Genomic DNA, 144,179 nt, shown 5'->3' on the forward strand with positions numbered 1-144,179 from the left:
GGACTTTCCCGGGCCGTCCCAGCGCTTCTTTGTGACGCGTGGGGGGCGACGTCCCACTATGCCAGGAACTTGCACATTGCTTGCTTCCGCTCCGCCTCGTCGTGGTTCTTGATGGTGGGGATGCTCTTCTAGGTACTCTACCTAAAGGCCCTTGCTCTATAAGACCCAAAAAGGATGGAGGGCATAGACCTTCTTGTAGAAGACTTGCCGAGACTTAGATATGTCTAGGAGCATACATCCTTATAGCATGCGAATGACAATGTGCGAAATGAATTTCCCGAGTCTTTTCAAATTTTCCGTATCGATTTCAAAACCGAACTTTTGAACAACTTACTTTCAAAATAGCATGGTTTTAAAAACGCGGAATGCTGCCCAAGTAGGACTAGATTTTTCGGCCCAAAATAAGCTTTTATAGCCGGCATGCTGCCCATTTCAAATCTCATTTTCAAATCAATTATCCGTTTTTTCAAATTCAATCCAAAATGTTTCTCGAACCTTAACCAAGCATGAAATGCGTCGTGTCGTGTCCGGGTCCTGGCCGTGTTTGGCTAGGCGTGTTTCGTTCTAAGTATCTAGAACACGACCCTGTTGGGTCACCCAAGCTCACCTCTTGGGCTTCGAGTCATGTGGGTCAACCAATTGGTCTAGGATAGTCCACAGAAACGTCCAAGCTAGGCCATTTAGGGCATTTCACTTAAACCTATGGGCTATGTTAGTCCAATCACGGGTTTAGTCACACCGAGTCCAATTTAGAATCGAGCTATGACAGCTTGAGTCATGTCGTTTTGTCGAGTCTAAAATGAATCGAGGTCTAAATTCAACCGTGAGTCGAACCCTTTGGTTAGTCAGTCTTAAGCCGAGTCTTTGCTTGAGTCAAGTTGGTGTCGTGTCCTTAAGTGTGCAGGGGCTCTTACTTTTAAATATTGACTCGGTTCGGGGTTTTCTTGTAGAAAGGCCGCCAAAAACCCGACGTCAAGCAATGGAAGATGCTGTTAACAAACTCACTGAGGCCGTGAACCTCATGATGACCAGAATGGATGCAATCGAATCTAAGCTGGGTGAAGATTCCGCTTCATCTACCCCACCTCGATCGATCCGGAGAAACGGTTCAAATTCATTGAAGACCGTCTGAAGCTCTCCCTGGGGAAGAACATCCACTACGAAAATGCTAGGGCCTATGCCCCGATTCAGATAAGTTGCCCACAAACATGGTACTCACTTTGATATCCCAAAGTTTAAGGGCACAGAAGATCCGATCCACCATGTTAAGGCCTATAAGGGGTACTTAGCACTAAAGGGAGTACCTGCTGACATGCTCTCTGAAATTTTCGCCCAATCTCTGGGATGAACACCGAAGGCGTGGTTCTATAATCTGGACCTTAAGAACTTCCCTACCTTCGAAGATATCACGGTGGAGTTTTGTAAGCACTATGCTGACAATGTCGAGATTCAGACCAATATAAGAACGCTAGAGGTTATGACGCAGAAACAAAAGGAAGGCTTTCTTGAATTCCTTGCAAGATGGCGTATTTGAAAGCGTGAAGTTAGCCAAGAAGCTTGTGAAGTTGAAATGGTAGATAAGTTCGTAAAGAATCTACGACCTATTTACCGCAATGCTCTGAAATACCAGAATTTTGGCTCTTTCAAAGAATTGATAAGAATCGGGATAAAGGTAGAAGATGATGTCATAAGGGCAGAGGCTGAAAAGCCGAAAGGGTACCAAGGGGCCTCATCGTTTAAGGCCAAGGCCCCAGCAACGACCCATATTGATGAAGCCATCAATCTCTTAGAAGGGCAATCGAAGAAGCTGCAGCGCCAAGCTCTGGGGATATTCACCGATATCGGATGCACTTATACATACGCTCTCCAAAGGCTCATAGCCCAAGGAAAGCTGAAGCCTATTGGTCCAACTCCGGACCCTCCCGCTGAACAACAAGGCAAATGGTACAAACCAAATGCCTATTGTGCCTTTCATCAAGGGAAAGGCCATGATACTGAGAGATGTTATAGACTGAAGCACGAAATTCAAGACATGATTGAGAACGGAACGCTCCCAATCCCAGCCATAAAACCCAATAACATCACCAATCCATTTGGCAATCACGCCAACTTTGTTTCTGTCGAAGACAGTGTCGATTATTCCCATCTTATCCATAAAATATTTGTGGATTGCTCTAATTTTTTACGAAGCCCGAAGAATGAAATTCAAGTCGGAAGTCTTGCTCTAGAATGTACTCCTCTTGTTAACGAAGTTAATAAAAGACAATTCGGTTCACCAACCTTCATCACTGGCGTAGATCCTCAGAGGACTACCTCGGGATGGAGGCAGACCATCAAAGGGATCATGGACCAGAGCCGAGCATCTAAGTTGACAGCTGAACAAGGGAAAGCTCATGACCAGATTTGAAATTATGAGTCGGGATCTGTTTTCTTATCTTAGTCGAGTCGAGTCTAGGACTTTCTTTTCCTGAAGTTGAGTCGTTTGTTCCGCGATGACCTAGGGTGTGTCCTAGGAATCGTTCCTTCGAGTCTGTTAAGCATTTGTCATTCCAATAAAAGTCGCAGTTTTGTTTCCAAATATGTCTTGTTTCCAATCCGCAATCATTCCAAAACATGATAAAATGCACAACACACTCAAAGGCATCCCTGGGTAGAAATATGTCCCGTTTCAAAACGTAAGGTACAATAGGATTCCGTGTTTGATTCCTTTACCTATTCCATATCTGGCGGTAGAAAACCTCCATCAAAACCAGTCTTATAACAAGCTTTTAGATGATTCTTTGACAAACCCGGACTAGCTCCTTGTTCCCTCTATCGATGACGGAAGGCAAGCCTTTTTCCCATACAATCATCCCCTCTCAAAGAGAGAAGAAACCAAGCCGTTCTAACAAGGAATTGTTAGTTCTGACCCGAGTTAGTTGGCGAAGTCATGTTTTCAAGGTGTATCCATTTGTGACTAGGAGAATGAGTAGAAGACTTTTTTTTCAAAAAGAATGAAAAAATGAGAAAAAGAGAAAAATTGGAAAAATGAAAAAAATGAAAAAATGAAAAAAGAAAAGTGATGAAAGAAAAAGGAAAAAAGAAAAAAAGATGTTGAAGTCATTGCAGAACGCTTTTGGTTGAATGTCGAAGTTACGGAAGCCAGAAGTCAAGTCAAGTACCCATAGTTGAAGTTCAATGGGCGAAGCCCAAAAGCTAAAGTAGTAACCTCTTTACCCTCTAAGTCCTTCCTGAGACAGTTACAAAGGAATAGTTAGGGATTCTGAGAATCAGTCAGCTTGTGTTAGTACACCCAGCCTTTAGGGTCCAGACATGGAAATTTGAACCCACATCATTTTTCAACCCATTTGCACTCGTGGTTCATCAAACCCGAGACACCCATTCCAACCACATCAGCAGCCATAACCCATTGGCCTTAGCACCAGGAAATGATCCTTCAGAATGACGGTCCACTATTCAAGCCTTTTGTTGCCAAGCTTCACATCCCGAAGAACCAAAACTTTTGTACCAACCCTAGACACGAGATTTAACGGTACTTTACAGGCTAGAATGAGATATGACATGATATCTTTGGTGAAACCTTTGAGTGTGTACACACAATCAAAATGCCATGTTTATGCACCATGATCGAACTACGTCGGATTTGATTTCGCTCCACGCGAATACGTAGGCAGTCCTTCAGAATAAGGGATTCAATCCACTCATCAACCAAGTTGTCATCTTGTCGGTTTCTTACGGGTCTTAACCAAGTCCAAATGAAGCCACCTTTGTTTGAGTAGGTCTTAGCACTCGATGTAGGCTAGGATGAGGATATAGGTTCGGATGAATAGTATCGAGTCTTAGAATGAGCTTTATCTAATGCTTTAGGCAAAGATGCTGAGTCACATAGATGTGGGTTTGTGTTGGGAACAGAAAATATGAAAAACCCACTGAAAAAAAGAAGGCGTGGAAGAAAAAATAGTAAAAGCCCGCTGAAAAGAAAGAAGGCGGTGGCAAGAAATGATGAAACTCGCTGAAAATAAAGGAGGCGAGGAGAAGAGTGACAGAATGTTCCCAACAAAAGTCATGTGTGATGTCTAAGTGTTCTCATAAAATCGGTCTGTGTTTAGTGTCTGGGCGAAGCCAACGTTGTTGCTCTGTGAGTTTAATCCTCCTTGTCAATGCCAAGTAATCTTGATTTCCATGTGCCCTCGGGAGCACGCCCATGCCATACGAAATCTTTGTCTCAAGTCCGATGGCCTTGTGATTCCCATTTGCCGTTTTTTTGGCGCCAGAATGGCCAATTTACATTTCTACCCCCAACAAGTCAATAATCGAATTAAAACTCGTGCACACTTACGGTTTTATTTTCCTTTTTTGTTTTACGGTAGCGGGCTACGCCCACGTTTGTTTACGGGTCATACGGAGTGTCTGAGTCGTATTTCCTGCTCACCCGTCAAGGTTCGATTTCAAAATGCCAAAGATTTCAGAATTCCGAAATTTCAAAAACTTTTTGCGACTTATGGGATAGATGATCCAAGTAGTGGTACATTTCAAGTCAAGGTTCAAATCTCAAAGTTCAAAATCAAATTTTGGGTCGACGACCCAACATCCAAGTGATTCATTTCAAATTCAAAATTTGGGTCGATAGCCCAATTATTCAAAATTTTCAACATGTTCAAATTTCGGGTCGATGACCCAGTCTTTCAAACTCAAATTTCGGGTCGATGACCCAACATTCCAAGTGATGTCAAATTCAAAATTCGGGTCGATGACCCAATTATTCAAAATTTTCAAATTCAATTTTCGAGTCGATGACCCAATCTTTCAAATGATCTAATTTTAGGATCGATGATCCAAATGTGCTTATGTGATGATTATTGCTAGTACGTTTTTGTGTTTCAAATGTAGCAAGATATGCTTCAACTGGGGGCTCTAAAGTCTTCGACTTTAGAGCCATTGCAAACTGGGGGCTCTGTGAAGCCGTTGGCTTCAGAGACCATTATCAAGATGTAAAGGATGACATCCACCAATAATTCAATTCAATACAAGAGTATAAAATGGAAGAATTCTGTAGCTGAAAGCAAATGATGAAAGCGGCGGTAACCTCCTCGGAAAGTCCCGTCCCATTTAGACACCTACCAGCAGATGATAAACTTTGGGCAAGTGTCAACAGATGAATTTCGGACAAGTGCCAGCAGATGATAAATTTTGGGCAAATGTCAGCAGATGATGAATTTTGGACAAACGCCAGCAGATGATAAACTTTGGGCAAGTGTCAGCAGCTGCCGAACTACGACGCGGGTTTGATTCCGTCAGAAACGGATACGTAGACGCCCGAGGATAAGGCTCAACCCACCATATATGCAATTTATGGGTCGATGACCAACGATGATAATTCGACGCAACAGAAGCAAGAGTTAATCCCCGACGAGGTTTCAGGTATGATCTCTTCTTATGGCTGGCGAGCTTATATACGCATGTCTAATGGACTATAAACGACCCGCGGAATCCTCAGGTCGAAAGGGAACTGGGGTATACTTTGACTTTCGCCTTGTCCAAGCCTCAGTCAAAGTGGGGGCTCTTTAGATACCCGTATCCGTCGATATTGGAATTTATAGAGAACCCGACAAACACCCGATGATGATAGGACACATGTATTCTTTAGTTGTCATTGTCATTATTTGGGCTCGTTTTACGATGTAGAATGAGCGTTGTCGACGAAGTATTTTATTAATTTAAATGATATTTAAATTAAATGTTTTTTTTAAAAAAAGTGAATTCATTTTATTGTTTTAATTTGAATTTATTTTCTTAAATTTATTTTATTGAAAATAAAATATATTTTTGATTTGAAAAATCATTCATTTTAATGTGTTATTTGATTTGAAAAATCGAATTTGAAAGTTGAAAACTCGTTTTAATCACACGTTTTGGAGCTCGATTATAGCTCGGTTTTTGAGCCCGTTTTCTTTACGAGTTGGCACGAATCTCGAGTACACTAACCAACCTAGGCTTCTACCCATCCAACCCCAGTTCGAACCCTCATACCTACGTCCCAAATCACGACCAAAACAGCCCATACAAACACCCCAACCCGCGTTAGCTCTTCCCCTCCTTCAACCCGTTTTGTGTGCTTCAAAGCTTGACCCAAACCCGCCACAACCAACCCAATTCTTGCTCCTCATTACCCACAACAACCCATCACTAAACCCACCACGATACCCATCCAATTCCCGTCCCAAATACTCCATAAACAGCCCGCAAATAACACAAGCAGCCCCCCCTGTTTTGCGTGCTCAAACCCGAGTCCAAAACCCGCTCCAAATACCACTTAAACCCGTGCCCATTAACCCTAAATCATACTCTAGTATCGTACCCATATTACCTTAGCTTAACCACCAAGCAAAAACCCCATACAAACCCTATAAACCCCACGAAATAGCTGATGGACAGCAGCTATGCAAACCGAGCCCGACTGCTTGTTGCTCTCTTAAACCCTATTCTAACTCCCTATAAATACCTCCCCTCTGCCATACTTTCATTCCTGGAAGTTCTCCATACATACTACCATGACTCACAAGCATTAAACTCCAGAAATAAACCCTAATTGCCTCTCAAAACCCTCGACAAAACCGAGACATCCAAACTGAAACAGTTTGTGTCTCTCTCGAAATACAATTCGTTTCCCCTTCAAATCTCCATTAAAATTCGAGTTTCTTATTCCTAATTAACCACATAACATCCATCTACATCTTAGACAAAGATTCACGAGCCAAATTGACCTTGAGAGTACACGAATCCCCTCGAAAAACAGAGTGTCATACACTCTGTTTTCGCGGCTTTTCCTGTCTGTCTAGTTCTGTTTGTGCTCGTTTTTCGTGCCCAATAGTTCAGAACGATCAGGGTTTGTTTTAAGATCTTTATTCTACTCTATTTCTAGTTTTCAAAACATCTTTTAAATCTAATTTTCACCATGAAACGAGTGAGAAATTGCAGTTTGAAAGTTGCTGTCCAGATTTACAAAAAACGTGTTGTTTGCTTTGTTCCTTCGTCGACGACGGCCTCTCGAGATAAAATCTACGATCGATTACGACCCAAGACGGTGTCAACGATACATGTAGGTTGAGGGTGCATCAAATCCTCCTCTTCTCCCTTTTATTTCGTTCTTTTTATGTTTGTTTTTTATTGTTTCGTTTTACATTGTTTATCGTTTTGTTTATCGTTTGATATCGTTAACTATGAAACTAGTTTAGTCCGAGTATGAGTTAAAGTACCACCATGAACACCCGCGTTGACTTGAGATGGGAAATAAATTCGCCACATCGGTCGGTCGTATCCCCCGTCTCATTTACATATCCTCGTGTTCAAGGTAGGGCATTAATAAAACGAATTCTAACTCCGTTCCTCGCTTTTGACCCCTCGTTTGTTTCGTTCAATTCGACCTACCCTAGGACCCTTCGCATGTTAGTTCAACCTCTTATTGTTAACATATGACTCATTTAGACGACATTAAATCGATTTAATAACCTAATTAGACATGTTAGGGTGCTTCGACGCAAGCATTAAAATCGGTCAACAATTCTCTAATCTAATTGAATGCATCTCTCTTTTCACATGATTTCTCGCTAGTATAAGAGTGCGTGATTAGCACCTTCTTATTAACACTCGACGAGTTAATTTAATTAGCGAACTTGACCTAATTCGACCCTTTAGGCCGTGTAGAGCACTCGGTTTTAGGCGAAGCTTTCTGACCTCTTTTATCATCGTTCTCTATTGTACATCCCGTATCGCTTTGCAAATCTATCTAACCTAATGAATCTAACCTAAGGATTAGGGTAGACTAGGATATGTAGGTCGTGTTTGGCCGTATTTTTGTAGTCCTTTTCTCGTTCTCTTTTATCTTTATCTCGTTATTTCGTATCTTGTAATTATTTTTGTTTATCGAGTCGTGTTTTGTAATTTGTTTGTAATTAATTTTCCGTTATCGAGTTAAATGATTTCTAAAAAACCTTAGTCTCGTTTGGTTAGATGGTTGTGCTCCAATTCATGTAAGAGCATAGTAAATCGCATGTTGTTTAAAGCGACATGGCCCGATTTATGCTAATGCATGCTTTGGTGTGTGGCCCTATGTCTAATTCGATAAGATTAACCGAAAGCACACATTATGAGGAGTGACCTAAGGCCGTGAGTCATGTAAGCCTTGGGCCACCCCCCCTTGTGCACGTTTTCCTAGGCCGAATTGGCCGTGTAGTGTGTCGTGTATGGTTTTGTGTATAGCGTTGTATTTTAGATCGAGTTGTATCTTTAATTTCTTGTTGTGTCGGCATGAAATGCCTGGGTTGTAATAGGATAGATCCCAACGGCTCCCCCATTCCCCTTAAGCCTTGTTTGTTTCGTTTTATGTGTTGTTAGATCAATCAACCCACATGCTAAATTACAACTTTGACAAAGTTAGTTTAGTTTCATCTAAAACGACATAGAAATTGTTGTCACATGTTAGGGTTTTAAAATGATGTTTGCATATCATATATCGCAGTAGCTACGATCTTGTTTGAAATCCGATACTTGACTTAGTAGAGGCCGTTATCGACGGGTGGGGTTAGGTGTCCTTATGGGCTTCCTAACACGTACCCTCACCCCTTACTCAAGATCTATGGTTTGTGGATCCGTCTAAATATCATTGGATTACGAGAGTCATTCAAATCAAGTGATATAGGGTACAAGTCTTTATCTTTAATCACTCGTAGTCGATTGGCTTTATGCTTTTCGATGAAAGGTGTAAAGTTGACTTGAACGGTTCCAAGTTCCCAAAAAAACTTGGTGGCGACTCTAATTTGTCTTAATTCGATTCGAAAGAACCTCAAGTCAATTATGCCTAGTGTGGATCCCGCGGACGCAGTTCCCGAGGGCGTTGTCCACATGTGGGGTAGTGTGATTAAAATAAGTATAAAACTTGGGAAATTCCCACTTGTACCCCTCTGGTATGAGCTAATCCCACTTGTACCTCTACTTTTCAGAAACGCACACTTGTACCCTCCAACTTCCTAGTTATTCTCACATATACCCCTTAAGTATAGTAAATGATGAATATTGAGGATGAAGTGTGGTAAAAGGGTAAAACATGAACGTTGAAGATGAAGTGGAGGCATATAAAAATGAATTTGGAGGGGAAAACGATGTTTGTTGGGGAGAAAACAAATATTTCAATTAAAGTATCATATTGTTTACATAGCCCTTAACATCGTACGTAAGGGTACTTAACACTTCTTCCTCGCTTCATAATGACCAGCGAGAATTCACTTAACGTCTTAGTTGTCGGTGCTTAGTATTATGATGTTGGAGTGTTGACTTTCCTTAAAAGTAAGGGTACAAGTGAGACTAGTCTATACTTGAGGGGTATAAGTGAGAATAACTAGTAAATTGAAGGGTATAAATGGGCTTTCATGAAAAGTAGGGGTACAACTCGGATTAGCCTATAGCAGAGGGGTACAAGTGGGAATTTCCCATAAAACTTTATTAAATAAGGAAATAGGGAAGGTATTGTGAATAGATGAAAAAGGAAAGAGGGAAGGTTTTGTAGAATAGGAAGGAGTACTATTAGATTCGCATTTTTTTTTTTGTTCTTAACAAAATGACTTTACCATTATGATCTCTTATAGAATATCCTAAGACAGCTTTTCCCATCTATTTTTGATCCATCAAAATTTAGCTTTAAAAACTCATTCTAAGGTTTTTCCCACCATATATCTTCCTTACTAGTGGTATTTTTACCTGACTCGTCTTTCTTAGGATTGTTGAAATCTTTATGCATAGACTCATTCAAGATCTTAATATTATTACCGCATAAAAGATTAAGTTTGCTGATATTAAAATGAACATTATTAAAGATAATGTCATTTCTATAAAACCATGCATTCCACCAAATAAAAATGATTTTAATAAATTCAATTTTTGGAATTAAGTCTTTGAGATAATTGAGTTTCATTAGAAAACTTTGACTTGAAATATTATCATAAATTGCTAAAAAATTGTTAAAGTTAATAATGTTCATATCTTTGAAAACTAAACCAATCAAGGGACATTCGAAAAAGATATGATCCCTGTTTTCAACAGGATGGTTGCACAAAACACAATGAGGTGGGACATTAATATGACTTTTAAGTAGCCTATCTTTTCGTAGGGAGGCCGCCAACACAAGTTTTCCAAAGAAAAAATTTAAACTTTGGAGATATATTCAATTTCCAAATCCGGTAAAATTCACATTTTTTAAGACTTTGGTCGAACAAACCTTGTGCTAACCATGTTGCTGTTTTGGTGGAGAAATTTCCATCCACAGACAACTCCCAAATGAGAGTATCTGTAATATCATCATGCAGTAGTGGAATATTAGTTATCTGATTAACAATATCGTTATCTACTAAGTCGGCTAACTTGTAACATCCCATTTGTCTATTAGGGGTTATGAAATCTTTAACCAAAAGATTAAGGTCACGAGTACTATCAACATCAATATTGTTGGTAAGAGGATAAGAAAATACCCAGTTATCAGACCAAAATTTAATTTTGCTACCACTACCTACCTGTCTTCTCAACCCTTTTCTAAACGGAGTCCGAAGACTCATAAGTTTATGCCATTGCCAATAAGAGACAGAATTAGGCTTATGATCAACAAGTGAACAATTTCTCAAGTATTTTTTAGTTATCACTTTCACCCATATACTTTCTTTATCCATAAGGATTTTCCACAAAAGTTTCATTTGAAGAGTTTTATTAGCCACTTCAAAAGATTTAGGGACTCTGTGGTTGGGGATATTCAAGAAAGGGTAAGGGAATCAAAGTTAGTGATGTCCTTTGTTGATGTTTGTTTGACACAAACAAAGAGAATGGAATCCCATTCCTTACCCTCAACCTCCTCTAATTCCTTACTCCTTACCCCCCAAGGGAATGGATTCCCTTTCCCCTCCAACTCACTTACCTATCCACCACATTGTCACTCACCACCTCTTAACTGAAAACACCACAATAGCCTCCCTGTTGTTGGACCCCACTTCCTCGCCGTCGCTGTCACCTCCTCTAACACCCACCACCACCAGGCCACCACGATGGCAACCTTGCCGTCTGCACCTCTTAACACCCACCACCACTAAACCCACCATGACACCATCAACACTTGGCACCATATACTAGTGACTGCCTCAAACGATGCCAAAATTATCACCACCACCTGGCTTCATCTTCTCCGCCCCATCATCGTCGTCCTCGTGCCATCGTCGGCGTTGCCCTCCACTACTGTTATAACCATCACCACTATCGCGTCGCACCCCCTTTACTCACCTAGTAAGACGACCCCTTCGAGGGTGGGTGGTGATTTATGTGGTATGATACGTGGGTGGATTGAGTTTGGTGAGGATGTCGGTGGTTGGTGGTCGATCTGGCATAGAGGTGGTTGTCAATGCCGGCGCAAAATGAGGTTGTCGGCGACAGAGTAAAGGTGGTCGCCAGCAAGAGTTGTAGAGGGGTTAGTTTTTTCAGGTTTGATGGTCGTGGGTTTTGGTGTTTAAAATCACTGATACGAGTATTTTTTATATTTATTTTATGGATCTTAATTCTTAAACCAAACAACTACAATTATCAAAGGGTATCCCACTCCTTTCCCTTTGTAACCCTTTCCTGATTCGATTCCCTTTCCCTTTCCCGAACCAAACGCCCCCTTAATTCCTAGTCCGCTAAACAACTTTGGTAAACAAACTTTATGCCAACTAATCAAATTAGGAGAACGGTGGGAAAGATTCTTATTCCACAAAAAGTCTCTATTAATTTTATCTAATTTATTATGGATCCATGAAGGAAGAAGGAAGTGTTGTATTTGAAAAGTTCCCTTCACGGCTAAATTACCATTGACAAGAACCAATCTACCTGCTTGCGATAATAAATTCGCTTTCCATTTCGATATTTGAGTGCAAGAAGATTGAATAATACTATCGAACGTATTTTTAGTTACTCTGCAATCAATTATAGGGCATCCTAAATACTTGTCCAAATGAGCTTCCTAGTTCATACGAAAAATTCCTCTAAAGGATTCCCGACAATAACGATCAATATTTCTAGTGCATTGAAAAGTCGATTTGTCAAAATTAACAAATTGTCCCGATATTGTGCAAAATTTATCTAAAATAGACTTAATGGTTCTACAACGCGGGATAGATGCTTTAGCAAAAATGATAGTGTCATCCGCAAAGGTAAGAAATGAAATTTTCTCCACCCGCGGTCCAATTATAATACCAATATCAATAGAACTAAGATCACTGCTTTTTTGTAGGGATCTTGCCAAAATGGGTCTGCATGTCGAATACCTCGAGTGAGTGTAAAAAGGTCTCCCGGTGTTCCGTTTACTAACCTCGAGAAAGATGTTGAACTATGTATTGATTAAATGTTATTCTATACTGAATTATAACTTCATGTATGTAGAATGTGTAAGTTTTATAGTCTAAAATTAACATGTTCTAGTCTCATAATGAACATGTATCAACTGAATGCGGAAGCGATAAAAGAGATCGATTACTTACCTCCAGCCATTGCTTGAAATTATTAATCCGTCTTAGTGAATAACCCAATTTCTTATGCCCCAAATCTGACTTGGCTTCCAATCCCTCAACTTCACAATTTAGATGGTGTATTTCTTAATGAGGTAGGCTTGGTGAACCTTAATCAGAATAAATATGTTCCCCCCTTATATAGACTCTTGCTATCAAAGAGTCAACTGAACAGTTTCCTAAATTGTGAGTGGTAACTTATGGGAGATAATAGTGGAAACAGAGTCCTAGGTAAATTCCACCATACAATGGAGCAACTTAATTTCCATAAAATAACTTAATTAAATATTAATATAATACTTATTTGATTTATGGAAATATCTTACATTCTCCCACTTGGTCCATTTAACAAGAGACACAACATATGGATCATGGCGACGAATTCTCTTAGAGCAAGAATTAATCTTCCATGTATCACAATATATCAAGTCACTCACACCACACACATTTAACTTAATGAGTAAACCCCACGTTTACTCGAGGTTCAAACAAAATGATATTTCTCAACATTACTTTATAAAAATGCGCATATAAATTCAAAAGAGAAAATATCCAACTTAATAAAAGTTTCTTACAAAAACTTAATGAATGTACTACATAATGGAACCAAGTCCCATTCTCACTACATGATCCTTGAAAGTCTTAATTGGCATGCCTTTAGTCAAGGGATTTGCAATCATCAAATCCGTGCTAATGTGTTCAATGATCACTTACTTTCTTTTCCTGAACACGCTCCTTTATGGCTAGATACTTTATGTCAATGTGTTTACTTCGACTTCCACTTTTATTATTCTTAGCCATAAACACAGCAGCTGAATTATCATAATACATTCTCAGTGGCCTACAAATAGAGTCAATAACTCTAAGCCCAGATGTGAAACTTTTCAACCAAACACCATGTGAGGTAGCCTCAAAACAAGATACGAACTCAGCCTCCATAGTAGAAGTAGCCGTCAAGGTGATACCGTCGTAGAGTACCAAAGATAAATTTATAATCCAAACTACTACTATAGCTAGTGGCAGTAGGGTCGAACTACAGAGAGGCGATGCAATCAATAGTTGTCTAATTTTAGTCTAAAGTAACAGTTGTGAGGGGGGGTTTGATTTGAATAAATCTATGACTGGAGGCAATAATAAAAACTGAACTAAAACAAATAAATGAGCAATAGATGAAAATAGATGAAAAAAAATATGAAAAGGGATGCTAAGATGGTCGGTTCACTGCAGTTTTGACGGCGGCAACTCTAAGCAAACTGTTTTAGGCATGTTAGACGGGAAAATAAAAAGTCCTCTCGGTCCAATTTAACAGGTAGCAACCTTTCGGCCTAAGCTACGGGTCCCTAAGTCTCAGTAATACTAACTTTCGCTCTTGATTAATGATACTTAAAGCCTAAATTAACTTATCTCTCGATCTCATTAATTTAGTCGTCTTAATTAGGTAGTCTATTTCCCTTCCCATCTTTCGATCTGTCGGGTCGGTCAATTCCCAGGCATTCAACTAGTCGCGTGCACTCGATTCGCCAAATATAGCAATTAAATTAAATAAGACGTAGCTAGTCTAACACGCGGTGGTCGATCGACCATGTAGGTCGGTCGATCGACCATGTAGGTCGGTCGATCGACCAGAGCTCGATAACAGGTCGCCTAAGTCGAAACCATCTAACCTACAGATCCCCTACATCTTAGCACGAAGGATTTAGCTACTCATGATGGTGATAATAACAACAATAAAATTAACAAATAAAGCAATCGAATTCATAATTAAATTAACTAAATAAATAACTAACATGAAACGATAATTTGGCTTTGGGAAATCTACACTAGCAATTCTAAACTATGAACGAATTAAAGCAACGAAACTGAACAAAAGAACAGAAGAATACCGTAAGAAGAATTGAAGAGGAAAGACCAAAACCAAATGCGGAAAGTAAACTTTATTTGACGAAAATTATTCTAAACTAATGGAATAAACAAAATTCAACCTTTTTCTGATGAACCCTAATTAATTCGATGATTCTAGTAGCAGGAAGGAGTTTTTTTATATAGAAGTATCACGTAACTTTTATTCCTAAAACCTAATTACAATGGGCTTTCTAATTCTCGTCTTTTCTTTTCACGGCAAAAACACGGTGTGGTCGATCGACCACAAGGACCAGTCGATCAACCAAACCTCAGTAAACAGTAGCTTCTGATCTTATTTAGGAATCGCGCCCTGGTCGATCGACCATGTGGGTCAGTCGATCGACTGCATTAGCTGGTACTTTGCTCCAAAAGCCTCGTAAAGTTGTCTTTCAGGCCTCGATACGCGCACCAAGTTTGCTTCCCGAGTCTTTACTCCATGTCAAATGCAATGTTAGGTATTCGGGGATGGATTCGGCTCGATTTCCGCTGGATTCTTCACATTTCTGCAATATTACACAAAAACACGAAAGTAGACGGAAATAGGGAAAATAGTAACATAAACTACATAATTGAGCTCTGAAATGTGTGTAAAATAGGGTGTAAAACATCATATTTAGGACACGCATCACAAGATTTGCTTCACACTCCTCCATGACACAGCTCTATCAGCTAGCATAAACACATATCCTAATGTGGATTTAAGTGAATCTATGCAACCAGCGTAGTCGGAGTCTACTTCAAGATTCTCAGTCCGTCTAAACATAAGCATGTAATCCTTAGTACCTTGAAGGTATCTCAACACTTTCTTTGTAGCCTTCCAGTGATCAAGTCCTGGGTTACTCTGATATCTTCCTAAAACTCCAACCGCATATGCAATGTCAGTTCTAGTACAGACCTGAGCATACATAATGCTACCAACAGCTGAAGCATATGGAATATTCTTCATTTGTTCTTTTTCAATGTCATTCCTAGGACACTGGTCCAAGCAGAACCGGTCACCTTTCACAATTGGTACTACACTTGGTGAACAATCTTTCATCCTGAATCTTTCAAGTACTTTATTGATATAGGCCTCTTGAGACAACCCCAAAATGCCTCGAGATCTATCTCTATGGATCTTAATGCCAATGACATAAGATGTCTCACCCATATCCTTCATATCAAAATTACTTGAAAGCAATTGTTTCACCTCATGTAGCAACCCTTTATCATTGGTTGCTAGCAAAATATCATCCACATACAACACTAGAAAACAAACTTTACTCCCACTGACCTTAAGATATATACATTGATCTGTTATATTTTCTTCGAAACCAAATGAAGAAATAACTTCATGGAATTTCTTATACCATTGGCGGGAAGCTTGTTTTAAACCGTATATGGACTTATTTAGCTTACAAACCAAATGCTCACCATCTTTAGAGAAAAATCCTCCAGGTTGTTTCATATAAACCTCTTCCTCTAAATCACCATTGAGAAATGCTGTTTTCACATCCATCTGATGTAACTCGTAATCAAAATGAGCTACTAATGCCATGACAATTCGAAAAGAATCTTTCTTTGATACAGGAGAAAAAAGTCTCTGTGTAGTCAATTCCTTCCCTTTGAGTGAATCTTTTAGCAACGAGTCTTGCCTTATGTCTCTCGATGTTTCCAAGTGAATCTCTTTTAGTCTTATAGACCCACTTGCACCCAATAGGCTTTACACCATCAGGCAATATAACGAGATCCCAAACTCCATTAGATACCATAGAATTCATCTCATGTTTCATAGCATTCATCCATAAGTTAGAATCTGTAGAACTTTCGGCTTGTGAAAACGACATAGGATCATTATCAGCTCCAACATTATAATCCAATTCTTATAGATATACTTCATAATCATCAGGAATAGCCGATCTCCTTTCACGAATAGATCTTCTTAATGGAACTTGTTCATCCTCATGGTGAACCTCTTCCTCATTATGATCTACCATATTTTCATCGACATTTTGTGGAATTTCTATCACTGGTTGTGTAACACTCGATTGAACTTGAGGAGTGTGAATGACAACCAATCTGTCACTTGAATCAAAGGGTGGCCAGGACAATGTCCTGAATTAGGTCACTCCCACTGATCAAGTCATTCTCAAGAAATTTAGCATTTCGTGATTCCACAATCCTTGTACTATGAGATGGACAATAAAACCTATAACTCTTAGACTTTCCGGCATATCCAATGAAATACCCACTAATAGTCCTTGGATCAAGTTTCTTTTCTTGTGGATTATACACTCTCACTTCTGACGGGCATCCCCAAATGCGTATATGTCTCAAACTCGGTTTCCATCCCTTAAATAATTCAAAAGGTGTCTTAGACACAGCCTTGGAAGGAACCCGATTTAATATATACGATGCCGTCTTAAGAGCATCAACCCATAAAAATAAAGGAAGTTTAACATTACTTCTCATACAACGCACCATCTCAATTAATGTCCTATTTCTTCTTTCTGCTACACCATTCTGATCTGGAGAACCAGGCATAGTGTATTGGGCAACAATCCCATGCTCTTGAAGAAATTTAGCAAATGGACCAGGTGCTTGTCCATTCTCAGTGTATCTACCATAATATTCACCACCTCTATCAGATCTCACAATCTTAATGCGCTTACCGCATAGGTTCTCTACTTCAGCCTTAAACAATTTAAAGGCATCAAAAGCTTCATCCTTAGAACGAAGTAAGTAAAGATACATATAACGTGAGTAATCATCAATAAAGGTGATAAAATATTTTGGATCATTTTCATGTCCGGACAACAAATATCCGTATGTATGATTTCTAATAGGCTAGAACTCCTCTTTGCACCTTTCTTAGACATGTTAGTTTGCTTACCCTTAATGCAACTAACACAAGTATCAAAATCAGTAAAGTCTAAAGTATCAAGTACTCCATCCTTTACTAATCTTTTTACCCTCTCAATGGAGATATGTCCCAATCTCCGGTGCCACAAAATAGAGGAATTCTCTTTCATAATACAACGTTTTAAACCAGCATTGACATGCATAGAATTATGAGTAATATTATTTTGCAGTTCAAGACGATATAAATTATCAGACAAAATACGATAACCAATAATTTCAGAATTTATGAGAATACTGAATCCATAGTCTGAAAAATTAAAGGTAAAACCCAAAGGTACAAGTCTTGATACTGAAATCAAATTTCTAGAGAAATTCAGAACATAAAATGTCTTTTCCAAATGTAAAATAAAACCACTACTTAATATTAAACTGCATGTCCCAATGGCCTCCACATGTGAACTAATCTGGTTTCCTGAATAGATTGAAAGTTCACTGGCCACTGGTTTCCTTAGGTTTGTCATACCCTGCAAGGTATTCGAAACATGAATTGTAGTTCCAGAATCAATCCACCATGTATTATGATTAACATTAACCATATTAGATTCATAACAAACAAACGCATGAAAATTATCTTCTTCTTTAGCCAAGCCTTAAACTTAATGCAGTCTATCTTCATGTGTCCCTTCTTTTTACAGAAGAAACCCGTAGACTCCTTCTTAATGGCTGGCTCAGCTGAAATCTTTCCCTTTCCCTTATCTTTAGTGTGACCCTTTTGCCGCTTTGAAGAAGAAGCAACAGTAAGGTTCACCTTTTCACCTTCCTCCATTAACAGTCTGCCCTCCTCTTGAACACACATGGCCATAAGTTCATTAATTGACCATTTATCCTTATGTGTGTTGTAAGAGATCTTAAAAAGGAGCATATTTTAGAGGAAGAGTGCATAAAATGAAGTGCACAAGGAAAGTGTCAGACATGGTAACTTCCAAAGTCTTAAGTTGGGCTTCAATATCCCTCATGCGCATGATATAATCACGCACACCTTTAGTCTCGGTGAGCCTCAAAGATGAAAACTGCATTATTAAGGTACTAGCAAGAGCTTTATCAGAAGTTGCAAACTGCTCATCGATGGCCTTAATTAGATCTTTAACTTTAGTATGCTGATCGACAGAACCACGAATACTAGCACACATTCTGGTCTTTATGAACATAATAGAGAGACGATTAGATTTCTCCCACTTTTCATAAAGATCAGTTGTTTCTTTAGTTACTTTAGGTGGTTCGTCTTTCCGAATAGCATAATCAATATCTAACCATCCCAACTGCAGTAGCATTCTCTCTTTCCAGACCTTATAATTATCACCATTCAATTCAGGAATGTCAAATTTAACATCAATAGAACTCCCAGGTAAAATTGCTACAAATATAATAAATAACATGCTTATTACAAAAAATAGAGACTTTAAAATTTATCATGTTTTACCAATGTAAATCATGCTCAAATATGAAATCTAGTGACATAAAACTTGCCTGTGGGCTAAAGTTCTACTCAATTAGATACATAAAAAATTTAACTTTATGACAATACTATCAAACCATATGCATCTCTTAACTCCTGTGGGTAGATTAAGAAACAAGATTCAATATATCATCCTAATTAGTCATACAAATACATATAATAAGATTACTGTGAGTAAGTCTCATTATATTACATACGACTAATCACAAATAACGTCTAGTTTCCACATGTGATCCCTAAATAAAATTTCGATTAATTAGAGATGCTGTGGCTAAACTCTAACTATCAAAATTTTGAACCACTCGACATTAAAATACTTTAATTTATATACCAAACCCTATGTATATAAGAAAAAATTACATGACCAAAAAGATTTCATCGGTCTCCCTCCATATGAACACGCATAGAAAGTAAATAAGTAATTGCGGTAAAAACTTAAATACATTCAGCATGTGTACAATAATTTATTCACAAGACCAATGCATACACAATGAAACTAGGAATGAGATACCCGCAAAAGCCTGCAAAACTTATATGCAAGATACTCTACCCATAAATCGAGATTTGCTGCTCATATTAATAAAACCAACAGTGCAAGATTTATAAGGGGCACATGATTGTCATCAGCAAACTCAAAGCAACTCCTTGATAAGAAAGGTGGAATTAGTGACGCAATAAAAATGACTGAGAGACAATCAATTAATTATACAATATATGATGGTGGACGTGCTAGCAATAAGACGCCCAAAATAAAAACCAAATTGTATATCCAAATAAAGCCGCAGTAATACAAATTTCCCAATTATAAGGCAGAATTATATCTAACCTATTGAATACAAAATATTCAACAAGACGGTGAAATTTTTAATTAAGCAAGGCAGAGACGATTACTCGCTCTGATACCAACTGTAAGTGTTATAGTCTAAAATTAACATGTTCTAGTCTCATAATGAACATGTATCAACTGAATGCGGAAGCGATAAAAGAGATCGATTACTTACCTCCAGCCATTGCTTGAAATTATTAATCTGTCTTAGTGAATAACCCAATTTCTTATGCCCTAAATCTGACTTGGCTTCCAATCCCTCAGCCTCACAATTTAGATGGTGTATTTTTTAATGAGGTAGGCTTGGTGAACCTCAATCAGAATAAATATGTTCCCCTTATATAGACTCTTGCCATCAAAGAGTCAACTGAACAGTTTCCTAAATTGTGAGTGGTAACTTATGGGAGATAATAGTGGAAACAGAGTCCTAGGTAAATTCCACCATACAATGGACCAACTTAATTTCCATAAAATAACTTAATTAAATATTAATATAATACTTATTTGATTTATGGAAATATCTTACTGTACAATAATTATAAGAGTAAATTATCAATTACACTCACGCTTAATCCACTTTTTTACCCTTACTCCCACGTCAATTTTTTTTTTTTAAATTTACACTCAAATTATTTGTTCAGATTATATTTTGTACCCAATACCATTTTCAGGCCATATTTCCGTCAAAATTCAAAATTTTTGACGATCCAATTTAATTTTTCCCATTTTCACCATTAAAAAGTTTATCACGTTAAAATAGAGCCGCTTGATAGTCCCTAAACATGTTTCATGTTTTGAGTACTAGACAAACATCATGTATAAATTGCCCTTAAAAGATCCAGGTTTCAAAAAGAGATTAAATTCAGGATTGTGTCACAATCTTCAGATTCGAATATATCTGATTCAAAATTAGTTTTGAGTTTAAAGTATGCAAACGACATTGGTTGAATTGATAAACAAGTTTTGATTGTTCATTGTTGCTGTAGCAAATACATATTAGCGTGTTTTGGAGTTGCCCAAAGACAAACTTCACATCAACTTCTCGGCAGTTGGGGTTTTGGTCTAGGCCCTATTCTTTCGGCTCAAAGGAGCTGAATTGAACTTAATGAAGCCGAGCTGAAGTGCGATAGAATTATGAACAGTTGAATATTATTGAATTGCATAATAATACATGAAGGATGAGTACAATATATATAGTAGAGATAAGCTAGGATTACAAGGATTGCTACGGAAGACATGCCTAATTACAAACAGATACGGAACGATGTATTCCTAAATTATAAATATATACGGAGCTAAATTATAGAAACGAATAACTGAGAAGATATTTCCAACTGAGAAGATATTTCTTTTACAAAGTGAACTTAATTGAATGGAACTGAGCTAAATTAAATAGAGCTTAGGTAAGAGTTAATTTGAGAAGAGATGGGTTGAATTAAAATAAAAAAAAACTCAACTGAACTAAATAGGGCTGAGCAAAAATGAAACGAGTTAAAATTAAGCCAGAAAGAACATGGCCTAATTACACCAACGATCCTGGTATTATAGCATGCGTTTCTCAATTCGGGTTTTAAATTTAAAAGGCATTTTCCTTATGTTAAATGGCGATTCAGCGATTCTAAGACGAAGTTGCAATTCACATCAGCAAACCTTACACAAATCACTTTAAGGAAAATCAAATAGTGGAAAATGAGAAAGAAGAATAAAGGAGAGAATGAATGAGGAGAAAGAACCTATATGCTTAATAAAAGACGAAGTAAAGGCAAAATCGTCAAAAAGTTTAACTTTTGACGGAAATATGGCCTGAAAATGGTATTGGGTGCAAAATATAACCTGACCAAATAATTTGGGTGTAAATTTTAAAAAAAAAAATTGTCGTGGGAATAGTTGTAAAAAAGTGGATTAAGCGTATATGTGTAATTGATAAGTTACTCTAATAATAATGTACGACCGTCTCATGGGGTGAGACCGGGTTACACTATAATTTATGGTATAATGTAAGCTGTACTGTAAAACTAGTTTTAAACCCGTGCAAAAAATGCACGGGTCGTATAACAATTGTTATTATTAAATACATGCGCATAAAAATGAGCGTGATCAAATGTGCAATGTCGTGACAATATAAATAGTTCACTATTGAAAATTCGACGTACATATAATTTCAGTTACTATTTACTAATCACTATCATACGAAGCAAATAATGCTACAAATGTATAAATAATTTAAAACTTTATTAAATACTCGGAAATTTCATTGTAAACTACGATGATTGTCATACTCGATGTACGCTTATTATTGTCGCAAATCAATATCTTCAGGCCTTGTTTGTTTGTAACCCTGGAGATAGGCACATAAAAGTATCCATGAGACCATGACTGAAGACCGGTTTTGGAATATAAATGCTCACTTTAGATAAGAACTGCCATGACTTTTGCTTATTGTCATCGCAAAACAAATAACGATGGGGATTGCCTTCTATTGAAGTGGACTTAAAATTCACTGGAATATGAAGGATAAGTGTAATGCGGACAATATGCAGTCTATCACCGTCATGGCTCCAGTAAAAACTATACACCTAACTACGCGAGTCCCTAAATCTATCACTTTTAATATAAAATTAAATGCATTTAATACGGGTTATATGTACGAAAGATAAGTACCGAGTAAGTTGATAAAATAAATTTGAAATTTGGTAAACGCTGAAGCGTGTATAGTTAAAGTTTAACCTAACCCAACTTGTCATTTTGAAGGTCACGTCCGACAAATCTTGACTTAGGACCCAATTAGGCCGAAATAATACGTTAATTTAGGTTGAAATACCACCGATTCCCTGGATCAAAGACAAATGTATCTTAAATGTGAATGTAAAACATATCAGTCACTAATATAATTTTTAAAAAGCTAATATTTATATATATATATATATATATATATATATATATATATATATATATATATATATATATATATATATATATATATAAAATTTTGAAACCCATAGGGGTAAGAATATCATTAAGCCAACACGAACAAACGTTCAACTACCTCGGGTGGTAGTGTATCCGTCCAGACCATCCTATCAACACCTATTAATAAAACATGTGCTAATTCATAGGCTATCCCATTATTACTCCTACTAGTAAAAGACCAAACAACCGAATTAAACGAATTACAAAGATGTAAAATATCATCGAGAACAAGAGAGAACATGCTTCGCCGCGTCTTTCTTCGCTTCAGCGCTTCGATAACTTGAGAGCAATCACTTTCCACCATGACCCTACTATGCCCCGCCTTTACCGCTTCTTCAAGACCATCCAGAACCGCAAAAACTTCCGCCACGTGAGGATCCCACCCTTCCTTCCGTCTATGCGCTAGTCCCCATAACACCTTACTCGTACTGTCCCGACAAACCACACCCACTCCAACACCCACCCCGTCCTTCACACCGGCATCCACATTAATTTTAACCCTTCCCAACTTCAGAGCTTGCCATCCCACCATCCCTTCATTCTGACCAGCCTGCACCCCTACTTCGCCACACCTCACCCGGCTCATCCTCTCCCCTTCCACCTCCTCCATCACCCTCCAAACACGGCTCAAAATGTCGCTCACCTATGCCCTTCCCCCTTCGAACACCACCCGGTTCTGTGCTTCCCAGAGTGCCCAGCAACCCACCATCATCAACCCATACTCCCTCTTATCCATGTCCCGCCAACACCCTTCCACCCACTCCCGAATCCCCATGAGGTCAGCCGCATCCTCCTTCACCAAATTCAACCCCTCCCACACCCCCGTAGCAACCCAACAATCGCGAAACAAATGGACACTAGACTCAACTTGACTCTGACACAAAGGACATAAAACATCTATATGACCGACTCGATGAGATAATTTTACCTTTGTCGCAAGCGCATTATTGCACATTTGCCAGAAGAACAATTTAATCCGAGGCCATACTTGAACTTGCCATAGATTGTTCCATATCCACTTACTGCGTTACCAAGTAGACGGTTCCGAAACTGAGAAGTCCCCCCTGCAAGAAGCTTATATGCTGATTTAACCGTATAATCCCCATCTCTTTCCAAGCTCCAAAACCACGAATCCTCCCTCCGCTCTCGAGTCAACTGGATATTACGCACTCGTTCTTGTTCGAAAGGCAACAAAACTGACGCAAGCTTTTGCTCGTCCCAACCGGTACCATCGCTAGACATCAACTCTGCCACCTTCGTCGTATCCCCACCTCCCATGCACGGCGACACCACTCTACCCGTTTGAGTGCCTAGAATCCAAGCATCCCGCCATATATATGTCCCCATACCATCTCCAATGCGACGCCTTAAACCCATCTCAACCACCTCCCTTGCTCCAAATATACCCCTCTATGTGTAGCTCGGGTTATGACCCTATTCCGCTCCAAGAAACGAGTTAGCACTATAATACTTCCCCCGCATGAGCTGCGCCCAAAGGCAATCTGGCGATGTAAGAAGCCGCCAAACTTGCCTGACAAGAAGGGCCTGATTTGAGAGAGTAAAATCGCGGAAGCCCAACCCACCCATACATTTCGGCCAACACATCCTTTTCCAAGACACCCATGAGATTTTCCTACTCCTACTCTCATGTCCCCACCAAAACCTAGACACCATTTTCCTTAACTCATCGCAAAAGTTAGCCGAAAGTTTAAACACACTCATCACATAAGTAGGAAGTGAATTGGCAACCGCCTTTATGAGAATCTCCCTACCCGCCCTAGACAAAATTTTTCCGCGCCATCCTTGCAATCTTTTATGGAGTTTGTTTCAAACAATATCAGTCAAAGGTTTCTTCGACCGCCCCACGACCGTGGGCAGCCCTAAATATCGCTCCCGCTCACTCACAACCACCACCCATAATCTCGCTGCAATCGACCTCCTACATTCCTCCGACACCCCACGGCTAAACGACACCATAGTTTTCTCCAAATTCACCAATTGTCCCGAGGTGACTTCGTATCGACGGAGGATATTATTCACCATATCAGCCTCCACCTCGTTAACTCTCAAGAAGAAGATGCTATCATCCGCAAATAACAAGTGAGAAATCATTGGCGCGAGCATAGCAATTCGAAGCCCATGGAGCGAATTATTCACGATGGTTCTCCGCATCAAATTTGACAACACCTCAGCACAAAGAATAAATAAGTATGGAGATAAAGGGTCACCTTGTCGAAGTCCACGCGCTGGCCAGAAAACTTCCTTCACATTACCATTAATGAGAACCGCAGAGGAAACTGTTGATACACATATCATCACCCGACTCACCCATCTATCATCAAAGCCCATGGCTCGGAAACATTAATTAATATGGATGTCCATTGGGCTTCTATCCAGTATAGTCCATATATTTGTAACTACACTACTACAAATCCAGGCAACTACAACGCCCCTTTAACAACGATTATTCACGAAAATCACAATAGACGTTGTAGAATGTATAGCGCGAATTTTACTAAAATCAATTACAACGGGTATGGTTATAAAAACCGTTGTTATTAGCTTTAACAACGGGTCACACATGCACAACCGTTGTTAATAATTTGGCGCAAAATTGGCGCAAAGTTAGTGAAAAGTAATCACAACGGTTATTTTTGAAACCCGTTGTTAAAACTTATTTAACAACGGGTCTTTTTTACAACCGTTGTTAAAACATATTTCACAACGGTTGTTGTTTAATAACCGTTGTCAATACCTTCCATACTATAAACCACACAAATAGAAGTCTGCTGCAGCCACAAAACACAACCCTTAATACACAAACACAAACACAGCAGCAAACAAACAAACACAAACACATACACACTCTCTTTCTCTCTTTCTCTATTTCTCTCTTTCTCATCGTCGCTTTATCTTCTCGCCGTCACTGTGATTTCATCGTCTATTACGTTCGGTATTTATCAGGTAAATCTCGCCGTCACGTCTTCGTTAGTTTCATCGTCATTATTTTCTTTTTCTATTTATTTCTTTTGCATGTATGTGTTTTTATCGACCATTATGTTATTTGTTTAAGTATTGTTCGCATAATTAGTTACTAAAACAATGAAGAAGCAAGATGAAGAAGTAAGATAAACATAATTAATATATATATATATATATATATATATATATATATATATATATATATATATATATATTTATAAATACATAAATTAAAAAAAAAAAAAAATTACATATGTAAAAATGCAATTCTTATATTTTCATGGAGGATCTTATTGTGCTCTATCGTATCCGTCCTCTCCTCCTTGGCTATTTGGAGGTTCCGTTCAGCAGTTGCTATATCGTCATATAGCCGCAATCTTCGCCGCTCCGTCAAGCCATTTTCTTTGGCGTGCTTGATGCGGATCGAGCTTCCGCAAGGTAGCTCTGAAACTTTCCTCAATATGGAGGAACCGGCGGATGAAGTTGTTGTTGTTCTCGATCATGGTAAGAGTCTTTAGGATGAAATCATTCATTTTGTTAGAGTTTTTTGAGTTTGATTTGAAAGATTAAGTAGAGTTTGTTTTAACAGTTAGAGTTTGGAGATGAATATATGAGATAATGGAAATGTTAGTTGAGATATGCAATGTATTTATACTAAGCAATGTGTGGGTTGAGTTAATTGCTTTTTAATTAATATATATGTTAGGAAGTTGTGCCATAATAATCATCATATCTCTCAATAATGCTGCTTCAAATCCTATTACTAACCCTTCTCATTCCATATTATCCGTTCATATGTACAGTGATGTCAGTAATAATGCATGCATCGGAATTCTAACAGGCCGTAATTATGCATGCATCTAGTAATATTTAATTTAATTTTTTTTTTATTTTTTAAGAACAAACAACAACGGTTATTGAGAAACAACCCGTTGTCTTTAGTTATAACAACGGTTTTGTATATTACAACCCGTTGTTATAACTTTCCCCCCAAAATTGAGTCACACTTTCCACAACGGGGTTTTATACATAAAACCGTTGTTAATAGTTTTTGACAACGGTTTCGTTAAGTAAACCAACCGTTGTTAAAACCTTCTACAACGGACGCTTTAACAACGTCCGCTTTTTTATATAACAACGGTTTTTAACCGTTGTTATAGCCTGTATCTGTAGTTTTGCTAGGTTGTAATTCACCCTCCTATATATACTCCTATATGAGGGGGTGTTTGGTTCACCCAATATAGGTATGAGGTATGGGTTTGGAATGAATCAAACCCATACCATGTGTTTGGTTGACAAAATTCGAGGTTTGATACCCATACCTCAAACCTATGAGGTATGGGTTTCTCATACCCAGGGAGGGGGGTGGGTATGAGATTGATACCCATGGTATCAAATTACAAATATTAAAAAGTGATAAAAACAATTGTAAAAAAATCATTTTATATATTTATTTGATTAAATTTTCTCTACATGATTTAATAGTATAAAAATTATTATTAAAAATATTGTATTTTGAAGAGTTTTTAGCTTTGATTAGTTTCTAACCCCATACCCCCAAAATTGAACCAAACACAAGGTATGAGGTATCAAGTTCCAACCCGATACCACCCAGGTATGATTCCCGATTCCAAACCCCTACCCACGCGTGAACCAAACACCCCCTGAGATGAATAATATCCAGCTCTCTTCCCTCTCTCAATCTATTTGCTTGTTTTCTCTATATCATTTTTCTCTGATTCTTATTTTATAACACGTTATAAGCACGACTCTATAAAATTGGGCTAAGTTACCATACTCTCGTTGTTTTGTTTAACTTTCATTCTCCATTATATATTCCATAATTGATCGTTGTCTAATTTGTTTTTGATAAATCTATCATGCTGTTGTCTAATATTTTGAGAAATCAATCATGCTTTTAATTGTTTGTCAGTTTGTGCATTCCATCTCCCATGATACAATTAGTCAACCCACTTTTATTGTTGTTCATCTTAGATGGTACTGTAGAAATTTTCATTAAAGAGACTTATAATTTCAAGATCCGCCCATTTATCGTTTCACTACTCCTTGATCTTGATTTGGTGTAATTGAGATATGGTTCTATGCAAAGAAGGCCTTATCTTATATAGAGAAGATAAAAGGATGCATTGTTGTTTCTCGCACGGATCTAGAGTTGAACTCTAAGGTAACGTTTTCGTTTTCGCTATGTTGAGTCCTTGACCTGATTATTATTATTATTATTATTATTTTTAATTAACTGAAAAGGTTATTTATGCCTTTTAGTGTTCAGTTGTTTACTGTTGCACGTATAATGTGAGACGGCCTTATATCTATTTAATTGAGACGATCTCATATTTATTTGACACGGGATGGTCGTCATCATAATTTAAGACGATCATTTATCGATTTACTATGGGAACGATCTCATATCTATTTAATTGAGACAGTCTCCAATCGATCTATACAAGATAGTCTCTAATTATTTAATTCGATATGATCTCATATCCATTTAATTGAGACGGTCTCATATCTATTTAATGTGAGATGACCTCATATCTATTGAATTCGAGATGATCTTATATCTATTTAACGTGAGACGATCTCTTTTCTATTTCATGCGAGATAATATCATGTCATTATAATTTTAGACGATCTCATATCTATTTTATTGAGAAGAGTTCCTATATAACTAATTTTAGACAATCTCACATCTATTTAACATGAGATACGATCGTCATTTTTAAGACGATCTTCTGTCAATATAATATGAGACATTCTCCTATGATTTTAATGGAGAACAGTTCCTTATCATTCTAATCCATTTCCTATAATTTTAATGTGGGACGACCTCGTATCAATTAGTTGTGAGACGGTCTCTTATCACTTTAATGTTAGCTTGTCTTCAATATTTGAATGAGAGACTAGTTTATTATTATGTAATCTTATCTATACTTAATATGAGCTAGTCTTCAATATTAATATTTGAATGGGAGACTAGTTTATTTATGGAGTAATATTACCCATATTATTTATTTTCATTATCACAATGAAAAGTCAAATTCTCCACAGACTTAAATTATTCGTCATTCGGAGTAATTTTTAACACAATTAAGACGACATACTAATCGTTACTCAAAATGAATAACTTCGTTGTCATATTTCCCAAAGGGATTGTTTTGGTAAATTTCTACCAATTTAGGTTAAAGTGGTCTTAGCGTCTAATCAATATTACGATTGGTTGATGATTGTATTTTGTATGTATGTTTGAATTGTATGTAAACGTAAATAAAGGACACATGCAATTTTGGTTACGCAGAAAACCCGATATGGGAAACAACCGTTGGGGGAGACGGAATCCCACCAATATTTGTACTATAATTCGGTTGAGAATACAATGTGGACGATATTGCTATATTGTGGAAGCTAGGGTTCTTCTGTGTATTTTTGGATGATCTCTAGGTCTTGCATTTATGCCCCTTATATAGTGATGCTCTTCCTTCTAGGGTTCTTTGCTTCTTCGTCAAGTATTCCTAATTTGGCACAAGATTGGACTCACTAGTAGAAAAAACACCTATTGCGTCAGTCGATTTACGCCGGTTCTACAAAAACTGACGCAAAAAGTACTTAGTTTTGGCGGGAATCCATTTTTGCCCTATAGTCAAGCTTTTTGCGTCAGTTCTTGAAAAAAACTGACGTATATAATGCATCGGTTCTCAGCAAAACCGATGTATTTGATCAAAGACATCAGTTATATTAATAAACTGACTTATTTGATATTAAGTTTTTGCATCAGTTTTACGTGAAACCGATGCAAATAAAAACCATTGCCATATAGTATTAAGTAAACACCAGTTCCTTTCCCATTCATTACTTCGAAAAAAGAATTAACACTCCTTGTCCCTTTCCTCCCTTCCTTCATTCAATCGCCACCACACCACCGCCGACCTACCGCCGACCCACTGACGCCTCGCCCCCGACCTACCGTCGACCCACTGCCGCCGTCTTACTCTTATACTCATCTAATTCCTAATTTGATATTGGTGTGATTTTTACTTAATTTTTTTGTTAGAAGTTCTTTTATTAGGTTTTATTATTGTTGTTTACATACAATTTTGTGTAGTAATTGATTTGTTAGTATTAATTGAATGTAAATCTAAAATTGTTTTAGGGTTAGGGTTAGGTGAAATTGGGGGTTTTCTATTTTGATTAGTTGGTTTTGGTGGGTTAATTTCTGCTATATTGAAAGAGGAGTTTTTCGTTTGGGCATGAATGATGACACTGTTTTTGTGGTTTCAGATTTTATTCATTGCATCATTATGTTGTCTATGAACTGCAATATTCGAGAACGCTCACATAGCAGGTATGAACTCTTGCTTCTCCAATCACAATTCCCTCGCGTCCAAAGCCCTAATTATATCCCTGTTGGTTTAATTTGCTCTTTTTTTCACCGTTATTTTACTTTGATTATTACTTTCTTAATTTTTTTAGTTATTACTTTCTTAGTTATGGAATATGCAAGGAGCTGAAGACGATTGATTATGGATATGTCCCTACTGATTTGATTTGTTTCTGAGGTATGTTCATGATGTGACCAATATTTGAGCATATTTAGTCCCCGAATTAGTCTCGTTCCTATGCTTTTTAGTGCATAATTGGGTCATTTACTATCTTTAGTCCTTTGTTTTGCATATTCTTTGAGGTTTTATTTCCTTGGTAGGAGAGGAGTGCAAACCTTGCATTTTCATGGCAAAATGAAGCTAAATTGATCGAATCTAATGACCAAGCATCAAAGTGAAGACAAGACTAGAAGGCCTATGTAAATAATGTAGTAGATGGGCAATGATGAAGAAGATCCTTGCATCTCCGACAAGATCCTTGAGGATTGTTGGAAGAAGAAAAGAAGAAAAGAAGAAGAAAGCTTGCTGGACTAGAATCCGCCCGTCGCAGCCTCGGGACGCTCGTCCAACACCTCCACAATCCGAGCGTCCCACCACCAATCCGCTCGTCCTGCACCACCACAATCCACTCGTTTTGACCCCTTGGCCGCTCGGATTGTCATCCAGTACATCACGTCTTCTCCTTGTTCCACTCGGGATGCGCATATTTCTGAAAGACTAGCAAAAAGGAGACTCGCATCTTTCTTCGAGAGGAGCATTTCCTCAACTTTTCTTAAGGGTCTTAATCGTCATTTAAGCCCTTAGTAACCCTAATTTATGTACCTAATCCCCACTATAAATACCCCATTGTACTAATTAGATGACATCAATCCTTATTATTATTTAGGTTCATCTTAATCTCTCTTTAATCTTGTAATCAACTTTTAATTAACCATTAATACAAATATCATTTCCTTAATTTCTCTATTGTTCATCATTTATTTTGGGTAATTGAAGATTATTTGGGGTTTATTTGGAGGATTGACAACCTTCCAATCATTCATCAAGTACTTCTATTATTCTTTGCTTATTATTTTGGAATCATCATTAGGTATAATTCTCTTAATCCCTTTTTAATTATTGTTAATCATCTTCATTTATTCATCATGTTTTGCTTTGTTAATATGATTGACAACCTTGTTAGCATGTTAAACTTGATAATGAGTGAGTAGTTTCCTTAACTAGGGTTAATAGGGAATTAGGGGAAACCAACATGGGGATTGATTCATGCTTAATCTAATATGTTTTCATAATTAATTTGCTTGCTAGTTGTGATTTCAACTTATGCACATGTTATGTTTGATGAAATGCGAGCCAATGAATCCTTGTATTTTTTACCCATCACTTATCTTTTCAAGGAGACTTATAAGACATAAACCAACTCGAGTCTCATTAGACCATGCATATAGTTGGATAGGGAGGATTAAGTCAACTTGTAGGTGTTGTACAATCTAATTGATTCAGCTCCGGGACCCAAACCTTCCTAGGGATTGTAAGATATACACTAACTCGATCACATCACAACAATAATTGCTTGCATCTAGTTGAAAACATGTTTGTATGATCAAATCCCATGAATCCCCTATGAACCCATGACACCCTAGTGCTTTTAATCAATTGTTTACATCTCATTTTAATCATGTTGCTTGTTTGCTTACATTGTTATTTAGTTTAGTGATCTTCTTATCTCAACCCAAATTGTGACACCCTTAGACACCACTACTTGCAATCGAAAATCCTACATCAATACCCGTCCCTTGGGATCCGACCTTTACTTACCTCTTTACTAATAGTAGAGTAGTTTGTGAAGATATAAATATTGTTTTGGTCTAGGTGCTCCTAACGACAAGTAACCGAAAAACATAGTCCGACCAAAAATGGCGCCGTTGTCGGGGACGGTGTTAACTTGATTTGATTTTCTTTGATTGTTATTATTTGTGTTTTTCTTTACCTTGAGGAAGTAAAACTCCTCAAGGTTTGTTCTAATTATTTTCAAGTTGTTCGATATTTTGCAAGATGAATATTATAGATTGTTTCGTTGAGGACCACTTGAGTATACCTTTCTTCAAGGACCCCATGCAAGCATTGGAAGCCTTAGAAGCAAGTGAGGCCAAAAATATGCATTGAGAATTGGAGGTAGATCTTCTTGAGGCCGCTCTAGACAACAAAGAACTTACTCATGAACAATCCGAATTAGTACATAACATCCTTTAGCAAGCAATCGAAGATGACATCATATAAACCGAAAAGCAAGAAGAATTTGTCATGGAATTCGAGTATGATGATATTAGTGAGCTTGAAGAACAAGTTTAATATGCCATGTGAATGGAGTGCCTAATGGAAATGGAGCAAGTTCTTAATGAACCTTCAATGGAGGAAGGTGAGTTACAAGCTCCAACTCTAAAACCCCTTCCCCCAAATTTGAAATATGCTTCTGTTGATGAATATAAGACCAAACCCGTAATTGTTAATGACAAACTCGATGAAAACGAATTGGGAAAATTGCTTGATGTGTTGAAACAACATGAAAAGGCTATACGTTATAGTCTAGATGACCTTAAGGGGATAAGTCCTAATTTTTGCATGCATAGAATTCATCTAGAGGAAGACCATAGACCTACCATCCAATCTCAAAGAAGATTAAACCCACACATGCAAGAAGTTGTTAAAGGAGAGGTTATGAAATTACTTGATGCGGGAATCATATATCCCATATCGAACTCTTTGTGGGTTAGCCCCGTTCAAGTGGTACCTAAGAAAGGAGGTACCACGGTGGTGACAAACGATAAGAATGAGCTAATACCCACAAGGAAGATCACCGGTTGGTGTATGTGTATTGACTATCGAAAATGAATTCCGCAACAAGAAAGGATCATTTCCCCTACCATTCATTGACCAAATGCTTGAGAGGTTAGCCTCTAACAAGTTCTTTTGCTACCTTGACGGATATTCGGGATTCTTTCAAATCCCCATACACCCGGATGACCAACACAAGACCGCCTTCACGTGCCCTTATGGTACTTTTGCATATAGGAGAATGCCTTTTGGCTTATGTAATGCCCCCGCTACTTTCCAAAGATGCATGATGAGGTCTTCTCCGACTACTTAGAGACCATAATGGAAGTTTTTATGGATGATTTTAGCGTTTATGGAAAAGACTTTGACTCATGCTTACATAACCTTTCTCTTGTATTGCAAAAATGTGAAGATGTTAGTCTCGTTTTGAATTGGGAAAAGTGTCACTTTATGGTCAATGAAGGAATTGTTTTGGGTCATTTAATCTCGGAAAAGGGCATCGAGGTCGATAAAGCTAAGGTTGAGGTGATAGAGAAACTCCCACCTCCCGTGAATGTTAGAGGGGTGAGAAGTTTTCTCGGTCACGCGGGTTTCTATCGCCGTTTTATAAAAGACTTCTCAAAAATCGCGAAACCCCTCACTCAACTCTTACTTAAAGATGCCCAATTCCATTTCACTAACGAGTGTGTTGAAGCCTTTAATAGAATTAAGGAAGCACTAATCTCGGCACCAATCATTCAACCACCAAATTGGGAACTACCGTTCGAGATTATGTGTGATGATAGTAACTACGCCGTTGGAGCGGTTCTTGGCCAATGGGTAGGAAGGGCTTTACATGCTATCTACTATATAAGCAAGACTCTTGATTCTTCCGAAGTGAAATATGATACCACCGAGAAAGAGCTCCTTGCCATTATCTATGCTTTAGACAAATTCCGTTCCTATTTACTTGGATCCAAGGTGATTGTTTTTTCGGATCACCGTGCTCTCTGACATCTCTTGATAAAGAAAGAGGCAAAACCAAGGTTGTTAAGATGGATTTTGCTTCTTCAAGAATTCGACTTGGAAATAAGAGATAAGAAAGGGGCCGAGAATGTAGTGGCGGATCACTTGTCAAGAATCCGATTTCATGATGAAGAAGGAGAAACACCGATTAATGACTCTTTCCCCGATGATATCTTAATGGCCATTCAAACACAACTTGAGAGGCATATTACTCCATGGTTTGCCGATTATGCCAACTATATTGTTGGAAGAGTACTCCCTCCAAACTTAAACTACAACCAAAGGAAGAGGTTTTTGTTCGAAGTAAAGAGGTACTTTTGGGATGACCCAAATCTTTACAAGGAATGTAGTGATGGACTCTACCGAAGATGCATCCCTCAATTGGAAATCCAAGGAATTTTGGAAGGGTGTCACTCATCCCCTTATGGTGGACACCATGGAGCAAGAAGAACCATTGCGAAAATTCTTCAATCGGGCTTCTTTTGGCCTACGATGTTCCAAGATGCTAGGGAGTTCATCCTTCAGTGTGATGCATGTCAAAGAACGGGGAATATCTCTCGGAGGAATTAAATGCCACAAAGGGGCATACTAGAGGTGGAGATCTTCGACGTTTGGGGGATCGACTACCAAGGGCCGTTTGTGACATCCAAAGGGAACAAATACATCCTTGTGGCCATAGACTACGTCTCAAAATGGGTGGAGGCAATTGCCACCCCAACCGATGATGCGGAAACGGTCACTAAACTCTTCAAGAAAATAATCTTCCCAAGATTCGGAGTCCCTAAAGCAATCATAAGTGATGGAGGAACGCATTTTCATGAAAAGAAGCTCACATCCCTTTTGACCAAATATAGTGTTCAACATAGAACCGGCTTGGGATACCATCCTCAAACAAGCGGTCAAGTTGAAGTTTCAAATAGAGAGATGAAGAAAATTCTTGAGAAAGTTGTCAATAAGACTCGTAAGGATTGGAGCATGAAGCTTGACGACGCTCTTTGGGCTTATAGGACGGCCTATAAGACTCCCATAGGAGCCTCCCCTTACAAACTTGTTTATGGGAAGGCATGCCACCTACCAATTGAGTTAGAATACAAAGCTTTTTGGGCAATCAAAGCTCTCAACCTTGATCTCAAACTAAGTGGTCAAAAGAGGATGATGCAAATTCAAGAGTTGGAAGAATTCCGACTACAATCTTATGAGAATGCCAAGATTTACAAAGAGTGGACAAAGTTACTTCATGACAAGAGAATCAAGCAAAAACCCTTGCACAAAGGAGACAAAGTCCTTCTATTCAACTCCCGATACCGACTCTTTCCCGGGAAGTTGAACTCTAGATGGATGGTTCCTTATGTGATCACCGAGGTAGGAAAGTATGGAGACTTTGAGATCAAGTCAGAAGATGGAAGCAAATTCAAGGTCAATGGTCAAAGATTGAAGCCATATTATGAAGGAGCATTCATTGGAGAGGTCGAGGTCAACTACCTCGGGTCTCCTCCCCTTTGAAAAGATCATCAAAAGGAGAGTCTGGTGGAGTCCTCTCCAAACCACCACTTGTAAATATACTAACCCTTTTAACTTGTATCTTTAACTTTATTGCATTTTTATCATAAACATGATTCTCGCCATGAGAGTAAGTGAGGGAGGGTCACTAATCATTTTGATGAATGAAGGAATTAGAAATAAAGTGTGGGGAAACGTTTCTACCGGAGTAGAGGAAAAACAAGACTAATCCGAGCGTCCCGTGAAGAATCCGCTTGTCCAGGAAAGCAACCCGAGCGTCCCACTAGAAATCCGCTCGTCCTAAGAGAGCTGACAAGCAGCTGTTTTGTTCTGACCCGAGATCCGAGCGTCCTCAGTAACAATCCGCTCGTCTGAGTCTGAACGGTCGTCTCTTCAAAAATCCGCTCGTCCAGATAGCATCTTTTTCTGGCATTCTTCCCTAGAAGAGAATACGAGCGTCCTCTTTAGAATCCGCTCGGCCACCTAGAGCAAGACGCTCATCCCAACTAGAATACGCTCGTCCTGGCTACTTCAGAATCTGGGATATTTTCTGAATGACAATACGAGCGTCCCGCATAGACTCCGCTCGTCCTCGTGGTCTGAAATCCGAGCGTCCCGATGGCAAATCCGCTCGTCTCCCTGCGTCTTTTTCCAGATTTTCGCCAATTAAAATATTCTCCACCACACAATTTGTGCCACCTCATCCTTCCTTCCACTTATAATATAAAACCCCCCTCTCTTATGACTACAAATCATATCCCAAGCACTCATTCACCCAGCAATAACAAAACCCCCCAAATTCTAGGGTTTCAAAAAGCTTCAAAAGCAAGATCTAATTTACAAAAAGCATCCCCCTATTTCAACAAGTTAAAATTCCAAGTCTACATCCAAGAATGGGACTAAAAGGATCATTATTTAGGGAAAGACGAAGACCAAGAGAAAGAGGAAGCTCATCCACTTCTCACATCAACACTTTGAGAAGAGAGCATGAGGAGATAGTTGACCTCACCAAGCTTGACGATTTTTCCAACATTGAATTTGTCAACGATGTTCAAAGGCTTGTCTTCCACCGATTACTTGATGTTTCGCCTACCCGAACAACAAGACCAAAGAAGTATAGTGTAGCACCATTGTGGAGAGCCATGACCGGTCGAGACTTTTTATATATCAAGGAATGCTTAGCCTTTCACATCCAAAACCCCATCCTAAGGCTCACTTACCGATTTTTATCCTGAACTATTCTTGCTCGCCGAGATCCGGCAATAGTGAACGAGCTAGATCTCGTTTTCATGGAGTCATATCTTGAGATCCAAGGGAAAAGTGGATATCATTTAAATGCACCGCTTGTTCTCCTAGAGAAATGGGCAAAATTTCGAAACGGGGATGATGATGGTATGAAGCATATTGTCAATGGAGGACTCATCACAAGACTTGCAAAGCACTTCAATCCCAAGTTTAATGAAAACAATGAGTATACTCCACTTCCGGGAAATACGAGAATCAATGAGGAGCTAATTCTTATACAACATCATTGGATAAACCATGAGGGTTATGAGAAGAAGATCAAATGGATCACCAAGGGGAGAAACCCCATTTACTTACCAATGAATGATTTGCCAAGAATTTCACCAAGAAGAGGCCCTCTTTCTCCAATTCCATCTTATCTTGTCCCCACAAACCCAAATCAAGCCAATCAAGCACCACCTCCAACACAACAACAACACGAGCAACCACAAAATGAAAATGAGAAGATTGTGATACCACCCTACCCCTTCCAATACCAACCCTATAACCACCTAAATCCCTTCATCCTTCCTAGAGATGATTTCGTGATGGGGATCCTTCAAGATTTGTACCTCCGCCAATTCGAGGCAAATGTGGATAACTACTATGCATTATATCAACAATTTCACCGCTTAGCTCTACAAGGGATTATTAGTGAAGAGGGAATGCTTCCCTCTTGGACTCAAATGAATATTCTCTTCCCAAACTCGGCAAAGGCTAATGAAGGAGCAAATGGTCAAGAGGGTGAAGGGAGTGACAAGTCATATGGCGGATATACGGTGGAGCTTGATAGTGAGGGTGATGAATTCATGGATTTTAATGGAAGCGATGCATCAAAAGGAGCTTGAGATAACGACTTGGAGGGGGATGATGGCGATCTTTAAAGAACATCTCATGACTAGATGGAGCGGGCAAGAGCCACCCATCAAGGCTCAAGTGAAGTTTCTTTTACCCCTTCTTTAAATCTTCATGAAAAGAATTTCGTGTTTTGATAACTTGTTGTACAATATTTGTTTCACATTTTGTGGAGTCCTAGCAACATTAGAGGACTAACACCTTGACTTCATTAAGGTGTTCACTTTTATTGTTCCCATTTTCAAAATCCAAAATGACAAATTTTTAAAGTTACATGCATAGCATCCTTATGCATGAACTCTCCCAATTTTTGACATTAGAAATAGTGTCTATTTTAGTTTGGGGAAGTTTATGCATATGCATTGGGAGCTAATCTAAATTATGCTCTCCACCATAATAAAAACTCATGCATCATATAGTATAGTATAGAATGCATTCATTTGTTATATATATCATATAGAATTGCATTTAGTTAGAGCATGCATTCATTCATATCATTGCATTTATTCAAAAATTCAAAAATATGTATTTCCTTTTTCATTCCTACTCCTATATGTACATTGAGGACAATGTCCAAAATAAAGCGGGGGATGGGAATTTATATTCCAAAAATGCATAAAAATTGAAAATTTCAAAAAATACAAAAATATGTCTTTTTATTTCATAAAATCAAAAACCATAAAAATTTGAAAAATCAAAAAACCCAAAAACAAGTTCATTTCCTTTGTAGTGTAGTCTTGTATATATTGTGTTTGTTCATCCTTTTTCACATTGATTGACTACGCCACATCCGAGACATGAGGATATTGAAGACCGCATGGTATGATCTTTCCAATCTCCTTTCTCCTCTTTATGTTAATGACTATGTGGCTCTATTTTGATTGATGTGACATAAACAATGTGAATTTAGGATTGCATTTAGATTATTTGGCACACTAGTTGGTAGAAGCATATACATTAGGTTGTATAAATGTTAGTTGCATCATAGCATATAGTTGCATGTTAGAAAAATTTTGTGAAACCGTCTATTTGGGAAGCTTGACAAGTGTATATAAGGCCCTTGTAGATACTTTTTCTTCTTAAGACTTTGCTTGTTAGAATACTTGTAAAACACCCTAGGATGTGTCATGCTAGTATCCTTTGACCCATAGATTAAGGCCTAGTCAAGAGTACCTTGTGGTGTGATAACTCCTTGACTACCATTTATTCCAAGATGACCCTTGAAACCATGCAACCATCATCCATGTTCTACCACATTTTGTCATCAAAGGGAATGGGCACAAAAATTTGTTCAAATTTGAGTTCAAGAAATGAAATGAAAAGTCAAAAAGTTTGCAATTGCATCAAAAGAAAAGAGGAGCAAAAATGGTCTCCTAATGCTTCAAATATAAGCACCCTCCCTACAAATGGGGTGACTTTGAAAATGTTCAAAAGAAAATGCAAAGAAAAGTTGAAAGTTGTCAAGTGTTGAAATTGCCAAACATCAAAAGAAATGGCAAAAAGAAAGTATTCTCAAATGTTATATGCCACAAGAAATTGGGGGGAAAAACAACAACAAAAGCAAACTCCCATATGAAACTCATATTCTATTGATCCCTTTTCCATCGTATCCATTTTTGTGCATGGTAGAGAGGGGACGACCCTTCTTCTTGTCTAGGCAAGAAGGGGAATTCCGCGATCCTCCAGTGTTTCTAACACCATAGGGAGTCTATTCTTGACAAAAGCATTTAACGATTGAGGACAAAGGTACCCTAGCTTGACACAACTTGGAGGTGATTTATTGGAATCCTTCTAGGCTTAGTAGTTTGAAGAAACCATATCTATGAAGGAGTGTGTACCCTTGAATTGCTTCCCCTTTAGATAATTTCCGCCACTTAGATGAGGAAAGTGGCTATTCTTTTGTAGATGCATCCATTACCTTGTTTTATGTGCTTTAATGCTTGGATGTATCGCCATTTTGGTAAGCCCCACCTTGCCTTGCAAGAAGGCATCCTACCTCATGGTTGTCTTGTTGTGAGTTGAAGGGACGGAGTGAGATCCGCTAATTGTCTCATATCGGCTATATTAGTAGGTTAGTTTAAATAAGGGTCATAGTTTTGTCACCTCTTTACTCGGGACGAGCAAAGGTTCGGTTTGGGGATATTTGATGTGACCAATATTTGAGCATATTTAGTCCCCGAATTAGCCTCGTTCCTATGCTTTTTAGTGCATAATTGGGTCATTTACTATCTTTAGTCCTTTGTTTTGCATATTCTTTGAGGTTTTATTTCCTTGGTAGGAGAGAAGTGCAAACCTTGCATTTTCATGGCAAAATGAAGCTAAATTGATCGAATCTAATGACCAAGCATCAAAGTGAAGACAAGACTAGAAGGCCTATGTAAATAATGTAGTACATGGGCAATGATGAAGAAGATCCTTGCATCTCCGCAGGGCCGTCCCTGACATTTCGGGGGCCCCGTGCGAAATTAAAAAAAGTAGGCCCTTAATATATAAATTAATAATTTGTAATAAATAATAAATCAAATTTAATAGAAAAAGAAAAAAAAAAGTTAACAAACCACAACACGTAAATCGGTGCATAAGATAAATAAAATTTTCGCTTCAATAATATCAAGTAATTTTCATTGGCATGTTGGTTAACTGTAAACACTTCGTTAAAGGTGGCGCTGGTTCGATCTTCATTAACAACAAGTTCATTTAATTTTTAAAAAAATCAAGGTGAAAATGACTCTATACAGAGTCGAACAAGGGATGAGCAGTGAGCAAAGATGCGTTTCTACCACTGAAACACTAACGGAATAATGATATAATAGTGCGATAGTAAATATATATCTTAAAAATACAAAGTAACTGGGTCTCATATTGGGCCCTTTAAAATGGGGGCCCTGTGCGGTTGCACGGGTTGAACACCCCTTGGGCCGGCCCTGCATCTCCGACAAGATCCTTGAGGATTGTTGGAAGAAGAAAATAAGAAAAGAGGAAGAAAGCTTGCTGGACTAGAATCCGCCCGTCGCAGCCTCGGGACGCTCGTCCAACACCTCCACAATCCGAGCCTCCCACCACCAATCCGCTCGTCCTGCACCACCACAATCCGCTCGTCCCGACCCCTTGGCCGCTCAGATTGTCATCCAGTACAGCACGTCTTCTCCTTGTTCCACTCGGGATGCGCATATTTCTGAAAGACTAGAAAAAAGGAGACTCGCATCTTTCTTCGAGAGGAGCATTTCCTCAACTTTTCTTAAGGGTCTTAATCGTCATTTAAGCCCTTAGTAACCTAATTTATGTACCTTATCCCCACTATAAATACCCCATTGTACTAATTAGATGGCATCAATCCTTATTATTATTTAGGTTCATCTTAATCTCTCTTTAATCTTGTATCAACTTTTAATTAACCATTAATACAAATATCATTTCCTTAATTTCTCTATTGTTCATCATTTATTTTGGGTAATTGAAGATTATTTGGGGTTTATTTGGAGGATTGACAACCTTCAAATCATTCATCAAGTACTTCTATTATTCTTTGCTTATTATTTTGGAATCATCATTAGGTATAATTCTCTTATTCCTTTTTAATTATTGTTAATCATCTTCATTTATTCATCATGTTTTGCTTTGTTAATATGATTGACAACCTTGTTAGCATGTTAAACTTGATAATGAGTGAGTAGTTTCCTTCACTAGGGTTAATGGGGAATTAGGGGAAACCAATATGGGGATTGATTCATGCTTAATCTAATATGCTTTCATAATTAATTTGCTTGCTTGTTGTGATTTCAACTTATGCACATGTTATGTTTGATGAAATGCGAGCCTATGAATCCTTACATTTTTTACCCATCACTTATCTTTTCAAGGAGACTTGTAAGACATAAACCAACTCGAGTCTCATTAGACCATGCATATGTTGGAGTAAGTGTCCCCGACAATAATGCGATCACAATTGTCGATCATGATGATCACATGTTTAAATCTCATATTAAGAATACATGAGGGAAAGTAATACTTCTTAGTCAACTGGTCCACACATATTGGTAATGATTGGCTGACTAAACTTTGACATTACTGTCGTGCGACGGTGGTGACCAGTTGATCCCCTAAGGTTATACCTATAGGTTAATGCTCTTAATTGATTATTTAATTAATTGTATGCTGATACGGGTTAATTAAATTCCTTAAAATTGATGAGTGATTTTGTGAGTAAAATTACGTGTCTTATTGTAATTTGATTAAATAAGATTCGGTCTAAGTAATTGAATTGTTTTATTACTTAGATTAATTTATTGTTTATGAAACAATTAAAAATAGAATGAATAATTTATCTTAAATACAAGTTGTTGTAGTTTATAATTATATGACCTATTTTGGTACAAGTAATTATGAATTACTAATTATTTTTGTATGTGACATATTTAATTATATGATTTTTAATATGTTAAAAATACATTATAATGTAACATGTCAAGTAACATGTCACATATATCACAATTGACAAATGACAAAAATAAAATGGACCTCCATTTTATGGGTAGAACCCGGTTTTACTGGAGGGAGTATTAGGGTTGTGTTTTTAGATTTTAAACAATTAGAAACACAATGATAACCTACCTATATGTAGCCATGCAAACCTACTCTTCTTGGGAAGAAAGTTGACTTCATGCATTGGCTCCCCACTCCCCTCCTACCCGGTTTCCCAAAGAGAAAATAAAGGGTGTTTTCTCTTATATTATCATTCTATAAGATTGAAAATATACATGTTGTATTTTTCTAGTGTTGCATAAAAAATTACTCTACACTTTGAGAAAGAATAAGAGAGCAAAATCTCACAAAATACCTCCTCTTGACCGAAATTTTCAAGAGCAAAATGCAAATTATTTTGTGTCTATTTTAGGGTAGTTTTTATTAATACTAGTCTCATATTAATTTAAACTATTAAGGGTATTATCTTGGTACAATCCTTGGGGAGAGATTCTATACTTGAATCTTGTTCATCCATAAGGAAAGCTCAAGAACTAAGTAAGTTAGGTGACCTTACTAGTGCCCAAATATCCGAAATATCACATGTAAGGAACCGATTTTCTCCTTACTCTTGTATTTGTTTTGCATGCATAAGATCTTGAATTAATTTTATGACTAAATTAATTATTCACATATTCAATATATAAACGAATGAGATTAATGAATCCCAACAAGTGGTATTAGAGCATTATGGTTGTTGCATGCAAAATCGGGTTTGTTTTTCCGAGTTAATTAGTTAACATATAAAACTTGTTATTTAGGATTTATGAAGATAAATCAGGAAATAATTTTGCATGTTAAAAGTTTCTGGTCCTAAATGGATTTTAGGTCATATGGGACGATTTATGGATTTTATTGTTCATTTTATATATTATTGGCATTAAAATGTGATTTTTATGAGGAAATTGTCATTTTTGGACGAAAAATAGCTAAACTTCGAATTTTTCAGTGATTTTTGGATATGTTTTCACATATATTATCTACTCGTGGCATGTTAAATCTCGTGAATAACTAAGTTATTTTGCATGAAATATGGATTTTATAAGCTTAAATCAAATTTAAAGGGTTTATTAGGTTAATATGAGTTATATTTCAAATCTAGTATTGAAAATTTAATATATTATCACATGCATTTTTACTCAATGTGTGTAAAAATATTAGGCGGATTGAACTCCTTTTGCATGATTTATGAATTTTTGAGTAAAAATTCAATAAATAGTGACTTAATTTAGTGTATAATGCTAAAACATATTTCATGACTAAAGAAAAACTTTATATGTTGCATTTTATCCCACATTTCAGATCTAAATGTGAAAATTTGATTAAAGTTAATTTGCTCATATTTTAATGGTCATAATTGATGAAACCGATAAACCGCAACGATGTTCTTCTCGAAAATTTTTCGAACTTTTTCACCTAAGTTTTGAACATTATGAGTGTCATGGTATTTTTCCAGAATGTTAATGAGTTTGAATTTCAAATTTTGAAATTATTTGGAATTTTTATAATTTAATTTGGAGTTTATAGTATAATATTGTAATTTTTGGTTCATAATGAACAATATTAAGATATCAAGTTGAGTTATTGTCAAAATATTAGTGAAGACTAAGTTTGAGTCCTAAGATGGTTAGGGTAATTAACTTGAACATAAATATGAATTTATGAGACATTTTGTGATTTTAACAAGTTTATTATCACGCAAATCCATAAAAACCGATAAAATATACGATATTGGCTCTTAAAAGGCGATTTAGCATAAAATTGAGCATGTTCATACATATTATAATGCTGCATTTTATTTATGATTGTCATATTTTATTTTTATATAATTTTTGAATTATGTAATTTTACTTAGTATGGCCTTAGTTTTTAATTGGTATTACCCGAAATGCATGGGAATATCGATTCGGTTGTAATTATTGTGATCTCGTATCACCGTTTTGTAATTTAATAGATTTAAATTTTAATTACAAATGTATAATAGGAAATTATGTAATTTTTATTTATTACTTTGTAATTTCCCGGAGTTTCCATGAAGACGGTGTTACCTCGAGATGCGTGCCAAGACGGAAGTTCAAGGGACCAATGGAGTTGGTTTCCGAATTTGTAATAGTTTATTAGATTTACTATTTTAGGAAGGCCATACTAGGAGTTTATATTTATGCTTTGCATTTTATTTATATGTTTGCATGCATCGCTAAATCGCCATAACTAAACATGCATTTTATTTAATCGACTCATCGACCGTATCAATTATAGTTATCGTAGTTCACCGCTTTAGTTCACTTAAAACGTGATAGATAATAAATTTACATGACCTCTCGCTAAATTAATAATTGAGATATAGCCTTACCAAATAGTAGAACCCATGAAGTACCAATTTCATAAGGGAGTTGAGCCGGCTTTACCGTAATACAAACCTTGTTACGTTGGCAAAGTGGGGTAGTAAAATGTTATTACATCGAAATTTGGATTGAGCTCAACGGAAGTATTCGTGACCGTAGTCGCATGTGTTCCGGGCTATAGATAATAATTAGAGTAATTTTATCGACCGAGAGTTCTAAAAGTAGAATCGATTAAAGAGTTAATCCACCGAGTTATATTGATAAGGGATGAATCGGCTACCCCGTGCCCAAGTTAATATGAATTTGGATCTCGGGATCATTTATCTTAGTTGGGTAGAGGTCACTAGATAAATGCTATAAAACTTGTTTAAATAATTTACAAGTATTATTATTATAACGATAAATGTTTTGTTTTCATTATTCCGTTAATCATATTGTTCTATTTCTTTACCTCAAATTATATACGATATCATTTCGATTTTAGTTCAAATCTCCATTAAAACATCGTAACGAAAGACAAAATTTGAATTTTCTTCTAAAAACCTCGTATTATCCATTGAAAGGATCTCTTGTGAAGAGTATAGATAAAATTTATTCGTGATCAAAAGGGTTTTTGATTCTTGACTAACATATCTACTTACAATGAATTGTTTCTCATGTGCTTAATTGAGTTAAGTACTTTGAAGCGTTAAATCATTTTGGTAACTAGATTTGTTAGAAATCATAATTGACCAAAATACCGCAACCACTTCAATGAAAGTTTTAAGACTAAACGAACGAATGAAGAGTAGTCTTCATGAAATTCAATTTTGCTTCTCTAAGCAAAGACTCATTGAAATGAGTGGGAGCATTCTCTTAACAGTTAAGAAAAGGACGAGGTTCCAAGAAGTAAAATTAAGTTATTGAGAATAACGATACTAAACCTATCAATCCCGACCGATAAAGTTTCCATTTTGGAACTATTGGACACTAGAAAGGAAACTACCCCAAATTATTGAAAGAATAAGCAAATTAGTTGTGGGACATCTAATGAGACTTTCTGTGACACCCCGCGATAAAGCGGAAAATATAACTTATAAATTCAAGCGGAAAATAGGGAATTTTTGAAACTTTTAAAATTTAAAGCGCGGTTTTATTAAAATACCAAACACAAACAAAGAATGCGGAAATAAAGTTTAAATTATACAAACGTGATAGTCAAGGTGAGGGAAAAGATATCCCTCGAATGACAATACAATAAAAAGCAAGTCTAAACAATCCTAATAAACCGACTAAAAGGCCAAGTGCTCGCTAGCTCACACATGTCTTCCCCCAGGAATGCACCAACTAATACCTGTCATTCATGTAAACATGAACGCCACAATCAGTGGGGAGTAACTCAAGGTTCTCTCAGCCACAAAATGTCAAAACGAACATAACAAGGAACTAAAACAGGTAAGTCATATAAGACACATACAAAAGATAAGAATATCAAATTTATATGTAAACATGGCAAATAATTGAGATGGAACAAGATAGGCCAACATTAGCATAATAAAGATTCAACTGTTCACGGCAGACCATTAAATAATATGAAAGACAAGAATACGGTCATTTATGCAAAAGTACGCATTTCAAGAAATTACAACATAGATATGAGATTAGAATCCGAATCATGTGAAGCAGTTAAGTAAGGGATCAACCAATGCAAATTACAAGAATAGAAACCGTAGCCATTATTTGGAAAACCAATTAGCAAACATCGCACGGGACGTGGCTACTAATGTCACATTCATACTTATGGCTTGCATCTCACCATAAGAACGGATGGGAACATCAATCCCGACGATCATATCGCAACTAGAGGGCTTATAGCTCACCCCTAGTATCCGATAGGACCAAGACAAACAACACAAGGCATCACTCTTACCTTGAAAGACAAATACCAATAACTATAACCAAGCAAGACCTTTACTACTCATATATCAATATATAATTCCCCTGGTAGGACGACAATGGTACTCCCAAGACTCGGTCATAGTCTAAATCGGCCGGACTCTCGGGGCGTAACGGTCCCCGATTCGACATGCGGCGAACAGTCCGCATCCAAGACTTGATCGACGTAACGGAAGTCGAGAACCCACAATCGGCAATGAAACAGTCCGAAAGAGGCGGAAAAATATGAGCTAAACCCACAATCGGCAGAACAGTCCGAAAGAGGCGTAAAGACAAGTCAAGCAAAATGTATAGCATAAAGGCATTGTCACCAGAATACGGTATGAGGTAACCCGCAATCGGCAGAACAGTCCGAAAGGGGCGGGAAAAAACATAAATCAACCAACTCCGTGAACGGCACGACGAGCGGCGTAAACCAATACTTGGCCGAACGGCACAAGTAAGGCGTAAAGATATATCATAAGAATACGACTCAACCAAGCGATACGAATCAACTTGGAAAGAGACTAATAATGTAATGAGCCGATGGTAATCCAAATAAGACATTTCGTGCCAAATTAAATTCATAGACATGAATAGGTCACCCATTTCTTCAATATTTGTCACTTGAATAAAAATGTAAACAGACGGAAATGAACCATTTATAATAAGCACGACAAGCATTAAATTATAAATGACTCAATTGTAAGATAAACCATTTACTACTCATAAGGCATGGATAATTACATTGGACTCATATTAAAATAGAAACGTGTCATTCAAATAAAATATAACGAGCGATAATGTATAATTTACGTCATGTGAGAATTACGGAATGCAAACCAATCCAATACGAGTGACAAAATGAGTCCAATAAATAAATTAAAAGAAATCCAATAATTGAATCATATTAAACCCAACAAACAAGACATGTCAAGCCCAACATATTACTCATGTACAACCCAACCATTAAATCATGTTGAACCCAAACATTTGATCATGTGAGAAAATGTATATAAATAATGAACAATATTTAACGAATTATCCTATATAAAATACGAGACGACGTTTAAGCACCCCAAATGACCCGAAATTGACACCAAAACACCTATAATCGGTGTAGCCCAATATAAAAATGTAATCAACCCCACCAAAATGAACATTTATAACCCAATGCTCATGACTTGATTAGCCCGCACAATAAATTGCAGGGGGTCCAAGGTTTGTGCAAGAATGAGCCCAAAACATGCTACTCCTAAAACTACTCACTAAGTCACAAGAGCAAGAAGAGACTAAGGAGGAGTATACTCCCAACCGTGAGCACAACTCGATAAGGCCGAGTCATGGTCGAGGCCAAACAACCCACAACCATTGCCATGGCTACAGCCACCCATGGTCAGTCTACAGCCACGGCCGAGCACAGCCTCTCACGTCACCATAACCGACCTAAAACCAACCCACATACCAGGCCACCCAACACCCGACTAAAACAGACCCGCCCATCCATGACTAGCCTGCAACACGACCCTGAAAACGGAAGCCAAACCAGTCTCTACCACGGTTCTAAACAGAGTCAAGCTACAACCCATACGACCCATCCAAAACCGAGTCTAACCACTCAATTCAGCCACCCAAAATGGACCCAACCAGGCCGTATGTGACCTTGACACCGCCACCTCTTGACTACCTACAACCACCATCCACACCACTTCATATTCCGTCACATACACAGGCAAGTACAAGACGGTCCGAGAGACTATTCTACCCGTCCCCAAAACCGAGTCCGTGCAGTCATTTCATTCGTCTGACCGAGTCAGAAACTGAGTCCCTGCAAACAAAGCTCACGACAGAACACGAGTTCGACACAGCCCACTCCAAACGTAAATTCAAGACGGCATTTACCAAACAATTGAAAGGAAGTGTAAAGAATTGGACTTTATTAAACAAGAGCATGAAAACGACATGTAAGACGGAAATATCGACATTTTGTCGAGTAACCTATCACCGTTACCTCATTGCTCTTCAAATCTCCGTGGAAAACGTCAAAAGAGTGCGAGCCTCCATGCGGGTCTTCGGTTTCTTCAACTAGAAGGAGGAAAACGAAATAAAAGAGCTAAAAATCGGAACCTTTAGGAGGCGGGTCAAACTGAAATCATCACAAAATCGAGTCTTTCTCACCTTGAAAGATGAAGGAGGAAATAAGGAGAACAATGGTATAAAAACTAAGGGGAATGGTGAAGAAATGAGCCCGAAATCTGGGTTTTAAGGTTTAAAAATGGTGTTTGTACGGTTCTATTGTTTGATGATGATGTTGCAGGTGAAGTTGTTGTTGTTGCTGGTAAACGCAAAAGAAAGGAAAAAGAAGAAAGAAAATGAAGGGAAGGTGGGGACGGGATGTGAGAGTCAAAGTGAGGATTAGAAAAAAATGATTATTTGAATGTGGGACAAAAAGCTAGGTATGTGTTGTCGACCAACGATTGGTCCGACTTAAACTTATCCTTAGAAGAGAATTGTGACGGTCTTATGTTAGACGGATTTTAAGACATAAATTATTATTATTGCGGTCATTATTATTATCTGAACAAAAATGAGAATAAATATATTCTTATAAAAATCATGCCTCAAAACATAATTTAATAATACGTATTTTTATAAAAATGAGTTTTTATATAATAGGTTTATAAAAATCGTATTTGACATAAAATTAATTAAATAGAATAATTCAAAAATACATAACAAAATAGTTAAACGGTTTAATAAATTTTAACTGTCAGAAAAGGAAAATTCGCGGGTGTTACAATCACCCCATCTTTCAAAAAGTTTCGTCCTCGAAACTTGAAAGTTGAAGTGAAAGTTTATATAAGAATAAAACTTGACTTTTAAAATCGGTAACCAAAATGTTAAAAGGTTACTTGTAGGAATTAAAAATTCTTTCAAAAGTTTCAACTAAAAATTTTCCGACAGAACCAAGTCGAAAGGCAAATCATTTGTATAAATCAAAACCAAAATACTTTCAAAAATATTAATGAAGAGTTTTCAAAAGTGTAAGTCTCATTCATGGAACGAAATTGCTCTTGTCGTGCACACAAGAACGTTAACTTCCCAAGTCAAAGACAAATTTAAAACAAAACTCATTTGCCGACAAGCGTAGAACAAGTTATTAAACGTCTCCAATAACGAGTTCTAACATCCGATCAACGTTAAAATCAAAAGAAAAGGTAATCTACTCAAACTTTCTTTCGCAAAAGCCAAAATAGAAATAGAGGTTTCTCTTTTAAATTCGAAAGGGAGTCAAATTTCTGAAAATGTAATATTAAACTTTGACAAAGAAATCATAAATAGATCAAAGTTAACCGAAATGGGTTAAAATTTAAAGAAATATCAAGTTTAGCCTTTAAAATCATGATAGAGAAGTCTATAATCAAGGAACAAATATGGAATTAGATCAAGTTTTCATTTTCAAATCTTTAAAACGAATCAAAACTGGTAGCTTGAAATATTTAGGAATTGTATGAAATGAAAAGCAATTTAGACAACATAAATACCAGGTACGCTAAGAGAGTCCAAACTTGACCAACAAAAAGAGCTATGATGAACTTCATAGGGTAAGAATTGAAGTCAAAACAATAAGAATGTCAAAGATGGAGTTTTATAGGTTACTAGCATCAAACTTAAAAGAGGAGCAGGATGAAACGAGGAAGAGAGGTATGAACGGTAACGCTTATGGTCAAAGAAGAGGATGAAATAGACAACAAGGAAACGCCCGGTACTCGAATCTCAAACACTACACCATCCTAAACGATTTCGAAAACTTCCTAATAAAATAAATCTCACAACAACATTACCCCCAAGGATTCCTCAAGATAACTTACGCCACTTTACATCTAAACTACTCCATGAAACAAAGTAATCTACCACACTTGTGATTCAACAATTCCCAATCACTAAACATCCACATGATTTCCACAAAACAAGACCAACCTTACCAGCAAGGCTATACTCATACTCAACAAACATCAAAAGGTAACATCAGTCTAAGTATGGCTATCAAAGTCCTAAAGGTATCTCTTTCCAAACACAAATCATAAACCTTACTCCATGTTTACTCCTAAGGTAACAAAACTCAACCTACTAAGTCTTCAAATCCCAAATATAAACAACAAAGCCAAGTTCTATAACTCTAGTAATATAGGCAACTCACTCTTAACACACATAATCCACCAATCAATTATACTCACTTTATCAAGGAACTAGGTATAAGAAATCAAGTATGTCTCATCACACTACCTAAGTCTTTCCAACATCAAATTCTCTCAAAACCAGGGTTATGGGTCAAACACAAACAAACTCCACAGAAGTCAAATTTCCCAACCAAGGTCAACATTTCTCAAAAGAGAGAGTACTATAAAAGGCGTTAAGGGAGGATAAGCAAGGAACAAAGGACAAGTTAAGAAATACAAGAGTAGCTTTCAAAGTAAAACAGAAGAGAGTTTAGAAGGAGGATGAGCACCAAGAGATAAAGGATAAGGCAAGGTACACAAAGAAAAGGAGGAATATCTTCGAGGAAGAAGAAGCATTCTTCAAAGGTTGAACAAATCTTCAGTTCCCGGCACTAGGCACTAAGTCTTGATCTCCACATAGGTAAGCTCACGGTCATTGATCCAAGGGCACAACAATTATTAAAAGACAATCAACAAACCATGTTAGAACCTAACAAAGAGCAGACACACTACAGACTACCACCTTAGGTCCTTAAGTCTACCCATCTCTCATTCATTATTTAAGGTCAAGTTCAAATTAAATTTGGGGTACACGTGTGTGCGTCGGGAGCAACATAGGCTCTGATACCAACTGTGACACCCCGCGATAAAGCGGAAAATATAACTTATAAATTCAAGCGGAAAATAGGGAATTTTTGAAACTTTTAAAATTTAAAGCGCGGTTTTATTAAAATACCAAACACAAACAAAGAATGCGGAAATAAAGTTTAAATTATACAAACGTGATAGTCAAGGTGAGGGAAAAGATATCCCTCGAATGACAATACAATAAAAAGCAAGTCTAAACAATCCTAATAAACTGACTAAAAGGCCAAGTGCTCGCTAGCTCACACATGTCTTCCCCCAGGAATGCACCAACTAATACCTGTCATTCATGTAAACATGAACGCCACAATCAGTGGGGAGTAACTCAAGGTTCTCTCAGCCACAAAATGTCAAAACGAACATAACAAGGAACTAAAACAGGTAAGTCATATAAGACACATACAAAAGATAAGAATATCAAATTTATATGTAAACATGGCAAATAATTGAGATGGAACAAGATAGGCCAACATTAGCATAATAAAGATTCAACTGTTCACGGGAGACCATTAAATAATATGAAAGACGAGAATACGGTCATTTATGCAAAAGTACGCATTTCAAGAAATTACAACATAGATATGAGATTAGAATCCGAATCATGTGAAGCAGTTAAGTAAGGGATCAACCAATGCAAATTACAAGAATAGAAACCGTAGCCATTATTTGGAAAACCAATTAGCAAACATCGCACGGGACGTGGCTACTAATGTCACATTCATACTTATGGCTTGCATCTCACCATAAGAACGGATGGGAACATCAATCCCAACGATCATATCGCAACTAGAGGGCTTATAGCTCACCCCTAGTATCCGATAGGACCAAGACAAACAACACAAGGCATCACTCTTACGTTGAAAGACAAATACCAATAACTATAACCAAGCAAGACCTTTACTACTCATATATCAATATATAATTCCCCTGGTAGGACGACAATGGTACTCCCAAGACTCAGTCCTAGTCTAAATCTGGCCAGACTCTCGGGGCAGAACGGTCCCCGATTCGACATGCGGCAGAACAGTCCGCATCCAAGACTCGATCGACAGAACGGAAGTCGAGAACCCACAATCGGCAGAACAGTCCGAAAGAGGCGGAAAAATATGAGCTAAACCCACAATCGACAGAACAGTCCGAAAGAGGCGTAAAGACAAGTCAAGCAAAATGTATAGCATAAAGGCATTGTCACCAGAATACGGTATGAGGTAACCCGCAATCGGCAGAACAGTCCGAAAGGGGCGGGAAAAACATAAATCAACCAACTCCCGGCAGAACGGCACGAGAGCGGCGTAAACCAATACTTGGCAGAACGGCACAAGTAAGGCGTAAAGATATATCATAAGAATACGACTCAACCAAGCGATACGAATCAACTTGGAAAGAGACTAATAATGTAATGAGCCGATGGTAATCCAAATAAGACATTTCGTGCCAAATTAAATTCATAGACATGAATAGGTCACCCATTTCTTCAATATTTGTCACTTGAATAAAAATGTAAACAAACGGAAATGAACCATTTATAATAAGCACGACAAGCATTCAATTATAAATGACTCAATTGTAAGATAAACCATTTACTACTCATAAGGCATGGATAATTACATTGGACTCATATTAAAATAGAAACGTGTCATTCAAATAAAATATAACGAGCGATAATGTATAATTTACGTCATGTGAGAATTACGGAATGCAAACCAATCCAATACGAGTGACAAAATGAGTCCAATAAATAAATTAAAAGAAATCCAATAATTGAATCATATTAAACCCAACAAACAAGACATGTCAAGCCCAACATATTACTCATGTACAACCCAACCATTAAATCATGTTGAACCCAAACATTTGATCATGTGAGAAAATGTATATAAATAATGAACAATATTTAACGAATTATCCTATATAAAATACGAGACGACGTTTAAGCACCCCAAATGACCCGAAATTGACACCAAAACACCTATAATCGGTGTAGCCCAATATAAAAATGTAATCAACCCCACCAAAATGAACATTTATAACCCAATGCTCATGACTTGATTAGCCCGCACAATAAATTGCAGGGGGTCCAAGGTTTGTGCAAGAATGAGCCCAAAACATGCTACTCCTAAAACTACTCACTAAGTCACAAGAGCAAGAAGAGACTAAGGAGGAGTATACTCCCAACCGTGAGCACAACTCGATAAGGCCGAGTCATGGTCGAGGCCAAACAACCCACAACCATTGCCATGGCTACAGCCACCCATGGTCAGTCTACAGCCACGGCCGAGCACAACCTCTCACGTCACCATAACCGACCTAAAACCAACCCACATACCAGGCCACCCAACACCCGACTAAAACAGACCCGCCCATCCATGACTAGCCTGCAACACGACCCTAAAAACGGAAGCCAAACCAGTCTCTACCACGGTTCTAAACAGAGTCAAGCTACAACCCATACGACCCATCCAAAACCGAGTCTAACCACTCAATTCAGCCACCCAAAATGGACCCAACCAGGCCGTATGTGACCTTGACACCGCCACCTCTTGACTACCTACAACCACCATCCACACCACTTCATATTCCGTCACATACACAGGCAAGTATAAGACGGTCCGAGAGACTATTCTACCCGTCCCCAAAACCGAGTCCGTGCAGTCATTTCATTCGTCTGACCGAGTCAGAAACTGAGTCCCTGCAAACAAAGCTCACGACAGAACACGAGTTCGACACAGCCCACTCCAAACGTAAATTCAAGACGGCATTTACCAAACAATTGAAAGGAAGTGTAAAGAATTGGACTTTATTAAACAAGAGCATGAAAACGACATGTAAGACGGAAATATCGACATTTTGTCGAGTAACCTATCACCGTTACCTCATTGCTCTTCAAATCTCCGTGGAAAACGTCAAAAGAGTGCGAGCCTCCATGCGGGTCTTCGGTTTCTTCAACTAGAAGGAGGAAAACGAAATAAAAGAGCTAAAAATCGGAACCTTTAGGAGGCGGGTAAAACTGAAATCATCACAAAATCGAGTCTTTCTCACCTTGAAAGATGAAGGAGGAAATAAGGAGAAGAATGGTATAAAAACTAAGGGGAATGGTGAAGAAATGAGCCCGAAATCTGGGTTTTAAGGTTTAAAAATGGTGTTTGTACGGTTCTATTGTTTGATGATGATGTTGCAGGTGAAGTTGTTGTTGTTGCTGGTAAACGCAAAAGAAAGGAAAAAGAAGAAAGGAAATGAAGGGAAGGTGGGGACGGGATGTGAGAGTCAAAGTGAGGATTAGAAAAAAATGATTATTTGAATGTGGGACAAAAAGCTAGGTATGTGTTGTCGACCAACGATTGGTCCGACTTAAACTTATCCTTAGAAGAGAATTGTGACGGTCTTATGCTAGACGGATTTTAAGACATAAATTATTATTATTGCGGTCATTATTATTATCTGAACAAAAATGAGAATAAATATATTCTTATAAAAATCATGCCTCAAAACATAATTTAATAATACGTATTTTTATAAAAATGAGTTTTTATATAATAGGTTTATAAAAATCGTATTTGACATAAAATTAATTAAATAGAATAATTCAAAAATACATAACAAAATAGTTAAACGGTTTAATAAATTTTAACTGTCAGAAAAGGAAAATTCGCGGGTGTTACACTTTCTTCTCTAAATGTTTATTTGATTGACATAAGTTTTGCTAGTACTACTTCGTCATTATTAGAAACCAATGGTGGTTTTCGTCATTGTATTTGATACATAGGATGATTAGAATATGACAACTAGCAACAAATGATGTCGAGAAATAGAGTCATTGTGTAATCAATCTAGTTATGGGTTTATAGTTGTACCTTAATTATGACTATTAAGTGCATAAACTCTAAATAAGAATATAATCTTGTTAAGATTCAAAAGGGATTTCACTTTTGTGACCCTATACACCACGATTTGATGTATGGCTAGCCCAATATCAAGGTGATTATATTCTAAACCAAACTAGAATGATATATCATATAGATGATGCAAGACTCAAATTGGTAACCCAAGATTAAACCTTAAATTCTGGAATGATGAACGCAAAAAGTTATCGAGTACTCTTGGAACTATTAGATTGTTAATCTTATGGTATATGCGTATCTTGTATTCAAAGCAAGATGTCTCGTGCTTTTGGTTGAAAAGGAGATCGAGGATGTAAATCATTGATCCAAAATAGGTTGATCATTTTCTTTTACCAACTATTTAAGTTGACACTAATGTGTTCACTTAATAAGGTAAAAAGAGAAATCTTTGAAGAAGTTCAAAGAGTTCTAGGAATCACTATTTAGTCGTGATGGGATTATCAAAGTGAAGACTTTGATATAAGCCAAAGAAAATGTGATATAGTATCACAAGTTAATTTCTTTTAGCGCGCATTATGGGATAAGGTGTGGTTAAATGAAAATATCAAACCTTATTCGATATGGTTTGGACTGTAATCAAGTTACTTTGAGTTACTTGATCCTTTTGGGGATTTTATCGTTTTGTCTAAATTTATTTTTACCACTAAATCTAAATCGATTCATATGAGATATGAAAAAATAAGGTACCATGCTTGTAAGTTTTCACAAGAAACAAATGCTCATTTTTCCTTACAATAATCACGAGTACAACGGGTTTGTGGCTCGTGAAGCTGTCTTTCTAGAATACGAGTTTATTTCTAGAAGACAGTGGGAGAAAATATTCAAGAGCCACAAAAGAATTGTGTCAAAAATTGTATGTCGCAAGAAACTGTATTTTCTTGGCTACATGACGTTGTTTCCTCGAAACCTAGGAGGTTAAATTCATCACTTGTTGAAGATAATGAATTCATGTTACTTTTAAGAAAGTAAAGAGCTTACAACTTACAAAGAAATTGTTTGATTCAAGTTACTTCTGGAAAGTAATGAATATATGACTTACATGAGAGTGTTTAAGTCACAACTCAATACAAGGCTTAGAGCCATGAAAATCCGAAATAGATTCCAAGTGAATTGTTAGATATCAAAGCTCGATTGGTGGAAAAGGTTTTGCACTAGTTGAAATGCTTAAGTCTATTTGGATCTTCTTAGGGATTGTGTTTCATTATGAGATATATAGGGAGTGAATCTAAAACCCACTTCTTCAATTAGAAGGAATGTATTCAATACATGTCTTGAGTTTTGTAGATTCTTGCAATCCTAAGATAATGTGAAACTTAAGAGAGGGTCTTAAGTAGGACATCAATGAGTTGGAATCAATGTTTTGATCATGTTATAAAACTTTTCTCGATAAGTCGAGAAGTTGTGTTTATACATGGAGTTTAGTGGGAGTTACGGTAATTTTAATTAGTCTAATATGTGGATGACATATTGATCATTGGTAATGATTTAAGACTTGGAGAAATATAATACATCTATAATATCTGGATTTATGGAGATAAATCTATATGATGTTAGCATCATATAAGAGTTCTTATGTTGATAAGATTCATGACTAGTTCAATCGAGTTGAACATATTTGATTGATTCCATTTGCTTCCGCTGCCGGATCAATTAAATGAGTAATGATGTATAACACTTCATATACTTTGAGTATGATGAATTGTTTCAAATCGAATTTAAGTAATAGTTACCTAGTAGCCATATAGATTATCCTTAAGTGCTTGAGGAAGCATTAAGGATGTAAAGTTAAGTGTTTTTGATGCAATTCACAAATTTGTGTAAGGGCTTACACTAATGACTGTTGAGATTGTATAAGGTTTCGGAGAAAAACCGTATTCAAAACACCTAAAGATGGTTAAGGAACCATTGTGGCTATGTTATTTAAAGAAATGGATTTGTTAGAATCGTTCTAGGCAATAAAGAACAATGAGAGATGCTTACAACGAAAATTGAGTACACTTGCAATCATGAGATGTGCGAGAGGGATGGGTCCCGCACACTGTGAAAATAGTGGGAGCTGTTCTATGACTAGAGAGCTTATGTCTAAATTGGATCTAGACACGTACTCAGAAAGTTTTGTAATGCAAATGTATACATTACAAAGGAAAACGAGTATGTAGTAAGGTTAAGTAAGGTATAAGAAGTTGATAAAACCTACTAACCAAAGCCTTCTTATAGGCTTAACATGATGAGTCATGCCATTTCAATTGGATTGAAATGAACAACTACATACATGATCAAATTAGATTATAAGAATATGAAGTAGTAATCAGGTATTGACTATTTATATGTGATAATCACATTTGTCGTTCGAGTTTTTATCTAAAAACTCCTTTTATACTTTGTTACATCCAAACGGGTTGTGGAGACAATATTGAACCCCGCTAAAGTGAACCCGGATTAACATGGTATTCTCCCATAGTCACTTGTATGGGGTGACGTCTCGAAGTGACTAGAGTGTGATGCGATTCATGGAAAGTTCAAGTGACATAGAGTCATGTGAGATGACTAGTCGATCACATAGGCAGACTGTTAGGAACACTTTGTCGGGCCTTATGACCGCTTATAGAGTTCTGGCAAATTTATATAGCCTGGTCGTGGCAAGAACTACTATAGTATTCTAATGAGTCGATTCTTTTGACTAAAAACTGTTCGCCCAAGGTGGCACAATTTCAGAGTAACTTTGATTTATGATCCTACGACCTTCGTAAATGGGGTTAAAGGGATTATTTTGGGTTATGATGAGCTGTGGCTAGTCGAAGGGAATAGTGCGATAGGAATTGTCCACACCTTTGTCAGGGTTAAAACAATATCTCAGGGCAACTCGAGGAGCAATGAACTGGAAATGCGTGGCCACGCTCGGAAGGTATCTATGGCAGATAATTCCGGTCAATCAGTTGTTCTCCAAATCGAGGAAACCACTCTCGATATGATCACTTGCAAGTACGACCCGAAAGACACCTTGCATTGAGTGAGAGATAGTAATAAGACAAGAGAATTGGTGACGCACACTTGTCGAGGACAAGTGGGAGATTGTTGGAGTAAGTGTCCCCGACAATAATGCAATCACAATTGTCGATCATGATGATCACATGTTTAAATCTCATATTAAGAATACATGAGGGAAAGTAATACTTCTTAGTCAACTGGTCCACACATATCGGTAATGATTGGCTGACTAAAGTTTGACATTACTGTCCTGCGACGGTGGTGACCAGTTGATCCCGTAAGGTCATACCTATAGGGTAATGCTCTTAATTGATTATTTAATTAATCGTATACTGATACTGGTTAATTAAATTCCTTAAAATTGACGAGTGATTTTGTGAGTAAAATTACGTGTCTTATTGTAATTTGATTAAATAAGATCCGGTCTAAGTAATCGAATTGTTTTTTTACTTAGATTAATTTATTGTTTATGAAACAATTAAAAATAGAATGAATAATTTATTATAAATACAAGTTGTTGTAGTTTATAATTATAAGACCCACTTTGGTACAAGTAATTATGAATTACTAATTATTTTTGTATGTGATATATTTAATTATATGATGATTTTTAATATGTTAAAAATACATTATAATGTAACATGTCAAGTAACATGTCACATATGTCACAATTGACAAATGATAAAAATAAAATGGACCTCCATTTTATGGGTAGAAACCGGTTTTAGTGGAGGGAGTATTAGGGTTGTGTTTTTATATTTTAAACAATTGGAAACACAATGATAACCTACCTATATGTAGCCATGCAAGCCTACTCTTCTTGGGAAGAAAGTTGGCTTCATGCATTGGCTCCCCACTCCCCTCCTACCCGGTTTCCCAAAGAGAAAATAAAGGGTGTTTTCTCTTATATTATCATTCTATAAGATTGAAAATATACATGTTGTATTTTTCTAGTGTTGCATAAAAAATTACTCTACACTTTGAGAAAGAATAAGAGAGCAAATTCTCACAAAATACCTCCTCTTGACCGAAATTTTCAAGAGCAAAATGCAAATTATTTTGTGTCTATTTTAAGGTAGTTTTTATTAATACTAGTCTCATATTAATTTAAATTATTAAGGGTATTATCTTGGTACAATCCTTGGGGAGAGATTCTATACTTGAATCTTGTTCATCCATAAGGAAAGCTGAAGAACTAAGTAAGGTAGGTGACCTTACTAGTGCCCAAATATCCGAAATATCACATGTAAGGAACCGATTTTCTCCTTACTCTTGTATTTGTTTTGCATGCATAAGATCTTGAATTAATTTTATGACTAAATTAATTATTTACATATTCAATATGTAAACGAATGAGATTAATGAATCCCAACAGCATATAGTTGGATAAGGAGGATTAAGTCAACTTGTAGGTGATGTACAATCTAATTGATTCAGCTCCGGGACCCAAACCTTCCTAGGGATTGTAAGATATACACTAACTCGATCCCATCTTAACAATAATTGCTTGCATCTAGTTGAAAACATGTTTTTATGATCAAATCCCATGAATCCCCTATGAACCCATGACACCCTAGTGCTTTTAATCAATTGTTTACATCTCATTTTAATCATCTTGCTTGTTTGCTTACATTGTTATTTAGTTTAGTGATCTTCTTATCTCAACCCAAATTGTGACACCCTTAGACACCACTACTTGCAATCGAAAATCCTACATCAATACCCGTCCCTTGGGATCCGACCTTTACTTACCTCTTTACTAATAGTAGAGTAGTTTGTAAAGTTATAAATATTGTTTTGGTCTAGGTGCTCCTAACGACAAGTAACCGAAAAACATAGTCCGACCAGTTCATTTAATTGATTTTGGTCCACTGGTATTTTACAATTAGACAAATTTTATTGTTTGTTTGTCAAATTTCACTTCTTTTTGACATTAAAATCATTCGATACAATAAATAATCCTAGCATTGATACACTAGCATTTCTATTCCTCAGCTCTATCAAGTATGGTACAAGGGTGTGACAGTAAAGTTATGAGTTATGACTGATATTATTAACAATGAATAAGTTATGAGTCTTATCGCTATGACATTTGCAAATTAAATGTACAAAGTTTGCAGGCTAGCAATCTTGTATGACATGTCGCAACAAACATTTGCTTAGGCATCTTATGTTTTTGATATAAAGATCATCTTTCAAACTTTCAACCTTTGCAACACATTGGCTACTGTGTGTGTGCTGCTGGTGAAATGTTGTTGGCTTGATTGCTGCTGCTGGAGTGACTCCAGTGATAAAAGCAAAAGGCTACGGTTTACTCTATAACCGTGGCCATTTATACTCATTAAAGAATGAAATAAAAGCTTATCGGAAATCCCCATTCATTTTTCCTTTTCCAACCTTGTCACTCTCACACACTCTCAACCCTAACGTCCTCACCATTGAATAATTTGTTTTAAGGGTGTTATTTGTGGTTTGCGAATGATATGATTGTTTTCAACAAACCTTTGAATAATTTTGAAGTCACAACCAGCTGCAAAATTGATCATTCCTTTGCATTCGGTAAGATTTTCATTTCCGAACCTGCGGATTTGTATCTTTCAAAGTTGTCTGCTTTAATCCTAATAATTGCTCTTTTTTTGAATTCGACTGTAGGCTTGAAGCTATAGCTCTCTCCCTCAAACGTTACACTAAATCACGACCATATTTCGACAACGGTTTATATTATTTATTGACATAAAGGTGACTACTTTAATTTATTCAACAACTTAGCTATGGCACATCATTGGACGTCTTGGTTGCTGTAATTCACTAAATATGCAGGTAATAGTTCTATTCCAGATGTAGAAATCCATCTCTTGAGGTAATAGTGTAATACTATTGAACTTTAATTTGGGGTTCTGAAAACTAAGGTGGAAATCCACGGATTTCAGAAAAGTTGAGCATTTAGGAAAGACGAATATTTTTTTTTGCATGCCATGTACTATTCCTTTATGCGTTAACATCATTGGCGCGGGCTTGGGAGTTCACCGAACTCTAGATCAATTTTGACAGAGCTGATCTCGAGGTTTCTACAAATTGTCTTAGACCATCTACTGCCGCGTGTGAGACCTGGTCGACCAGCAGTGTTGGTCATCTCCACTCCCTCAAAACCATTCCAAAATATTCATGAGGGGTATACTCATCTTATGTAATTTTCATTGCTTCTAATGCTTGTCATTGTGAACATCTCACAGGAGTCATTTAATAATTTAATTATCATATTGGAATGTATAGGTACTTGATCAATCCGAACATGGAAATAGTAAGATGTTTTGGGACGAAATACAGTGCTGAAGAGCTGAAGAGAAGTGCTCGTTAATTGATGCATGTGCCGAGTATTATATGCACCTCAAAGGCTCAAAGTAAGACACTGAGACGTAATAGGCAGTTATTGTATATCATATCCATTGATTGGATGATTTTGAAGTTGTTGGCGAATCTGATCTAACATATCATGCATTTAAATCCCATAGTAATCAGTGAACTTGAACTTCCCCATACAAAATCGAACACTAAAATTGGCTTGATGAAAATGTTTTTTTTTTTGTATCAGCCTTAATGAAAATATTTTTTGTATCAGCCTTGATGAAAATATTGCTTGATGTGTGATGATAAGAGGTGACAAGGCTAAAGTGAAGATCAAGGAGTACGAGTTGCTAAGGAAGAATTTCAGTGACACTGGCTGCCTTTGGATTCAATTATCAATATGGCAAGGATACTCTTATGGATAAGTATGGATTTGAAAGTGGAGTCGTTGATGAAACATTGTTTTATATTTTTGTTGATAGGTTAGTTGGTTAAAGATCTTTAGGTAATTGACTTGGAATAATCGGTTTGTAAAAAGATATTTGTTGTTAATTATCAAATCATCTTGCGTTTGTGGTTTTCAGATTGTGAGTTTCATATAATTTCAGCAGCAAATTTTTATATAAAAAAGCATTAATAAATTGCGTCGGTTCTTGAAAGAAATGATGCAAATGAGAAAAATGAATTGGCCCTAAAACAAAATATCAATTGCATCAGTTATGATAACAAATGACGCAAAAAATAAAGAAAAAGCATCGGTTCTATAAAGAACTGATGCAAATGTTGAAGCATTTGCGTCGGTTGTACATACAATTGCGTCAGTTTTTAAAACATAACTGACGCAAACAGTTCTTTTTTTACGTCGGTTTTTAAATACAACTGACGCAAATGGTGAACTTTTTGCGTCAGTTCCACAACTGACGCATAGCAAATACGACCCCTCGATATACGTCAGGCCTAAACTGACGCAAAAGGCCCTCTACAACTGACGCAATAGGGGTTTTTTTTTCCATTAGTGACTTTTCGTATTCAGAATATGGTAACAAGTTGGATTCCCATATTTTGCCCGTGAATACAAGTGTATCCAAGTCCGGCTCCACCTCTTCAATGTACGCTGCTACTGCTCTGCCTCCTGGTTACTCTGCCTCCTGATCTGCTTTCCTGGCTCAGCCCATATCCAAAGTTTGGGCCTAACAGTTTGCCCCCAATTTTTCGCGAAAATCACTTCTTGATAATTGAGCGGGAAATTGCAATGTACCGTTGAATAAATTTCCGCATACTCTTTCCAATTCACATTTTAAATCCTCCAACTACTTTCCCCTATTTAATCTCACTCGTCTCCCCTCTCTCTCCCTCATCAATCATTTCACCTCCTCAAAACTCTCAAAACCTCGATTTCCCAAATCCGTCTCCCCATCTTCTTCTCGCCGTCAACGCCGCCTTCTCTTTTCGTCTTCCACGTACTTTTACTTCTCTTTTTTCTTCATTTTACTATGGCAAAAACATGTTTCGCAACTTCTTCGTCCGCCACCATCGATCTCGTCGAGGATGACGTCTTCCCCTCCCAAGGCATCCTCAAAAAACCACACTTTTTTGACTCTACCCTGACCCAAAATGACATCCCCAGAATAAAATCTCTTCTATCTCTCCTGGGTCTAGGTGACGATGTGGTGATTCACATCCCTGGCCCTGGTCAGAAAGCTGACGCCTCACGTGAGGGGTGGATCTGCTTGTAAACGTACCCTTTCGTCCTTGGTCTCAAATTTTTATTTTATCTGTTTGAACTCTTTGCCCTATGGTCCAAATCGCTCCATATGCATGGAGGTTCCTCATATCCACTGTCACCCTTAACAATAGTCTGGATGCTGAGATCGGGCTATCAAATCTGGCCCACAGGTTTGAGTGTCGGTCACTTAGGAACGGCCAATACACTTTTAGGGCCATGGAGAAGACTGAAAACTTCCTTCAGTCTGCAGCCAAAAGCAAAGACAATGGTTGGTATGAGGGGTTCTTTTACATCAAGCTTGATTCCATCCCTCTACATGCCGACTACCTCTTGGAACACTTGATCCTGGCTAAGAGTAAGTATGCTTGCATTTTTTTTTTTTTTTTTTCTGATTTCTTCTGCTACTCACCTTTCTTACCCTGTGATTCGCTGCAGAACTCAACAACCCTGAAAAGTCTGAGGACGAGGACACCTCTGTTGCCAAGCTCTTCTCTATCCCTGAAGAACAAAGGACGTTCCCTGCTCTGCTCTCTGGCCTTGACAATTATGATGCTGAAGAGACCACGTCTTCTGGTAAGCACTTGTTTCTGACTCTTGCTTGTCTCTGCAGCTATTTACTTCGAATACCCATATCTATGCTCTGGTGTTTTTGTAGGAAGCACACGCCCTACTGCCTCTGAGATCCTGATGCGTCAGGCAAGGAAAAGGACTGCTGAGTCCACACCCTCACCTGCCTCCTCTAAAAGGAGGTCTGCTGCTAGACCTACTCCTGAGCCTATTGAGGTCACTCCCATATCCCTTGCTCCTGGTTCTCCAACTCGTGCTGATGATCAGTTAATTCGTCTTCCTGCTGGCTTTGGGGATGCTGAACGTGTCAGCTACTGGCCCTAATTGAAGCGGCTCTTGACACCAACCTGCACCCAAATGTTTGATGAGACTGATCCCCAGGAGATGATTGACCTGGCTGCTGAACAATGCTTCCTTGTAAATCTGCTTTCTGCTGCCCATGTCTCTTGTTTCAAATATCCCAACTTTCTTTCTGACTGATGGTCTCCTCATGTGCTCCAGGCTCTCCAATCATCTCTTTACCTCCGCAAGATGCTGAAAAGAGCCAAGACTGAATGCTTGGCGTCTGTGGGGAAGAACAAGGAGCTCACGGCCACATGTGCTAAACTGAGGGAGCAACTCTATGAGGCCAAGAGGGAGAAGGAGGCAGCCAAGGACTAGCTTGCTAGGACGCAGGAGGCTAGCCATGTTCTGACCACTGGGCTGACAAAAGCTGAGGCCCGTGCTGAAGAGATGGCTGAGCTGGCCAAATATGTCGGAGCCTACACCACCTTTAATGGGAGGATTGATTGCTTCCGAGCTTACACCGAAGGGAGGCACACTTCCTGGAAATTGGAGGAGGAGCAGGCGGAATTTGCCCGTGCTTTCTCCAATGGTATGGATTTGAGTGCTCTTTTTCCTGCCGATGCTGAGGTTGCCAATCCGGAACCTGAATTTCTTGCCATGGACATCTCTGAAACTATCTCTGGAGCCAATGTTGTAGAGGTGATCCTGGCGGAGGAGGCTGTTGGTGATGCTGCTATGGTTCCTGAAGCTGTTCAGGTACCTGCGTTAGAGGAGCAGACAGAACATGGGGAGCAAGGCAACGGTCAGAGTGCTGCTGTGGAGAGGATTGACCTCTCTTAAAAGTTTCTTAATCATATTTTCTGGGGACTTGGCTTTGTGTGGTGCAAGTTTTGTAATTATACTTTTGAACTCTTTTTTTCTTAATGTTTGTTTATGCCTGCTTGTGTGCAGGCTTGAAACTGTTGTGGCACATGCTATGGGTAGCATGTGTCCTTATTTTGAATTGCCCTCGGGCCTAGTTTTTTTTTTTTTGATAAAATGTAAGTATATATATATATATATAAAAAGTAACCATACAATAAGGCTAGAACCAATGCCAGTCCAACATATCAGCCCTATATCACATCTAACGGCCCGACCAGACAAGCCCAATAATAAGCTAACAACCATCAGACATAAACCAAACAAAATCAGATAGGATGGAAAAAAAAAACAAAATAGGCAAGAACCCTAGATCGTCTTCATCAATCACTCCCTTTTTCGTTCTATTCAATCTCCACCAACAAATCCATAAATCAGATCGCCCAAAAGATCACATCCCTTTTCTCAGTAGTTCTTGAATCCAGTCTTCGTCTCTCCTATGCAACTTCCTTCGATCCAACCCACGAAATCGCATTTTCAACTCTTCCATTATCATCCGAGCTAGCTTGTTTGGACGAATAAGAGTGAAATCATACATGCTACGATTTTGTTGATGCCAAATGTTATAGATGCAAGCATTGATAGCAGCATCAAGGGTCCCTTTATGGACCTGAGAGCCAGATCTCCCTAGGCGCCCGTTTAGTAAGTCGCTCACCGGAAAAGTCATCCCCATCCAAGCTCCCATACAAGTAATGAGGCTTTTGCTGTAGGAGCATTCAAAAAATAGATGCTCCAAGGTTTATTCCTCTATTCCACAGATACAACATGTATTGTCTTCGCTGATTCCCAATCTATGTATTTTACTCTTTGTGTTCATATTTCCATGATAGTAAATCCAGGCAATAAATCCGTGTTTTGGAATAGTCTAAGCATTCCAAACACAAACAGACAAAGGGACATCAGGGGATTTGTTACAAATTAGCTCATATCCCTTAGATATAGTATATCCATTACCACTCGGGGCCCAGTTAAGCTGCTGATTTGCTTGATGGAACACCTCTTTAACCTGGTAGATTTTCCTCCAGTACCACGATGAATTAGTACTAGGGAGTAATCCTGCCAGGGTGACCCCTTTAGATAGATATTGCTAACCCATTTGACCCATAGTAGGTCTGGTTTGGTGTAAATCCACCAGACCAGCTTGCCTACTACAGCTCCTCGGGCCTAGTTCTCAGCCCCTTTTGCTATGATGTGTTTTTTGTGTCTGGGGCTTAGTTCCGACTTTTGATTGTCCAGGAGGCTGACCTGGTTCCAGGTACATAACCTCTGCCCCTGGTGGCAGATGCTTGATAACATATTTTACCCATGACGTAAAATATCTTATCAATAGGATAGCTAGTTAAATCGTACATCTTATTGTCCTTTTCCGGTTAATAAGGAATGTTGCGTTCCTTGTGGTTCCAGCGTTTGTAGTTTCGTACATGCACCTATGTCTATGGCCCCAGGATTTTAGTACCCACATCGTAGCTACGGTTTTATCTGGGATTAATGATGAGATACAGGTGGTCTTAGTATCGCTGTGCTCTGCTAACTCCATCATACCGTATGCCCTCCATGTGGCTGACTTAGCAACGTCTCGTAGCCCACATGGCAGGGGCTAGACCCTTAAAGTTTACTCTGTCTGACAAGTAACAAACATTAGTACTCAAAGCCTTTCTTCCTAGAAGCGTAAAATTCCAAAGTAGTACAAATTACCTGGTGTTATCTCATGGTGTTCCAAGGCAATAGCTGGATCCAGGAAGCCACAACATGAAAAGTAAAAAAATAAACCATAACCTAAAGCATATATTACCCCTACCCCCTTTTTTTTGATTTTTTTTTGCTTTATGGACTGTTGAAAGGTCCTCTTTACACTAAGGTTTCAGCACTTTGTCAGACAAAGTACTGTTTTAGATGGCGAATGTTCCAGGGTTTGTTCAGGATCTGACCTTGCATGGTCATCAACCTGTATGCCCTATTTTTAACAATGCTCTCGACCTGATATGGTCCTTCCCATTTGTAAGCAAACTTGCCTGCCTTGTGATTTCTGGTATTCTCAAATACTCTTCTGAGTACCATATCCCCTACCGCAAGGGTCCTCACATTGACATTTTTGTTATACGTTTTGGCTATAGATTGCTTGTATGATGCCATGCGTATGTAAGCACTTTCTCTTAGCTCGTCAACTGTGTCCAGGCTTCTGGCCATTTCGATTTGATTCTGCTCTGCTGTTTGACAGCCATACTTATGCGTTGGTACCAGAACTTTTGATGGTATCATTGTTTCTGCCCCAAATACCTGGTTGAATGGCGTATGTCCTGTTGCCACCTTTGGTGTCGTCCTGTCTGACCAAAGCACTAGTGGCAATTCGTCTGCCTATTAACCCCCTAGCTTCTTTAGCCGCTTCCTGAGGTTCTCCACAATGATTTTTGATACTGTCGTTTCGTACCAAAAATAAATACCTAAGTACAACTAACAGAAGTCAGTGGTAAGTAGGGTCGATCTCCACAGGGAGGCGGTGTACTATCTATTTGTCTATTTATCTGTCTAAATGTCACAATTGGGGGTTTTGATTGATTTAACTAAACTAGAGATTAAGGCGAGGGAAATGAATAAGAGAATTAACAGTAAGAGAAAGGAAGTATGCTAGGAGTCGGTCTACCGTGGCAGCTATCAGATCTTATACTATCGGGAATACTAAAGCGATTAGACTATTGATAAGAAGAGCTATGGTCGTCACCTTTCGGTCCTTAAACCGCCCTAGAGCGTAAATGACTTAACTTTCGCCCTCACTGCAATACCCTATTGTAATTAAGCAAGCCTTCCTTTCCAATCTTTCGATCTAGGTCGGGGTTAACTAGAATTATGGTCTCCTGCATGCATTCATTCGAAGGATAACGAGTTAAATTGCCTAATACAATTCCTATTGCAAGTCTAACCTATTCAAGTCAGTTAAAACATCGCTACCACGGCTTCCCTAATCCTAACATACTACGGAATTTAGCTAGACATAATTAAAGGGAAACAAGAATAATAGAAACAAGAACAAAAAATAAACATTAAAAAGAAAGAGAAAAGGGAGAGAAACAATTCTTTGAATTAAACAAATCCAGGAAATGAAAGAACAAAAAGTAACGAGTGTAAAAGTGTGATCTCAGAGAGAAGAGAAGAAAAGTAAAGTGTGAGAGAGATCTATAATGACAAACTGACTTCCTATTTATAAGAAAATAGGATTAGGATTAAACCTAATGACGGAATTAGAGCTAAAAAGCCCAACCCGTAGCAAAGTCCACTCGATCGACCACTTAAATCACTCGATCGAGTGAACTTCACTCAGAAACAGCTCGATCGACCTAGAATAGTGCTCGATCGAGTAAGGGCATAAAGAGAACTGGTCGATCGACCATATAACTGCTCGATCGACTGATTATTCAACCTAAAACCACTCGATCGAGTAGAAAACTACTCGATCAGGTGGATCTTGACTTCAGCAGCTTATAATTCTCGCTAGTTTGACTTTGACTTGTCCTTTTAGCGCCCGAAACACCTTCACGCATCCCAAGACAGCAACATTTCCCGCTCCAAATCATCTCTCCCTCCAAATGCATGCAAAATGGACGGTAAATGGCTTGATTTCACTCCTTTCGGGTCCATACCTGCAAATAAGACATAATAACCCAAAGTAGCATATTCGGGGCATTTCGTAGCATAAAACCACGATAAAAGCATAGAAATACGTGCATAAAATAGGCTAAAAAGACTATATAAAATGCACGTATCAAATCTCCCCAAACCAAACCTTTACTCGTCCTCGAGTAAACTCAAAACTATACGCTAATGGAACGGAAAAATAACTCAGAGCTAGCTACAAATGCCCACTTAAGCCAATTTTAATGCAAGCAAACTAACACTTATAGCAAGACAGTCAAATGCAAACGAGTTATAAGATGTTTGTAACAAAGCTGAACCGTCGACCTGCAAGACCTTTAATAGTGGACTCTCACGGGTCACTCTTCTCTCATGAAGCAAAGGGTGAACATATAAATGTAAGAGAGAAAGAAAAATAGTCGCTCACCTAAACTACGACCCACATAACTTGCATGCAACTAATATGATAGACAATTCTAGCTACCGGACACACATTCCAACCAACAAGGTCCTGTCACAGCTGAGGGCTTACAAAAATATGGTAAAGTGAGGCAATGGGTAAGAAAAGGCAAAACATGTTATAGGAATGTGGAGGTATAGGTGATCAAGCTAGTACCTAAACAGAACCATATGAGACATATCCATTTCCAACTCAATTATAGAATAAAGCACATGCCCTTCATTTGGCATAAAATCTCACCAAACCAAACTAGAAACACTCCTCAAATAATGTAAGATAGAACATAGGAGCAGAAACCGTCAACTAACAACATCTTTTTTTTTCTTTCTTTTTCTATTTCTATTTTTTTTTTTTTTTTCGGTTTCTTTTTCTTTTCTTCGAATTTCTTTTCTTTTCTTTTTTTTCTTTTTTTTCATTTCTTTTTCCACGTCTTTTTTTTCTTTCATCATCCTCCTTTTCTTCATAAATTACCAACTCCAATTCAACAGAATATGCGCCAAAATTTGATACAATGAAATATATACCGCAAAAACAATCTAAACTAGCTTGACAAGGCAGGCTAAATTTGGATGTAGCTAAGGGTCAACAGGCAAATTTGGCTAATGTGGAGTTTATGGGTAAAAATGAAAGAAAAGGGAAAATGTAAGCACCTCCCTGCATGTGACACCAACCACTAACCCGAATGTATGACGGCAAAAAGCAATTGAATTTCATATTCGTGCAAATTAATGAACATGTTATGCAAGGAGTATCTACTCACAATCCTACATGAAACCGGTCATAAATGACACCAGTTTATACAGCTCTAAATCTTAGAAATTGTAAGTAGGTTGCCAAAATGTAAGGTCAAGTCTATATGTTCAGCTAAATTTTAACATTAACTCGTAGATTATGCAAAAGACAAAGCTAAAAGATAACAGTTCAATGCAAGGCTTAAGCAAAACGACAAACGCAGTGCAATATCATCATGGAAATCTACCGTTTCGACTCAACCTATATGCTAAATTAAACGTGAATTTTTTGAATTTTTAACAATTTTCTGATTTTTATTGAATTTTTTGAATTTTTATGAAATAAATACAATGCAAACAGGAAATTAAACGTGATTACTGAAATGCAATGAAAACGAAATGCAGACACAGATATGGATGCATAACCTCCCCAAACCAAACTGTACAATGCCCCCATTGTACCAAAACATGGAAAGGAAATGCAAACTGAAGGAGAAAGAGAGTAAATGCGGAAAACTTACAAGATAGCGCGAAATAAGGGACCTCCCCAAACCGACCATGAAATGGGAGGTTGCTAAGGGCCCGGAAAACCATCTCAGGAAGCTAATCCAAGTCAAATATACTCGATATCCGTCCAACAGTGGTCGATCGAGTGAGTGGGCATCCAAGAACAGCTCGATCGAGAAGAAACTAGGTCGATCGAGTGGGTTCTCATTCTGCAGGTGGTCGATCGAGTAACATCTTCACTCGATCGAGTGGATTCATCAGCAAAAGTGCTCGATCGAGTAGAAAAACTACTCGATCGAGTGGATCTCAGCGTGTTCCTGCAAAATGCAATGAAAAACAGCCCGCAAACTAACAAGACAAGAATACTGAGAAAGTTTTATGGTACGAAGACCATTTTATTACAACTGAAATTAAATAAAAACAAATAAAATCTCCGGGTTGCCTCCCGGGTAGCGCTAGCTTCAGTCAGGTCCCAGCTCGACCTTCTTTTTTTCTTCGAGCCTTTATAATTAGTTACAATCAAAACAGCTCAAAGCGCGCGACAACAACTTTGTCAAATAGTGCGCATGTGCTACACAACAGCATAAATAGCACCATAGTGGAATAGCAAAGTAGGAAATAAAGATATGTAAACATTTAAGTCTAACAAATTTCCTATGGGCGCTCCTAAATTTATCCACAAAATATAGGAGCGAGGGAGCAATTGTCAAAAAAGTAGGGCTCCATTTCAGATTAACGAATTTACAATGATAAGGACGGTGAAAAATCGTTAAATTGTACGACCTACTGGGAAGGGGTAAAGCATTGGGATGCGCAGCAAAAGTCAACTGAGGCAATTTACTATTAAAACAAACAATAAATAAATTATCGTTTACTACCTCGGGTCGGTTACTCTCAATGACGGAATCATCGACAAAGGAAGATATTACCTCTTCCGTGCTAGGAGCAATTACCGACTCAGCTACCTCTTTGACACCCTCCTTAGTGGAATTCGTCCCGTAAATCGCAGCCTCAAGTGCATCCAACTCGGCCTTGAATTGGGAAGATTCACCGTATCCATTATCGTCATCGAAATCGTCATCAAAATCAAACCCAAATGACGAACCAAAGCTCCCAATGGCCAAACTACTCGATCGAGTAGAATCTTCATTCGATCGAGCAGTTTCCTCCTGATTTCCACTCGATCGAGTGGAATGTTCACTCGATCGAGCACTTTCTCCTGGAAAATCACTCGATCGACCAATAATTGTCACTCGATCGAGTGATTCCTCCTGTACAGCGCTGAAATCTTCGCGTGGGGTAGTGAAATATGATAGGAACTCGTCGTCCGAGTCATAGAAGTCATCCTCATCATTGGGCAACACGGTTTCCTTAGGAGAAAAACCGCTCTCAGCAAGATAAACCTCTTCTTCTTGCATCTCAGCTGTTAACTGAGCTATTTGTGACTTCAGCGCAAGGATTCGAGTATCCATATCCCTATCACTCTCTTGCATTTGTGACACAAGCATTCTCATTAAATATGTCAGCTCCGCGATCTCTTCTCTCTCCATCTCAAATTTGCTAATTGAGCAAGCTGCAGACTCGAGCTCATCAAATCGCGAGACATATTCTTGCACTTGGAATGCAAGTGCCTCCATCAAGGATTTCAGCTCCGCAATGTCTTCTTCTTGTATATCAGGGGAATCTTGTTGCGGTGGACATTGATAGGGCGGATGTGGCGGCACAACTACGACTACATTGTGCTCGTGAGAACCACATCTCCCGTGAGAGATCATCGGTACTGTTCCATATAATGGGACATCGGTGATGGGTCAAAGGTACTCAAGCCTTCCCTTTGATTGTCTTTCACCTAGAACTGTCTAGGTAGTACCTGTAAGGCCTATCAAAACAAAGACTAAACAAAAGATTAAAAAACGGCCTCAAGGGAAAAATCCCTTGAGGCTAAAAACAGATAAAATTAAACAAATAAATAAATAGATTGCCTCCCCGGCAACGGCGCCAAAATTTGATACTGTCGTTTCGTACCAAAAATAAATACCTAAGTACAACTAACAGAAGTCAGCGGTAAGTAGGGTCGATCTCCACAGGGAGGCGGTGTACTATCTATTTGTCTATTTATCTGTCTAAATGTCACAATTGGGGGTTTTGATTGATTTAACTAAACTAGAGATTAAGGCGAGGGAAATGAATAAGAGAATTAACAGTAAGAGAAAGGAAGTATGCTAGGAGTCGGTCTACCGTGGCAGCTATCAGATCTTATACTATCGGGAATACTAAAGCGATTAGACTATTGATAAGAAGAGCTATGGTCGTCACCTTTCGGTCCTTAAACCGCCCTAGAGCGTAAACAGCTTAACTTTCGCCCTCACTGCAATACCCTATTGTAATTAAGCAAGCCTTCCCTTCCAATCTTTCGATCTAGGTCGGGGTTAACTAGATTTATGGTCTCCTGCATGCATTCATTCGACCGGATAACAGTTAAATTGCCTAATACAATTCCTATTGCAAGTCTAACCTATTCAAGTCAGTTAAAACATCGCTACCACGGCTTCCCTAATCCTAACATACTACGGAATTTAGCTAGACATAATTAAAGGGAAACAAGAATAATAGAAACAAGAACAAAAAATAAACATTAAAAAGAAAGAGAAAAGGGAGAGAAACAATTACTGAATTAAACAGTCCGGAAATGGAAGAACAAAGTAACAGTGTAAAAGTAACAGTCTCAGAGAGAAGAGAAGAAAAGTAAAGTGTGAGAGAGATCTATAATGACAAACTGACTTCCTATTTATAAGAAAATAGGATTAGGATTAAACCTAATGACGGAATTAGAGCTAAAAAGCCCAACCCGTAGCAAAGTCCACTCGATCGACCACTTAAATCACTCGATCGAGTGAACTTCACTCAGAAACAGCTCGATCGACCTAGAATAGTGCTCGATCGAGTAAGGGCATAAAGAGAACTGGTCGATCGACCATATAACTGCTCGATCGACTGATTATTCAACCTAAAACCACTCGATCGAGTAGAAAACTACTCGATCAGGTGGATCTTGACTTCAGCAGCTTATAATTCTCGCTAGTTTGACTTTGACTTGTCCTTTTAGCGCCCGAAACACCTTCACGCATCCCAAGACAGCAACATTTCCCGCTCCAAATCATCTCTCCCTCCAAATGCATGCAAAATGGACGGTAAATGGCTTGATTTCACTCCTTTCGGGTCCATACCTGCAAATAAGACATAATAACCCAAAGTAGCATATTCGGGGCATTTCGTAGCATAAAACCACGATAAAAGCATAGAAATACGTGCATAAAATAGGCTAAAAAGACTATATAAAATGCACGTATCAATTTTATTGCTGGATTATGCTTGGCCGTTTGTTTGTGGGTAACGAGGAGCAGACTTCCTCAATATGATGTTCCAACGTGAACAAAACCATTCCGTGTTATCAGATATGAACTGGGATCCATTGTCGCATATGATTTCAGATTGTATCCCAAACCTGCCGATGATGTTACGCTTTATAAAAGAGATCACCTGAGCTTCCTTTACTTCTGTCATCGCTTCAGCTTCAATCCACTTTGAGAAGTAGTCAGTCATGACCAGCATATAAATTATGTTACCTGGAGCCCTGGGCAGCTTCCCCACTATGTCCATCCCCCACATCATAAATGGCCACGGGGAGATGATTGGATGCATTGGTTCTGCGGGATGATGAATTGATGGGGCTGCCTTCTGGCACGAGTCATAGTGCTTGGCATGGTTTACGATATCTGCTCTCATAGTAGGCCAGAAATATCCTTGCCTTAAGATTTTATTAGATAGACTTCGTCCATCAGCGTGATTCCTACATTCCCCGCTATGAACATCATGTAGTACTGTGTTAGCTTCCTCTTTACTCAGACATCTAAGATAGGGTCCTGCCAAAGATCTTCTAAAGAGTACGTTGTGTATTAACACGAATCTGGAGGCCTTTATCCTGAAACTTTGTGCTTCTTTCTTGTCCTCTGGGAGTTTCCCATCTTTCAGTCATTCCACGCAAGGTGTTCTCCAATCCGAACCCACCTGCTGACTTCCATCTGAGACCAGGATTCCTGCTCTATTTACGTGTTGCACGTGCGCTGCCTCCCCTGGATGATTTTGCTCTAACTCCTTCTGTATAGCTGGAGTTAGCACATGAGTAATTGTTATATTGGAGAGTTCCGTGGGCTGAAAGGTGGCTCCCAACGTGGCTAGGGCGTCTGCTTATACATTCTGATCCCTTGGCACCTGAGTAATCTTAAAAGACCGAAATTTCAACTTTTGCTCCGTGGCTACCTTCAAGTAAGCTATCATTTTCGAATCTTGCGCCACGTATTCATTGTTCACATGATTCACTACAAGTAATGAGTCATTGTACACTCTCAGGTTCCTCACCTTGAGCCCCTGCGCCATTTTCATCCCCAGTATAAGTGCTTCATACTCAGCTTCATTATTAGTTGCTTTGAACTCGCATCTGACTGCTTGCACCATCCTATCCCCCTTTGGGGGACCGGAGGACCAAACCTAGTACTCCAGCTCCCCGAGTGTTACAGGCTCCATCTATGTACAGGTTCCAGGTCCCGCTTTCCTGGTCCCCTAGTAATGTCAACATTCCTCTCTCTGCCTCCACATGGGTAGCAGGACAGAAATCTGAGACGAAATCTGCCAATGCCTGGGACTTTATTGCCGTCCTAGGTTCAAATTGTAAATCATAGCCACTTAGGTGTACTGACCACTTGGTCATTCTTCCAGATAGTTCAGGCTTCCTCATGATCGTTTTCAGTGGATAATTAGTTACTATACGAATGGTATGAGATTCAAAGTATGGGCGCAGTTTATACGAAGCAGTGACTAGAGCTAAGACTAACTTCTCGAAAGGTATGTACCTAGTCTTTGCAGGAAGAAGAGACTTACTGATATAGTATACTGGATGCTACATCCCCTTTTGCTCCTTGACCAGAACAGCACTCAATGCTGCTTCTGTAACCGTCAGGTATAAGAACAATGGCTCTCCCTGTTCTAGCTTTGGTAACAGTGGCGGTGTGCTTAGGTAGGACTTGAGTTCTTTATATGCTCTCTCGTGCTCCTCCGTCCACTCAAACTTCTAGCTCTTTCATAGTATATCATAGAATAGTTTGCATCTATCTGAGGCTCGTGAGATGAATCTACTTAAGGCGGCCACTTTTCCTGCTAGCCGCTGCACGTTCTTTGGCCTCTGTGGTGACTCCAGCTGTAGGACTGCCTTAATCTGCTCCCTGCTGGCTTCAATTCCCCTCTGAGTCACCATGTACCCTAAGAACTTTCCGGAGGACACCCCAAACGAGCATTTGGATGGATTAAGCTTCATCTTATATTCCCTTAACGTTTTAAAGGTATCCGCCAGGTGTTCCATATGCATGCCAACTCTTCTCGACTTCACCACCATATCGTATACATACACCTCCATGGTCTTCCCTATCTGTTGTTTGAACATCTTGTTTACCAGACGTTGATAGGTGGAGCCAACGTTTTTCAGGCCAAAGGGCATGACATTGTAGCAGTATATGCCTCGTTCCGACATGAATGCTGTCTTCTCTTAATCTTGAGGATGCATCTTAATCTGATTATAACCACTCCAGGCGTCCAAGAGGGTGAACACTTCATGCCCAGCTGTGGTGTCCACCATTACGTCGATATGCGGTAGTGGAAAAGGATCTTTACACTACAAGAAAAAGGCCTATTTGCAACGGACCAATCCGTTGCGAAATATTAGGACAGGCTTTATTTAGATCTGTAAAATCTACACACACCCTCCATTTTAGATTCTTCTTAGGCACCACTACTACATTAGAGAGCCAGTCAGGATAGCTGACCTCCCTAATTTTTCCTGCTGCCAGGAGGCTGTCCACCTCCTTATTGATAACTTCATTCCGTTTTGCCACGAATTTCCTTCTCTTCTCCTGTACTGGGGTGCAGCCGGGGTTCACGCTTAACTTGTGTGAGATGATGGATGGATCTATATCGACCATATCATTGTGGGACTAGGCAAAATAGTCCATGTTTACCTTAAGAAATTGAATTAGCTAATCTCGTAGCTCTCCAGTGCAGGTTGCCCCAATTAGCACTACTATGTCTGGGTGTGCCCGATGTGACTCATATTTGCGCACATTTAGTCCCTTAATTGAGCCTATTTTGCATATTTTTATAACTTTCCATAGCCGTTTTATCCGTCAAATGCCTTCTATTTTGCTTTCGTATTACATTGTGCATGTTTTGTAGGAAAGAAGACAATTAGGCGGAAATTCCCATCTCTCGTGCATATTTGGAAGGTTATCAATGATATTGGGTGAACGAGCATGGAAGGAGAGGCAAGAACTAAGATCAACAACAGAATAATAACAAGTATGCGAAAGGAAGAAGTAAAAAGGCATTCTGAAGGACAATCCGAGCGTCCTAGCGGGAAGACGCTGGTCGCCCCCTCACACAATCCGAGCATCCCGACTGTTGATCCGCTCGTTTCCCCTGCCCAGAATCCGAGCGTCCCCCTCCTCGGCACGAACGGACAGTGGCAACTTCAGCACGATATGCTCATATCCTTGAGGATACTTGCATTTCCCTACTTTAGAACTTAGCATTGTTAATTACTAATTTATCCTTACTTAACCTAATGATGCACCAATATATATACCCGATTCTGTAATAATCAATGGGGGGATACATTACATTACATTAGATAGTAGGAAGCTCTCTTAGATTAGGAGTAGATTAGAATAGATTACTCTTTAATCTTTCCACAAATCACACATTAATCTTTCCTTAATTATTATTCAAGTTTATTATTCAAGTTTATTATTGGGTAATTGAAGATTATTGGGTTATTATTGGAGAATTGACAACTCTTCATAAATCAATCAAGTTTTCTTCTATTATTCTTTCCTTTCCATTTGTTCATCTTAAGTTTGGTATAATTCCTTTACTCTTTACTCTTTATTGTTCATTTCTTCATTCTATTATCATGTTTATACTTGTTGTGATGATTGACACCATTAATGACATGTTTCCCATGACAATGAGTGAGTAGTTCTTTGACTAGGATTAATGGGTAATTAGGGGAAACAAACATGGGATTAATCATGCTTAATTTAATATGTTCACATAATTAATTTGCTTGCTTGTTGTGATGTCAATCTTTGCACATGTTATGTTTGATGAAATGCTAAGCCTATGAATCCTTACATTTTACCCATCTCTTACCTTTTCAACAAGACTTTTAAGACATAAACCAACTCGAGTCTCATTAGACCATGCGTAGAAGTTGATTAGGAGGAAAGTAAGTCGACTTGTAGGTGTTATACAATCTAATCGATTCGGCTCCGGGACCCAACTCTTCCTATGAACCGTAAGACATAAACCAACTCAGTTCCTCCACAACATTAATTGCTTGCATATAATTGAGAACATGTTTGTATGATCAACTCCCATGAATCCCCTATGAACCCATCACATCCTAGTATCCTTTATTATTTATCTACACCTTTACTTGTTTGTTTTACTTTGTTGCTTGCATTAGTCTAGAACACAACTACAAACCCAAATCAATTGTGACACTAGCGTAGATTGAGATAGATAGACTTAGAACCCAAAGCACACCGTCCCATGGATCGACCTCGACTTAACCACTAACTAGTTGTTTGTTGAGAATATAAATGTGTTTGATTGGGAGACCCGACGACAATCTCTTCCTCATCAAAATGGCGCCGTTGTCGGGGACGGTGTTATGTGATTAATTTCTTGTTTGTTTGTATATGTTAATTATGCTTTGACCTTGAGGGACTTGTTCCTCAAGGTTCGTTTTTACCGTTTTATTGTAGTTTCCATGTTTGTAGTTGTATCTTTATCTTGGCTATGATGATGACCCAAGACTTGGTACATGGAGTATATGGTGGATCTTTTGAGTATGACTGCTATGAGTATGGGGAGTTTAAGGAGCAAGTCATCACAAACCTACCTTAATACTCCTACAATGAAAATCCTAACTACTACCCCAACTTTCCCCACCAAAACCACCACATCCAATATCCACAACAACCACCCTCCCAATACCCACTTTACAACTAATTCCAAATGCCACAATACAACCATTTTCACACCCACCCACAACAAGAAGATGAGCCCATTCAAAATGTGATTCTCCAAATAATGGGAGACCAACAAAACTTCTTCAAACAAATGCTAGAGGAGAGCCAAAATAGGGAAATGTTCTTCAAGGCATTTTTACCCAAGGCGAGGAGTTGGAGATTTGAATTGCCCAAATAAAGGCAACCCAAGCAACCACTCCCCACCAATCTTTAAACATTGATCATGACTGTGAATTTGAAGTAGTAACCTTTGACATGCAAGATAGGAAAAGGGAAGAGCCAATTCCTTTAAGCTCTTGTGAGTATGAAAGTGTTGTATTTGATGAGGAAGACACGAGGTTGAGTAAGCCAAACACTCTTAGCCTTTGTGAGTATGAGGGTGTGTCTTTTGATGTGAACATTGAGGTGTTGGAAAAAGAGTTGAATGGAGCCCCCATCTATGATTCTTATGAAGATAGCTATGATGATAAGATCGTGTTTTGCAAGGACTAATGGGATAAGGAAGCGGGAGTTTGTGAGGCTACTCTACTTGAGGAACCTATCCTTGAGAAATTTGAGATATCTTATCATGAAGAAGAAGAATGTCCCTTCACTATTGCCTATGAAGACTACTTTACACCCACTATGGAACCTATGATTGTTGAAGATGATATGGTGGACCTCCTCCACAAGGTCAAAACATCATACAAAGGGTACTTGGTGGAAAAACTCAAGAAGAAACTTGCACATGAAGCTACTTGTGGAAATTTGGCATCCACAATTTCAACTTCTAAAGAACTCGATCATCAAAGTCATGAGAATTCTCCTTCTACTTTGGAAGGATTGAATGATCAAAATGCTATCATGATCACCGAAATTGAAGAGGAAGGTGGTAAGTGGAAGTCTACGGACAAATATGAACCATACTTCATGCCTTATGTTGACAAGAATCATGGGCTAGTTGGTTTGAAGCATCATAAATATTCAAGTGCCAAGAAGTAGAAGAAAAAGAAAATGGATGACAAATTCCTTTGGCCAAGCCTTGTCTTGAAGTTAAGCAAACCATACTTATGCTTATTTGGGGCTTGTTCACAAGCTTTTGATCTCCTCCTAAGAGCCTTGAGCTCTATGGACAAAGAGTTTCGAGAAATTGAACTAGTTTGGTGGAGTCCTACCTCAAACCACCATTTGTAAGATATTTCTTGAACCTTCGCATTGTATAGTATTGTACATTTTCGCACTTTTACTTACAATTTCTTGCATGAGAGTAGTGAGAGAGGGTTTTCTTACCCATTTATTGAGCATAATTTCAGAAAAAGATAAGGAGGAATAACAAAAGGGTGCAAGGGTATGATCTTTGAAAGAAAATAATGAAGAAAGTGTGAAAAACGGCACGGGACGCTCGTCCCGAGGGCAAGCCGCTCGTCCTCCGCCTCTTCATGAGTACTATTTGGTGCTGACTTGAAATACGAGCGGATTACCAAATAAGACGCTCGTTCTAGTGAAGACGCTCGTTTCAAGGGAAGGACGCTCGTCCTGTATGGCAGCTTGAAAACAATTCTGCACTGGAAGAGAATCTGAGCATATTCTCAGGAAGACGCTCGTCCTGCTCAAGTCGCTCGTCTCAAGCACGAACCGCTCGTCCTCAGCCCACTTCAGAAGAAGCAGAATCACTGGAACAGAATCCGAGTGGATTCTTCCCAAGACGCTCGGACCCCTGCTGGAAGACGCTCGTCCGGATCTCCTGGACGCTCGGATTCCCGTGCAAGCCTCGTGAAATCCGCTCGAGCCCGACCCTCAGCCGCTCGTCCCACACCACCTTTTCTATAAAAACACCCTCACCTTCCCTCATTTCCTTACCTTACCTAAAACTAATCCTCACATCTCCATCTCCCAAACACTCCCATCACAAAAACCAACCAAACCCTAACTTTCTCAAAATTAAAAATGATGAACCTCAAGGGAAAAGCCAAAAAGCTCGTCGAGTCCGCCACCAAGAAACGCAAGGGCTCTTCTTCATCTGCTTAAGGAGGGATGCCGCCTAGAGGCAATCGCAATGTGATGATCGGAGGGGTGGAGTAACTTGAGTACTTTACGGAGGTGATCTTCACATCCAATGAGCACCGCAAAAAGTTCGTCACATTGCTAGGTAAGCATTTTGAGCCGACTCAATTTATTGACACCAAAGTGTTAGAAATCCTAGGTATAAGGTATCATACCGAAATGTTCTTTGAAGGTTTGGGGCTTGGAAAACTATTATATACCCACGAACAAACATACCTTAGCCTTACCTTGGAATTCTTGAGTGGCCTCTGCATCGTTTCAAACACGCAAAGAACCGTTTGTATGGAGTTCCGGTTGTGCAACCATGACCATAGTCTAACACTTGACCAATTTGCGCGTATTTTTGGTCTTGTTGTGCAAACGAGAAACATCGACAAACCCGCCGACTTTGATGTGGACCAAGTTTGGAGGGGTATTTCTGGGAGGGATTTCATACACTTGAAACAATACTATACCTTCGCAATTCAACATCCGGTGATTCGAATCACCGAATGCTTCATTGCCGGCACCATTAATGGGAGATTTGAGCAAGATAGGTGCACTCTCCTCGATTTGACCTTTCTAGAGTCCTATCTAAATGTTCGGGGGACAAGGCCTTATAATTTCAATACCCCCCTTGAGATGCTTACAAGGTTCTTCGACTTTGCTCAAGGGAGTTCCCAAATTAAGACCTTCGTGATGGGAGGTCTAATTACAATGTTGGCTAATGATCTTTGTCCCGGGTTCAACAACTATGGGGCTTATGAGCCAGTTGAGGGTAGCACCTTAATTGATGAGGAAGCCGTCTTTAACCACCACCGGTGGTGTACCTACACTCAAGCCGGGAGTGTAGAGTGGTTTACAAAAGGGTGCTCCTCTATTGTTCTTACGGGGTGGAATGTACCCGCTACCGACCCGAAGTTGAGCTGGTATATATTCTCCGACGCCGAGCTACCTCCTTGACATTGAAATCTACCCCAACCCCCCTCAAATAAAAGAAGCACCCCGCCAACCTCCACAACCTCGTGGGATGCCGGTAAGGGGTAATGCCCCCACCATCTTATGTACCCATCCCACCATACCCCACTCCTCACATGCCATTCACACCACACGTCCCCAATGCTCCGGATATGAATGATTTGATGAATTTTATGAATAAAGTTGATCTTGGAGTATACGATGGGAGGGTGGACAGCTATTTGGCCCTTTATCCTCAATACTACCAAATGGCACAACAAGGGTATGTCGACCCTAATGGCCCTCGTCCATCTTGGGCTCAACCGCACCTTTTGTTCCCTAATCAAGGGAACCAAGATGGGAACTTTGGCGGTCAAGGTGGAGGATACTATGGTCAAGGAGGAGGGTATGACCAAGGAGGCTCTAGTGGGTATGGCTACCGCAATGATGGTGATGATGACGAGTGAGAGATGCCTACCTCACCATCTCCAATTGTATGATACTCTTCTCTCCCTTTCTCTTATGTATTGTTGCATTGGATTTAGTTTAGACTTCACTTGAATTTGTATTATATTTCAGATTGCATTCATATTAGTTAGTTCATATAGTATAGTTTGCATTGTAATATATCTCACATGATTCATATAGTTAGTTGCATATAGCCTAGAATTCTCACTAATGACCAAACCTATTCATTTCTACACTAGAAATAGTGCTTAAATCGGTTTGGGGAGGCTTGATCATAGGTGAAAATCATGCATCATATAGTGTAATTTAGATTGCATTCATTTGTTATATATGTCATATAGAATTGCATTTAGTTAGGGCATGCATTCATTCATATCTTTGCATTTATTCAAAAATTCAAAAAAACATGTACTTTCTTTTTCATCCCTACTCCTACATGTACATTGAGGACAATGTCTAAAATAAAGTGGGGGATGGGAATTTATATTCCAAAAATGATAAAAATTGAAAAATTTTGAAAAATACAAAAACAGGTCTTTTTTTTTCATAAACATAAAAATCCTAAAAATTTGAAAAATTGAAAAACTCAAAAACATGTTCATTTCCTTTGTAGTGTAATCTTGTATATATTGTATATATTGTGTTTGTCCATCCTTTTTCACATTGATCGACTACGCCACATCTGAGACAGGAGGATATTGAAGACCGCATGGTATGATCTTTCCAATCACCTTTTTCCTCTTTATGTTAATGACTATGTGGTTTTATTTTGATTGATGCGGTATAAACAATGTGAATTTAGGATTGCATTTAGATTATTTGGCATACTAGTTGGTAGAAGCATATGCATTAGGTTATATATATATATTAGTTGCATCATGGCATATAGTTGCATTTAGGAAAAAATTTGTGAAAACATCTAGTTGGGAAGCTTGACAAGTGTATATAAGGCCCTTGTAGATGCTTTTTCTTCTTAAGACTTTGCTTGTTAGAATACTTGTAAAACACCCTATGATGTGTCATGCTAGTATCCTTTGACCCATGGATTAAGGCATAGTCAAGAGTACCTTGTGGTGTGATAACTCCTTGGCTACCGTTTATTCCAAGGCGACCCTTGAAACCATGCAACCATCATCCATGTTCTACCACATTTTGCCATCAAAAAGGGAATGGGCACAAAATTTGTTCAAATTTAAGTTCAAGAAATGAAAAGAAAAGAAAAAGTTTGCAATTGCATCAAAAGAAAAGAGGAGTAAAAAAAATGAAAACTCCTATGCTTCAAAAATAGGCACCCTCGTTACTAATTGGGGTGACTTTGAAAATGTTCAAAAGAAAATGCAAAAAGTTGAAAAATTGTCAAGTATTGAAATGCCAAACATCAAAGAAATGGCAAGAAAGTGTTCTCAAATGTCAAATGCCACAAGAAATTGGGGGGAAAAACAACAACAAAAGCAAACTCCCAAATGAAACTCAAATACAAATGATCCCTTTATCCATCGAATCCACTTTTGTGCATGGTAGAGAGGGGACGACCCTTCTTCTTGTCTAGGCAAGAGGGGGAATTCCGCGATCCTCCAGTGTTTCTAATACCATAGGGAGTCTACTATTGACAAAAGCATTTAACGATTGAGGACAAAGGTACCCTAGCTTGACACAACTTGGAGGTGATTTATTGGTATCCCTCTAGGCTTAGTAGTTTGAAGAAACCATATCTATAATGGAATGTGTACCCTTGAATTGCTTCCCCTTTATATAATCTCCGCCACTTATATGAGGAAAGTGGCTATTCTTTTGTAGATGCATCCATTACTTGATTTTGTGTGCTTTAATGCTTGGATGTGTCGCCATTTTGGCAAGCCCCACCTTACCTTGCAAGAAGGCATCCTACCTTATAGTTGTCTTGTTGTGAGTTAAAGGGGCGGAGTGAGACCCGCTAATTGTCTTATATCGGTTATATTATTAGGATAGTTTAAATAAAGGTCTAGTTTTAGTCACCTCTTTACTCGGGACGAGTAAAGGTTCGGTTTGGGGATATTTGATGTGACTCATATTTGCGCACATTTAGTCCCTTAATTGAGCCTATTTTGCATATTTTTATAACGTTCCATAGCCGTTTTATCCGTCAAATGCCTTCTATTTTGCTTTCCTATTACATTGTGCATGTTTTGTAGGAAAGAAGACAATTAGGCGGAAATTCCCGTCTCTCGTGCATATTTGGAAGGTTATCAATGATATTGGGTGAACGAGCATGGAAGGTGAGGCAAGAACTAAGATCAACAACAGAAGAAAGAAGTATGCGAAAGGAAGAAGCAAAAAGGCATTCTGAAGGACAATCCGAGCGTCCTAGCAGGAAGACGCTCGTCGCCCCTCACACAATCCGACCGTCCCGACTGTTGATCCGCTCGTCTCCCCTGCTCAGAATCCGAGTGTCCCCCGCGTCGGCACGAACGGACAGTGGCACCTTCAGCACGATATGCTCATCTCCTTGAAGATACTTGCATTTCCCTACTTTAGAACTTAGCATTGTTAATTACTAATTTATCCTTACTTAACCTAATGATGCACCAATATATATACCCCATTCTGTAATAATCAATGGGGGGATACATTACATTCGATATTAGGAAGCTCTCTTATATTAGGAGTAGATTAGAATAGATTACTCTTTAATCTTTCCACAAATCACACATTAATCTTTCCTTAATTATTATTCAAGTTTATTATTCAAGTTTATTATTGGGTAATTGAAGATTATTGGGTTATTATTGGAGAATTGACAACTCTTCATCAATCAATCAAGTTTTCTTCTATTATTCTTTCCTTTCCATTTGTTCATCTTAAGTTTGGTATAATTCCTTTACTCTTTACTCTTTATTGTTCATTTCTTCATTCTATTATCATGTTTATACTTGTTGTGATAATTGACACCATTAATGACATGTTTCCCATGACAATGAGTGAGTAGTTCTTTGACTAGGATTAATGGGTAATTAGGGGAAACAAACATGGGATTAATCATGCTTAATTTAATATGTTCACATAATTAATTTGCTTGCTTGTTGTGATGTCAATCTTTGCACATGTTATGTTTGATGAAATGCTAAGCCTATGAATCCTTGCATTTTACCCATCTCTTACCTTTTCAACAAGACTTGTAAGACATAAACAAACTCGAGTCTCGTTAGACCATGCATAGAAGTTGAATAGGAGGAAATTAAGTCGACTTGTAGGTGTTATACAATCTAATCGATTCGGCTCCGGGACCCAACTCTTCCTATGAACCGTAAGACATAAACCAACTAAGTTCCTCCACAACATTAATTGCTTGCATATAATTGAGAACATGTTTGTATGATCAACTCCCATGAATCCCCTATGAACCCATCACATCCTAGTATCCTTTATTAATTATCTACACCTTTACTTGTTTGTTTTACTTTGTTGCTTGCATTAGTCTAGAACACAACTACAAACCCAAATCAATTGTGACACTAGCATAAATTGAGATAGATAGACTTAGAACCCAAATCACACCGTCCTATGGATCGACCTCGACTTAACCACTAACTAGTTGTTTGTTGAGAATATAAATGTGTTTGATTGGGAGACCCGACGACAATCTCTTCCTCATCAGTGCCTCATCTAGGTGGACCTGATCTAACTCTTCTGAGGCTGTCTCCTTGTACTCCTCCGAGGCTCCCCTATCCTGTAATTGTGTAGATACCTCATTTCTGCACTTCCCACAAGCCACCCGGTGATGATTGGGCCGCATGTTTGGTACACGGAACGATTTATGATAATTCGTAAGTTTATTGTCAAGTGATAGCTCAAATACTTGTGTCTACCCCTTGGTCCTCATCTACGCGTCGTTACGGTCGTTTTGACAGTAATTAGAGTTCATTTGGAGTCCGGGTCAAAAACCGTCTTCATTATCTAATAAACCGTCTAAAATGCCGAGTCGGAATATTCTGGAATGTTCCGGATATTTCTATTCCATATTTCAATCTTTTAATCTTTTGGCAAAATATATCCCGTAATTATATTTTAAACAATAAGGAAGTTGAGATCTACCGCAATTCCATAACAGAAACGCGAAAAATCTTTCTTCCGCAGGAGGAAACTCCTGGGGAAAGGACGCAGCACCTGCTGCGCCTCTTCCAAGAGCCGCAGTGGTTGCTACGCCTCTTCCCCAGCTCCTTTCTACGTATTTTAAGATCTTTTCGAGATTTGTTTCCAAAGTTTTACCGAAACCCTAATTCCTCCGTGTGATTAGTATAAATAGGGACCTTCGTTTCTCATATTTCTCACGCGAGTGTCCGCCCTTCTCTTCTCCCTTTGCATTCTAAGACCGTGCTCTTGCTTATTGACGTCTACGTGCTTGAACTTTCGACCACGTAAGCTCAGATCCTTCTGAGTACCAGCCTCGTTTTGCATGACCGACCAATTTGACCAACTCCACTCAATCAATTTAATCAATTTAGTTTAAATCCTCTTAAGAGGTCACTTTCGTCGTACATTCGAGTCGAGCAATCACTAATAGTTAACTTAGTCAATCTCGTTTCGTCAAACATGTAAGTCTGAGGGTGTAAATCCCATGTTTTTATTATTGTACCTTTTTATTGTATAAATTGTTGTAAGATTTTCGTCGAAAACATATTTAAAACCGATTTATGAAACCTTTTATTAAACCTTTTTTTTGGATTAACAGAGATCAGACGTCGAGAAGAAACGCAGCAACTATTGCGCCTCTTCGAAGAGTCGTAGCATCTGCTGCGCCTCTTCCTGAGGTTGCCGCTGTTTCTGCTCTTCTTCTTCTTCCTTTGTTCTTTGTTGATTCGTCCTTTTTTTATTCTGTTTCCTTATTTTCTTCATTATTCATTCGTATAATAATTAGTAATTTATCACTTTTAATTTTCGACTTAAATCCCAAGTAATTAATATTTGTGGGTTTTCGTCATTAAAATCAAATCCGGGTTTTAGAGATTCGATTCGTCCATATCAAGTCTCTGAAATTCATCTTTTGTATATTTTCACCTAATCTAATTTAATTGTGTAAATAAACCTATTTAAATCGTATTAATAAACCTAAATCATTAATTAGTAATTAATTCATTTGTAATTTCTAATTAATTTGCGTCCATTCTTTATTGCTCTTATGACCTTCTCATATGTAAATAATGTGTTAAATCACTTTCATCCGAGTCAAATATCAATAATCGATCATTAAATTACCAACGAATATTAACGATATGCAGTTCCGGCTTCACAGCCAGAACTCACATCAGGAACAGACGCAGTGACCACTGCGCCTCTTCCAAGGGACGCAGCTCTGTTGCGCCTGTTCCTGGTTGAGTTCTGCCTCTGAACTTCTGTTGTTTCTTTGACCTAGTTCATTAGTCTTACGTATTGATCAACTATTAATCGTAATATCACCAATAATCTGTCCGTTTTCTAGCCTTAATTATTTTCCTTTTTTTTTCTCAAATTATCCGTTTTAAATGTATTTTCGACGTAAATCATTGAATCGTTGTAATTATTGTAATTTTAATTATTGTATTTTATTGTATCTCTTTATTATTGTTTGCTTGTTTTCACATGTAACCAACTTTAAAACCCTACTTCGATATAATGAGTGCTAAATTACGTGTTCTTCGACTTAGTTAATTCTCACATGCTAAGATTAATTTATTGGATGTTGCATTGCAAGCATATAATCGACAACATATCAAGTATAGATGATTTTCCCTAATCATTAGTAGAGGCCGCTATCGAGGCAGGCGGGATTAGGTGTTCGATCAAAAGAGCTTCCTAATACGTACCCTCACCCCTTACTCTAGATCTCTGTGAACATCCGTGTTCATTGACATCCACGAGAGTCATTCTAGACATAGAATGCTAAGGGTAACGAGTTCTTAGTGTTTATGTCATTACTTTGTGTCTTGACATGACGCAAAGTATTCGAACGGTTTCCAATTTTCCACAATAAATTGGTGGCGACTCCACAAATGCAAACGCTTGTTTCCCAAGCGACCCTGTGGGCCCCCCTTGGTCACAGTTTGGCGATTCCGCTGGGGAGTAATACACTTACGTGTTGCCAAGGGTGAAACTTGAACAAGGTTAGAGAATAGTTTATATGAGACAGCTGTCGGTTTTCATAACTCGGTCTTCCTAGATCGTTTTAGTCGGCCTTCCTAGGCCTAACCCAACCCATTCGACCAATCGTCTCGTCTGGACGGTCCAAATTCTTATCTGGGCCTAAAGATGGATAGCGATTGACGTCAACCATATCATGATGCTTACTCCTGTTTGTATCAAGGGCTTTCACTACTCGAGGGAATGGACTAGGAATCAGCCTTACTCCTGTTTGGTATGAGCCTCTCCACAGACACCGGGTTTGATTGTTCGGTATGGCAACCCACCCTTTAAACCAAAACCCTTTTAAATACACTCAGCATACTGTTATAATGCATGTTTGAATGCTTGTATCATATGTGATCACCATTTTCTAAACAAAACCATGACGAATTTTGTAAAATCAAAAACCCTTTCAAAATGTAAATATTTTCGAAAAAATGGCCCAAAATTAGCGCAAAATGAGTCGAAACTCTGTACAAGTATCGAGTCAAAAGTCGGGTCTCAAAAAGCCCATTTCAAAACCTCACTTCGAGTCAACACTCCTACAACTACACTACAGTTGGTTAGGACGAACATTTTTAAAACTTCGTCATTTTCAAACCTCACTTACACAAGTGGCACACTCCCACTTCACAGTTCAAGTCTTTTCTTGTAGTAAGTGTGCTAGAGTGGTCGATCATGTTTTGATTCGTCGTCGATCTCTTGTCCAGTTTCCAATATGCCTGAAACTAGTACCACAAGCAACAGTCAACCCCAAAATGGTAATGATCAAATCCTAGCTGCGCTCGCTCATCTCCAAACAAGCCAAGACGAAGTTTATGATCGCCTCAACACAATCGAGGGCCGAATTATTGTTGTAGAATCTAGGCTACCTCCTGCAGAAGATGAAGTGCCTAGCGAATTTGTGAATGACAACCTTCCACCCTATGTTGGACAACCAGAAACCAACCCTCCAGTAGGTCTTACTGAAGCTGAGAAATGACTCTAATACTTGAAGGAGCAACTAATGTACCTCAAGGGAGATGATATCTATAGGGAAAACAATCGAAGTATGAGGCCGTGAACACCAAATTGCCAATCAACTTCAATATGACTGACATCCCGAAGTTCAAGGGACATGAAAACCCTTTGAACCACATTCGTGCTTTCAAAGACTACATGTCTATCAAAGGCATCAAACCCGAGATGTTCTTAAGGATCTTTCCTTCATCTCTTGACACCATTCCTAAACAATGGTTCTATTCCCTAGAGCACAAGAAGATTGCCACATGGGATGACGCCGCAATCGAGTTCGCTAAACAATACGCGGATAATGCTGAAATCCAAGTCAATATGCACACTCTAGAGGTTCTTACCCAAAATGACAAAGAAGGTTTCACCGACTTCCTAAGTAGGTGGAGGAAGACTAGTACCCAACTTGTCGAACGTCCAGATGAAGCTACCCTTGTGGAAAAATTCGTGGACAACTTAAGGCCCATTTATGCAAACCACTTGAGGTACCAAAACATTAAGACCTTGAAGGATCTAACTGTGCTAGGGACGAGAATTGAAGATGACATCCGCAAAGGACTCTTGTCCAAAATGGTCGGTCGTGGATATATGGTCCCATAGCAAATGGTCCAGTTACTAACACCAACGTCGCCACACCAAATGATGGCGAGGATACATCTACTGACCATTTACTAAAGCAACTACAAAAGACAAAGGCTAGTCTTTCAGTTTGGCAACTAGTTGCAAGCTCATTCCCTCATCGCCAAGCATTGCTGCACGCCTTGGCTAAATTAAATGTGGCACATAACTCTACACCTTATGACATAGTCAACTTGGTCTTCCAAGATTCACCTAAGCTAAGTAACCTAGTTACTTCCTCGGATGAGGATTTGCCACCTTTCGGCGCTAGTCACAACCTGGCTCTATACATTACTGTCATTTGTTTAAAGAAGAATGTGCCAATGACTTTGGTGGATGATGGCTCTGCAGTCAACGTCATACCATTAAAAACGGCATATAAGTTGGGCATGAAAGAGTCGGATTGGACCCCTACTAACCAAGGTGTTCGCGCATACGATGGTACACGACGAAAAGTAGTAGGACTAGTCAACCTCACCATAGCCACATGGCCGATTGAGCGAAAGGTTAACTTTTAAATAGTGGACATCGAAGCATCCTTCAACATACTTCTGGGAAGACCTTGGATTCACGCTTCCAAAGCAGTAACATCCACCCTCCATCAGAAAATCAAGGTCCCACTAGATGGCAAAGTAGTGACGATCACTTCGTCCCCTATCAAGGCGGTGATAGAAAAGATGTCAAGCAACCAAGTGGCTGCAGATCCAGTATATGAGCTTGGGGGCTACCATAGCATAAACCTTTTAGAGAGTGAACTGGCACCCTTGTACTTCAATCCCTACTCCAATTTAGTGGTCAACCACATACTCAAGTCTCAGGGATACTTCCCGGGAATGCCATTGAATCCTATCCGAAGAAATACCTTTGCACCTTACAAAGAAGGAAACTCTCAAAGGATACCACTAGGATTGGGATACAAACCCACGAAAGAAGAAGCTTTAGAGATGCTCACACAGTTCCAAAACCGTAAGAACGTGGGAATCCAAATACGAGCCTACCTCCCTACCCTAAATGGATACTTCGTCAGAGAAGGGAGTCAGGAATAATTTCATGGGTTCCCCAAACCTTGGCACTACAAAGGAAGGCAACTAGCTGGAATCGAGATCTTTCACGATTGCTATTTCATTCCTTCTGAAACGGTTCCTACCGTCAAGACTCGTCAAGCACCTTGATTGGACGAACAGGCTGTTAGCTTACTGTTTGGAGAAGATCGATTTGTTAGAGCCGCGCAGGACGAGATCATTACCATGATACTTCAGGATGACCATTTCAACCCTACCGCGTTAATCACCGAAACTAGTTTGAATCAGCAGAACGGATGGAGAAAGTCGATCAAATGGACAAACAACCAAGGAAATCTCTTCAAGCTCACCACTAGAGAAGGAGAGATGTTCAGAGGAGAACCGGAAGACAACGAATTTGAGTCAGAGTCGGAGTCGGAGTCAGAGTCAGAGTCTAGAGAAGTCCCTAGCGAGTCTCCTCCTGTCGTCATTCCCAATCCCCTTGTTTCTCCTAGCTTAGTATCAAGTAGTAACAGTAGTTTGGGAAATGTCCCAACAGTTGTCCCTTTGCCGCCACTGACCACTGAACAGATGGCCTCTTTGTTTCAACTCTTTTCAAATTTTAATATGAATAAATCAGATTCTTCTTACTCTTTGTGTTATTTTGAATGCAATTCTATTTACGATGATAATGAGGATGACCCAGACCAAGACTCAATCGAACTACCTCCCTACATAGCTAAAGAAATGTTACAAGAGGGGGAAGAGGCACCAGTTATAGAGAACACTGAACCCATCAACGTAGGAACCGAACTAAAACCCCAAGAACTAAGGATAGGGACAACCTTGAGCCCAACCAAAAGGGCTAGCTTCATAGGTCTCCTACACGAGTTCAAAGACATTTTTGCTTGGTCTTACAAAGACATGCCAGGGATCGACATGGATATTGACGAACACAGAATTCCGATCAAACCAGGTTTCAAACCTGTAAAACAGAAGCTTCGTCGGATGAGGACAGAATGGACTCTTAAGATCAAAGAAGAACTCGATAAACAATTCAAAGCCGGGTTCATCAAAGTTTCCGAGTATTCAGACTGGGTAGCCAACATAGTACCCGTACCCAAAAAGGATGGGAGAATCCGTGTTTGTGTTGATTTCAGAGACTTGAACAAAGCAAGTCCCAAGGATGACTTTCCTCTACCACATATCGACATATTGGTAGACAATACAGCAGATCACGCGTTGTTGTCCTTCATGGACGGGTACGCGGGATATAATCAGATCAAGATGGCCATAGAAGACATGCATAAGATCGCCTTTGTTACTCAATGGGGCACCTATTGCTACACTGTTATGCCGTTCGGACTAATCAATGCTGGAGCTACATATCAACGCACTACAACTACACTCCTACATGACATGATGCATAAAGAAGTCGAGGTGTATGTAGATGGTATGATCGTCAAATCCAAGGATAGAGAGGGGCACAGTAATAACCTTCGCAAATTCTTCTTAAAACTACGAAAGTAAAACATGAGGCTCAATCCTCAGAAATGTGCATTTGGGGTAACGTCGGGCAAGCTTCTAGGATATGTCGTCAGTCAACGAGGGATAGAAATCGACCCTTCCAAAATCAAAGCTCTGATCGAAATGCCACAACCTCGAACAGAGAAGGAAGTTCGAGGATTTTTGGACAAGGTGCAATATATAAGTCGATTCATATCGAAACTTACCATGATCTGTGAACCCATTTTCAAAAAAGCTAAAGAAAATCGATCATACCATATGGGATGACGACTGTCAAAAGGCGTCGACAAAATCAAGGAGATACTAGCCAAACCACCAATGCTCATGCCTCCTCAAAGAGATCAACCTATTGGTTTATATCTCACTATGACCGAAACCGCCATGGGGGCTATCCTAGCGCAAACCGTCAGAAAAGAAGAGAGAGCTATCTACTACCTTAATAAGAAGTTATTGGAGTATGAATGCAAGTACACACCGCTCGAAAAGACATGCCTCGCTCTTGTGTAGGCAACAAAAAAGCTACGCCATTACATGCTTAGCTAGTCCGTCAAGGTGTACTCCAAAATGGATCCTGTCAAATACCTCTTCGAAAAACCCGTTCTCAACGGATGCTTGGCAAGATAGACCTTAATGCTCTCAGAGTTCGATCTCAAATATGTACCTCTGAAAGTTATAAAAGGGCGTGCCGTCGCCGAATTCTTCGCAGAAAATCCCATCAATGACACCCAAGCAATAGACACATGGTCATTTCCGGATGAGGATATACTTCAAACCAATGTAGATTCTTGGGACCTTTATTTTGATGGAGCATCGAATCTAAGAGGATTTGGAATAGGAGTGTTGCTCATTTCTCCTGAAGGTGAGCATACACCACTCTCTATCAAACTCGACTTCGAGGTGACAAATAACGCAGCGGAATATAAAGCTTGCCTCATCGGACTACAAGCAGCAATAGGCTTAGGCATCAAGAATCTTCGAGTTCACGGAGATTCATCCTTGATCATCAACCAAATTACGGGATCTTGGAAAATTCGAAGTGAAAGTCTGGCACCCTATCAGGCCAGGATAGACCAAGTTGCCCAATTCTTCGATCAAGTAACTTATCTACATCTACCTCGAGAAGAAAATCAGTTTGCAGACGCTCTTGCAAACTTGCATCACTTATTAACATGCCAGACAATATGGTAGAAATGCCTTTATGCATAGAACGACGGTTAGAATCAGCTTACGTCCACCAAATTACAGATGAAGAAGAAAACTCAGGGGAGCCCTGGTTTCAGGCAATTCTAAACTTCAAGCGCAATGGCACCTATCCACCAGATATGGAAAAGAGAGGACAGCGTGCTATACGCCTACTTGCCTCTCAATACGTCCTTATGCAAGGAGAATTGTATAAAAGAACACCTCTTGGTGTAGTCTTGCGCTGCCTTGATCATTCACAGGCACAGAAGGTAATTGAAGAAGTGCATGATGGAGAATGTGGCTCTCACATGAGTGGACCAATGATGGCAAAGAAAATCACGCGTTTGGGATATTACTGGACCACCATGGAATCCGATTGCATCAAATATGTCAGACATTGTCACAACTGCCAAATCTTCGGGAATGTGCAACACGTTCCTCCTTCGCTACTCTACACTATGACATCTCCTTGGCTGTTTTCTGCCTGCGGAATCGGCATCATCGGGAAAATCACTCCGGCTGGAACAGGAGGTCACTGTTTCATTGTGGTGGCAATCGACTATTTTACCAAATGGGTAGAGACGGCATCTTACACTAGTCTCATAGCCAAGAACGTGGCAAAGTTCATACAAACCAATATCATCTGTCGATACAGTTGCCCACACGAAATCATCAGTGACAATGGATCACATTTCCAGGCTGAGACTGAACAATTGCTAGCCAAGTACAAAATCAGACACCACCATTCTTCGCCATACAGACCACAAACTAATGGCACAGTAGAGGCAGCCAATAAGAATGTCGTCATGATCCTCAATAAAATGATCGATAATTATCGAGATTGGCCCAGTAAGATACCGTTCGCCTTATGGGGATATCGCACGTCTGTGAGAACGCCCACTGGGGCTACCCCTTTCTATTTGACTTACGGCATGGAAGTTGTGCAACCAGTCGAACTGGAAATCCCATCCTTACGCATCCTGCTCGAAAGCCAAATTCCAGAAGCTGATTAGAAAAGAGATAGATATGAAGAACTCATCCTCTTGGATAAACGTAGACTGCGCGCATTACATAATGTGCAAACATATCAGGCACGTATCAAACGAGCCTTCAACAAAAGGGTTAAGCCTAGAAACATCAAAGAAGGAGACTTAGTCCTCAAATCAGTTAGAGCACTCCTCCCTGTCGATCCACGAGGAAAGTTCAAACCCAACTGGGCAGGACCATTCTTGGTCAAGTCCATACTCCCGGGGGGTGCGGTTAGAATCACAGACCTAGATGGGAATGAATTTGCCAACCCAACTAACCTCGACCAACTAAAATGATATTATGCCTAGAATAGGACAGAAACACGCCTCGCGTAAAACCCACATGCCGCTCATGCGACACGAAATAAAAACGGCCCCTGGCCCGCTAAAACAAAGCTTATGTCACCTTGCTCTTGCATTCTGATAATTCGTCATCCTCATATCATCAAATAAATTAAATTGTATTCTACGAGTAAGTAAAGCTCATGCTCAATTTCTAGTTCGCTACAAGCTCTTGCTTAGAACAATTATTCTTTTACATTTACTTGAACTACGCGCAAGGGTTTGATTTCATTTTTTTAATGAATACGTAGGCAGTCCTTCACAGGATACAACCCGTTATTTTAAATGTAAATAGAAGGACACTTGCATTTGCATTTGGAATTCGACAAGAATAATAAAGGGAAATCACAATAGTTTCATAACTAATTAATCTTTTATTCATTTTTTCTCATAAATAATAATAGTACGCCACATAATATAAATAATAAAAATAACAAATAGGCTAGGATTCTAAAAACTCCACCATCAATTACAAATAATAATAATAATAATAAATAATACTACGACTTAGGCTACTCTTCCATCTTTCCCTTGCCTTTGTCATTTTTATCATACTTTTTATCTCGACCACGCGCCGGACGCTCCTGCGTTATCTCAGACCTAATCACCAAAGGTCTCTCTCGCGGTATAGCCTTACCATTTCGATCAACCACCACCTCTGCGACAGGAGAAGTCTTCGGTTTCTTCGATGGATGAACAACTCGGAATCCGGCTTCTTCTTCCCCCTCAGTCAAATGCTTCTCATTCTCCTTCGTCACCTCACGAATCTTGTAGTCAACAGGCTCGCGCTTCCTCAATTTCTCGCGCTTCTCGGGAGTAGTAGCCTTCCTCCATTGCAAATAGGAATACGAAACCCACAGAGAACTAAGAGAAGACTGTAGGAACCACATGTTTCTCTGAGCCCACCTGAGGGTCCATTCTCTACGACTCTCGGTAGTATGTGCCACCGCAGTCTGAGGAACAGTATCAAGCTTGGGAATCGTCTGTTTAAAGCCCACCTGCCTCATCAATCTTTCCGGGAAGATGCACACCATAAATTCTAAGCCAGGAATGCGTACCGATCTAGTAGGATCTAAAGATGACACTCTAGTAACTGACTTCAGATGCCACCACGGCACAACCCATCTGATCAAAGGACCATCTTCATTCTTCAGCTTATTCTCCCAATAGTTGCAAACCCGAGGGAAGTCCACCATATTGAGCCTGGTCCTCATGGCAATCGATCTAGCATGATATCCTGGAACGTTAGCTAGGGGATCGATCAACCGCAGACGCTCCATGAGCCAAACCTACCAAAGACATGAACTAATGTTCAACCAAAAAAAAAAAAAACGTGAAACAAAAAAAACGAGAAACAAAAAACAAAGAAAATAAAGGTTGCGTTCTTACCTGCAAGATGATAGGGCTTCCCAAATAAGGAAGCTCGCGGTTGGCTTTCCTGTTGTCCAGCCCCAAAATGATCTGTCCTAGGCACAGACAAGCTGGGCTCCTGCGCAGCTCCATTTGCTCAACCAAGCTCAAATAACGAGGATCTCCTCTCATTTCTTTATCAACATGCCCTTGGAGGACATAACCATGCAATAGGCAAAATCCGAATGCCCTACGCCTTGCCGTATAAGAGATCGAAGGGTCTTCCCTACTTATAAATCGGTCAATAAAATCAAGCATACGGATCCTTTTGAGGTCACAAGGCGGTCAACCTCAGCTCTAGTCAGTCCAAGCAAATCTCTAAACTTGTTTTTGTACCCTTGAGAGCTAGAGGGTATAGCAGGCATATATTCCAGATCTCATCCTCCAATTGCAGCAATTTCCTCAGGAAACGGACAAATATCACCTCCGGGGAAGGCAAACACGTGGTAATTAGGGTCCCAATATTCGAGACAAGCATCCAAGAACGATTTTACAACCTTCACCAGTTTCAAAGTCAAGGTTGATCCCAAATTGAAAGCACCCATGTCGTGCTTCTCGACATTTGTAAATTCATTTGTCCATTCTTTAAGACGGTTTTCCAAGGCATCCATGATTTGTTTTTTTTGTATATAATAGGAGAATTTTATATTATAGATGGAAGAAGGGCGGAAGATTTATGTGAATAAAAGCTCCCTCGACGTCTATATTTATACTAAAAGCAGTTTCCTAAAATCCGTCAGAACTGGCAAACTGGGGAAATGGCGCAGCGCTTGCTGCGCCTCTTCGAAGGGTCGCAGCTCGTGCTGCGCCTCTTCCTCAGAGGATTTCTTCGATTTTTTTTTTCGCGTTGGATCTTTCCTAATTCCTCTTGAAAATTTCCTATTCGTATAGGTTTTATTTTGGAAATTCCGTCATATTACCATATTTTATGTTTCCTAATTTTCCGGGCACGCTTTTCGAGACAAAATCGACATTTTCGCCAACTAAGCACACTTACCCATTCCATTTTATTTTCTTTTTCGGGGGAATCATTTCAATCCCGTTTCACATTTCATTCCAAACTTATACATTTCTTTTTTCGTTTTTCAGGGGGTAGCCCTCCCTACCATCCGGTCATTTTCGGCAATTTTTGCGCTCATTTTTGGGCAATATTTAGGTCTTTTCTTTGTTTTGCGCTAGTTTAAGCCGTATGTGCAATATGTCTTCTATGTAAAATTTCTATGTAAATTTCGGCAGCATGACGGCGTAAACCGTCATCTACCAAACCTGTTCTAAGCTAACCTGCAGGAACAAACAAGACAACCCAACAGCAAAGGCACTCAGGCCGTCATATATACAATCAAAATGTTATATGTACATCAAACTGGGGGGGCTCTTGCCCAAAACAAGTCCAAAGCCCAAAATAAAGTCCTCAAGTGTACAAAATGTGCACGGTACAGACAACAGAAGCAACAAAAAACAGAGACAACTACTCCTGGTCGCCCCACTCAGTGACCCTGGCCTCAAGAGCAGCGATCTCGGCGTCACGAACCTCCAACTCCCTCAACAGGCGAGCCGTCTCCTCCTGGGACTACGCTAGCTCACGCTCCAGGTCACGCTCCCTCTGCGAATGACAAAGAAATGCCTCATTTCAATCATTTCAAACGCAAATTAGAAAATTCAAAATGAAGTAAATAAAAGGTTCATACCTGTCGTCCTCGACCGCCAGCAAGTGCCTCGATGGCAGTAGCCCGTAGCTGGTTGGCTACCCTCCACAACGCCACGTACTGAGATGGTACCACCTGCATTTCAATAAACAAAGGTTCTCAATAAATGGACAAAATGGACAAATGTATTCTTATACAACAGCAATAGCCAACTGAGTCGGGAACTTACCCTCCGGACCAAGTGCTGCCACTCATCCAGGCCAGCATCTGTCACCGCCTCGCCAAAGTCGCGAAGCTCAGAGATCGTCGTCATCCCCGCCGCGTCGGTGTACTCGAGGGTCTCGGGGTACGCTGGGGGCTCGACACCCGCCTCCTCAACCTCCTGCAAAATTCAAATGAATTCTTTACTCGATGATCATTCATCGTTTATCAAATCAATTCAAAAAAGGAAGACGAAGCACTTAACATGACCGGCCAGTACGCCAGCCTCTGGCGAATGAACACAGAGTAATCCTCGCCAGGAAGAAGAAGAGCGTCGCCACCGACGTCCGCTAAGTCAGCCTCCCTCTCAGCATTGGAAGGCTCCCTAAACATCATCCGAGGAGGATCGATGGGAACCGTGAAAGCATCACGAGAGCACTGACGGGTCAACCGCTCACCCAGATACCACACTGGACCCATCGACATCCTCAACAGCAACCAACTCGAGCTCCTAGGTCGAAGGACCTCAACCATGAAAGGAGGGGTGTCAAGGTAGTCCACCCAAGGCCTGGGCACCCACTAAGACAAGCAAACAAGAGGTCATTCCTATAATCGTTTCTAGGAAGGTAACGAATAAGCAAATGAAGGAAAGTGATTAAGAAATACTCACATCACTCAACTTCAGGGCATTCACGCCCCGTCGACAGACATCGTAAGAAGAACGCTGGCTCTTCCTACAACACATCACCCAATCCCTCACAACGGGATAAGATCGTGGTCCAGACTCTGTCCTCTTGGGCGCAAAGCCCGGAAAATAGGAGTACACCCACGCCTGCAAAATAAGATGATCAATGACGATCTTTCTGTTGGAGTTAGTGTCCTCCACAATAGTGCGTTAACATAATAAATCTCATTAATAGAATATCATCAGATATTTAATTATTTGATCCTCGTCAGTTGATTAACGTAAATCGATAACGGTTGGCTGACTAGTGTTTGACGTTATTGTCGTGAGACGACGGTGATCAACTGACCCCTTTCCGTCACACTTATAGGAACGAACCCCAATAGAAAACTAATTAATTGTATGAGATACAATTTATTTAGTCCCTTGATTTGTAGACTAAAAGGTTAGTCAATTATTTTAAGAGAGAATTCGAGTTGCGAACTCGAGGAACGGCAGTTATTATTTAATTATGTGATAATTGAATAATAAATTTTGGGAGACGGGTTTTAGTTAATTAACTGTTAATTTACTAAAATTGTACTAATTGATTAATGTGATTAATATTAGTACGTAAATAATATGTGTAGTGGTACACGTATATTTACGGAGTGATTTGGACGAATTAATTATAGAAGTATTTAAACATGAAACGATGTTTAAAATAAAATTACACGTATTTGTGCGACAAATATAAGAACCAACATGGACCCGTATATGGGCAAGTGGACCGTGTAAAATAGAGTAGTGGATGATTACTCACATAATCATTTCACCTTACTTTATATACTACCATAATTTATCTTATATAAGATTTTGCATGTGATGTAAGATGAAAAATATAAGACAAAATTTGTCCACTCCAACACTCCACTTCCACCCGCCACTTTCCCTTCCTTTATACTCCATCCATTGTTCATTTCTACACTACATCATTTGTATGTTTTGCATGTGAACATAAAATCATCATCTCACTAAAAATAATTATTCATCTTTACTATGTTTGTTAGTAAAATAAATTTTATTACTAAGACTTATTAGTAATATTACAAATAATATCAAGGGTATAATAATAATAATTTCTAGTTAAATACTTGTTATTATTTTTGGGTAAGTTCTTGGGTGCAACAAGAAGGAGATCTTCTCTTTGAAGATTTGTAAGGAGGATCATCCATTTGGTATAAGCTCAAGAACAAGCTAGTAAGGTGAACTAGTTTGTGCCCTTTTTACCACAAAATCAATGTAAGGAAATTGTTTTTCCTTATACTTTCATTTTTATGCTTTCATATTAGCATGCATATTACATAGATCACTTAAATGACAAATTATGAGATAATTAAATTTTTATTAGAGATTCTAATATAGATCTATGATCTTTCAAGTGGTATCAGAGCTTAGACTTGTAATTTGCATGTTGATTTTAAGCATTTTAATGAATTATGAGATAATTTATAAAAACTCAAAAATGGTGTTAGAAGAGGTTTTAGCATGAAATTTTTGGGACATGCATACCTACTGATCTTAAAAGGTTTGTGGTTAAGCTTGGTGATTTTTGAAGTTATGTTGCTATTTTTAATGATTTTTGGTAGAAAACCGAGTCAAAATGTCGTATTTTAGTTAAAAATTGACTAAAAATAGTTAAAAGTTGATTCGGTGCATGGATTTTTTATGGTATTTCTTACATGTTTTCTACTGATTGTATGAAAAAATTTGAAGGTTGGTTCGAATTTTTTGCATGTTTATTGATTTTATGAGATAAAAGTCGATAAAAGTGAAATTAATTAATCATAATTTCGAAACATTTGATTCTGGCCATGATAAATTTATGTACATTTAAAAATATTATTTAAATGTTAAAAGTGAATTTAAATATGTGTTTTCACTTTGTTTTGATGTTTATTGGTTTTAGTGGTTAAAAACCGATAAATAATGATCTTTTTCTTCATAAAATTTATCCGGAATTTTTGGGCAATTTTTCTGACATTTTGGTGTTCTTGGGAGTGTTCCAGAATATTAAAAATTTTTGTTTCAATTTTGTTTTGGGTAATTTTTCAATTATTTTGGATTTTTACTTAAATATTATGATTTTATTGATTTAATTAGCAAAATATCACCAAATCAAACTAATTATTTATCATAAAATTAGTGAGGACTAATTTTGAGGTTCAAAACAGTTTGGACAATTAGTTTGGAATTAAATGAGAGTTAAGAGTTGATTATTGATTTTTACATGTTAAAAATCGATTAAATCCACAAAAACCTAGATGGATACCAACGAATGATAGATATGGCGATTTTGGCATCATTATACAGCATTTTAAGCATATTTATTTAAGTTGAATGAATGATTGTCATTTATTTAAAGTATTTATCTTGTTGTACCTAGTATGGCCTAGTTAATTTTAATCGTTATTACCCGAAATGAATGGGAATATCGATTTGTTTGTAATTAAATACGATCTCGTATCGTCGGTTTGTAATTAATTAATAGTTTTATTTATTTTATTAATTAATGTATAATAGGAATAGCTATGTAATTCATTTGTAATAGTTATTTTTACCGGCGTTTCCAAAAGACGGATTACATCGAGACGGAGTCTATTTTTGGAAGGTGTTCCAAATCCTACAAGGAAGAGCCACTTATGGAATGAAGAGGCAAGGGACCAAGGAGTTGGTTTCCGAAATGTAATAGACTAGTTTTTTATTAACTAGGTGGCCATACTAGGATTTATTCATATGCTTACATGTTTGCTTGTTTTATTTTCGCGCATGCCAAAATCGCCATTCACATGCATTTTATTTTCGCGGTTGTCAATTCACGTCATTTACATTTACCGAATTAATTCACTTATAAGGAATTTATGACTAAATTGACAAGATCTCTCACATAACTAAAATTGAGATTAGCCTTACCAATTAGTAACACCTATGAATCTCTTGTTCATTAGAGCCACGCTCGCCCAAGCGGGGTGTTCTCTTTTTACCTTGGGTAAGTAGGGTGGTAAACGGTTATCACACGCTAAAATTGGTTGGACTCAACGGGATATAAGACAGTCTTGTGTTCCGGGGCTAGTAGATGGATTTAAGGAAATTCGTCGACCAAGAGTTCTAGAGGTAGAATTAGTCAACGTGACTTGCCGAATTTACCCAATTATGGGATGTTTCGCCCAAACGATGCTCATTTTTGTTTAATATTTGGGTCTTGGAATCATTTATATAATTTAGTGGGAGGTCATTATATAAATGCTAAAACTTGCTAAACATGTTTTTACAAGTAATTTTTAAAACAATGAATGTTAATTTTTCCTTTTTGTTGTAGCATTTTAATTCGCAATGGCAACTTCATCAACTTCATCGACTACTTCACTAGGCAAAGATTCATGGCTAAGGTCCGTAATGGACAAATGTATTTTAAAAGATGACGGTAGTAACTTTCTTGAATGGGAATCCAACATCAAAAGTGTCGCGTTGTCCGACAATGTGCTCACTTACTTGACCGATGCTCCTCCTATCGAGCCCGGTGCAAGGGCTTCATCGGCGGTGCGGACCGCCTATGATGGCCATGTGAGGATGGCGAATGATATCAAGAATGTGTTGATATGGTCGATGTCGCCAAAGCTCAAGATATCATGCATTTCTTTAAATGCGTACGAGATATTCACTCGTATGATCACTATGTTTTCACAAACACCTAAAGTCCGTCAATACGATGCGGCGGCATGCTTCTTTTAAGCTAAGCTTGAGAGGGGCCAAAAGGTTGGTCCCCATGTACTCAAAATGGTCGAATATGTTGACATCCTAGAGCGTCTAGGGTGTAAGATTCCTAAGACTCTTTTGGTGGATCGTATCCTCTACTCACTCCCCACCAAGTTTGCCCACTTTAGGGTAAACTACAACATGAATGACATGGATAAGAGTTACCATGAAATTCATGCACTCCTCACCCAAGCGGAGAGGGATATGGAAGCTAGTGGGAGTGAAAAAGGAGATGTTTTAACCATGAAGTTAAAGAACATGTCCCTTGGAGTCAAGAAAGGAAAAGGGAAGGAAAAGTCCCAATTCAAGAAATCGTCAAAGAAAAATGACAAGGAAAAAGGGGAAAGCCGTTGAGAATGGCCATCCCAAGGCAAAAAGTGTCAAGCTCTCCGAGGCCGAATGTTTCCATTGTAATAGGAAGGGGCATTATAGGAGGAGTTGTCCCAAATACTTGGAGGATCTCAAGGAAGGGCGTGTGACGCCTATTGGTATGATTTCCTCTCTCTATATGATAGACGTTAATTATGCTTGTACTTCCACTTGGGTACTTGATACCGGATGTGGCTCTCACCTTTGTAATCATTTGCAGGGTTTAAGGGACGTGCAAGCACTAGCAAAAGGTGATGTGGATCTCCGCATGGGCAATGGAGCTAGAGTAGCCGCCGTTTTCGTGGGGACCTATGTGCTCACTTTAGCTAGTGGTTTAGAGTTGTATTTAAATAAGTGTTATTTTGTACCAACTTTAACTAAGAACATCATCTCCATTTCCGCGTTAGACGCGGAAGGCTTTTATTTTATGATTAAGGACAAGTGTTGTACTTTTTCTTTTAATGATGTGGTTTATGGCAAGGCCATTTCAATTGGAGGCATTTATGTTTTAAATGATGTTAATGACGTTTATCATGTGGAAACTAAAAAGCTCAAAACGGGTGATCCAAGCGAATCCCACCTTTGGCATTGTCGTTTAGGCCACATAAACGAAAGACGCATTAAGAGACTTGCTTCATCAAAAGTGCTCAAACCATTTGGTTTCGAATTTTATGGTACATGCGAGTCTTGCCTTCTAGGCAAGATGACTCGTGCACCTTTTACGGGAAAAGGAACACGAGCTAGTGAGGTTTTGGCTCTCATACATACGGATGTGTGTGGACCATTAACTATCACCGCTAGAGGAGGTTTTCACTACTTCATTACTTTTACTGATGACGTAAGTAGATATGGGTATGTCTACTTAATGAAGAACAAGAGTGAAGCCTTTGACAAGTTCAAAGAGTTCCAAAATGAAGTAGAGAACCAATTGGATAAAAAGATAAAGACCCTACGGTCCGACCGTGGTGGTGAGTATTTAAATATTGAATTTGATTCACACCTAAAAGATTGTGGTATAGTATCACAATGGACTCCTCCTGGCACACCGCAATTAAATGGTGTGGCCGAATTTAGAAACCGAACTTTACTTGATATGGTTCGGTCTATGATGAGTCTAACTGAGCTTCCTAGTTCATTTTGGGGTTTTGCCCTCTTGTCTGCAATATTTTCACTAAATCGAAGCCCGACTAGAGCGGCCGATAAGATTCCATATGAGATATGGACAGGGAAAGTCCCTCATTTGTCATTCATGCGTATTTGGGGTTGCGAAGCATACGTCAAGATCAAGTCTGACAATAAGCTTGCACCCAAGTCTGACAAATGTCTTTTTGTAGGATATCCAAGGGAAGCACGTGGCTATTACTTCTACAATAAACACGAGAACAAAGTGTTTGTGGCTCGTGATGCTGTCTTCCTAGAAAAGGAATTTATTTCTAGGAGACAGAGTGGGAGAAAATTTGAACTTGAAGAAGTTCGAGAGCCACAAACCGAGAATGAGGTAGAGGAGAACGTGGAGGATAGCATTCCCTCTTCCTCTGAAACGGTAATTGTTCCTAGAAAGTCAAGTAGGATTTCTAATCCACCTGATCACTACCTTGGTAACATCGAAGAGGATGGTGTTTTGTTACTTTTTGAAAGTAATGAACCCACTACCTACAAATCGGCCATGTCTAGTCCCGACTCCTCGCTTTGGCTAGAAGCCATGCGATCCGAAATGGATTCCATGTACGAGAACCAAGTATGGGACTTGGTGGATTTACCTGAGGGAGTGCGACCCCTTCAGTGTAAATGGATATATAAAATTAAGCTTGGCGTGGATAAACATGTGGATGATTACAAAGCTAGATTGGTGGCAAAAGGTTTCACCCAAGTTCATGGTTTACACTATGACGAAACCTTCGCTCCAGTCGCTATGCTTAGGTCCATTAGGATAATCTTAGCGGTTGCCGCATTTCATGATTATGAGATTTGGCAAATGGATGTCAAAACTGCCTTCATTTGTGGATACATCTAACCCTAAGAAGGTGTGTAAGCTCAAGAAGTCCATTTATGGTCTTAAGCAAGCATCTAGGAGTTGGAATCATCGCTTTGATCATGTTATTAAACAATATGGTTTCACTAGAAGTGTGGAAGAACCGTGTTTATACATGAAGTTTATTGGGAGTAAGGTTGCATTCCTTGTCCTATATGTGGATGACATATTGCTCATTGGGAATGATGTTCCATCACTCACTTCCGTTAAGGAGTGGCTAGCGAAACACTTCCAAATGAAGGACTTGGGAGAGGCACAACGAATCTTAGGTATCCGGATCTATAGGGATAGGTCCAAGAGGATACTAGCATTGAGTCAAGAAGCTTATATTGACAAAGTTCTTGACCGGTTCAATATGAAAGACTCCAAGAGAGGATTTCTACCTATGGGCCAAGGGATTACTTTGAGCAAGTCACAGTCTCCCTCCACCCCTAAGGAAATTGAACACATGAAGACCGTCCCTTATGCTTCCGCTGTTGGGTCTATCATGTATGTTATGATTTGCACTCGCCCCGACGTTGCGTATGCCTTGAGCATGACAAGTCGTTATCAAGCCAAGCCTGGTGAGAGTCACTGGATAGCCGTAAAGAACATCCTTAAGTACTTGAGAAGGACTAAGGATTTGTTCTTAATGTTTGGAGGAGAAACTGAGTTGTGTGTAAGAGGTTACACGGACGCAAGTTTCCAAACCGATCGGGATGACATGAAATCCCAATCCGGCTATGTGTTTATGCTAAATGAAGGAGCTGTTTGCTGGAAGAGCTTCAAGCAAAGCGTTACCGCGGATTCTACAACAGAGGCTGAGTACCTTGCAGCGTCCGAGGTCGCAAGGAATTTGTTTGGATTAGGCAATTCATGGAGGGGCTAGGAGTAGTCCATTCCGCCAAAGATCCTATCACTTTATATTATGATAACAGTGGAGCTATTTTTCAAGCCAAAGAGCCTAAGTCTAGTAACAAATCTAGACACGTTGAAAGGAAATACCATGTAATTAGAGATTATGTGGAAAGGAAGGAAATTGACATTTGTAAGGCTGGGACAGATGATAATATTGTTGATCCTTTAACCAAGCCTTTATCAAAGGCTAAGCATGATGGTCATGTCGTCGCTATGGGATTGAGACGAGTACCAGATTTTCTTTAGATTATGGATATGTAATAATTGGATAGTGTATCTCTTATTATATATATGATAATCACATTCATTGTTTTCGCATTCATTTCTTTTATGAATATTTTATTTAGTGTGACTAAATTATTAATACCTTGTTTATCTGAATAAGTTGTGGAGACAATGTTTAACACTATTCAAGTGAATACGATGAACATTGTATTTTGTCCCTAGTCACTTAATGAGGTGACGTCTCGGAGTGACTAGATTGTAAGTTGATTGATGGTTGTTCAACACCATAAGGTCATATGTGATGACTGGTTGATTACATAGGCAGAGTGTGTGACACTTTGCCGGACAGTGACCATTTAAAGAGTCCCTAAGTTCTATTATAGACGCCTGGTCGTGGCGGGGATCTCTAAGATATTCTAATGAGTCGATTCTTTTGACTGGAGACTATTATCTGAGCAAGTGCAGTTTCCGAGTGACTTTGGTTTTTGTCCTAGGTCGTGCCGTGAAAATAGGCCAAAAGGGCATTTACTAGGTCATGGTGAGTTGTATTGTGCAATAGGATAGATAGGGCATACAGGAATTGTCCACCCATGTTGGGTAACTATATCTCAAGGCCACTCGAGGAGTTAATGACTACAAATGCGTGGCCACGCTCGGAAGTAATCTGTGAGAGATTTTTCCGGTCAAGTAGTCACACTCCCGATCGAGAAAACCAATCGCGATATGTTCGTGTGCAAGTGCGACCTGAAATACACCTTGCATTGAGTGGGAGATTAAAACGGACAAGAGAATTGATAGCGCACACCTTGTGTCGGACAAGTGGGAGATTGTTGGAGTTAGTGTCCTCCACAATAGTGCGTTAACATAATAAATCTCATTAATGGAATATCATCAGATATTTAATTATTTGATCCTCGTCAGTTGATTAACGTAAATTGATAACGGTTGGCTGACTAGAGTTTGAAGTTATTGTCGTGAGACGGCGGTGATCAACTGACCCCTTTCGGTCACACCTATAGGAACGAACCTCAATAGACAACTAATTAATTGTATGAGATACAATTTATTTAGTCCCTTGATTTGTAGACTAAAAGGTTAGTCAATTATTTTAAGAGAGAATTCGAGTTGCGAACTCGAAGAACGGCAGTTATTATTTAATTATGTGATAATTGAATAATAAATTTTGGGAGACGGACTTTAGTTAATTAACTGTTAATTTACTAAAATTGTACTAATTGATTAATGTGATTAATATTAGTACGTAAATAATATGTGTAGTGGTACACGTATATTTACGGAGTGATTTGGACGAATTAATTATGGAAGTATTTAAACATGAAACGATGTTTAAAATAAAATTACATGTATTTGTGCGACAAATATAAGAACCAACATGGACCCGTATATGGGCAAGTGGACCGTGTAAAATAGAGTAGTGGATGATTACTCACATAATCATTTCACCTTACTTTATATACTACCATAATTTATCTTATATAAGATTTTGCATGTGATGTAAGATGAAAAATATAAGACAAAATTTGTCCACTCCAACACTCCACTTCCACCCGCCACTTTCCCTTCCTTTATACTCCATCCATTGTTCATTTCTACACTACATCATTTGTATGTTTTGCATGTGAACATAAAATCATCATCTCTCTAAAAATAATTATTCATCTTTACTAAGTATGTTAGTAAAATAAATTTTATTACTAAGACTTGTTAGTAATATTACAAATAATCTCAAGGGTATAATAATAATAATTTCTAGTTAAATACTTGTTATTATTTTTGGGTAAGTTCTTGGGTGCAACAAGGAGATCTTCTCTTTGAAGATTTGTAAGGAGGATCATCCATTTGGTATAAGCTCAAGAACAAGTTTGTGCCCTTTTTACCACAAAATCAATGTAAGGAAATTGTTTTTCCTTATACTTTCATTTTTATGCTTTCATATTAGCATGCATGTTACATAGATCACCTAAATGACAAATTATGAGATAATTTAATTTTTATCAGAGAGTCTAATATGGATCTATGATCTTTCACTTTCGCTATTCGATAACAAGAAGAAATGATCTTTCATGGTACGAAATGAAGGTTCATACCTCCAACAACAGTCCAGGGCCAACAGTAGCAGAAGAAGTCCCCTTCTCCAGCAGCTCAGGATGAACCATGGCCCTCATGTAGCGTGTGAGGACCGGAAAACCAGGAGTGACCCAGTCCCAACAACCTAGGTCACTCAAGTCAGAAAGGAAGGGAAGAAGTTTCGTCGACAGCCTCTCCCCCTTCTCTCCAAGGTAGAGTGAAGACAAGAACCACCAGATCCACAGGCTAGCTCTCTGCTCCGCTGTGCAAGGAGGAGGAGCCAACTCCCTCCCGTCCATCGTCACCAAAGCCGGGGTCTTACCCGTAAAGTAATCCTTGACGTAAGTGCTCGGCACTAGCCCGGGAACCGTAGGAACACTCGCCACCAGGTTCCAACAAATCAGCCTCCTGGCCTCAGCCGAGTCCACCATCATGGCCGTCGACGGCCACACCACAGCCTCCTCTCCACACGGCAAACCAGAAATCATGCCGTAACCCTTCAGAGTGACCCCGACCTCACCAAAAGGCATGTGAAAAGTCGAGACCGTGTCCCAATACCGATCAAGAAAAGCTCAAATCAGGCAAAGGTTAGCCCGAAGCTTCCTTCCCTTGATCTCCCTCCACGCTCCCACCAGGGCTCCGAAAGTCCCTAGCTCGAGGATGGCCTGCTTCTCCTCCGACAATGTCCCGTAAGCCTCCATCATCGTCGTGTAGCCAGAAAAGGACCTCATGTTCCCAGCCTCCTATATCGATTCGATCCAAAGCTGTCTTTAGTTTGAGTTGAAAGAGAAAGGAAATGACAAATAAATGAGCAAAGGAAGATGATAAGAGAATGAAGAATTTGAGATTTACCATGCCCTTCACCGTCCTATAAGACAGGTGACTCTCCGCTGCCCAGATGAGATGTCGGCTATCCCATCTCTTAGCCCACTCGGGTGCCCCTTTCAGCTGACGACCACCTCGTCCGACGTTGGCCCGCCTCGGGACCTCCTCCTCAGCAACCTCCTCCTCGACAGCCTCCTCCTCGACAGCCACCGCAGCAAAAGCCTCCTCTAACACCTCCTTAAAAGTAAGAGAAGGGTCGAAGCCAGCATCCACATCCATGGGAGCCCTCCCTGACGTAGAAGCCTCGTCACCTGCAAAATTAGAGTAGTTTAGGCCGCGTCAAGTGACGGCAAGCCTCAGTTAAGGTATTTTCAAGCTTTCAAGCTCCAAAAATGGCTCTTTTCTCGCCATCTTTGGCCGTTTCTCTCTAAACCCGACCACTCATGTGATAAAAAGGGGTCAAGTCAAGTCTCAGTTCAAGCCTAATCATGGGTTTAAGTCGAAATTTCGGCAGCATTTCGTTATAACAACGATTATGTCCTAGAAAAGTGTCCTGAAAAAGCCGTCACAAATCAAAAATCTGAGATGGTATAAAGTTCACCCATCACATAAGGATCCCAAATATCAAGTTTCATCACAAATGGGCAATCCTAAGGCTATTTTCGAAGCAATTTACGACACAGCTGTGAAACCGTCTCAATTCTACTCAAATGCTCAATACTCAATGGAAATTCGAAAAGAACACATGTTTATGTTCCTTAAACTACCAATTATCCATTTCTAAGGTCAATTTCACAAGGTAAATCTATTTGGGGGAAAAGCCCCAAGTGTTCGACATTTTAGGGTTGAAAACTCTAATTTTGTCGACTCAAATCAAGCAAAATGCGGATGTTAATGCAAGAATAAGACACATACCTCGATTAGTCATGGCAAATGCAAGATTTTGATCAAATTTTGACGGAAAACGATTGGAATTTGAGAGAGCTTTAGAGAATTTTGTGTTTTGTTATTATGAATAAACACGGGTTCTGTCGAGTTTTTACTCAGACAGAGACGAACTCGGGAAAAGACGCAGCAGGTGCTGCGCCTCTTCCAAGAGTCGCAGCTCTTGCTGCGCCTCTTCCTCAGCTTCCCTCCAATTCGATTTTCAAAAATTCGTTATAAGTTCGTTATTTGTGGGCCCATCTTTGGTGCGCCTCTTCTCCAACACCATATATCGTATATTTGGTCCGTTTGATGTTTATTCCTCGTCCGGATCCGTATTTCCGAGTAGACTGTGAATTGTCACAGTACTTTATCAAGACTTCGCTTGCAACAACGAGCGAATTTTCTCTGACGGTGTTTCGACACACCTCAATTATTTTCCCAGCGAGAGTTCATGACAGCGGATTGTTCTTCTCGAGACATGGAGTTCGCTTGAGGCCGACGCAAGCAGATTTCCCCAGCAGTTTCTACCGACGTCCTGCTGTCCTTCGATATTACGTATTATTTCCCCTCAAAGAAAGAAGTCTCAGGTATGGTTTCTTCTTATGGCTGGCGAGCTTCCTTACGTAGTCTAGTGGACTTTAAACGACCCTCCCCGATAGTCGACAGACTCTAAAATGTTCCCGACGACAGGTCCTTGGCTCAGACCCCTTGAGCCGCCTCGCGTCGCCATAGTCGTTAGGTTGTAATCTTCGATTGACCTGATGGCTATACTTTAACTTTCGCCTTGTCCAAGCCTCAGTCAAAGTGGGGGCTCTGTAGATACCTCATTTCTGCACTTCCCGCAAGCCACCTGGTGATGATTGGGCCGCATGTTTGGTACACGGAACGATTTATGACAATTCGTAAGTTTATCGTCAAGTGATAGCTCAAATACTTGTGTCTACCCCTTGGTCGTCATCTATGCGCCATTACGGTCGTTTTGACAGTAATTAGAGTTCATTTGGAGTCCGGGTCAAAAACCGTCTTCATTTTCTAATAAACCGTCTAAAATGCCGAGTTGGAATATTCTGGAATGTTCCGTATATTTTTATTCCATATTTCAATCTTTTAATCTTTTGGCAAAATATATCCCGTAATTATATTTTAAACAATAAAGAAGTTGAGATCTACCGCAATTCCATAACAGAAACGCGGAAAATCTTTCTTTTGCAGGAGGAAACTCCTGGGGAAAGGACGCAGCACGTGTTGCGCCTCTTCCAAGAGCCGCAGTGGTTGCTGCGCCTCTTCCCCAGCTCCTTTCTGCGTATTTTAAGATCTTTTCGAGATTTGTTTCCAAAGTTTTACCGAAACCCTAATTCCTCCGTGTGATTAGTATAAATAGGGACCTTCGTTCCTCATATTTCTCACGCGAGTGTCCGCCCTTCGCTTCTCCCTTTGCATTCTAAGACCGTGCTCTTGCTTATTGGCGTCTACGTGCTTGAACTTTCGACCACGTAAGCTTAGATCCTTCTGAGTACCAGCCTCGTTTTACATGACCAACTTCACTCAATCAATTTAATCAATTTAGTTTAAATCCTCTTAAGAGGGTGTTGAACCATATAGTATATATTTTTATGTTTTGATGATGTCAAGGTGCTTTATAATTTATATACTCGTTGCGCGTAATCGTTTGTTAAAGTCTTTTAGATTACACTTATCTAATACAAGCAACAAAGAGAATTGTGATGGAAGTATATCATAGTCAAGTCTAAATTCAAGGTCAAACAATCTGAAGATTCATTCAAGATTTATGTGAAGACGAAGTCCGTCTAAAGATTAATCAAGCTTGGATGATGAAGTAGCCTATATTCGAAGATCTCCTATGAAGATTAGAATAGTGTAGGTGATTGTCTCGTAATGGTAACTACGAATGAATTTCTTAAGTTGGTAAAGTTATAGCTTTGCAGCTATAATATTACTAGTAAAAGAGCTCAATGTTATAGCTCTCCTACTATAACAATGAAATACGGAGTTTATTATACACGGCATATATTGTTTCAAAATTGTTTTAAAAAATTTTTAAAGTTTATTTTAAATGTTTTGATAAGAGTATTTATTTAATTAAGCTCGGTTTAGTGCGGAGTTCGGTTTTATGTTGAACGTTGACTAGTAGTCGTTTTGGGTCAACTTATGAGTTGGACCATGCTACTAATTAGGGTTTCAAAAAAGGCACTCTTAAAACCTAAATTCTAACCCATATATTAAGCTAGGGTTTGCACGAGTCACGAGGCATATGAGCCGTGACATCTCGTGTGACTTAAGATATATCTTGAAAAGATTTTATTCTATAAAGAATATCTTTACATATCTTGTATATCTTACTTAATATATTTGTTTATGATAAAAGATATTCTTGTTAAAGAAAATCTTATCATATCTTAGAATTTATAGTAAAGATAATAATTGACTAAATTATATTCTATCTTTTGAAATATTCTTAATTATCTTTTAGGCTTTTAGGAAAGAAATAATAGAAGATACGATTTATTAACATATCTCCTATTTTCGGCCATTAGGGTTTCTGAAAACCGAGTTGCCTTGTTCTTTCCTTCCTATAAATACTTTGCTCTTTGTAACATTTAAGAGAGAAACCTTAAGCATAAAATTGATTTTATTTTTAAAAAGCAAAACCGTTTATTTCAAGCAGAAAACCGTTTTGTTATTTTTGAAAGGTCGTGTGTTTTAAACTCGTATATTCATTTGTTAAGTTATCGATAAGATAATAGTGCTCAATAGATTTATTACTTGTTCATTAACGTGAACCCTTGCAAGAATCATTAGTGCTTTCTTATTAGCGTAAGTTAGTCACTCGAGTATTTAACGGTACTCATTGAGTTACAGCTAGAGTTAGTTGTACGAGTTCGGTTAGTAAATTTGTAATCCGTAGAAAAGTACTAAATTTATTAATCGAGAATAGTGGACGTAGGTTTCGATTTATGAAACTGAACCACTTCAAAAACCTTGTGTCTCCTCTCTTTCGTTCTTTCGTTTACTTTGTTTTAATCGCTCGTTAGTTGATTAGTTAAAGTTTAAATCAATAAACTTTAAATAATCAATTATATACACATAATCGAAAAAGCTTTCAAAAGTTTTAAATCCTCAATTCACCCCCCCCCCCCCCTTGAGTATTTTGGATTGATAGACTCTTCAATTGGTATCAGAGCCTCGTGCTCTTGATTGCCTAACCGCAAAGAGGCTGATCTATCTTGTTTTTATTTATCTTATCGTTTTATATTCCGCTGCCTATCACGTGATAAATGGATTCTAAATATCTCAAGTGTCCCGTTTTTTATGGGAAGAATTATGGGTTATGGAAAAACATGATGACTCACTATGTGAAAGGTCATGATTGGGAGTGCTGGAGGATTATCCAAAACGGACCGCACAAAATTCTTGTAGCATCCGAAGAAGGCACTGCCTATGAAAAGAAAGAAGAGGACTATATCGAGGCCGATTACAAGAAGGCCGAAAAGAACTCCAAAGCAATAAGTCTCCTGCAAAACGGCATGACTTCTACAGAGTTTGATCGGTTTTCTTCGTGTTCTACGACCAAGGAGATATGGGATGGCCTTGAACTAGCTTATGAAGGTACGTCCATTGTTAGGAAGCACCGATTAGATTTGCTAATGCAAAAATATGAGTTATTCATTATGGAGCCTAATGAGTCCTTGGATAGTATGTCTGCAAGGTTTTCAAGCATTATAAACGAACTGAAAAACCTAGGTAGGAAGTTCAGTACTGAGGAAATTGCTAGAAAGGTTCTTAGGAGTCTGACTAAGAAGTGGCGTGCTAAAGTCACTGCAATGGAGGAATCACGAGATCTTGAAAACCTATCCTATCAAGAACTCATTGGTGCTCTCGTGGCCCATGAAATTACTCTTAACAAAGATGACGCTGAACCAAGCCGAAATAAGAGTATGGCCTTAAAGAGCGAAGAAGTTGACTCTGAACTAGAGGATGAAACTGTTCTGTTTGCACGCCGTTTCAAAAATAAGATCTTTCGAAACAAACAAACAAAATCATCCTACAATAACAACAACAAGTCGTCCAACAAAAAGGTTACAGAATCAAAGTCATCTTTCGCAAACAGAGGTTGCTTCAAGTGTGGAGAATCTGATCACATGATCAAGGACTGCCCTACATGGGAGAAGATTAAGGACAAGACAAAACGTGAAAAGACAAAAAGAGAATTCAAACAAGTAATGATGTCTTCGTGCTGGGGAGACCTTGACTCAGAAGATGACGAGGGATCTGAAGATGACGAAGTAGCCAACCTTTGTCTCAGCAGTGTTAGTCTTGATCTAATCTCCGACAGCGATGATGAAAGCACGAACTATCACTCAAACTATTGCTTTCTCGGAGAATCAGACGAAGATGACGATGAAGAGGTAAGTTATCTTGAACTTAAAAAACGTGTTAAGAAATTATCTAAAAGTGCTTTAATTGAATTCTTTGAACAATCTCTCGATAAGTGTCACGAACAGGACTTGGAATTAAAAGATCTAAAGGAACAAATTCTCGAAATTGCAGAAGAGAATCACACTCTGAAGGCCAAAGCTAAGAAGTTAAAATCTAAGGTTATAGCTGAGAAAGCTACAACATTAGATTCTACTATGGCTGAAAAGAAGGAATTAGAGTCCAAAGTTATAGCTAATGAAGCTATAACTTCAGACCTAAAGCTTAATATCAAGCATCTTCAAGCCAAAGTTATAGCTAATGAAGCTATAACTTTAGAACATAGAAAAGCCAGAGAACTTTTGGAAACTAAGGTCACATCTGATGAAGCAGTGATCTTAGACCAAAAGAAAGAGATATATTCCCTTTCAAAGCAATTAAAGGAATCTAAGACCGACATGATCAATGTTAAAAAACAATATTCTGATGTTGTATTCGTTCTTAACAAATGATTCCAAGACTTTCGTGATAAATTTAAGAAAGATAATGATGTAGATCACACGAAATGTCAAGAAGAGATTAAAACCCTAAAAGACTTACTTCTACATGCTAGGAAGGTCCATGATAAGTGGGAGGGTAGCAAAAAAGTCCTAAACTTTCTAACCGAACAATCTGACAATAATATGAAGATGGGGTTAGGACATGAGTGCTACAGCCGTAGAGATCACGCTAAATGCAAATCAACACCTTCGGACTTTGATTTCAGAAAAAGGAAGTATGTTGATCTTCCTGAATATCTGATTTACAATTACTGTGGTCATACGGGTCACATCCAAAACAATTGTGTCAAAAAGGCTCATGATATACGAAAAAATGCCGACCATGCTAAAACTGTTGACACAACTGTCGAGAATGATGAATCCCCCATAGATGAAACCAGTGAAGAAATGAACAATAAATTTCGTGACATGACTTTTGACTACACTAAGAAACCTAGCACTTCACAAAACCCCTGTCGACCTAAACCTAGTAAACCTGTTCATAAGGAAAACAGTTATGATAAACCTAGAGAAATTCTCAGACCAAGAAAAAAACCTAACCCAAGAGAAAACCCTAAACCTAGAACTCCTCCTAAGCAAAATAACCCAAGGTTTAGAAAATATATTACTAGACAAGTTTGGGTACGAAAGGATTTAGTATATAGAGTAACAAATCATAAGGGACCCAACTTAGCTTGGGTACCTAAAAACTGTATCTAATCCTTTCTGCAGGTAGTAGTGAAAGAAAAAAATCAATGGTATCTTGACAGTGGATGCTCAAGACACATGACTGGAGATAGAAATTTGTTTCTTTCACTCAAGCCTTTCAACGGAGGAAAGGTGACGTTTGGGGACAATAAAAAGGGAAAAGTGATCGGCGTTGGTAAAATTGGAATTTCGAAGTCACATGCGATCAGTGATGTTTATCTTGTGGATGGCCTCAAGCATAACTTGCTTAACATATCTCAACTATGCGACAAAGGTAACAAAGTTGTTTTTCATACTGATGGATGTCGTATTATCATTGAAGGAACTAGCAACGTTATTCTTGAAGGTCATAGGAAAAGGAATGTATATATGGTAGATTTAAATGCTGTGCCTAGTAACTCTTTATCATGCATGAAAGTTACACTTGATGATACTTGTTTATGGCATAAACGGTTCGGTCACATTAGCTCACTAACCTTGAACAAACTCAAGAAGTGGGACTTGGTTAAAGGGTTACCTAAGATCAAGTTCGACCAAGAAAAGATGTGTGACACGTGTGCAAGGTGCAAACAAGTAAGATCATCGTTCAAACCAAAAAGAGTAGTAAGCACAAATCAAGCCTTAGAACTAGTACATATGGATTTATGTGGACCAATGAAGGTAAGGAGTGGAGGAGGATCCAGGTACGTCTTTGTTCTTGTAGATGATTACTCAAGGTATGTATGGCCTATCTTTCTTCATTCAAAAGACGAAACGTTTGATGAATTTGATTGTCTTATAAAACGTGTTCAAAATAAGTATAAGACTAATCTTGTATCCATTCGTACGGACCATGGCACCGAGTTTGACAATCAAGTTTTCATAAAATATTGTAGAGTTAATGGTGTAGGGCATAACGTTTCTGCACCAAGAACTCCTCAACAAAACGGTGTCGTTGAACATATGAATAGAACTATGGAAGATATGGCTCATACAATGCTTTTGTGTAGTGGTTTACCTCGTAACTTTTGGGCTGAAGCCATTAGTACTTCTTGCTATATCCATAATCGTGCTATAATTCGACCTATTCTTAAGTAAACCCCCTACGAACTCCTTAGAGGTCGAAGACCTAATATATCCCATCTTCGTTGCTTTGGGAGTAAATGTTTTGTTCACAATAACGGTAAAAACCGGTTAAGTAAGTTCGACCCTAGGAGTGATGAGGCGATTTTCATAGGTGTAACACCCCCATTTATTCAGGAGCCTTTAGCTAGACATTCCCAAGTAAATGAGAGTGTTACCATCTCGGTTGCCCGAGGTAAATGATACAAATTAAAACAAACCAAAGTACTTTAACTGAAAGAATGGTTTTATTACATTGCCAACCGATTAAATATAAAACTTAACATTACAATTTACTACGCAGCGGAAATAACATAAATAAAGTTGTATAAGTCAACTAAGTGATCTAGACAGCAACTATGGTCCAAGTCGAGCTCACATCCCAATGCTCCCAAGTCAGCTAATCTTTAGTACCTGTCAAATCTGCTCCCCATTATGGTCCATCGCTGGTGTTCACGAATACACGGTTAACCACGAGGTTGAGTAGGATAAAATACATTAAAACAACCAATCTCTCCCAACTGTCAATATTCCAATCTCAACTGTTCACATGTCACATCTCGACATCAACTATCCACGTTATCCACCAGAGACTAAGCCTGGGGCCTTCCAATTATTCACACACGTTATCCACGCAGAGACTAAACCGGGGCGGTCCAACAACCACTCACGTTATCCACAGAGACTAAGCCTGGGGCAGTCCAATTCTCATAAAGCTTTCCACAATATAATCGTATAAAATATACACAACTCCAATCAATTAACAAAGTTAATCACTCAATTAGCTTAATTAAATAAGCAATCATACACCAATCATCCTTTCAATACATTCACGTATTAAACACGCAAACCAAATATAGTTGAGTAGATTATCCTACCTTTTCAAAGAATACTCCAATTTACATTTAATCCGAGTAAATATAAATCCAATTGACATGACTTCCACAACCCACAACTCCGTCACCTAGACAAGTAGTTATTATAATTACTAATTATATACTTTATTCAAATAATTACATTAATTATAAATTAATTAAATAATTACGTTAATTATAATCTCGTATTAAATCAAAAACCCGTTACAAATAAACACACCCAAACCAACCCATGCATAAACCCCATGTCAAACACCCACATAAACCCGTTTTAAAACTACCTAACCAGCTCATGAATACACGGTTGAACCCGTGTGAACGACCCATGAAAACAACACCCGTAGACACCCATTATCCACAGCCAACACCGTCACCTTACACCACGGTGCACCACCTTCACCTCAGCCAGCCACCATCCTGGCCATCCACCTCGCACAACTCCCCTAAAACAGTCCCAAATTACAGCAATAACATCCGGAACCCGCAACTCCCTCTATACCCGCAACACCACCATAACCACCCTTATCCACGGCCAACTACCTCCTGCCATTACCACCGTGGTCCACCCTAACTCCAGCCACGACGGTCACGGCCTGACCCACACCCCCAACAACACCCTCACACAACCTCCTGTAACGCACAACAACGACAGCAATACCAAACAGCAACCAACCCGCATGACCCTGAAAACCACCCTATAAATCACCACTAACGACCACCCAGAACAACCCAAGTCCGACCTCACACCACCTACAACCACTTACAACCTGAGCCAAGACTCAAACACCCACAACCCGCGTTCATCTACACGGTTTAAGATACGACCTACAACCCCTGTTTTCCTCTGTTTTCGCGAAATCCGACCACCGCCGCTAAAAACCACTACGCACAGCCACCACGACACATCCCCCATGGTCGATTACACCACCCCGTCACAACCCCACCAAGCCCAGGTCAAGACCCATCTAATTAAGGGTCTAATTCGGGTTTCCAATTCGACAGCTATAACCACCACCAACCGCGTAAACCACCCTTAATTTCCACCCTAGGTCGGTTTTCGGTGGTCACGGCATGGTCCATTAAGGTCACGGTGGTCCATTCTAGCTACGGTCAAAGTCGTGGTCTATATGGTTCCGTGTAAGGCGGCGTACAGTGGTCATTAACTGTCAATATTACAAGCTGTTTAACATATATACAATTAATTTAAGACGGTTTTTAATTCTTACCTTCACACGATTATGCAAGACGATTTCTCCTTCTTTCTTTTAGATCTCTTCCTTCTTTTTATGAATTATTTTCAGATTTCTTTATATATATATAGTCTAGGTTTAGATGTATAGAATACTAATTAGGAAACTTATTACCTAATTACTTTAATTATTATAAAATACAATTAATAATATAATTAGTAATATTAGCATAGTATAATTAGTAATATTAGTATTATTACCTAATTACTTTCCGACTCACTTATTATTCCATGATATTATATATTATTCCATTATAATATATATTATTCCATCATATACCTGCTTATAAATTATGAGCTTATTATAATTAGTTATTTAAAATGCGTAAATTATTAATATAAATAATTATCAAATTACGGGTATTACAGTCTTCCCTCCTTAAAACGAACTTCGTCCCGAAGTTCACTAAAAAAATGATACAAAAGTCTCAAGAACCATCAACACACCTGACTGCCATTTTAACTTATTATCATTGCAACACAATTAAATTACTTAATCATTATCAAACTATATCATATTTATCAAAATGTATCGCAAATAAACTTAAAACACGAAAATGTATCACAAAATTAACTCAAAACAAGAGGTGTCACATTCTACCCCCCTAAAAATAAACTTCGTCCCGAAGTTTCGGAACTACTACTACTTTATTAAAACTACTAACAACTTAATACTTATATAAATGACAAGATTCTAATCCTCTCAAATAAATATTAGTTACCCTTCTCCCCATTCCCTTGTTCTGTACTAGCTGTTCCAAATGTCTTTCCACCATTACTCTGATCACCTCCATTGCCTTGCTTATTGTTGTAGCTCCTCTGGATACTCCATTGCCCTACATTTCTATTGCTCCCTGCACTCTGTACTGGAGTTTTGTAGTTCCTTTGATTTTGACTCCCATAACCTATATTTGCATTGCCACCTCCTTGCTTGCCCAAATTTAATCTACAATCTATGATCTTATGGCCCAATTTACCACACCTGAAACAACTACCCACAAAATCTCTACTAGCCACCGACCGACCATTACTTCCACGGCTCACTCCTCCCATCGGTGCACTATTAGCAAAGTAAGAGTGATATTGGTTAGAATTTTGTTTCTTACTCCCCACATTCTCACTAGAAGGCTCAACCTTTCTCTTCTCACTTTTTTCCTTCTTCTCTTCCTTCTCCCTCCTCTCCTCCTTTAACATATCTGCAATCCTCTCTGCGTGCCCAGCTCGCTGATAAACATCATCCATGGTACTTGGCTGACCAGCTGCAAGCCTCTTCTTAATAGTGGTTGTTAATCCCTTTTCAAATCTCAGTGCCAACATCTCATCACTAAAATTCAAATCAGCTACATATTCTGACAATTCCATAAACCTGTTATAATAAGTCTCTACTGTCATCTCATCAGTCATCTTGAAAGAATCAAATTCAGCTCTTATCTTACTCCTAATATGTTCTGGTACAAATACAGCTCTCATATTCTCTTTGAAACCCTTACAAGTGATAAAAGGTTCATCACTCTCCCTCCAAGCTTCCCTTAAGACCTCCTTACTACGATTCCACCACAAACCCGCTTTTCCCCTCAAATAGTAAGCAGCTTGATCTACTTGCATCTCCGCAGGACATCCTAGCAACTCAAAAAGGTTATCAAACTCCCTATGCCAATCCCCAAGTAAATATGGTTCACCTAATCCGTCATATTTCGTCGGGTTGTGCCTTGCGATACTAGCGCTCATCTTTGCTGGATCCTGAACCGACCCATTAATCTTCAGTGCCGCAGTCAAAGCCTCATTCATAGATATCAAATGGTCAATCTCCTCTTGGGACATGGTAGAGGGTGTAGGTGTAGATCTCTTTGGAGGCATGGTTCTATAAAAGTAAAACAAGACAACATAAGTTTCTACCCGAAGAAAGATGGCTTAACATTCTTAAACATTCTATACCTACAAAAATAAGGTGTGGTCAACTGTATCCTTTCTTACCCTCCTTAGGTCCTCCTAACATCACTCTCACCTCCCAATTATCATAGGTTAATCATCGATAAAACATTTATATTAAATTTTTGGTAAAACTTGTGTTTTCGGAAATCAAAGTCAAGCTGTATCTTTCAAAAATCACCATTAAATAACCGTTACATCCTACGTTGAGTTTTTATACTTTCCAGAAAATATAAGGAGTTTTCAAACCATGAGAAAAAGAATCAAATTGAAATCTCGTTTAACTATTTTATAAAGATTTTTACAATCCAGTTGGTCCAAATAAAAAAAAAACGATAAGCAATTTGTCAAAACTAGAGTCAATTTGTAAAAATCACCATTAATTGTCAAAAATTTACCTTGAAACGTGGCTTATCAATTTGAAAACATATTGGAATCTTTTAAACAGTAGAGTTGGAATTAGGCAAAAATCTTAAGTACAATTTAAATGAAAAATTTTACAAAATCGTTTGTCGAAAACTTAACTATACAGAAATATTCCGACCATTGTCCACTAAATTATTTATTTCTCCCAAACCATAAAACTTTTTAATATAAGACCAACGGCATTGGTAAGCTAACTCACGGGGTTATTACTCATAAATATTTCAACTTTGGAAGATAAACAGAGGTCAAATGGCAACTAAATCAAATAAGGGTAAAATCTGACGGAATAAAGTTCAACTCTAGGTTCCTTTTTACTATGTCACAAGCCCTCATTAACACCCTCCTACTCCAATATCCACACAACTTGGTCAATAAACTTTCACACACGTCTAGTATCTACTCTAAAGCATTCATATCACAAGTTTAATCATTTCATAATATATTGTAAATAACATGGCTTTGGGATTCATACAACCGCATATCACTAGACATGATACTACTATCACACAACATCCAACCACATAATCAATATCATTTTGTAATTACTTTCATGCTTAAGATCAAAACAATTCAACATCAAATCCTTATTTCATCCCTTCAACTCTCCTTAAAATCAAGTTATGTCCCGTAACCTCAATCATCAATGAAAACAATATTCAAACAAAGCAACCAAAACTCCTACGACAAAATAATCAATATTCATTTTAAATTACCCCACTCTTTAATATCTCTCAAGGTAACCGGTTCAAAACTGCAAGAGCCAGAGGTTGGTGTGAGGGGGACCCTAACTCATCCCAAGCTTAAGTGGGCTCCTAACAGTTTCTAACCGGGTTCATTTTATTAGACACAACCTATATTCATTTATTGTTCATTAGTTAGGCCTGAGGATCGTTTTGCTCTGATACCACTTTGTAACACCCTCATTTATTCGGGACCCTTTAGCTAGACATTCCCAAGTAAATGAGAGCGTTACCATCTCGTTTGCCCGAGGTAAATGATACAAATTAAAACAAACCAAAGTACTTTAACTGAAAGAATGGTTTTATTACATTGTCAACCGATTAAATATAAAACTTAACATTACAATTTACTACGCAGCGGAAATAACATAAATAAAGTTGTATAAGTCAACTAAGTGATCTAGACAGCAACTATGGTCCAAGTCGAGCTCACATCCCAATGCTCCCAAGTCAGCTAATCTTTAGTACCTGTCAAATCTGCTCCCCATTATGGTTCATCACAAGTGTTCACGAATACACGGTCAACCACGAGGTTGAGTAGGATAAAATACATTAAAACAACCAATCTCTCACAACTGTCAATATTCCAATCTCAACTGTTCACATGTCACATCTCGACATAAACTATCCACGTTATCCACCAGAGACTAAGCCTGGGGCCTTCCAATTATTCACACACGTTATCCACCAGTGACTAAGCCTGAGGCAGTCCAACAACCACTCACGTTATCCACCAGAGACTAAGCCTGGGGCAGTCCAATTCTCATAAAGCATTCCACAATATAATCGTATAAAATATACACAACTCCAATCAATTAACAAGTTAATCACTCAATTAGCTTAATTAAATAAGCAATCATACACCAATCATCCTTTCAATACATTCACGTATTAAACACACAAACCAAATATAGTTGAGTAGATTATCCTACCTTTTCAGCAATACTCCAATTTACGAAATCCGAGTAAATATAAATCCAATTGACACAGCTTCCCACAACTCCGTCACCTAGACAAGTAGTTATTATAATTACTAATTATATACTTTATTCAAATAATTACATTAATTATAAATTAATTAAATAATTACGTTAATTATAATCTCGTATTAAATCAAAAACCCGTTACAAATAAACACACCCAAACCAACCCATGCGTAAACCCCATGTCAAACACCCACATAAACCCGTTTTAAAACTACCTAACCAGCTCATGAATACATGGTTGAAACCGTGTGAACGGCCCATGAAAACAACACCCGTAGACACCCATTATCCACAGCCAACACCGTCACCTTACACCACGGTGCACCACCTTCACCTCAGCCAGCCACCATCCTGGCCATCCACCTCGCACAACTCCCCTAAAACAGTCCCAAATTACAGCAATAACATCCGGGACCCGCAACTCCCTCTATACCCGCAACACCACCATAACCACCCTTATCCACGGCCAACTACCTCCTGCCATTACCACCGTGGTCCACCCTAACTCCAGCCACGGCGGTCACGGCCTGACCCACACCCCCAACAACACCCCCACACAACCTCCTGTAACGCACAACAACGACAGCAATACCAAACAACAACCAACCCGCATGACCCTGAAAACCACCCTATAAATCACCACTAACGACCACCCAGAACAACCCAAGTCCGACCTCACACCACCTACAACCACTTACAACCTGAGCCAAGACTCAAACACCCACAACCCGCGTTCATCTACACGGTTTAAGATACGACCTACAACCCCTGTTTTCCTCTGTTTTCGCGAAATCCGACCACCGTCGCTAAAAACCACTACGCACAGCCACCACGACACATCCCCCATGGTCGACTACACCACCCCATCACAACCCCACCAAGCCCAGGTCAAGACTCATCTAATTAAGGGTCTAATTCGGGTTTCCAATTCGACAGCTATAACCACCACCACCCGCGTAAACCACCCTTAATTTCCACCCTAGGTCGGTTTTCGGTGGTCACGGCATGGTCCATTGAGGTCACGGTGGTCCATTCTAGCTACGGTCAAAGTCGTGGTCTATATGGTTCCGTGTAAGGCGGCGTACAGTGGTCATTAACTGTCAATATTACAAGTTGTTTAACATATATACAATTAATTTAAGACGGTTTTTAATTCTTACCTTAACACACGATTATGCAAGACGATTTCTCCTTCTTTCTTTTAGATCTCTTCCTTCTTTTTATGAATTATTTTCAGATTTCTTTATATATATATATAGTCTAGGTTTAGATGTATAGAATACTAATTAGGAAACTTATTACCTAATTACTTTAATTATTATAAAATACAATTAATAATATAATTAGTAATATTAGCATAGTATAATTAGTAATATTAGTATTATTACCTAATTACTTTCCGACTCACTTATTATTCCATGATATTATTTATTATTCCATTATAATATATATTATTCCATCATATACCTGCTTATAAATTATGAGCTTAGTATAATTAGTTATTTAAAATGCGTAAATTATTAATATAAATAATTATCAAATTACGGGTATTACAATAGGATACTCAGATCATAGCAAGGCTTACAAAGTCTTCAATAAGAGAACTCTTTGTATTGAAGAAAGTGTCCACGTTATTTTTGATGAAGATAACGTGTTTGATAAGCCTTTACAGGATGAGGAAGAAGACTTGGATGAACCCGACTTTCGTCTTTCTAGAGACGATCCCCCGAAACTGGAATTGGAGGATAATGAAATTGAAGGAACAAGTGATGAACTTGATCGTTCCTCAAAAGATAAAAAGGAGAAAACCAAAGTTATAGTTGATGATACTATAACATTGACTTAAGATAAGGATTCCCAAACTAATGTTATAGGTGATGTTACTATAACATTGGATCCAAATCAAGGTGTATAGTCCGATGTTATAAATAGCTCTAATACAGCACCCGGATTGGATTCAGGGGGAACTTCCTCCAATTCCGAGCCAAATGAAGTTGGGACAAGCTCAAATAACGATGAAGAACCAAGTACTTCAACAAAGTGGAAATACAAGAGCTCACACCCCATGGACAATATTCTAGGGAATATTAAGAAGGGTGTTCAAACAAGACGATCCTTGAATAACTTATGCTCTTTCTACTCTTTTCTATCCATGATCGAACCAACGAATATCAATGAAGCTCTTGCTGAATCAGATTGGATCATAGCCATGCAAGAACAGCTACAACAGTTCAAATGAAACAAGGTTTGGCACTTAGTTCCTAGACCAAAGGATCGATCTGTCATTGGAACAAGATGGGTTTTTAGGAACAAACTAGACGATGTCGGAGTCATTGTTCGAAACAAAGCAAGATTGGTGGTCCAAGGTTATAATCAACAAGAAGGAATAGATTATGACGAGACTTTCGCACCTGTTGCCCGTCTTGAAGCTATTAGACTTCTGATAGCATTCGCAGCACATAAAGGAATGAAGCTCTTCCAGATGGAAGTCAAGACAGCATTTCTGAATGTGTATTTACAGGAAAAAGTCTTCGTTGAACAACCCCCCGGATTTAAGAATAGCAAATTTGAAGATCAGGTCTTCAAGTTAGACAAAGCCCTATATGGATTAAAGCAAGCACCAAGGGCGTGGTATGACAGATTATCTATATTTCTACTTGATAGTGGATTTAATACAGGATCTGTTGATAAAACCATATTCCTTAAATCTGAGGATACTGACCTCCTGGTTGTTCAAATCTACGTTGATGATATCATCTTTGGATCGACCAACCGCAGTTTGTGCAAATATTTTTCGGAGTTGATGACTTCTGAATTTGAGATGAGCATGATGGGAGAATTGAAATTCTTTCTAGGTCTGCAAATACACCAAACTAACGAAGGCATTAAAATTTATCAACAAAAATATATCAAGGAATTAATCCGAAAATTTGGAATGGAAAACTCTCACGCTATGCCTACACCGATGGTTGCAGATAAGAAACTGACATTAGATGAAGACGGTAAATCAGTTGATGAAACTACTTACCGTGGAATGATTGGGTCACTGTTATATTTGACCGCAAGTAGAGCCGATATTATGTTTAGCGTATGCGTTTGTGCGAGATATCAATCATCTCCCAAAGAATCGCATATGAGGGCTGTAAAACGAATTTTACGATATTTAATTGGAACGGCCAAGCTATATTTGTGGTATCCAATGGAGTTTAACTTCATTCTAGTCGGTTATTCTAATGCCGACTACGCAGGATGTTCTCTAGACAGAAAAAGCATGTCGAGTGTCGCCACATTTGTCGGACCGTGTATTATTACGTGGGGTTCGAAGAAACAAAATTTGGTTGCTCTCTCAACTGCTGAAGCCGAATATATCGTTGCAGGACTGGTATGTACTCAATTACTATGGCTTAAGCAACAATTACGTGATTATGGTGTTGACGTAGGATGTATTCCTATTTTATGTGATAATACTAGTGCAATAATTATTTCTAAAAATCCCGCACAACATTCACGTACTAAACACATTGAAATAAGACACCATTTTATTCGAGACCATGTTGAGAAGGGGAATATAAAACTTGAATTTTGTAGTACGGAAAAACAATGGCCAGACATTTTGACAAAATCGTTAGCTAGAGAACGATTTGAGACTTTACGGTTGGAAATTGGTTTAATCAGTGGTACCTAAGCTTCTGTATATGTTTAATTTCCTTATGACTGACTAGTTTAAGTTAAGATTGTATGACTGTGTCCGTATATTGCGTTGCATGAGGAATTTTGTTTATAGGAAAAGATTTATCATAATTTCTATTTGTTATTTAGAATTTAATTAATATATAAATTTAATCTTTTATCAAGATACACCATATCTTTTATTTTCCAAATCACAAAAAATTCTCCTATATTGCTTTACAATATCACACGTCTCATATTTCCTACACACATAACAATTCCTAAACTTTATCTTTTATTCTACCACTTACCTTATCTCAAATTTACCATAAATTAGGATTGCCACTTGCCTTATATCACCTAAGACCTAAACCTAGACCCTTATAATTACCCCCCTCCTTTGCCGTGTACACCTTACCACACCCCACTTGCCTACTTTTTCTCTTCTCAAAAAATTACCACAATCTCATCATCACCTTCTTCACTCAACCATCAACATCACCATGAATTCACACCCTGCAAAAACCCGATCATCAACCCGACATCAATAAAGCCGCACCTTTAACAAACCACCATCACCACTACCATCTCATGATCCTACTTCTAGCTTTCCTTCACCTCAACCAAATTCATCTACACCCATGTTTCACGGTCGTGATGACACGATGTCCGAGGGAAAAAGACGATGGCTTTTTAAGGGAAAGAATAAAGTAGTTGTTGATGAGGGTAACAATATTGATGAACCCTAAGTTGTTGTAAGGAATGGTATTGCAAGAACTCTACTCCCGGATATTTCGAAACACGCTACAAGGGAAGGGTTAAATCGAGTTCGGTTGACGCATGATGAAAGTGTCCTTGTTTCCCGTGTCTTGAACTATTATATCCATGGAGGAAGGTATTATCCTAAATCTTGGTTGGTTAATGTCCCGGCTCATAAGTTTTTCATCGATTTTCTTGATTTTCAAGGGTGGAATCACATTAGTCAATTTTCGGGTCCAATTTATCCGGTTGAAGTTGTTCAATTCTTTGCTAGTGTGTCGATTAAGAAAGGGGTCTTGCATGCGTTGGTTAATGGTGTTGATGTGATGGTCTCTGTTTCGGATTTTTGCTCTGCTTTTTCGGTTCCCGATGACGGAATTGAAATTAATTCGAGTCTTGAATGGTCCAATGTTGTTAGTGAAAAGGAGATGTTGATTAAAAAGTATTTTGAGGAAGTTGGGACGGACGGTGGGAACATTGTTGTTCGTCCTCTCTCGGCAAAAATTAAGTTCCTCTTAAACTTTCTTTGGAACACGGTTGTGCCTAGAAGGGGAGGACGAGACAAGGTTTCTAGTTATGAGGCCATTATTATCTACTCATGGTTAGAGGGACAAAAAGTGAATTTAGCAAGTCTTGTTTTACATCGTATAGTCCAAACAAGTCTCACGGTTACCAAGGAGAAAGTTAGTATAACAATCGACCTTCCATATGGGATGTGGGTGTCTCGGTTGTTAGAAGTGAAACAAGTGGTCGGACAGGCTAGCTACGGCGTAAGTGCAAAGGATTGTATGTGTGATCGCTTGATTAAGCTTATGGGTCTTGTGGTTGATGGACCCGAGTTATTACTTGTGAAGGATGTTGATAAGGTTCCGAGTGATTCGGGTTTGGGGGCAATGGAGGCTGTAGATACCCGTATCCGTCGATATTGGAATTTATAGAGAACCCGACAAACACCCGATGATGATAGGACACATGTATTCTTTAGTTGTCACTGTCATTATTTGGAGCTCGTTTTACGATGTAGAATGGGCGTCGTCGATGAAGTATTTTATTAATTTAAATGATATTTAAATTAATGTTTTTTTTAAGTGAATTCATTTTATTAATTTAAATGATATTTAAATTAATGTTTTTTAGTGAGTTCATTTTATTTAAATTATAGCTTTTTTTAGGTGAATTCAATTTATTTTATTTTATTTTGAATTTATTTTCCCCAAGTTTATTTTATTGAAGATAAAATAAATAGTTGATTTGAAAAATCATTTTATGAATATATTTGATTTGAAAAATCATTTATTTTAATTTATTAATTGATTTGAAAAATCGATTTTAAAAAGCGAAGAAAGCTTGTTTTTAAACATGTTTTTTTGAGCTCGTTTTAGCTCGGTTTTTGAGCCCGTTTCCTTTACGAATTGGCACGAATCTCGAGTACATCAACCAACCCAAGCCTCTACCCATCCACCCTTGTTCGAACCCCCTACCCACGGCCCAAATTCTCGTCCCAAATCGTCCCAAACAGCCCGCACATAATCGATGCAGCCCCCTGTTTTGCGTGCCAATTCCCAAGCCCAAAACCCGCTCCAAACACTACCAAAACCCGTACCCATTAACCCTAACCCATACCCTAGTATCCTACCCATATTATCCTAGCTTAATCACCAAGAAAACCCCTCTCAAACCCTCCCAAAACCGGCTGGACAGCAGCCATACGGGATGAAGCCCGATTGCCTCTCCCTCTCTTTTAACCTACTTTAACTCCTTATAAATACCACCCCTTCACCATACATTCATTCCTCTAAGTTCTCCATACATCCAACCATCACCCACAAGCTTTAAACCTCAGAAACAAACCCTAAACATCCTTCAAAAACCCTAAACCAAACCGACACACAAACTGAAACTGTTTGTGTGTCCTCCTCGAAAACCCTTTCGTTCCTCCATCAAAACTCCATAAAAATTCGAGTTTCTTGTTCCTAATTAACCACATAACATCCATCTACACATTAGACAAAGAATTACGAGCCAAATTGCCCTTGAGAGTACACGAAATCCCTCGAAAAACAGAGTGAAATAACACTCTGTTTTCGCGGTTTCTTCTTGTCTGTCCAGTTCTGTTTGTGCTCGTTTTTCGTGCTCAATAACCCAAAACGAGTAGGGGTTGCTTTAAGATACCTGTTCTACTCTCTTTCTAGTTTCCAAAACATCTTTCGAATCGAATTTTCGTCGTGAAACGAGGGAGATATCACTGTTTTAAAATCGCTGTCCAGAAACTTTCCAAAACGCGTGTTTGCTTTATTCTTCGTCGACGACGGCCTCTCGAGATAAAATCTACCATCGATTACGACCCAAGACGGTGTCAACGATACATGTAGGTTGAGGGTGCATCAAATCCCCTTCTCTTTCCTCTTTTTATTTCGTTTTCTTATGCCTTTTTTTAGTTTGTTTTTTGGTTTGTTTTCGTTTTGTTTATCGATTGTTTTTAAATTAACTATGAAACTAGTTAGTCCGAGTATGAGTTAAAGTACCACCATGAACACCCGCGTTGACTTGAGATGGGAAAAGAAACCGCTCCTTCTGTCGGTCGTACACCCCCGTCTCATTTACATATCCTCGTGTTCAAGGTAGGGCATAAATAAAACAATTGTCTAACTTCGTTCTTCGCTTTCGACCCCCTTTTGTTTCGGCCAAATCGACATACCCTAGGACCCGTTGTATGTTAGTTTAACCTCTGATTGTTAACCTTTGACGTATTTAGATGACTTTAAATTAATTTAATAATCTAATTAGACACGATAGGTGGCTTCGACGTAAGTTATAAAATCAATCGACGATTCTGTAAACAATTGAATGCATCTCTCTCTTTCACTTAATTTCTCGCTAGAATAAGAGTGCGTGATTAGCACCTTCTTATTGACACTCGATGAGTTAAATTAATTAGCGAATTTGACCTAATTAGACCCTTTAGGCCGTGTAGAATAAACACACCCGCGTTTCTTCTCAATCGATCAACTTGTTTTCTAACTCGTTTTCTAATCCGTTTCGCAATCATTCGATCTAACTAATGAACCTAACTTAGGAACTAGGTTGGCCTTGTCTTGGCCGTGAGGGTGGCCGTTGGTTTGGGCCGTGAGGTGGCCGTTTTATTTACCTTTCTCGTTTTGTTTCTATACCGTTTGTTTTCTCGTTGTTTCATTGTTTGTAATTTGTAATTTGTTTATCGAGTTGTAATTTTCGAGTTAGTTGTCTTTTATTTGAGTCAAAACCTTTTCAAAAAACCTTAGTCTTGTTTGGTTAGACGGTTGTTCCCCAATGCTTGTAGGAGCGTAGTAAACCGCATGTTGTCTAAAGCAACATGGCCCGGTTTATGCTAATGCATGCTTTGGTGCATAGCCCTATGTCTAATTCGATGAGATTAAGTGAAAGCACGTATTACGAGGAGTGACCCAAGGCCGTGTGTCATGTAGGCCGTGAGTCACCCCTCTTGTGCACGGTTTTCAAGGCCAAATGGCCGTGTTTTGTGTCGTTTATGGTTACGTATGTAGCAATTGTATTTAGATCGAGTTGTATCTTTAATTCGTTGTTGTGTCGGCATGAAATGCCTGGTTTATAATAGGTAGATCCCAACGGCTCCCCCATTCCCCCTTTAAGCCTTGTTTGTTTCGTTTGAATGTTGCTAGATCAATCAACCCACATGCTAAATTACAACTTTGACAAAGTTAGTTTAGTTGCATCTAAAACGACATAGAAATTGTTGTCACATGATAGGGTTAAAACAACGTTTGCATTTCATATATCGTAGTAGCTATGACCTTGTTTGAAATCCGACACTTGACTTAGTAGAGGCCGTTATTGACGGGCGGGGTTGGGTGTCCTTATGGGCTTCCCAACACGTACCCTCACCCCTTACTCAAGATCTATGGTTTGTGGATCCGTCTAAATACCATTGGATTACGAGAGTCATTCAAATCGAGTGATATAGGGTACAAGTCTTTATCTTTAATCACTCGTAGTCGATTGGCTTTATGCTTTTCGATGAAAGGTGTAAAGTTGACTTGAACGGTTCCAAGTTCCCATAAAACTTGGTGGCGACTCTAATTGGTCTTAATTCGATTCGAAAGAACCTCGAGTCGATTATGCCTGGTGTGGATCCCGCGGACGCAGTTCCCGAGGGCCTTGTCCACGATTTGGCGACTCACTGGGAAAAGAGGACTAGTTACACTTTGTGTTTCTAGGGTCTTTTCCTCCGAGGTGAAACTTGAAAAGAAAGTGTTGGAAAGTAAAACATTACTCATAGTGCTACGATTCATGCATAAACCCTTAAGGACTTGCCCGGGCCGTCCCAACGTTTCTTCGTGATGCGTGGGGGGCGACGTCCCACTATGCCAGGAAGCTGCACATTGCTCGCTTCCACTTCGCCTCGCGTGGTTCTTGGGAGTGGGGACGATCTTCTAGGTACTTTACCTTAAGACACCTTGCTCTATAAGACCGCAAAAGGATGGAGGGCATAGACCTTCTTGTAGAAGACTTGCCGAGACTTAGAGATGTCTAGGAGCATACATCCTTATAACATGAGAATGACAATGTGCAATATGTTTTCCCGAGTCTTTATTTTCGAAATTTCCCATGTCCTTTTCAAAACCGAACTTTTGAACAACTTACTTTCAAAATAGCATGGTTTTAAAAACGCGGAACGCTGCCCAAATAGGACTAGAAATTTCGGCCCAAAATGAGCTTTTATAGCCGGCATGCTGCCCATTTCAAATCTCATTTTCAAATCAATCCTTCATTTTTTCAAAATCAATCCAAAATGTTTCTCGAACCTCAACCAAGCATGAAATGCGTCGAGTCGTGTCCGGGTCATGGCCGTGTTAGGCCGGGTGTGTTTCGTTCTAAGAGTCTAGAACACGACCCTGTTGGGTCACCCAAGCTCACCTCTTGGGCTTTGAGTCATGTTGGTCGACCTTTTGGTTTAGGATAGTCCACAAAAAACGTCCAAGCTAGGCCCTTACGGACGTTTCACTCGAATCCATGGGCTATGTTAACCCAATCATGGGTTTAGTCACACCAAGTCCAGTTTAGAATCGAGTTATGACAGTTTGAGTCATGTCGTTTTGTCGAGTCTAAAATGAACCGATGTCTAAATCAAACCGTGAGTCGAACCCTTGTTTAATCAATCTCAAGTCGAGTCTTTGTTTGAGTCAAGTGGGGTCGTGTCCTTAAGTGTGCAGGGCTCTTACTTTAAATATTGACTCAGTACGGGGTTTTCTTGTAGAAAGGCCGCCAAAAACCCGACGTCAAGCAATGGAAGATCTTTGTTAACAAGCTTACCGAGGCCGTGAACCTCATGATGACCCGAATGGATGCAATCGAATCTAAGCTGTGTGAAGATTCCCCTCCATCTACCCCACCACTGACTGATCTGGAGAAACGGTTCAAGTTCATCGAAGACCGTTTGAAGCTCTCCCAGGGGAAGAACATTCACTATGAGAATGCTAGGGCCTATGCCCCAGTTCAGGATAAGTTGCCCACGAACATGGTACTCACTGACATCCCAAAGTTCAAGGGCATGAAGATCCGATCCACCATGTTAAGGCCTATAAAGGGTACTTAGCACTGAAGGGAGTACTGCCGATATGCTCTCGAAATTTTCGCCCAATCTCTGGGTGAACACCCAAAGGCGTGGTTCTATAATCTGGACCTCAAGAACTTCCCCACTTTCGAAGATATTACGGTGGAGTTCTGTAAGCACTATGCTGACAATGTTGAGATTCAAACCAACATAAGAAATTTGGAGGTTATGACACAGAAGGAAAAAGAGGGCTTTACTGAATTCCTTGCAAGATGGCGCGCTGAAAGCGTGAAACTAGCCAAGAAGCCTGATGAAGTCGAAATGGTAGATAAGTTCGTAAAGAATTTACGACCTGTTTATCGTAATGCTCTGAAATACCAGAATTTTGGCTCTTTCAAAGAATTGATAAGAATTGGGATAAAGGTAGAAGATGATGTCATAAGGGCAGAGGCTGAAAATCCGAAAGGGTACCAAGGGGCCTCATCGTCTAAGGCCAAGGCCCCAACAACGGCCTATATTGATGAAGCCATCAATCTCTTAGAAGGGCAATCGAAGAAGCCGCAGCGCCAAGCTCCGAGGGCATTCACCGATATTGGATGCACTTATACATACGCTCTCCAAAGGCTCATAGCCCAAGGAAAGCTGAAGCCTATTGGTCCAACTCCGGACCCTCCAGCTGATCAACAAGGTAAATGGTATAAACCAAATGCCTACTGTGCCTTTCATCAAGGGAAAGGTCATGATACTGAAAGGTGCTATCGACTGAAGCACGAAATCCAAGACATGATTGAGAATGGAACACTCCCAATCCCAGCTGTCAAACCCAATAACATCACCAATCCATTTGGCGATCACGCTAACTTTGTTTCTGTCGAAGACAATGTCGATTATTCCCATCTTATCCGCCCATGTCACTTGAAAGGGGTGTTTATCGGGAAAATATTTGTGGATTGCTTTGAATTCTTGCCAAACCCGAAGAATGAAATTCAAGACGGGAGTCTTGCTCTAGAATGTACTCCTCTCATTAACGAAGTTAATAAAAGACAATTCGATTCACCAAGCTTCATCACTGGCGTAGATCCTCAGAGGACTACCTCAGGATGGAGGCAAATCATCAAAGAGATCAAGGACAAGAGCCGAGCATCTAAGTTGACAGCTGAACAAGGGAAAGCTCAAGACCAGATTTGAAAATTATGAGTCGGGATCTGTTTTCTTTCTTAGTCGAGTCGAGTCTAGGACTTTCTTTTCTTGAAGTTGAGTCGTTTGTTCCGCGATGACCTAGGGTGTGTCCTAGGAATCGTTCTTTCGAGTCTGTTAAACTTTTCTCATTCCAATAAAAAAGTTGCAGTTTCGTTTCCAAATATGTCTTGTTTTCAATCCTCAATCATTCCGGAAACATGATAGAACGCACAACACACTCAAAGGCATCCCTGGGGTAGAAATATGTCCCGTTTCAAAATGTAAGGTACACTAGGATCCCGTGTTTGATTCCTTTACCTATTCCATGCCTGGTGGTAGAAAACCTCCATCTGAACCAATGTTTGTGACAAGCTTTTAGATGATTCTATGACAAACCCGGACTAGCTCATTGTTTCCCCTATCGATGACGGAAGGCAAGCCTTTTCCCCGACAAAATCATCCCATCTCGAAGAGAGAAGATATCAACCCGTTCTAACAAGGAATTGTTAGTTCCTACCCAAATTAGTTGGCGAAGCCCAGTTTTCAAAGTGTATCCATTTATGACTAAGAGAATGAATAGAAGATCATTTTCAAAGAGAGAAAAAAGATGAAAAAGAATGAAAAATGAAAAAAGAGAAAAAATGGAAAAATGAAAAAAAAAATGAAAAAAATGAAAAAATGAAAAAAGATGAAAGAAAAAGAAAAAAAGAAAAAAGATGTTGAAGTTGTTGCAGAACGCTTTTGGTTGAATGTCGAAGTTACAGAAGCCAGAAGTCAAGTCAAGCACCCATAGTTGAAGTTCAATGGGCGAAGCCCAAAAGCTTAAGTAGTAACCTCTTTACCCTCTAAGTCCTTCCGAGACGATTCAAGGGGATAGTCGGGAATTTTGAGAATCATTCCGCTTGTGTTGTTATACCTAGCCTTTAGGGTCCAGACATGGAAATTTGAACCCACATCGATTCCCAACCCATTTTGTACTCGGGTTTCATCAAACCTGAGACACCATTTCTAACCACGTTATAAGCCATAGCCCTTGGCCTTAACACCACAAAACGAACCTTCAGAATGCTGGTTTACCTTGCGAACCTATTTTTACCAAGCTCCACATCCCAAAGAATCACAACCTTTTGTACCAACCCTAGACACGGGATACAACGGTACCTTACAGGCTAGAATGGGATATGACATGATGCCTTAGGTGAAACCTTTGAGTGTATACACACAATCAAAATGCCATGTTTATACACCTTGATCGAACTACGTCGGATTTGATTTCGCTCCACGCGAATACGTAGGCAGTCCTTCAGAATAAGGGATTCAATCCACTCATCAACCAAGTTGTCATCTTGTCGGTTTCTTACGGGTCTTAACCAAGTCCAAATGAAGCCACCTTTGTTTGAGTCGGTCTTAGCACTCGATGTAGGCTAGGATAAGGATATAGGTTCGGATGAATAGTATCAAGTCTCAGAATGAGCTTTATCTAACGGTGTAGGCAAAGATGCTCAGTCAGATAGATGTGGGTTTTTGTTGGGAACAGAAAATATGAAAAACCCGCTTAAAAGAAAGAAGGCGTGGAAGAAAAAATAGTAAAAGCCCGCTGAAAAGAAAGAAGGCGGTGGCAAGAAATGATGAAAACTCGCTGAAAAGAAAGGAGGCGAGGAGAAGAGTGACAGAATGTTCCCAACAAGAGTGATGGGTGATGTCTAAGTGTTCTCATAAAATGAGTCCGTGTTTAGTGTCTGGGCGAAGCCAACGTTGTTGCTCCGTGAGTTTAATCCACCTTGTCAATGCCAAGTGATCTTGGTTCCCATGTGCCCTCGGGAGCACGCCTATGCCATACGATATCTCTGTCTCAAGTCCGATGGCCTTGTGATTCCCATTTGCCATCTTTTGGCGCCAGAATGGCCAATTTACATTTCTACCCCCAGCGAGTCCATAATTGAATTAAAACCCGTGCACACTTAGGGTTTTATTTTCCTTTTTTGTCTTACGGTTTTATTTTAGCGGGCTACGCCCACGTTATTTACGGGTCATACAGAGTGTCTGAGTCGTATTTCCTGCTCACCCGTTAAGGTTCGATTTCAAAATGCCAAAGATTTCAGAATTCCGAAATTTCAAAAACTTTTTGCGAATTATGAGATATATGATCCGAGTAGTGGTACATTTCAAGTCAAGGTTCAAATCTCAAAGTTCAAAATCAAATTTTGGGTCGACGACCCAACATCCAAGTGATTCATTTCAAATTCAAAATTTGGGTCGATAGCCCAATTATTCAAAATCTTCAACATGTTCAAATTCCGGGTCGATGATCCAATCTTTCAAAATTCAAAAACCTCAAATTCAATTTTTTGGGTCGATGGCCCAACATACCAAAATTTTCAAATTCAAAAATTCGGGTCGATGACCCAATCATTCAAAAACTTCAAATTCAATTTTCGGGTCGATGATCCAGTATTTCAAATGATCCAATTTCAAGATCGATGATCCAAATGTGCCTATGTAATGATAATTGCAAGTGCGTTTTTGTGTTTCAAATGTAGCAGGATATGCTTCAACTGGGGGCTCTAAAGTCTTCGACTTTAGAGCCATTGCAAACTGGGGGCTCTGAAGCCGTTGGCTTCAGAGACCATTATCAAGATGAAAAGGATGACATCCACCAAGAATTCAATTCAATACAAGAGTATGAAAGGGAAGAATTCCGTAGCTGAAAGCAAATGATGAAAGCGGCGGCAACCTCCTCGGAAAGTCCCGTCCCATTCGGACAAGCGCCAGCAGATGATAAATTTTGGGCCAATGTCAGCAGATGATGAATTTTGGACATACGCCAGCAGATGATAAACTTTGGGCAAGTGTCAGCAGTTGCCGAACTACGACGCGGATTTGATTCCGTCAGAAACGGATACGTAGGCGCCTGAGGATAAGGCTCAATCCACCATATATGCAATTTTATGGGTCGACGACCAACAACGATAATTCGACGCAACAGAAGCAAGAGTTAATCCCCAACGAAGTTTCAGGTATGATCTCTTCTTATGGCTGGCGAGCTTATATACGCAAGTCTAATGGACTATAAACGACCCGAAGAATCCGCAGGTCGAAAGGGACCTGGGGTATACTTTGACTTTCGCCTTGTCCAAGCCTCAGTCAAAGTGGGGGCTCTGTAGATACCCGTATCCGTCGATATTGGAATTTATAGAGAACCCGACAAACACCCGATGATGATAGGACACATGTATTCTTTAGTTGTCACTGTCATTATTTGGAGCTCGTTTTACGATATAGAATGGGCGTCGTCGATGAAGTATTTTATTAATTTAAATGATATTTAAATTAATGTTTTTTTTAAGTGAATTCATTTTATTAATTTAAATGATATTTAAATTAATGTTTTTTAGTGAGTTCATTTTATTTAAATTATAGCTTTTTTTAGGTGAATTCAATTTATTTTATTTTATTTTGAATTTATTTTCCCCAAGTTTATTTTATTGAAGATAAAATAAATAGTTGATTTGAAAAATCATTTTATGAATATATTTGATTTGAAAAATCATTTATTTTAATTTATTAATTGATTTGAAAAATCGATTTTAAAAAGCGAAGAAAGCTTGTTTTTAAACATGTTTTTTTGAGCTCGTTTTAGCTCGGTTTTTGAGCCCGTTTCCTTTACGAATTGGCACGAATCTCGAGTACATCAACCAACCCAAGCCTCTACCCATCCACCCTTGTTCGAACCCCCTACCCACGGCCCAAATTCTCGTCCCAAATCGTCCCAAACAGCCCGCACATAATCGATGCAGCCCCCTGTTTTGCGTGCCAATTCCCAAGCCCAAAACCCGCTCCAAACACTACCAAAACCCGTACCCATTAACCCTAACCCATACCCTAGTATCCTACCCATATTATCCTAGCTTAATCACCAAGAAAACCCCTCTCAAACCCTCCCAAAACCGGCTGGACAGCAGCCATACGGGATGAAGCCCGATTGCCTCTCCCTCTCTTTTAACCTACTTTAACTCCTTATAAATACCACCCCTTCACCATACATTCATTCCTCTAAGTTCTCCATACATCCAACCATCACCCACAAGCTTTAAACCTCAGAAACAAACCCTAAACATCCTTCAAAAACCCTAAACCAAACCGACACACAAACTGAAACTGTTTGTGTGTCCTCCTCGAAAACCCTTTCGTTCCTCCATCAAAACTCCATAAAAATTCGAGTTTCTTGTTCCTAATTAACCACATAACATCCATCTACACATTAGACAAAGAATTACGAGCCAAATTGCCCTTGAGAGTACACGAAATCCCTCGAAAAACAGAGTGAAATAACACTCTGTTTTCGCGGTTTCTTCTTGTCTGTCCAGTTCTGTTTGTGCTCGTTTTTCGTGCTCAATAACCCAAAACGAGTAGGGGTTGCTTTAAGATCCCTGTTCTCCTCTCTTTCTAGTTTCCAAAACATCTTTCGAATCGAATTTTCGTCGTGAAACGAGGGAGATATCACTGTTTTAAAATCGCTGTCCAGAAACTTTCCAAAACGCGTGTTTGCTTTATTCTTCGTCGACGACGGCCTCTCGAGATAAAATCTACCATCGATTACGACCCAAGACGGTGTCAACGATACATGTAGGTTGAGGGTGCATCAAATCCCCTTCTCTTTCCTCTTTTTATTTCGTTTTCTTATGCCTTTTTTTAGTTTGTTTTTTGGTTTGTTTTCGTTTTGTTTATCGATTGTTTTTAAATTAACTATGAAACTAGTTAGTCCGAGTATGAGTTAAAGTACCACCATGAACACCCGCGTTGACTTGAGATGGGAAAAGAAACCGCTCCTTCTGTCGGTCGTACACCCCCGTCTCATTTACATATCCTCGTGTTCAAGGTAGGGCATAAATAAAACAATTGTCTAACTTCGTTCTTCGCTTTCGACCCCCTTTTGTTTCGGCCAAATCGACATACCCTAGGACCCGTTGTATGTTAGTTTAACCTCTGATTGTTAACCTTTGACGTATTTAGATGACTTTAAATTAATTTAATAATCTAATTAGACACGATAGGTGGCTTCGACGTAAGTTATAAAATCAATCGACGATTCTGTAAACAATTGAATGCATCTCTCTCTTTCACTTAATTTCTCGCTAGAATAAGAGTGCGTGATTAGCACCTTCTTATTGACACTCGATGAGTTAAATTAATTAGCGAATTTGACCTAATTAGACCCTTTAGGCCGTGTAGAATAACACACCCGCGCGTTTCTTCTCAATCGATCAACTTGTTTTCTAACTCGTTTTCTAATCCGTTTCGCAATCATTCGATCTAACTAATGAACCTAACTTAGGAACTAGGTTGGCCTTGTCTTGGCCGTGAGGGTGGCCGTTGGTTTGGGCCGTGAGGTGGCCGTTTTATTTACCTTTCTCGTTTTGTTTCTATACCGTTTGTTTTCTCGTTGTTTCATTGTTTGTAATTTGTAATTTGTTTATCGAGTTGTAATTTTCGAGTTAGTTGTCTTTTATTTGAGTCAAAACCTTTTTAAAAAACCTTAGTCTTGTTTGGTTAGACGGTTGTTCCCCAATGCTTGTAGGAGCGTAGTAAACCGCATGTTGTCTAAAGCAACATGGCCCGGTTTATGCTAATGCATGCTTTGGTGCATAGCCCTATGTCTAATTCGATGAGATTAAGTGAAAGCACGTATTATGAGGAGTGACCCAAGGCCGTGTGTCATGTAGGCCGTGAGTCACCCCTCTTGTGCACGGTTTTCAAGGCCAAATGGCCGTGTTTTGTGTCGTTTATGGTTACGAAGCAATTGTATTTAGATCGAGTTGTATCTTTAATTCGTTGTTGTGTCGGCATGAAATGCCTGGTTTGTAATAGGTAGATCCCAACGGCTCCCCCATTCCCCCTTTAAGCCTTGTTTGTTTTGTTTGAATGTTGCTAGATCAATCAACCCACATGCTAAATTACAACTTTGACAAAGTTAGTTTAGTTGCATCTAAAACGACATAGAAATTGTTGTCACATGATAGGGTTAAAACAACGTTTGCATTTCATATATCGTAGTAGCTATGACCTTGTTTGAAATCCGACACTTGACTTAGTAGAGGCCGTTATTGACGGGCGGGGTTGGGTGTCCTTATGGGCTTCCCAACACGTACCCTCACCCCTTACTCAAGATCTATGGTTTGTGGATCCGTCTAAATACCATTGGATTACGAGAGTCATTCAAATCGAGTGATATAGGGTACAAGTCTTTATCTTTAATCACTCGTAGTCGATTGGCTTTATGCTTTTCGATGAAAGGTGTAAAGTTGACTTGAACGGTTCCAAGTTCCCATAAAACTTGGTGGCGACTCTAATTGGTCTTAATTCGATTCGAAAGAACCTCGAGTCGATTATGCCTGGTGTGGATCCCGCGGACGCAGTTCCCGAGGGCCTTGTCCACAGAGGCAAAAATGGAAAGTTTTATGACTTCTTTGATGGAGAAGTTTGAGGAGCACTCCACTAACTTGGCTACGGTTTTATCGCAAGTTGGACCATCACGGTCTATGGAGTCGGGTTTGGATGCTTCTCGGGTTTATGCGTGGATGGATGAGGTGGATAAGAGGTTAATGGGTTTTTAGAGGGAATTGAAGGCCATCCGTGGGAAAGTGTTCCCACATGGAGATCGTCTTACCTTTCTCACGAGTCAAGGCGGTGCTTTGGTGATGCATGGAAAAGCTATGGCAAACGATCAATCACTCACCTTGGAGGCGACTAAAGCTTTGTCCTTGAAGGTACTGAACTTTGAACGAAGTCTTTAAAGTCTTTCCCAACTTGTGCGGAGCTCATTTGATCGTCTTGATGCGTTGGAGCATCGTACTCGTCCCCACTACGTGAACCCATACAAAACCCGCAACATTTGACCTTGCCTTGCCTTACCTTATTTAGCTCTTTATATTTTTAGCATGTTTTTCTTATTTTAGTGGTGTATTTTGCAAACTTAAATTCGGCCCATTTTGGCATATACTTGTGGATTATGGCCCAAGTATCTCTTCAAACATGTGTTCATTCGGCCCATTGGCACTAACATGTTTTCCTAAGTTTGTATGACAATTAATTATCTAGATGTTTATGGTTATGCGTGGTTAATTTGTTCTCTATGGCGTTTTATCTCTTGTCTCATCTTATATTAATCAAGTCATTTTAATTTTGTTCTTAACTTTTCGATGATGTCAAGAGGGGGAAAGAACGTCTATGGTAAGCATCTACCTAAGCTTGCTCCTTGTCAAGACCAATTGTCTCTTAAAGTCCTTACGTTTTCGATTACATGTTAGTCGTCTTGATCTTGCGTTGATCTTTATTATTAAGATGACGGTATTATATTGAGGGGGAACTCTGTACTTAGTCACAATTTTAGGAGGCTTGCCATCATCAAAAAGGGGGAATTTGTTGAACCATATAGTATATATGTTTATGTTTTCATGATGTCAAGGTGATTTATAATTTATATACTCGTTGCGCGTAATCGTTTGTTAAAGTATTTTATATTAGACGTATCTAATACAAGCAACAAAGAGAATTATGATGGAAGTATACCATAGTCAAGTCTCAATTCAAGGTCAAACAATCTGAAGATTCATTCAAGATTTATGTGAAGACGAAGTCCGTCTAAAGATTAATCAAGCTTGGATGATGAAGTAGCCTATACTCGAAGATCTCCTATGAAGATTAGAATAGTGTAGGTGATTGTCTCGAAATGGTAACTACGAATGAATTTCTTAAGTTGGTAAAGTTATAGCTTTGCAGCTATAACATTACTAGTAAAAGAGCCCAATGTTATAGCTCTCCTACTATAATATTGAAATGTTGAGTTTATTATACACGACATATATTCTTTCAAAATTGTTTTGAATATTGTTTAAAGTTTATTTTAAATGTTTTGATAAGAGTATTTATTTAATTAAGCTCGGTTTAGTGCGGAGTTCGGTTTTATGTTGAACGTTGACTAGTAGTCATTTTGGGTCAACTTATGAGTTGGACCATGCTACTAATTAGGGTTTCAACAAAGCCACTCTTAAAACTTAAATTCTAACCCATATATTAAGCTAGGGTTTGCACGAGTCACGAGGCATATGAGCCGTGACATCTCGTGTGACTTAAGATATATCTTGAAAAGATTTTATTCTATAAAGAATATCTTTACATATCTTGTATATCTTACTTAATATATTTGTTTATGATAAAAGATATTCTTGTTAAAGAAAATCTTATCATATCTTAGAATTTATAGTAAAGATAATAATTGAATAAATTATATTCTATCTTTTGAAATATTCTTTATTATCTTGTAGGCTTTTAGGAAAGAAATAAGAGAAGATATGATTTATTAACATATCTCCTATTTTCGGCCATTAGGGTTTCTAAAAACCGAGTTGCCTTGTTCTTTCCTTCCTATAAATACTTTGCTCTTTGTAACATTTAAGAGAGAGACCTTAAGCATAAAATTGATTTTATTTTTAAAAAGCAAAACCGTGTAATTTAAAGCAGAAAACCGTTTTGTTATTTTTGAAAGGTCGTGTGTTTTAAACTCGTATATTCATTTATTAAGTTATTGTTATAAGATAATAGTGCTCAATAGATTTATTACTTGTTCATTAACGTGAACCCTTGCAAGAATCATTAGTGCTTTCTTATTAGCGTAAGTTAGTCACTCGAGTATTTAACGGTACTCATTGAGTTACAGCTAGAGTTAGTTGTACGAGTTGGGTTAGTAAATTTGTAATCCGTAGAAATGTACTAAATTTATTAATCGAGAATAGTGGACGTAGGTTTCGATTTGTGAAATTGAACCACTTCAAAAACCGTGTGTCTCCTCTCTTTCGTTCTTTCGCTTACTTTGTTTTAATCGCTCGTTAGTTGATTAGTTCAAGTTTAAATCAATAAACTTTAAATAATCAATTATATACACATAATCTAAAAAGCTTTCAAAAGTTTTAAATCCTCAATTCACCCCCCCCCCCCCCCCTCTTGAGTATTTTGGATCGATAGACTCTTCAGAGGGCACTTTCGTCGTACATTCGAGTCGAGCAATCACTAATCGTTAACTTAGTCAATCTCGTTTCGTCAAACATGTAAGTCTGAGGGTGTAAATCCCATGTTTTATTATTGTACCTTTTTATTGTATAAATTGTTGTAAGATTTTCGTCGAAAACATATTTAAAACCGATTTATGAAACCTTTTATTAAACCTTTTTTTTTGGATTAACAGAGATCAGACGTCGAGAAGAAATGCAGCATCTGCTGCGCCTCTTCTTAAGGTTGCCGTTGTTTCTGCTCTTCTTCTTCTTCTTCCTTTGTTCTTCGTTGATTCGTCCTTTTTTTATTCCGTTTCCTTATTTTCTTCATTATTCATTCGTATAATTAGTAATTTATCACTTTTAATTTCCGACTTAAATCCCAAGTAATTAATAATTGTGGGTTTTCGTCATTAAAATCAAATCCGAGTTTTAGAGATTCGATTCATCCATATCAAGTCTCTGAAATTCATCTTTTGTATATTTTCACCTAATCTAATTTAATTGTGTAAATAAACCTAATTAAATCGTATTAATAAACCTAAATCATTAATTAGTAATTAATTCATTTGTAATTTCTAATTAATTTGCGTCCATTCTTTATTGCTCTTATGACCTTCTCATATGTAAATAATCTGTTAAATCACTTTCATCCGAGTCAAATATCAATAATCGATCATTAAATTACCAACGAATATTAACGATATGCAGTTCCGGCTTCACAGCCAGAACTCACCTCAGGAACAGACGCAGTGACCACTGCGCCTCTTCCAAAGGACGCAGCTCTGCTGCGCCTGTTCCGGGTTGAGTTCTACTTCTGAACTTCCGTTGTTGCTTTGACCTAGTTCATTAGTCTTACGTATTGATCAACTATTAATCGTAATATCACCAATAATCTGTCCGTTTTCTAGCCTTAATTATTTTCCTTTTCTTTTCTCAAATTATCCGTTTTAAATGTATTTTCGATGTAAATCATTGAATCGTTGTAATTATTGTAATTTTAATTATTGTATTTTATTGTATCTCTTTATTATTGTTTACTTGTTTTCACATGTAACCAACTTTAAAACCCTACTTCGATTAATGAGTGTTAAATTACGTGTTCACCGACTTAGTTAATTCTCATATGCTAGGATTAATTTATTGGATGTTGCATTGCATGCATATAATCGACAACATATCAAGTATAGATGATTTTTCCTAATCATTAGTAGAGGCCGCTATCGAGGCGGGCGGGATTAGGTGTTC

General features: G+C 38.8%; 2 protein-coding genes and 1 long non-coding RNA gene across 7 annotated transcripts; 1 reads left to right on the forward strand and 2 right to left on the reverse strand.

Moving 5' to 3' along the window:
- Window positions 1-18,226: 18,226 nt before the first annotated feature.
- Window positions 18,227-19,845, reverse strand: LOC141613441 (uncharacterized). Its single transcript, XM_074432175.1, has 2 exons — window positions 19,836-19,845; window positions 18,227-18,732 (listed from the first exon to the last, which is right to left on the reverse strand). The coding sequence occupies exons 1-2, from the start codon at window positions 19,843-19,845 to the stop codon at window positions 18,227-18,229; spliced, it is 516 nt and encodes a 171-aa protein (XP_074288276.1).
- A 2,831-nt stretch (window positions 19,846-22,676) lies between these two features.
- On the reverse strand, window positions 22,677-23,240 carry LOC141613442 (uncharacterized). Its single transcript, XM_074432176.1, has one exon. The coding sequence runs from the start codon at window positions 23,238-23,240 to the stop codon at window positions 22,677-22,679; it is 564 nt and encodes a 187-aa protein (XP_074288277.1).
- Window positions 23,241-29,488: 6,248 nt separating this feature from the next.
- Window positions 29,489-60,457, forward strand: LOC141614867 (uncharacterized). 5 transcript variants are annotated; one of them, XR_012529428.1, is made up of 4 exons: window positions 29,489-29,652; window positions 29,909-29,972; window positions 30,116-30,186; window positions 60,141-60,457. It is a non-coding gene; the product is annotated as an uncharacterized LOC141614867 (long non-coding RNA). The 5 variants fall into 5 exon arrangements; XR_012529424.1 differs by having other exon boundaries at window positions 29,539-29,652; window positions 30,101-30,186; window positions 60,134-60,288; XR_012529425.1 differs by having other exon boundaries at window positions 29,539-29,652; window positions 30,101-30,186; window positions 60,141-60,288.
- Window positions 60,458-144,179: the final 83,722 nt, after the last annotated feature.

Source organism: Silene latifolia, chromosome 11, assembly GCF_048544455.1.
Source record: "Silene latifolia isolate original U9 population chromosome 11, ASM4854445v1, whole genome shotgun sequence".
Classification (NCBI taxonomy): domain Eukaryota; kingdom Viridiplantae; phylum Streptophyta; class Magnoliopsida; order Caryophyllales; family Caryophyllaceae; genus Silene; species Silene latifolia.

Bases quoted from the DNA above. Each gene is read 5' to 3' on its own strand.
- LOC141613442 (XM_074432176.1), bottom strand. From the start codon at position 23,240: ATGGAGGAGGTGGAAGGGGAGAGGATGAGCCGGGTGAGGTGTGGCGAA.